Below are 115245 nucleotides of genomic sequence, written 5' to 3'. Positions count from 1 at the left end.
GTGATTTCCCCTAATTTTATCAGTGATTTCCCCTAAATTTATCAGTGATTTCCCCTAATTTTATCAGTGATTTCCCCTAAATTTATCAGTGATTTCCCCTAAATTTATCAGTGATTTCCCCTAAATTTATCAGTGATTTCCCCTAAATTTATCAGTGATTTCCCCTAAATTTATCAGTGATTTCCCCTAAATTTATCAGTGATTTCCCCTAAATTTATCAGTGATTTCCCCTAAATTTATCAGTGATTTCCCCTAAATTTATCAGTGATTTCCCCTAAATTTATCAGTGATTTCCCCTAAATTTATCAGTGATTTCCCCTAAATTTATCGGTGATTTCCCCTAAATTTATCGGTGATTTCCCCTAAATTTATCGGTGATTTCCCCTAAATTTATCGGTGATTTCCCCTAAATTTATCGGTGATTTCCCCTAAATTTATCGGTGATTTCCCCTAAATTTATCAGTGATTTCCCCTAAATTTATCGGTGATTTCCCCTAAATTTATCGGTGATTTCCCCTAAATTTATCGGTGATTTCCCCTAAATTTATCGGTGATTTCCCCTAAATTTATCGGTGATTTCCCCTAAATTTATCAGTGATTTCCCCTAATTTTATCAGTGATTTCCCCTAAATTTATCAGTGATTTCCCCTAATTTTATCAGTGATTTCCCCTAAATTTATCAGTGATTTCCCCTAAATTTATCGGTGATTTCCCCTAAATTTATCGGTGATTTCCCCTAAATTTATCGGTGATTTCCCCTAAATTTATCGGTGATTTCCCCTAAATTTATCGGTGATTTCCCCTAAATTTATCGGTGATTTCCCCTAAATTTATCGGTGATTTCCCCTAAATTTATCGGTGATTTCCCCTAAATTTATCGGTGATTTCCCCTAAATTTATCAGTGATTTCCCCTAATTTTATCAGTGATTTCCCCTAATTTTATCAGTGATTTCCCCTAATTTTATCAGTGATTTCCCCTAATTTTATCAGTGATTTCCCCTAAATTTATCAGTGATCTCCCCTAATTTTATCAGTGATTTCCCCTAAATTTATCAGTGATTTCCCCTAAATTTATCAGTGATTTCCCCTAAATTTATCAGTGATTTCCCCTAAATTTATCAGTGATTTCCCCTAAATTTATCAGTGATTTCCCCTAATTTTATCAGTGATTTCCCCTAAATTTATCAGTGATTTCCCCTAAATTTATCAGTGATTTCCCCTAAATTTATCAGTGATTTCCCCTAAATTTATCAGTGATTTCCCCTAAATTTATCAGTGATTTCCCCTAAATTTATCAGTGATTTCCCCTAAATTTATCAGTGATTTCCCCTAAATTTATCAGTGATTTCCCCTAAATTTATTAGTGATTTCCCCTAAATTTATCGGTGATTTCCCCTAAATTTATCGGTGATTTCCCCTAAATTTATCGGTGATTTCCCCTAAATTTATCGGTGATTTCCCCTAAATTTATCAGTGATTTCCCCTAAATTTATCAGTGATTTCCCCTAATTTTATCAGTGATTTCCCCTAAATTTATCAGTGATTTCCCCTAATTTTATCAGTGATTTCCCCTAAATTTATCAGTGATTTCCCCTAAATTTATCAGTGATTTCCCCTAAATTTATCAGTGATTTCCCCTAAATTTATCAGTGATTTCCCCTAATTTTATCAGTGATTTCCCCTAAATTTATCAGTGATTTCCCCTAATTTTATCAGTGATTTCCCCTAAATTTATCAGTGATTTCCCCTAATTTTATCAGTGATTTCCCCTAAATTTATCAGTGATTTCCCCTAAATTTATCAGTGATTTCCCCTAAATTTATCAGTGATTTCCCCTAAATTTATCAGTGATTTCCCCTAAATTTATCGGTGATTTCCCCTAAATTTATCGGTGATTTCCCCTAAATTTATCGGTGATTTCCCCTAAATTTATCGGTGATTTCCCCTAAATTTATCGGTGATTTCCCCTAAATTTATCGGTGATTTCCCCTAAATTTATCGGTGATTTCCCCTAAATTTATCGGTGATTTCCCCTAAATTTATCGGTGATTTCCCCTAAATTTATCGGTGATTTCCCCTAAATTTATCGGTGATTTCCCCTAAATTTATCGGTGATTTCCCCTAAATTTATCAGTGATTTCCCCTAAATTTATCAGTGATTTCCCCTAAATTTATCAGTGATTTCCCCTAAATTTATCAGTGATTTCCCCTAAATTTATCAGTGATTTCCCCTAAATTTATCAGTGATTTCCCCTAAATTTATCAGTGATTTCCCCTAAATTTATCAGTGATTTCCCCTAAATTTATCAGTGATTTCCCCTAAATTTATCAGTGATTTCCCCTAAATTTATCAGTGATTTCCCCTAAATTTATCAGTGATTTCCCCTAAATTTATCAGTGATTTCCCCTAAATTTATCAGTGATTTCCCCTAAATTTATCAGTGATTTCCCCTAAATTTATCAGTGATTTCCCCTAAATTTATCAGTGATTTCCCCTAAATTTATCAGTGATTTCCCCTAAATTTATCAGTGATTTCCCCTAAATTTATCAGTGATTTCCCCTAAATTTATCAGTGATTTCCCCTAAATTTATCAGTGATTTCCCCTAAATTTATCAGTGATTTCCCCTAAATTTATCAGTGATTTCCACTAAATTTATCAGTGATTTCCCCTAAATTTATCAGTGATTTCCACTAAATTTATCAGTGATTTCCACTAACTTAATAACTTTATCAGTGATTTCCACTAACTTAATAACTTTATCAGTGATTTCCACTAACTTAATAACTTTATCAGTGATTTCCACTAACTTAATAACTTTATCAGTAATTGTGATTTAGACTTGTCAGTGATTTCCACCAGCGGGTGAGGAAGCTTAGAAACCCAACACATAAGGAGTGGTTCCGAGTTTTCACCCAGTGCCACACGTCTGTTTAAAAATAAAAGTTAGGACATGCAAATTAGGTTAATTTAGAGCTAAAAGTGTTAAGTCAGAATATTTTTAGTTTTGGATGAAATATTTTTACCCCAGATTTACTTCACACACCAGGATTATTCACAAGGACATAATAGTTTGCAATCTGCTTGGTCTTTGACTGGAAACTAAACTGGCAGACAAGTATCCTGATAATTCGTGTTTGTAGTCGGTATAGGATAATATAGGAACATCGATGTTGCCATATTTTCTGACGAAAGAAACGTTAATTTGATAATAACACCTTAATTAGTTATTTTGATAGAACGGACTTGCATATCATATTAATAATACAGGGTTGCCTTAAAAAAGAGAAAAAAGTTACAAGATCAAAAATGTTAGGGAATGTTATCGAATGTATTTTAGAATGGAAAACAATTTTGAAGGTTATCACAATACCAAAATAATAAGCTAGAAATTTAGCCATTGTGGCTTAAAGGATTAGGGTAGGGTTGCCACACGTCAGAGTATTAAAAAATGAGCCTAAAACCTCAGGGAAAGGTCAGGTAATTTTTAAGAATTGGAATTTAGTTTAATCTTGACACTTTTTGAAGGTAATTTTGCTGTACATCTACGACAAATTATGTTACTATATATTTCATTAAAAGGTTTTTTAACGTTGCAATAACTTTTGTACTGAAATATAAGTCTATATAAATTTATTAACATCTGATAAAAGTAAATTTAAAGTTAAAAATTGTCTAATTTTGGCCTAAAAAAGTCAGGGAAAATCTCATAAAATGGTCCGAAAGAACGGGGAATTTGAATCTGACTGTAGGGACATTATTTGCAAATGATCAAGGAATAACCCTTAGGCCTAAGGTGGTGCCTTGGGTATTAGCCTAGCCTAGCCTTAATAGTCAGGTAATTTTTGAAAGTATTATGGCAATCCCAAATTTTTTAACAAAACCTAGTTGAAAATTGTAGCGCGTGTCCTTTTAAAAATAATTCCATCTGGAATTTTTTTTTAGAAAAAGGGGCAGAAAATAGAAAACACATTAGGACCATGTAATATTTTAAATCTGTTTAGCTTCTACGTAGGGATAACGACGCGCAGTCGCGAAATATTTTGGATAATTTAGAGTCAGTCGGGAGGTCCTTAAAAACTATTCATTTTCGGTGGTGGATCTGTTTAGTATATCGACCTAACTCGAGTCTCGGGGTGCCTCTGACTCGGGTAAGTATGACGTGTAAAAAGCAGGGGCTCAAAAAATCCAACGTTATTAAATGCGCTGAATGTGTCGGGTAGTGTTAAACACGTGTGGCTTTTATTATGGCCATTTCGTCAAAATAGGCTGGCCTCCGGTTAATAGGGAGACACATTCCAACGTCAAGTAGAATGCCTCGTGTAGTTTAGCCATCAGCTCCCTACACTCACTATTACCGTTCACCTCAACAAGTTTTTATCGAGGTTTTTATGGACCGGGGAAACCGAAGAACTCGGCGGAAAACCCCTTAAACACAACTCGGAAGGAGTGGTTCCGAGTTTTGATTAGGGATGCACCGATATATCGGCCTATTTGTCTAATATCGGTATCGGCCAATATCGGCATAATCGAAGCCGATATTGACAATTACCGATATTAAAAAATGTATTCTGAAAAAACATTGAAAAATAAGAAAATTGTCTATGAACTGATGATAATATTTGATTTGATTGGCCGCGCCATGTACGCCAGACTTAAAAAGCTAGATCATACCTTATTTTAGAAAGGGGGTTACGAGTGTAAACAAATAAAAAACAACGATATTCAATTCGTGATCGAAAATACGTTTCAAGTAAAATGAAAAGAAACGTATTCGGATATGCTCTTGCAAACTTTTTTCCATGAAAAATTAGAATAAAACGATATGACAGTGCACTGAACCGTCTTTTACAATGATTTTATCATATACACTACTGTTATGATAGATAACTTTGTTAATATCGGCCGATATTATGGGAACCCGAAGTCCGAATAACCTGCGGATTAAATTAAATTAAATCAGGAATCCATACCTCTACTTGGAATGCAGATTTTCGCCTCGATGTGGCTGACGGTTTTGTTGACGTCACTATGTTAACTCAACAAACAGCAATGTGAGAGGGGAGTGCGCGCAAAGGGGATTTTTTCTCTCGTAGGCGGGGCCAAAGCCGTCAGAGTAATACGGCATGAGAAGCATTCCAAGTAGAGGTATGGATTCCTGATTAAATTTAATAGAAGATTAATTCTGATCGGTTACTTGAGTTACTACTACTCCAGCGTTGAGTTGGCAATGGTTTTCCATCGAGTTCTTCGGTTTCCCCTTTCCATAGAAAAATCGTCCTTTCCTACCACATCTACGTCGTGTACCCTGGTCCCTGCCTTATTAAAAGACACAAGCACGCTATCCTGACGAATCCTAGTTAGAAAGATGTGAGGTCAATAAGTAGCTACACTCACTTGTCAGTTGCGGGTTAAGAAAGGCAAAATGTCAAGTACATTTGGCGGAAAGATACTAGCATGCATTTCCGGTAAATCAGCGGCGGGAATTTCAAATTTCACCTATTTTCTGTTGAATTCCTAAACGTTCCAACGCGTGTTACATTAATCCATTTTAGAAATGGCTATTGGATAAATTTCAAAGTTATCAATAAATATTTAAGGAAGATTATTATTTTGAACCTTCATTATAACGTACTTTTAGTATTACGCTCATAAACAATCATCAAATCGCACGTGTATGTACGACAACGCGGTAATCTCGGCATTACCCGTTCTATACTTACCCTGGACTCGCCAAACGAAATTTTTAAGTATGCCCACTTGAAGTACTAAAAATAAAATATTACAACTGTTTTTAAATCTTATTTATGTTAATTAATTAATTATTTCTTCGAAATATATCACAATTATATTGTATAGAGCTCCAGTATACTTAGAAGTTCAACCGTAAACAGAACAAATTGGAAATTCCCGTCGCCAAATTACCGGAAATTGGTTCTAGTATCTTTCCGCCAAATGTACTAGATATTTTGCCTTTCTTAACCTTAATCTATACACATTTTAAGTATACTTTGCTAGAACACATCTAAAACTATATAAATTGAGTTTGTAAAAGCTGAATCATGAAACTATACAGAAAATAGAACGGGTTACCACCTCTAGTTTGAAGTACAAATGTAATAATGTGGTACGCATACGTTGTTAGCGTGGCAACTAAAATAAGAAACACACACTAAATATTTAGTAAGTCTATAAGTGCATGCTGGAATAAAGCTTCTGTTAGTAACAAATAATAATAATTTTAACTTGTTAGGTTAAAATATACTTTAAGCAATGTATATAGTTATAGCAATATTAAATTTTGCTTCTTAAAAACGTGCTTTTTGGCGCCATTTGTATTTGTGACGTGTAAATGTTTCAAAACCTATGCACAGAAGTAAATGAACCGTAGTTATCAGAATCGGAAGGCGTTTTCCTTATGAAAATCGAATCAAATAAAAGCTAATTTCCATCCCCGTCTTTTGACGCGATAAATTGCACTTGGGAATTGTGAATATAGCTATTTCTATGTATAAAAAATGGTTTCAAAAAACCAGAAAGGTTTTTTTCAATTTCAAATTCGCGGTAAAAATTTAACTTCATAAGGAAAACGCCTCCAACCTGGGGAGTATAGCAGTCTGATAACTTCGGTTCATTTACTTCTGATATGAATAAAGAAACGTAAAGAAAAATTAAATTTTAAACCATTTTTATTTATTTATTTGGTTTCGTTCACAATGATATTCTTAACTGATCACAAACACACGAAGAATCCGTACTTCTGGTATAACATAAGTCCAAGTGCTTCAACAAGATGGGTATAGAAAATTCAAAAGCAGGGAAATTATTTGCAGAAATATTAAATACTGAGTAAAATCTGCGCTTATTTTTGAACATAATTCAGAAATAAGAAGTCTAAAAAGATGTTTAGTTTTTACCATGCATTTAAACATTTAAAGATTATAGTTATTAGACTAATGCAAACATTATTTTCTTTTACAACCATTTAGAAGTATTATTGAGTACTAAGTACCCGACCCTGATTTTGTTTCCGGGAAAACGCTATTTCGATCTGACTCCCAGGAACCCAAGAGAGTCAAAACTAGATAGCTATACATTTTAAGGGATAAGTATAGCCCCGGTAATTTTCTACCGGTTTCGTATGTTTGTATATACATTCCCTTCAAATTTAGTTTTGCAGGAAACATTATTAATATTTAAAAACAATTATTAAATTTATAAATCATTTTTCATTATTTTGTTTATGATATAGAAAATTAATATGGAATTAAAATTAATGTAATAATGTTTTTAGATAATAATGGTTTATTTAAAGAGCACGCGGAATTTTCCAGCAAGAAATATCCCTAACACTTATGTTTTTTTCACCGAATATTCTTAACACCGAGTTTTCTTGCACCGAATATTCTTAACACCGAGTTTTCTTGCACCGAATATTCTTAACACCGAGTTTTCTTGCACTGAATATTCTTAACACCGAGTTTTCTTGCACCCAATATTCTGAACACCGAGTTTTCATAACCAGGAAAATATTCCTTCATGACGGTACAAGATTTAGTAAGTACAAGAAATTTTATCTTATATTTCATATGGATTTTGCACAGGATTGTCAGCGGTGTCAGGGAATTTTATGAATTAATACTATTAATTTAAATTTAACTTGAAATTTTAAGAAGGTAGGTTTTATTATTTAATTTCTTAACCATCCCGGTCATTTTTAAACGTTGTTTTTATAATAAATTTTATACTAAAATACAATTCGGTAAGTACATTCATTTACTTCTCATAAAATTAAAATATAAAGTTAAAAATTGACTAATTTTGACCTTTAAAAAGGTCAAGAAAAATAGCTACAAATGGTCAAATAAAACGATAAAAAGTCGTGGAATATGTACCCAAATGAATTAATATTATTGGTGAAAATTAAAGCTAATTAAATATTATTATAATAATAAAATAATATAAAAATTCTACGTATTCAAGATATTTAACCGTCTTGGAAAATTGTCGCTTTTGCAAACGGTACCGATAAGAATGACCCCCGAACTTCAAAATTTGTGTGGAACCCCCGAATGCCCCCACCCGCGTGTGCACCCGCCATTTTGAGCGTTTTTCACGAAAACATCTGTATTCCCAGTCTTTTACTGGACTATTCGGCACGCTCAAGTTTTCCAAGAAAAACTACAGGTCTTGTTCGTACATGGGGTTACCGCGCCCAATTCATTTCTTTGTTACCATTTCTTGGAAATTCTATGGCACTGGTCGATTATCAGTCCAAACATGTGATGAAATAACCACCAAAGGGTATAATTATAATCTTTATTAGCATTTCTAGTAAAACTCAGCCCAATGTACGTACAGTTGCACCATAGCCACGAGGATCATGCTTGTAGATTTATTTTTAGAAAGGTTGTTTTACAATTAAAAAAGCTATTATTACATTATTACATGTGCCTCTTAATAACGCTAATCTCTGTAATGTCGGAAGTTATAATATATTTTTCCGAGATCGCTAAGGTTATGTGCTTGAAACATCTAACTTCTCAGTAACACGCTGATTTTCTAAATACGATCAAATGGTGATTTCCTTAGTATAACAATGAAATTTTTACATTTTACACAATTAAGCCAAATAATACACCCACGTATGATTTAGCAATTTGGAAGGGAAATATTTCCAATCTTTTATATTGGAATATTTAATTTTAAGCTTTATGAAGTTTTCGAATTCAAATATGAATCTTTACATTATGGTTTCATTCGAGTTGTGATCAAGATTGCGACTATTTCTGAAGGTAAGGTAATCATATCGAAACTCACCATATAATTTTGATTGCTAAAAAGTGTAGCAAGTCGATATTTTGATATACTGTAATTTTTAATTTTACTTAATCTTGCTCATACCCTATTAATTGCATTCATTTTTAATTTTAAGCAATAATTAGTTATACCAAAAGTTAATAATATATTTCTTGAGAGAGAAGTATGCCTCTTTACCATTTTAATCGCAATTTTAATAATTTTTCGTACTTGCCATATTATTGTTTTAACCGAAAATTTTAAAATATTAGAAACGAAATAGGGATTTTTGGCGTTTATAACTAAAAAATAATTTGTAATATATTTATTTATATTTATAATATTTATCAATCGATATATACCTATATTAAAAGGTGGGTAAAAACGTCGACCAACACAGCAAAATTTGAATTTATATGAAAGACCAATAAGAAACTGCTATCCCGTTACTCGTCGTCTGAAAACACGAAACTACGCAAATTGAAATTTCCTAAGGCTGGTCGACATCATTTTACCCACCTTTTAATTTAGGCGTATTGTAACTAGAAACATTTTCGAACTTCTACAAAGTTTCCGAAAATATTTTTGCTTTGAACGCGGGCGTAGTCTTCTAGAAAAGGCAAAATTGTCGTGGCGTGGAAAACAGATAATAAGCATTTTTGTGTCTGCCGTGTGTTTTGATTTTTGTCACTGTGTCGTTGGGGGCTAAATAGAGGAGATGCCGAACATGACAATAGACTTTGTTTTTAGTCACTGTCAACATTTTTTTTTGTCGGGGTGGCTCGTGTTTTCAGGCTCTGGGAGGGGTCATTGGCGGCTACACCAGAAATAGATTGTGTAGATATCATCTCTCGACTTGACAGTTATAGGTTTTGCCTTCTGTCCCAGCCCGTCTTAGACAACACCCCCGTAGGTGTCAAGGGGAGTCTTAAGAATCCCGTTGCAGAATACATCTATGACATTTTCATTGTAGTCTCTTTCGAGGCCTTAAATAATAAATGTATATGAACTTAAATTAAAGGACTGTGGCTTTATTTTTGATATGAGATGTCGCTTTTAATTAGGAGAACAATCGGAACATGATGAAGGAAATATTGTTTATTTTAATATTAGACTCCTAAACATGTGAAAAAGAAATAAAAAAAAATAAAAAATAAATGTAATGTTTTTAAACTACGGTTTTAAATAAATAATTATTTATTAAAGTCATGTAGTATCGTGTCTCTACATACAATATCAATTTTAATTATGTGAAAAAGACCTTTAAAAATTTTCTGAAGAGCGCGCGCTATATTTTAATTGTCACGCGGTTTTGAAACAAAAATGTAAAATAAGATTTAAATTTAGTGTCGGTTGAGAAATTGAAGAGAAAACTTGTTAATTTTTTTGTATTCCGGATTCTATAAAGTTTATTCTGTACCGCGAGAGTTTGTTTGAAGTGTAGTTTTATTTTTCCATATAGGATTATGGCTACCAATTATTATTTTGCCATATTAAGGCTAAGTTTACGTTTAACTTTTCCTAAGTATAAAGTTTTCGCGATAACGTAGGATGATAGCTGTCTTCTCCAGAATAATAATAATAATAATGCGGAAAAGCCAACTAACGGGCGGTTTCGTTTTAAATAGCCTTCGTACGCCGTATAGAGTTTAAGTGCGATTTAAAACGTAATCAAAAGAGATTCGACAATTAGTACAAATTAGCATTTACATTTTAGCAGCAATTAGAACAGCCTAGGTAGCGTCCGCTTCATTCATTTATCGTTAATTTCGGGCATAATTAAATTAAGAATCCACTAATTAATCACGGAAGAGAGAGCGGCTAAATTAAATATAAGTATATTATTATATAGCGCGTTATTAATTTTTTTTCTTTCGAAAACTGGAAAAGAAATATTTTCAATTTTAATCCGTATTTCTACGTGTATTTCCTTACACGTGACGTAACGAGTCCCTGTTTAATCGGCAGTGTCAGGTGAGGCTGGGGAAGGGAGTGGTTGGCCAGCGATGGGTGGCCGACTATTGGGAAACAGGCCGAGCGAGATCCGCAGAGTGGCGGCCACGTTCCAAGTTCTGGCTCGAAGGCGGCCCCGCATCCAGGCGAGCCAAGCGCCTTCGTCACAGACGCGCTGGGCGGGGCTTAAACCCTATCCCTCCGAGCCACTTTCATTCGCACATACATTCTCCTTCCCTCCCGTCTCCAATTCCGCCCCCCGTTCACGTCGCTCTTATTTGATTAAGCCTTGTAAACAATAAATTGTCGATTTGAGAATCGCGATTTTTTTTTATATTTTTCCTTTTCATTTCGTTATCGATTTGGTTTATACGTTATTTTTCGCGTCGACGGTTTCCCCCGAGTGGGAATAAGTTGAATAACGTATAATATTTTATCAGCCATAATCGTCGCCTTTTTGTGGCAAAAAAACGCGTCCTTGAGATTACTTTTTATTTAAAAGAAAAATTAATTTATCGCACGTATATTCTCGGGTGAAATGTTAAAGGGGGGGGGAGGTACGTTGGGCCGATATTTTTTGTAAGAAGGGAGGGTAGGAATCCACGATGGATCGTATCGAGGTCCCAGGAATGGGAGAGGGACCCGTTGGGGCCTCGGGCTGTAAGAAAGCTGCCTGTATATAACAAGCAGATGTCAAGGGACTCGGAATGCTATTTCCTGTCTTGGAGCAGGCGTTGAGAATAATCTTAGGGAAAGAAGGGAAGAACTCTGGTAAGCCGGGGGATAAAAAAATTCTTCGCGTCAAAGTGGCGCACGTGGCGTCAGAATGGGGAATCTGCTGGAAATTACCGGAAAAAGGCTAAAATTTCCCCCGCCCTCGCGAAAAAATTCGAGGAAATTCAAAACGGGGACCCCTTTGGCCAGATTAGGCAGAGTCCCCCGACGTATCATTTCATCGTGCGCCGCTCTTCAATAAATGAAACTCCATTTTGTAACGTCGGAGTTTCTGAGGCTAGCCGTGGAATCTTATCGTTTAAGTGGGGTACCCACATTTTGATATTTTGAGGGCTCCCCTTCCCGCTCCTTTTAATGGCTTTCTCGTATTTATACTATCCGTATAAATTAAATTAAGTTAATTCAGTTCACATATACAACTGGGTAATTTGATTGTTATTAAATTATTACTAATCAAATTGAATTTACTGACTGTAACTTAAAAGTCTAATATAAATGTCAATATTAAATTATTGCTAATCAAATTGAATTTACCGATTGAAACTTAAAAGTGTAATATAACATTAAATATTAAATTATTACTAATCAAATCAAATTGAATTTACTGATTGAAACTTAAAAGTGTAATATAAATATTACTAATCAAATTGAATTTACTGATTAAAACTTAAAAGTCTAATATAAAGGTCAATATTAAATTATTACTAATCAAATTGAATTTACTGATTGAAACTTAAAAGTGTAATATAACATTAAATATTAAATTAATACTAATCAAATTGAATTTATTGACTGTAACTTAAAAGTGTAATATAAAGGTCAATATTAAATTATTACTAATCAAATTGAATTTACTGACTGTATCTTAAAAGTCTAATATAAATGTCAATATTAAATTATTACTAATCAAATTGAATTTATTGATTGAAACTTAAAGTCTAATATAAATGTCAATATTAAATTATTACTAATCAAATTGAATTTATTGACTGTAACTTAAAAGTCTAATATAAAGGTCAATATTAAATTATTACTAATCAAATTGAATTTATTGATTGAAACTTAAAGTCTAATATAAATGTCAATATTAAATTATTACTAATCAAATTGAATTTATTGACTGTAACTTAAAAGTCTAATATAAAGGTCAATATTAAATTATTACTAATCAAATTGAATTTACTGATTGAAACTTAAAAGTGTAATATAACATTAAATATTAAATTAATACTAATCAAATTGAATTTATTGACTGTAACTTAAAAGTCTAATATAAAGGTCAATATTAAATTATTACTAATCAAATTGAATTTACTGATTGAAACTTAAAAGTGTAATATAACATTAAATATTAAATTAATACTAATCAAATTGAATTTATTGACTGTAACTTAAAAGTGTAATATAAAGGTCAATATTAAATTATTACTAATCAAATTGAATTTAGTGACTGTATCTTAAAAGTCTAATATAAAGGTCAATATTAAATTATTACTAATCAAATTGAATTTATTGACTGTAACTTAAAAGTGTAATATAAAGGTCAATATTAAATTATTACTAATCAAATTGAATTTACTGATTGAAACTTAAAAGTGAAAATATAAATATTAAATTCATCGTTTTGTGAGCTTAATTTAACTTGATTTATAAATAATTCTAATCAGAAATTTATAATATCGATAACGAGAGAAGTAATTCAAGTCACCGTCTAGGCCATACAGGCCCGACAAGAAAGAGGTCAAAAGCCGGATAAACCATTTTTTAATAGTCCTAAAAAGTCAATATGTACATTTACATTTAGCTCCGCACTTTTTGAAAACGTTTTTGAAAACGTATTTGAAAAAGCACAAGGATACTTCTCCCGTAATACCCAACTTATATACTTCTGTTATAACTCATTTCTAATTGAAATAATTCTAATCAAAATTCGGATATACCGTATTGGTACCCCAAAATTATTCCCGAGATGAAAATCTCGCTAATTATAAGCAATTAAAGAAAATATCAGAATGGATAGCGGGTATCTATTACGTACGCATAATTTCCCCATTAATTGTTAACTATTAAAAATCACATAAAAAACAAAACAAGTCTAAAGTATGACAGCGAATCTTTCCGAAGAAAAAGGACCAAGTACGAGAAGGAGTCGCGAACGTCTCGGGGGCACGCGCGCGCCACGTGCCGGGCCTCGCGTCCCCACCAGCAGCAGCTGCTTTTGTTTTTCACGTGCGCCAGGGGGGAACCGCCCCGACCTCCGGTGCCTCCTTTATAGCCGACGATTCTATACTTTTGACGGAATGTAATCGGAGGAGGAAGAGGCTGAAAAAATGCACGTGCGTTTCTGCGGAGGATGCGGAGCAAAAAGTATATATATATATATATATATATTTTCTTTCGAACCGCCATGTTACGTTTCTGTCTGTGGGGACAGTTTTTAGTGGGCCGTAATTTTGGCGGACGAAAATGTCGCCGAATCTGGGTTTGTTGGGGCGTAATTAAAATGATTTATATTCATTGCCCCGAAAAACACCCCTAATTCAATTTGTTTTGGGGTTTTTTTGGAATTCCGATTTCCGTTTTCGTCTCTGATTATAGGGCATCCTCAAGTTAGTATCTGCTTACGTAAACCCCGCTTATATCATTCCCTGGCCGCCCTAGAAATTAATGTCCGTTAGTTGGGAAATTTTTATGGGCTTGAAGTGAACGGCAGCTGCCATCATTTGCTGATTTCTTGCCAACGAAAGAAAGTGAAACTAGCGATCACTTTCCGCTTTCCGAGAAACTAAAAATACGTTATTGGCTGTTTCCGCACCAACGGTTATTGCTCGATAGTTGCGGACTGATGGAAAATTAATTCGTTTAATTGCCTACTTAATACTTGCTAATTATCGCACGTGTATACGTATCATGTTTTTTTATTCCGATTGAACAGGGTTGTCACCATATTTTCTTTACCTTACCCAGTGGCGTAGGAACAGGTGGTACCGAGGGGTCGAATATTTGCCTGTTTTGTGTACGGGATTTTGGATTTTTAATTGTGGATTTGTCAAACAAGTCTATGGGAGCAAAATTCTTGGACTTTAGATTTGTGAATTTTTTCCCAAATTTTGTACGGGATTTGGCCAAATGACCGACCCCTCGGGTGCTACAATGTACCCCTCTACAAATTGGTACTGAAATATATAGTACCTAAAAATTGCATATTCGGGTACCCGATTACTCGAATAAGCTGCTCTCTAAACTCGTCGAGTATTTGTTTTTTCTACCGTCGTTGCTTCAAAGTTCAAAGAGGGGTTTTTACAACTTTTTGGGGGGGGGGGGGCAATAAATGGTACCTACAAAGTTGTGGAAACTGGTTCATTTAAATTATAGGAATATTTTACAGCATTGAAAGTTACTTTATATTCCTTTTAAATTTAATTTCCTAATTACTTGAATAAAACCAGCTCTTAATCAAGTACTCGATAACCCGACTGTTTAAACATATTACTAGTGATTTTTTTTAGTTACTCGACTCGAATAAGAGAAAATCAAGTACTCGATTACTCGACTCGACTTCAATATTACTCAACTCGAATAAGAGAAATTTTCCCCTTAATCAAGTACTCAATTACTCGACTCGACGTCAATATTACTCGACTCGAATAAGAGAAATTTTCCCCTTAATCAAGTACTCGATTACTCGACTCGACTTCAATATTATTCGATGAAAAACAATTTATACTCGATAACCGACTCGATTGCCTAAAACCACTAATCACACAGCCCTAAAAATATATCATTTTGATTATTTTTATTACGTTTAAGGGGGGCGCTAAATTCAATATTTAAAGAATCTTAATCGAAATTAATGAATTTAATTTCACTTATCTTTTAGTTCAAAGGCGTAATCGGTGTACAAGCCTGTGGGGTAGGTACATTTGTTCGAATTTCAATCGTCTGAACCGCCGAAATAACAAATGTTTCAATTGTTCGAATTGGACAACTTGTTTGTTTCATTCGTCCGAATTGGTAGCATCACTTGTCCGAATTCTGTCGCTAAATTAGTATTTCTTATTAGTGTTTTTTTTCATCCGGATTTTTTTTTTGGCCGATATAGTAAGTGGGAATTGCGTTGAATGTTGTGGATATTTTAGGTTAGGTTAGGTTAGGTTCACGTTAATGTTACTATTTTCTTATATTAACAATATATATATTAACTCGGCCAGTAAAGTTAACATAAATTGAACGACTAAATCCGTTTATTCCCATTCGACCGAAATCCCATTTGACCGAAAGAATTTTAAAATGTAGCCCAATTGGCGGGGTGATTTGGTATTTTATTTATAAGGTATGTACTATCGAAGATCCATGTTTAGGTTAGGTTAGGTTAGGTTTGGTTAGGTTAGAGTTGGTTAGGTTAGGTTAGAGTTGGTTAAGTTTACTATTTCAGTTTTGGTTCAGTTACTTTTCTTGACTAGGTGAAGATAAAAATATAATTCATGCTCATTCCATTTTATTTTCAAATAAATGCATAGTACAAAGATATTAAAATGGCATAGCTAAATTCATAGCTACTGCATCTAGTAGGGGGAGTGCTACTTCATTTTGAGATTTCAAAGGATTCTCGCGGTCTTTGTAGTAGTTTTTGATTGCGGTTGCATACCTTAAGTTCATTTCAGCGTATTTCTTTGACATAGCAAAAGCCAATTTATATAGCAGCGTTCGGTCGAATGGGACACATAAAAGCGTTCGGTCGAATGGGACACATAAAAACCGCACGTTTCGGCGGAATTCGGTCGAATGGGACACCTCAAAAACCGCCTTTGGTCGAATGGGATTTCGGTCGAATGGGACTAAAGCACTAAATCTCCAACAAAAGTTGTGATAAATGTTTCGGGCAAATGAAATACGTTTTCGGACATATACGATCCTGTTTTCCGGCATTCGGACATTTGTACCACCGTTCGGACGAATGAAATTCGAACAAATGTACCCAAATCAAGCCTGTAGCGTTGACAGTACTAAAGTGATTACATCGCAGATTAAAGATTTAGCCTCGGTTTAGGCATTGTCAAAGCCTCAAAGGTTGTACTCCAGTAGCGCACCCAAGTAATGATAAGCAAAAAACGTTTTATGAAGGCTTCGGTCATGCTTCTTTTCTTATTCATTCTGGGGGCCTAGGCCCCTGGGTGCGCCATTGTTGTTCTCAGTTTCTGTAATCGGTGTATAGGTTCTTAGGAAGTGGCTAGCTACTCGTTTAAAGGTTTTTTCTGGGTAAAGTTTTCATTCCATTATTAATCTAGTACATTGTTTGCAAATTTAAATAAAGCGGCATTTTCGCCTAATTTTTTCGAATCTGAAAGTAAAACTAAACCTCTAGACTAGTTTAAACTGATTACCAATGTAACACTATTAATGTTTTGTAGTATGTTTACTGATATTAGACATTTTATATCTATAAAATGTTAAAAAATCCTTAAAAAGTAATTTATGTTTCAATTTTGAATTTTTCCGATTTGCCCCTAAATTTCAAATTCGGTATTTTTATTTCAATACTATAAGTATTGTTTGAAATGTCACAGAAACATAAAGGAAAGTATAAAAGTGAAATCAAAACTGTCTTAAATGATGACTTATATCTCTCAACTTTGTCGTTCAAACTTCAAGAGCGCTTTACTAAATCTCTCTTGCACGGTTATACAAATACTGTGCCAAATAACCTGAAGTTATACCGAAGGGTCAGACATTTGCAAATTTTGCAAAAATCAGAAACTCATTTTGAGATTTCAGAGCCCGATTTTCGTGTTGATTTCTGGTTTTAGAGATTTTGAAACTGATTTTAGCCCAGATATCGGGATTTCAAGTGGATTTCAAAATATTTTTCTCTACAGTGTACGGGATTTGATGTCCTATATTAATGTTATTATATATTATGTTAAAATGGTCCTATATTAATGTTATTATATATTATGTTAAAATGGTCCTATATTAATGTTATTATATATGTTAAAATGGCCCTATATTAATGATATTATATATTATGTTAAAATGGTCCTATATTAATGTTATTATATATTATGTTAAAATGGTCCTATATTAATGTTATTATATATTATGTTAAAATGGCCCTATATTAATGTTATTATATATTATGTTAAAATGGTCCTATATTAATGTTATTATATATTATGTTAAAATGGTCCTATATTAATGTTATTATATATTATGTTAAACTGGTCCTATATTAATGTTATTATGTATTATGTTAAAATGGTCCTATATGAATGTTATTATGCATTATGTTAAAATGGTCCTATATTAATGTTATTATGTATTATGTTAAAATGGTTCTATATTAATGTTATTATTTATTATGTTTAAATTGGCCTATATTAATGTTATTATTCATTATGTTTAAATTGGCCTATATTAATGTTATTATATATCATGTTAAAATTTTCCTAAAATATTACTCTTATAAATAGACTAAAAATTTCCTGTGGTAACCCTGAGCTAGATACGTCACTAGTACTTCAAAAATCGAACTTTAAAAGTAAAAAATAAATTAATTCATTATTCAAAAAATATTTTTTAACTGGCCTTTTAAAGTCATTAATCCATACAGGGTCAAACAATATTTCGGGTAAAGGCAAATATAATCCCTGCCTTTAACAGCTCTAACCGAGGTGTTTATTTCCGATTTCGTTCAAAGTCGGGCGTAATGTAGACCTATATGAGGTATTAAATTTCCCAAAAAGAGACGATACACTAGCCATTCGATTTGCCATGGCAACCGAAAATGTTTTTTGACCACTTAAAACAAAAATAAGATTTTTTTCCTTATTTTACCCAAAAAGTGTAACAAGTTTACCCCAAAAATGTTCCAATTTTCCCAAACTTGATGAAATTTACCTAAATGTGGTCTAAATTACCCATTTAGTGATTTTCAAATTAAATGGAGATTTTTTGTTTTAAGTGGTCAAAAACATTTTCGGTTGCAATGGCAAATCGAATGGATAGTGCAACGTCTCCTTTTTGGGAAATTCCATACCTCATATAGGTCTACATTACGGCCGACTTTGAACAAAATCGGCCAAAAACACCTCGGGTATACTCTCCTTGTAAGCGTAATTCTCTTTAGATCTAAAATGGATTATCTAACGGTTATATTAAGATTTGCGCGGTGCCTGAAAGTAGACAAACAATTTCCAAAACAAAGCATTACACGGTAAGTGATAAATATCGACTACACCATCCAACGATTGCAATCGCGGTTTTCCACGGAGAACAAAATAGTGTTCCACCAACTTTAATTTCCCATAGAATTCTCTACCATAAGAAATCTTCAATCTTCAGCACACAATGAAAATGGGAGTAGAATTTGGCCTAACAGGCATGGGATAGATTTTTCGTTAAATTTCGGATAATGACGAGTAGATTTTTCTGCATAATAAAGCGTAACGTCATTAAGCGGAGATCTTTTGGCTATTTATATAATTCCCAGAGAATATTCCCCCCCCCCCCGCCTAGTGCAGTAGGCTTTTTTAAAGAGCCGCCTGCCAATTTGGGAGTCGCAATTACACCGGTGCCGATCTCACCGTGATCTCCTCCCGGAGGATGCCAGAAACGGGAAGACAAGGAAGATGTATCCAAACTGATGGAAAGATCGAATGTACAGATTTATAGCTTCATTCGTTCGCTCCTTACCCGATAGTAAAATCGAAAGCCGGGGATGGCGTAAAGTCGTAGCCTTACGATGTTACCCGTAGAGACGCGAAATGTCCACCGAGGTTGGGTTACTCCGTAACAATTGCCTTAGAAATAAATGGATTTTTCCTCATTTTGCAATTCTTTCGCGTAATCACTCAAAAGCGTGTCGGTTTCTCCTACTGAGAAACGCGACACTGGAACGCGCTATAAATACTGATGGGTACAACGCCATGCCTCTGGTAAGCCGCTCCGCAGTTTTGGAGTATTTCGCAAAATCCGATTCGCCATTAGCATCTGAAAAATATATCTGAAACAAATCGTTTTCGTCATTTGTTTGCTCCTCGGCGTTGTACCCGCGATGCGTGTCTCTGCTAAGCCTGTTCATCCCTACGCTCTCGAAAAACAATTAAGGTTTACGTATATAATTAGTTCCAGTCACTTTCTAAGAAATATTATTAATTTTAAGTGGTTTTTAGTCACGCGAGACTCGGAACTTTTTTCACTATAACTATGATGATTATTACGTACAATTATTATGTTTACGGTTCTAGTTAAGCCAGTTCTAATATATGTATAATAAAACATTACGAAGCCACCAACTGCGTATAATAAATACTAGTTAAATGTTGATTACAGTTATTTAACTAGTACAGATAGAAATTACATTTAACTTCACGCGCATGATGAATAATAAAAATGGGTAATAAATACTGTGAGACATAATACAAGTGGCTGGGGCATAAGTTTAGGGAATAGGTAGGCCAAATATAATAATAATAATAATAATCAGCTATTTTACAACCCCATTTTCTTTCCTGAAGCTAGCGAAATATGGTGATACATACCCAAACTTTCTAATTTTTTTGCGCCATCTTCATAGGATCTGGGGTCCCCTTTTAAATTATCAAGGCGTTGAGTATGCAAGTTCTCACCCCACTGGTTTAAGGGGTTTCCCCCCGAGCCCTTCGGTTTCCCCTTCCATAAAAACTTGTTGAGGTTAACGGTAATAGTTAGTGTAGGGAACTGTTGGCTCGATCGCGTGGCACGAAGGGCTTGCCACCACCCTCCTACGCATTATAACCCGGCCACCTGAATTAATGGCTTCAAAAGTTGCTTGATGACTTAGGCCTAAGGTGGTGCCTTGGGTATTAGCCTAGCTGATTATTATTATTATAACATAACTTGCCTACCTTATAGCTAATTAGCTATACATCATATAGCGATTTCGAGATCTATTACATCGATAAAATATGGTTTCTGGTACAAGCAAATATAAGCGTAATATTTTTTAATTTAAATTTTTAGATATTAAATTTTGAACCGTGATGCGATACACAAATACGTGATTTGGAGAGGAATTAGCTTTCATTGAAAAGTTTAATTTTGGTGACCTAGATGCTTTTTCTCCTTCCATGTCTAAACCTAAAAGTTATCATTCACGTGTAACCTGGGTCTTAACCGAATACACCCAAAATTACTTACCCTAATACACAAAAAAAAGCTTCGTGTTTTAACCATGGGAGTTCGTTAAAGCTTTAACCTTTAGGGTCGCTTCCTTCCAAAGAAATTGCTCGAAATATGTTTTAAACTATTCTACTCGTCTACGTTTTGTTTATGAAAAATGAGTAACGTGAAAGATTTATTTTTCAGGAAAATTAATGAAATGTTCGTCTCTTTGATGTTTGAATTCTACAATAATGTCTTTTTTTGTTTAGAGGAATGACTATACTTTTAGCGTTGTTCCAAATCTCTCTCATCAGTGATCAGTCTCTCGCTCCAAAAGTAAGCTCCTTCCCACTAAAATTGGATCTCCAAAAGTAAGCTCATTCCCACTAAAATTGGATCTCCAAAAGTAAGCTCCTTCCCACTAAAATTAGTTCTCCAAAAGTAAGCTCATTCCCACTAAAATTGGATCTCCAAAAGTAAACTCCTTCCCACTAAAATTGGATGTCCAAAAGTAAGCTCCTTCCCACTAAAATTGGTTGTCCAAAAGTAAGCTCCTTCCCACTAAAATTGGTTCTCCAAAAGTAAGCTCCTTCCCACTAAAATTGGTTCTCCAAAAGTCAGCTCCTTCCCACTAAAATTGGATCTCCAAAAGTCAGCTCCTTCCCACTAAAATTGGATCTCCAAAAGTAAGCTCCTTCCCACTAAAATTGGATCTCCAAAAGTAAGCTCCTTCCCACTAAAATTAGTTCTCCAAAAGTAAGCTCATTCCCACTAAAATTGGATCTCCAAAAGTAAGCTCCTTCCCACTAAAATTGGTTCTCCAAAAGTAAGCTCCTTCCCACTAAAATTGGTTGTCCAAAAGTAAGCTCCTTCCCACTAAAATTGGTTCTCCAAAAGTAAGCTCCTTCCCACTAAAATTGGTTCTCCAAAAGTCAGCTCCTTCCCACTAAAATTGGATCTCCAAAAGTCAGCTCCTTCCCACTAAAATTGGATCTCCAAAAGTAAGCTCCTTCCCACTAAAATTGGATCTCCAAAAGTAAGCTCCTTCCCACTAAAATTGGTTCTCCAAAAGTAAGCTCCTTCCCACTAAAATTGGTTCTCCAAAAGTAAGCTCCTTCCCACTAAAATTGGTTCTCCAAAAGTAAGCTCCTTCCCACTAAAATTGGATCTCCAAAAGTAAGCTCCTTCCCACTAAAATTGGATCTCCAAAAGTAAGCTCCTTCCCACTAAAATTGGATCTCCAAAAGTAAGCTCCTTCCCACTAAAATTGGATCTCCAAAAGTAAGCTCCTTCCCACTAAAATTGGATCTCCAAAAGTAAGCTCCTTCCCACTAAAATTAGTTCTCCAAAAGTAAGCTCATTCCCACTAAAATTGGATCTCCAAAAGTAAGCTCCTTCCCACTAAAATTGGATGTCCAAAAGTAAGCTCCTTCCCACTAAAATTGGTTGTCCAAAAGTAAGCTCCTTCCCACTAAAATTGGTTCTCCAAAAGTAAGCTCCTTCCCACTAAAATTGGTTCTCCAAAAGTCAGCTCCTTCCCACTAAAATTGGATCTCCAAAAGTCAGCTCCTTCCCACTAAAATTGGATCTCCAAAAGTAAGCTCCTTCCCACTAAAATTGGATCTCCAAAAGTAAGCTCCTTCCCACTAAAATTGGTTCTCCAAAAGTAAGCTCCTTCCCACTAAAATTGGTTCTCCAAAAGTAAGCTCCTTCCCACTAAAATTGGTTCTCCAAAAGTAAGCTCCTTCCCACTAAAATTGGATCTCCAAAAGTAAGCTCCTTCCCACTAAAATTGGATCTCCAAAAGTAAGCTCCTTCCCACTAAAATTGGATCTCCAAAAGTAAGCTCCTTCCCACTAAAATTGGATCTCCAAAAGTAAGCTCTTTCCCACTAAAATTGGATCTCCAAAAGTAAGCTCCTTCCCACTAAAATTGGTTCTCCAAAAGTAAGCTCCTTCCCACTAAAATTGGTTCTCCAAAAGTAACACAAATTTCAGCTAATCAGCGGCGGGCCTGTTTAAGGTTTAATTTCTAAGTATACCTGCGCGCGTTATATCATTTTGGAAGATACCGTCTATGACGTTATATTTCAAAGTGACCATTAATTAATTAACAAAGATAAGATTTAAAAACAGTTGTAAATAATTTATTTTTAGTACTTCAACTGAGGCATACTTACCAAAATTCAGTTTGGCGAGTCCAGGGTAAGTATAGAACGGGTACTGCCGATATTACCACATACGTAAACTCGCGATTTGATGATTGCTTAGGAGCATAATACTAAAACTACACTATAATCAACCTAAAAAATAATAATCTATATTAAATATTTATTGATCACTATGAAATTTACGCAATAGACATTTAGAAAATGGATTAATATAACACGCGCAGGAAAATTCAACCATGATATACCACAGTCGAAATAAATAAATTCTTTGATTTCTGCAGTTCTACATTCTTAGGGACCTGAAGCATATATAGTCACCTTTTTCTAGTCTATGCCTGAAGTCCTTCTCGATTCTCCCTGATGTTTCAAAGGCGCCGTTGAACGCTGGTAGGCAAATAATCCAAGTACGATGACTACTGACTCTCGACAGTACATATAAAAGCGCAGTGTATTAATCGCTCATGAAAAATAGTGCACTACCTTATTTTTCGTTTTTATATGTTATCCCAATTTGTTTCCGAAACAATATCACCTATAATTGATGTCTGCTTTGAGATTCAATAATTATACCTTTCAAAAACTAAACGTGTCTTTTTATGTTCGGATTCAATAACACTACATTATTTTGTCCAAGCTAGGGTTAATTTTTAAAGAGTTTTATATTTAGTAAGCCTTTGCCGCGAAATGTAAACCGTATACCCATGCATTGATGATTTTAGTATGAAATTCAGTCTTTACACCGGTAAGATCATTGAGTTTAAAAACCATCATGGCGAGGTTTTAAATATCTATTTAGCTTTCCGACTTTCTGGTGGCTAAGTACATCAAAGTGTAGTACTTGAAACAGTTGATTCGGGGCTTTTTGGTCAGGTAGGTCAAATAAAAGTGGCACCCCTTTTTTAACGCCTTAGTAGGATTTATTCAATTCAATTCTTTATTAATTTACTATTTAATTACATTATATTGGGGTTTGAGGGCCAAGTCATCTTGCGACTTATAGCCCTCTTTTGTTTGCGCAACAAAGGAAGAAAAATATATTAAAGGTTAATGTACATTAGCATAAGAATTGAAGATTCAACAAAAAATAACAAAGATTAAAAGAGCGATTACCCAAAAAGGAGGGGAAAAGAATAAAGACTTTACATGTAATTTTAACAAGCAAATATAAGGCAAACAAATAAGTTATGATCTAGAACAAAAAATTTGTTTTCTTTTTAATAGACTGGAGTGATTTTAAATCTGTTATTTTGTCATGCCATACATGGTATATATTAACACCAGAGTAAAAATAGAATTTGTTTCTTTCAATTTATATGCTTCCTGGGGGGGTTGAGGTTTCAAGGTAGGCCACCATGACCATAGCCCACCTCGGCCAGTCTCGGTCGTCGCTAAAATGAAGCGTCGTCTGCTCTTCAAACACGATAGGAACCCACAGTCAAACTTTCATCTAGAAGCGAAAAGCGTATTTTACTTTATTTCTCCTTATTTTTGGGTTTTAGGCTATCGTTAAGTGAAGTTTACAGTTCTGACGAAGGATCGCGAACGGGTACAGTCAATAGGGGCGGGTTAAACGATCCCAGGGATGGAGAGCGTGTGGATATGTAGATAGAGAAGGTCTATCGAGCGCGCAGTGTAAACAATGATTCGGGAGATCCATCAAGTCCGCGGAGCTGCCCTGACGAAGTAGAAGGGAAGGGTCTTTTTCGAGCGCCTCTGTAGCGTATAACGGGCCAAATGGAAGGGCAACGGATAGAAAAGCTTCGGCAGAAAAATTGATTACTTTGCTTCCAGGCCCTTTCCGCGATACAGGCGGAGACGCGAAAACTTGGGCCTTTTTCTCATCCTTCGTAGTGCGGGTTTTAAGTGTTTTCTCAGTTTTCCCCTCGGGGTTTTGCATTCCAACGGATCTGTCCACTATCATTCGATCTTAGCTATTTTATAACAATATCGCTTTGTATCGACAGTGAATGCAATTTCTAAATGGGTTCAACGCGTACTTTACACGGGTTAAGCCAGCTCCAGAAAACGCGTATACAATCTACACTCCTATAAAAGCTCACTCGTTCTCAGATTTTAGGGAGGATTTAACCGCTCTATAATAATAATAATAATAATAATAATCAGCTAGGCTAATACCCAAGGCATAGCCAGAACCGTCCCTTGGGTAGGGCGAGAGGGGCAGGCGAGGGGCTGACCACTCCCCGTAATCGGTGTACAATCCTGTAGCTTTGACTGGACTAAAATGATTACGTAAGTGAGTACAAATTTAGCACTACCAAAGGCTGTATTCATTTTCATATTTATGTAATCGGTGTACACATTTTCAGAGAGTGGTTAGCCCCTCGGGGGCAGGGGCCCGGAGCGCCAAAATGTTAGGGGCGTAAAATCGATGATTTTCATTTAAATTAGATATTTAAAATTTAAAAATTTCTACCTAAGGTTCTGGGGGCGCCATTTTGGTTTTTGGCCCAGGGCGCCATTTCGACTATAGATACGGCTCTGGGCATCGCCCAAGGCACCACCTTAGGCCCAAGTCATCTAGCGACTTATAATATCTTAAAGGGAATATAACCTCAGGTATTTAGTGTGGAACACCAACGTTGACAGTTCTGGCCACTCTTGCCTTTGGCTTTAAAAGGGTTTGGCGCCACTGTACAGGGAAATTTTAAAAATTGAAGGGGTCTTCCGTAAAGATGGCTTTGCGGGTTATATTCCCTTTAAACAGGTGGCCGGGTTACAACGCGTAGGAGGGTGGGGGAAAGCCCTTCATACAGCTCCCTACACTAACTATCACCGTTAACTTCAACAAGTTTTTATGAAAGGGAAAACCGAAGAACTCGGGGAAAACCCCTTAAACCAGTCACTGTGGTGAGAGATCTTTCAAACTCTACGTGGAATGAGTGATTTCGAGTTTTCACCCAGTGCCACAAGCCGGAATTGAACCCGGCTCCTCTTGCTGCGAGGCGAAAGTGCTAACCACTTCGCTTTTTAGATTTTCGTAAATTAATCATTCTAATTTCAGAGTAGTCTTATTAATAAGCGGATCCATATTCGAAAGAGATTTCCATCGTCAATTGAAGTTTGCTAAAAATATTCCGAAAATAGTGAAATTTGATCAAATATTAAATTGAGGGTATAGAATTTTCCCTCAGCACGGAGGGCTGGGAGTAAAACGTGCGATTCAATGTATAACCTATAAAATCGTGTAAATTATGTTTTTTCCTATATTTTGATCATATTTGTTAAAATTGGTCTGATGAATTTCTAAATAACTTACATTAACATTATATTTATAAACAGTAAACATTTATTTTTATAATTTTCCCGATAGGCATAGCGCCAGTGGCTAGCCCAGGTAGGCCATGGCCTACCTTGAAATTTTAAGGGAAGTCCCTAAATTCTAACACGGGACCAAAATAAATTGTGCGGTTAACTTTTAAATTGACCATTCTATAAAATACTACTTATGTGGTTATTTACTTTTGTGTATAGAAAGGCAGAAGGTTTGGCCGGATTTTTCATGAACCAGAGAGGCTCATAAAAGGGTTATCTGGCAAACCTGCCAAACTAGTTGCCTGGATAAATAGTGGATTTTTGATCAAACTCCTACTCATTTAAGGGTTATAGTTTTATACAAACCATTATAAATAGTTAATTAACTATATCTCATTGATTTGGTAAATAGTTCAGTTATGGACGTACTATATTTTGAAATATACTATCTTCACGTAGGCTGTCTTAGCTTTATTTTAAAAATTTACTTTATGGGTGACGCGTCGATACCAATCAAATAGGAATAAACATAAGCAGAATTTTTAAAACCAAAGAGTAAATAGGTTTGCAAGTCCTACTGAAGTAGCGTTAAGTTGTCTTTGTGAAAGTGTTTGGCCTGTTTAGCTAGGAATTTATAGAAAGTGCTATAACTAAACCGACCCATTTTAGATTATTATGACTTCCTTTAAATATATTTTAATATTTTAAACCGATAAAATCAGTAATATTGGTCCTATAATTATTCTATACTTTTGAGTATATAAGATATTGATATTTTTATCCTAAAATATTGTGATTTGTGACCTCTAATTTTGATATTTGTATAGTTAAATATTGAAATTTGTATCATGTAGTTTTGAGATTTGTATCCCATAATTTTGAGATTTGTAACTCATAATTTTAAGATTTATATCCCATAATTTTGAGATTTGTAACTCATAATTTTGAGATTTGTATCCCATAATTTTAAGATTTGTATCCCATAATTTTGAGATTTGTATCCCATAATTTTGAGATTTGTATCCCATAATTGTGAGATTTGTATCCCATAATTTTGAGATTTGTATCCCATAATTTTGAGATTTGTATCCCATAATTTTGAGATTTGTATCCCATAATTTTAGGATTTGTATCCCATAATTTTGAGATTTGTATCCCAGAATTTTAGGATTTGTAACTTATAATTTTAAGATTTGTAACTCATAATTTTGAGATTTTTATCTCATAATTTTAAGATTTGTATCCTATATTTTTAAGAAATTTGGGACTATAGGGAAATGATATCTTCTGAAATAACGTAATCTTCATAATATTATGCATTGCCACCTGAATTAAATACTTTAATAGTCGCTTGATGACTTAGGCCTAAGGTGGTGCCTCGGGTATTAGCCTAGCTGATTATTATTATTATTACAATAAATATTACCTGATGGCATTACTGGGCCAACGCACTCAAATGCGTGGCATTGGGGCTCGCGATATTTACAAGGGCCAACAAGTTCAATCGTCACCCACAATGGGTGGACAGTCAGTGGCATATGAAGATTAATAATAATAAGAGTTTATTGTACAGGAAATATAAATTGTACACATTTAATGAACCCTAAGTCCTGTTCAACCATTAAATGAAACAAAATACATTCAACTTCTTAAAATAACTCCAATTTGAAAGACGTGCATTTAAATATAAGATAAACAATCAAATTTAAAAGAAATACTGCATTTAAATTTTAGAGAAACAATCAAATTTAAAATAATTACTGCATTTAAATACAAGATAAACAATCAAATTTAAAAGAACTACTGCATTTAAATTTTAGAGGAACCTTGAGCAATTTCATTTGACTTTCAAAAACAACAGTGTTCACTAGTTCTTATATTTGTCTAGACGCACTTTAAAGATACCATTGCCGATTTTGTTTTAGTATTTACATGGCAAGTGTATATGTATGTTCAATTTTTGAATTTTTCTACGGCAATGAAATTTCGCGCAATTTCAAAACTTTAGTGCCGACCCCGTGTAGTTCTTCGTACCGTAAAATGTTTTGTTTACGATTTTTGGGGAATTTTCCCGCCGTTTTGCAGAGCCCCGTCCACCCCGTGCCAGAGTGCTGGTGTGGGTCCACAGTCATCGACGCACCATCGCTGCTAGCGAGAATATTTCTTCATCCAGGCATGAACCCAACAGCAGGGCGAAACTTTTCGTACACAAGAGACGAGCCACGAAAAGGGAGGAAGAAGTTGGCGGAGGGTTTATGCCCTCACTTTGACCCACCCTATTTTTTCCCCGCTGCGGGTGAAGAACATTTTTGGTCGGTTTTCCTGGAATTTCGCGAAGGGAACCATCACCCGACTCGACGGGGAACCGGCGAAAAAGCGCGCGCGAAATAAAAACCTAAAGGGAGGTTCGCGCTACCATTCAGCCTTTGACCTCATTCCCACCCGAAAAAAACCCTATAATATCGCTATAATTTTAAATAATTTACTTTAAATTTATCGTTATATTTAATTTAGGCGCGAATAAACCCCTATCATATCGTTATAATTTTAAATAATTTAAATTTATCGATATATTTTATTTAGGCGCGAAAAAAACCCTACAATATCTTTTTAATATTAAATAATTTACTTTAAATTTATTAATATATTTAATAAAACGTGAAAAAACCCCTATAACATCGTTATAATTTTAAATAATTTACTTTAAATTTAACGATATATTTAATTTAGGCGCGAAAAAAACCCTATAATACCGTTATAATTTTAAATAAGTGTTGTAAGTCGGAAACTTTTCCGGAAAATGACCGAGGCCTTTTTTTTCGAAAATTTTCCGTATTTTTCCGAAAAAAATAAAAAAGTTTTCATTCCATGATTAGTCTAATATATTGTTTGCATATTTAAATAAAGCGGCATTTTCGCCTAACTTTTTCGAATCTGAAAGTAAAACTAAACCTCTAGACTAGTTTAAATTGATTAACAATGTAACGCTATTAATGTTTTGTAGTATGTTTACTGATATTAGACATTTTATATCGATAAAAAGTTAAAAACCCCTAAAAAGTAATTTATGTTTCAATTTTTTATTTTTCCGCATTTTATTTTTCCGGAAAATTAAAAACACTACTTTAAATATATCGATATATTTAATAAAACGTGAAAAAACCCTATAACATCTTTATAATTTTAAATAATTTACTTTAAATTTATCGATAAATTTCATATAAGCACGAAAAAAATCGTTGAATTTTCGAAACCTTAAATGGGACATTTAAAATAAAAATAAAAATTTGCATTCCACCCATGTTTATCCATTTTAATGTTTGCCAAACAAGGTTACGGAAAAAGCTTTATCTTTTAACTGTTGAGTGAATGGCCTATAGGGTATAGCATTTCCCTGGTCTCCAACCAACGGACACCGAAAGAACGGAGCCGGGCTATAAGGGCTTTCCATTCTTTAAATTAACTTTTCGTAAAAAAAAATAATCTTATTTTTTTATTCCCCTTTGGGAAGAAGTTCTTCGGGGAGAGTTTTTGTTCTTGGACTATATTTAACGTAAAGTTTCTTCGTCTATTGTTCGATGGGAGCGAGATGGAGGTTTTTTGGGGTGCAATCAGAAGTCCTAAAATAAGAAGGAGGCGGAGTACGAAGAGAAGCTGAAGAAGAAGGATGGAGACTGGGATAGGATGAGAGAACGACTTGTTTTTCGGCGCTTTTTTCGTTTTTCCTCTGTCCCCGCTTCCAACGGCGGGGATTCGTGGCGAGGTTTCGCGCTACTTCACCTCGTAGTTACGATTAAAGCTTGATGGATACGAGAGTAAGACGTGGGGAAAGTACCCGGTGATACGCCAGTCTCCCAGTCCCCCTCCCCCTCCGAACGTAGGAAACCCATATTTTATCGCGGGGTTTTAAATTTTATTTGGCCTATTTTTTAAGCCAAGTTAGGTCACACTTTTAAATTCTTTTGACATAAGTTGTTTATATTTTGTTAATAAAAAACTGAAACTATCTATAGTGTCGACCAAGATTTTCATTAAAACTAAAAAAGGTGTGTAAAATTTAAGGGACATTTTAAAAACGTAAAAACTTTGTTTTCCAAAGTCGAAGGGCTAACCACTTCCCGTACTCGGTGTACACCCTAACTGTAATGATTACGTAATCTTCTGTAATCTTTTGTACTCATTCGTAATCCCGTAATCATTTGTAATCTTCGTACTCATCTGTAATCTTCGTACTCATCTGTAATCATTATGAAATCACGCGTACTCATCTATAATCATTATGAAATCACGCGGACTCATCTGTAATCATTATGAAATCACGCGTACTCATCTGTAATCATTATGAAATCACGCGGACTCATCTGTAATCATTATGAAATCTGTAATCACGCGTATTCATTATAATTATCCCGTACTCAATTACTCATCTGTAACATTTTTTAAATTCTGGGATGCATGTGTACTCATCGTAATCATTCCGTACTCATCGTAATCATTCCTTACTCATTGTAATCATTCCGTACTCATCGTAAGCATTCTGTACTCATCGTAAGCATTCCGTACTCATCGTAAGCATTCCGTACTCATCGTAATCATTCTGTACTCATCGTAATCATTCTGTACTCATTAATGATTACGTAATCGGTGTACAGGCAAATTCTTACTGGTTAGCCCCTCGTCCAAAGTATCCTATTTATCCATTTTTTCGGAAGGTTAATTAAGTCTATTTTGGCGAGGGTTCCGACATTCGTACCAATTCTGTACACTCTAGAGAAAAATTATTTTAGAAATCTTGAAACCAATTTGAAAATCCTGAAATCTGAACGAAAATCAGTTCCAAAATCTCGAAATCAGTCTCAGAAACCAGAAATCAACACGAAAATAATGCTCTGAAATTACAGGGGCGGGCGGCGCCAGGAGATTTTTATCAATTGTGGGCCCCCAGAAGTCGATTTGTGGGCCCCTAAGTCAATACAATCGTAGCTAGGCTATAGCCTGTCTCGCATACTCCTAACGCCGCCCCTGAATCACTTATGAGATTCAAAATGCCGCACGCAAAATTTGCAAATGTCGGACCCCTCGATTTGTAACATTTTGACGTATCTTGTTAGTTTCAAACACTTTTCACCACTGGCGTAAGACCCCGCGGCGCCCCGAGAACTAGGGGGCCCCCAAACGTTCATGATTAAAATCGGTGCTATTTAAAAGGGCCCAGAGTCGTTTTTCGCGGGGGGGGGGGGGGGGGCGGAGTTTCTAGTTACGCCACTGCTTTTCACATAGGTTGTTCGTATGTTATGGGACTTATGAATTACCAACGAAGATAGCCTAATAATTTCGCCTGTACTGTGCAATTTTCAAAAATTATCTGTAGTGTCGACACTAATTTCCATTAAAACTAAACAAACAACGTACAAAGTGTAAAATTTAAGGAAAACTTAGTTTCAAAATATTTGGTGAATTGATGTGTGTCGACAAACATTTTCATTAAAACTAAAAACTTACAAATATTGGTATAAAATTTTAGGAACATTCCAAAACTTATAACATTGTTTTCATACTTAAAAAAAAATACAAGTTTAGAAATTTAATTTCAGCCTTAACTTATGGGAAAAAGCTGAAATAATTTAAACTAATTTCTCAATTAGGTCTAGGAACAAACGCTTCTCCTTAATTAATACAAGTTGCAATGTTCTCTCGGCAACTTTTGTACGTAACCGCAACGGTATAATACGGTGATAATGAGCTGGAGAAGATAATTATTCATCCTTATAAGAATCCGAACCAAAAAGTTTCGCGAAGTTTGCACCATTGCTAAGAAAGATACGAATTGTTTTAAGCTATTACCATATTAGCGAAGGTCAAAGTGGGATCGCGACTCCCGTATGCGGGGCTTGCCGGCCCAACAAAATTCTTCGAGGAATGTTTTTCTGTCGACGAGGAAGAGGACCATCATCTTTTCATCCTTGAGAGCGAAACCGATCTCGGGCGCCAAAATCCAGCCAATTAGAAACTGAGGAGCCAAAAAGATTTGGAATTTGTGGAAGAAAGTAACGCAGAAAGGGAGGGGGACCACAATCAGGGGGGAAAGCATCGGCTGGAGAAGTGACGCTTCGTGAAGGACACGCCGTACCACGGTAAACATCCGATAAATTCGGGACCATACGTCACGCTTTTTGCGGATGTCAAAACTCTTTATTTACATTGCCCTTCTATTGACTTTACCCCTTCCCATACCTTCTATACGCTGTTTTGTGACTATTACTAAAACTATAGGATTTTTTTTATATTAGAAATAAAAGTTACCTGATATTAAAGTATGAGACTAAATCGTGTTGACTAGCCATTGACTGAAGCATCAGGTGATATTTATATTTCTAGTATAGTTAAAATTAGTAACGCAAAATTTATAATATTCATGAAATACATTTAATTACATTTTTTTTGGGTGTATAATATTTCTAAACAATAATTAAAGTGGATTTAAATATTATATTGTAAAGCATTTTTTAATTCAACAAATTAGCATGCGTTTATTTTTTACAATTGAAAGCTAAATATCTGCAAATATTAGATTTTCGTATTTCATTGGGTACTAAAAATTGACAAGAGTAAAATTGATGAAATGCAAAACATTTGTACGCATTGAATGCAAGGAGCACGCAATTAAAACATGACAATCTGGTAAAAACTTACCTAGGGACGGTGCTGTATGTTTGCGCACCTTGTCACATGGCGGTTTCGTTTCTTCTTGGTCCAGTTTCTCCGCTTGATCAGGCCGCCGTGCCAGTTCTTATAGTTTTGTTGGATTTTTCTCCCATCATCTATAAAAAAAATGTTGACCATTTCCATCGGCCCATCGAGGGGGCTGTAAAATTCTAGGGTAGGGGATGACAAGGAGCGAAGATTGGGTGGAGTTAACTGGGAATTCAATTTAACCAATGGGAACGCTTCTCTCATTTGAAAAATGGTTGAGTGTCCGTTGTAAGACGTGCTCTCATTTGCCCAAAATTTGAAATCTGGCCAATTGGAAATATTCTCTTCGAACTCGGCAGTGAAAAGATGGCGGGTGAGTGAGCGTAGATGTTACGATTGCCAACCTAAAATTTTGTTCCGCCGATATTGATTAATATATTATTAATTACAGATATTGTTTTTCTCGACGATTACAATATTGGGCTGGAAGACAACAACGAAGGTACTATTTCCGTTTTTTAATCTCCTTTTTGGGCGGTTTTTTTACGTTCTTCCTCGCGGCGCCTAAGCCTAACTTTTGAGTAGCAGTACTACTCGCTTGTGTCGCAGTCGGATTAGGCCTAAGGTCCCTTTAGTGGAAACGTTGCACGGCTCTCGTTGACTTTTCGTAGGCTTATTAAGCATGCAGAAAGTACCCAGGTTTTCGGATTTTACGCTTTCACGGCCGTTTCTTTTACCCTATCGCCTCTTTAACTATGACGTTCCCGATATCATTATACAATGTAAGTTTTATTATAAATGAAAATTGGCCTTTTGAAGGTTGACAATACCGTACAAGATTATGTTACATATTATACAAGGGGTACCTATACAAGTAGCCACTTTAGGATAGTGGAATTTTAATGAATTTGCCCCCTTAGTCATTCATTCTCCAAATTTTAAGTGTAGTTTTGTCGCTCAATGAATATCAAAGTGATGTCACGGGTCTAAATAAGATTAAACAATATTTAACTGTATAATATTAAGTGACAATTGTTTTGTTACATCTGTAGTTACAGTACTGCAAAATTTAAGGTTAAATGTATTTTAAGTATAGCACTCGGACAAAATTGCTAACCAAATTTTAATATGTATGAGAACTAAGAGTCTTTTGACTTTTTTAATCACATCTATTGTTTAAGTACTTAATGTTAATATTTATGTTTATGAATCTTTGTGCAAGTTATCATTTAAGGTTTTTTTTAATATTTTAAAGTGACATTTTGTTTATTTAGACCTCCACTTATTTTTTAAATATATAAAATTTAGTAACAACTTTAAGAACCGGTATATTTTAAATCTAATTATGTGTTAAATAATTAATGCTTAGAACCCCGCTAAATCAGTGTTGTCATTTTCAATTGATTAGGTTTAGTAGTATTTTTAGAGATAATATTTCTTGTGATAATACTGCCAGATAGTAGTCCTTGTTCCTATCAGAGAAACAGGCACAATGTTCAAGGTTCTTTTTATTACGCAGCAAGTTCTTTGAGAGCCATTTTTCTTCTATGAAGGCCTTTTGAAATCAGTTTTAAAATTCACGCTGCATGTACAAGGCTTAGTTTGTTAAATTCTTAGCCATTTTTGTTGTTGTACAGTTACTGTAACCCGGTTTTATCATTTTCTACCATTACATTAACTTTTATTAATAAACTGGCTCTAATCTACTTCGGTGTGTAACCTTTTTAACAATATAGGAAATGAGTATAAGTCTTATTGAACGTAATAGGCCTTAGCTCCAACCATTATAATATTTTTACCCCGCCTGTAGAAGTACTCTTTCAATGGAATTTGTTTATTGTATCAAGTGTGCTTGAATTATTAATTATATTGTTTCCAATAGGCGATGGTGGGGAAGAGCTCTCTGACATGTCTGCGTGTGACGAAGAAGGGGAGGAGGTGGTGGATGGCTCCGGCAATGACCTGACAATTAACCCCGATGAACTATTGCCACCATTGGCCCGACTGCAGAAGTATGCTGACAGTGAGATTACGTTCAACCGGTAAGAGACATTTTTATGTAACATTGTGACTGGAAATTTGTCTTGTTTTCATTGGAAGTGTTTTTGATGCGTGCAAATAATGGTGTTGAAATGTCGAGATTGTAGAAGAAAATTAAATGTTATCAAGGAGTAAAATATAGTTCTCTCAAAGGTAGGTACGGGTAATGTTTTATTATTAACGGGTAATGTTTTATTATTATTAAGCTTACTCTAATTTGGATTAGCTGGGAAATTAGAATAATTAGAAAATTGGGCATGATTACGAATAAATTAAAATTAACCATAATTTTAATTATGCAAGCTAGTTATTTATCGTAACTTATATTTTCTCACATAATTTGGGATGACATTCGCGTAATGAATTTATTCGTACATATTTATATTACAACAACACGCGTGGTAGAACTGCGTTATCCAAAATGTTAAAGGGTATACGTAACGTTTATCGTTATACTCGTAGTCCACGGGTGGTGGGTTTTTTACAAGTATGGTATGAAATGTAAAATACTGCATGCAGTTTTTGCCTTGCGAGACGTATATATTTCCATATTTGATTTCTACGAAATTGGAATGCCACCTTGCTGTTTTGAGAGTAAAACGCCAGAAGCTGTTATGATAGGTGGTAAAATTCGTAAAAAAGCAAAGTCAAGGGTCAACGGAGGAATGTAAGCCCCGTGTCCCTGTATAAAAATAAAAGCATTTTGTTAACAACTCTCGGGGTCTCTCGGGTGCCACCTACCACAAGATTGCGGAAACGAATTTACAAAGTTTGTGATAAAACTCCTGAGTGAGCCGAATTTCTTATTCATGTGGCCAGTTTTTTTCTACCTTACTTTCAAGAATTCCAAACGAAAGTGAAGATAAACTTTTACTTTATTAGTACAGTGAAAGCAGCGTAAGATACATGTTACCTAAAGCTTTATATACAGGTATTAAATAACTTCTGGTTCAAAAAGTAGATTCGGTGCGTTAAAGAAAAACTGGTAGTTTTGTCGAAGGGTATTTCAATATAATAATTTTTTCAAACATTGATTGTAGTCTGTTTACTAGCATTCTAATGTAAACAATTTGTCATGTGGGAAAACGCTCCTAAATTATGATTAATTTTGGAAATAAGTTTATATTTAAATCTTTTCTAAGCTAAACATTTGGGCTTTAAATATGAGGTTGATAAAATAGGCTATCACCATAAGTTTTTAACAGTGAAACGTTGAGAATCTCCCGCTTTTTGAAGGCACGAAGTAAAACGTAAAATCTTCGGTATTTCCTCCCCCCCGCCCGTAAACCTTAACATTTATGTTGGAGCACGAAGTTTTTTACCTCCATATTTTTTTTGTCGCAACCCCCCCACTCCGGTTCATCTGGGCTACGTTCTGCCCTCTGTCAGAAAAATATAAGACTCCCTTCGACACCCCACCCAGGCATCTTTAGGTTCTCGAATTGATGCCTGTCTGTGTGTTTAAAAAAATGAATACCATTTACATTTAATTTCCATATTTGGAAATCGGATGAGATTTTTCCGCTCCCTTTTATATTCTCCCTTCTTACAATTATCAGGTTGGAAATGGCCCGAAAGATGGCGCTTTTCATAGGAACTTGTGTTTACATTCTTATTTCATAATAGCCTGATGAATTTAAATCCTTTTTAAAAAAGGTTTTTAAACCTGTAGGCGGGTGATTAAAAAGACGGGATTAAGGGGATTAGTCTTAACATCCCTTACTATTAATTGGCCTCTAATGAAGGTAATGAGTTTTTAATAGAATCCATTGACACGCGTGACCTTCTAAGAGGTCACGGACTCGACCATTGATTTTGCCATTACTTCGATTATATCTGTAGTTATCATTGTAAGAAGGAAAAGCTTCCCAGAAATTGCCTTCGGCCTTTTTCCGCACCTAATTCTTCTACGGTGCTTAGTAACGAAGGTGAAGTTTCTTCGTCGGATAGTGACGGGTGTTGTCGGGTGACGGCGGTGGTAAGTATTATCCGTGGGGCTTGGCTTCCGGGGATAGGGCGTCGAAGTAAAGTCGGCTTCCCCGCGCGCCTTGACCCCTAGCTTCGTAGATTTGTTTTTCTAGCGCTGAGAGATCCGTTTCCAGGCTGCAGACCCTAGCTTACGCTCCATCGCCCCCTGTCAGCTGGCTTTTCCTTAGTATTTCTAAAACCCTATCTTGATTATTTCGGGGTAACGGTGGCGCTTACTTTTGGATTCAATGATAATTGTCTCCCGCTCCTTCCTTTATCTGAAGACGAAAACCAGTCCCGCTTTTCTTCGGGTGGGGTTGATGGCAAAGCTATAAAAAACGCTTTTTCTAATGATGTTCCTGTAACAAGGCGGTACTAGACCATAATTAAGTCCAACCCAGTCTTAAGTACTTTGACGGTGTTTCTAGAACGTTAATAATGGAACTATTTCAATAGTTCTTTTTATAAAGTAAAGTGGCCTTATTGTTTTATTGTGGCTGCACGTCACAGTTCTTACTTTTACATAGTGTTGCTAATTTTCCAGAAAAAAATGCGGTAAATTTTCCAGCAAATCGGAAAAATAAAAAATTGAAACTTAAATTACTTTTTAAGGGTTTTTAATGTTTTTAACTTTTTATCAATATAAAATGTCTAAGATCAGTAAAAATACTACGAAACATTAATAGTGTTACATTGTTAATCAGTTTAAACTAGTCTAGAGGTTCAGTTTCCTATTAGATTCGAAAAAGTTAGGCGAAAATGCCGCTTTATTTAAATTTGCAAACAATATATTCGACTAATCATGGAATGAAAACTTTTTTAATTTATTCGGAAAAATACGGAAAATATTCCGGAAAAAAGGCCTCTGTCATTTTCCGGAAATTTTCCGACCCTTAACACTACTTTTACAAGTCTACGAGCGCGCGCCACACGCACGAGGGATATAGGTTTTTCTAGCGCGCGTGCGATGAATATACTAATCAAGCTGTGTCTTGTGACTTAAGAGCAACATTTTTACAAGTTGGGCAAGACCACTTTTTATTTTATTAAATCAACTATTGAACTCGCGGTTCGTGAGCGTTTTCAACGATTCGAAAACAAGAAGGTTCGAGGGAAACAGTGTTTCTCTTTGCGCTTGTTCATTTGGGGAAATAACAAGTAATACGTGATTATTTATCATATTAAAACCATTTCAGTGGATAAAGTTGACATGCCTTCCCCGCGTATGCCCTTACTTATCTTTAGGGAATAAAGTATTAAATGAATAAAAGTTAAACGCTTATTTCGGTATTTCTAGGAATGGTTCAATTTACATTTGCATATTACCCCTTCCCCTTTGAATTACTATAAAAGTCTTTCTCAGAAGTGGTAGGGGTACTTAATTCCAGTGAAATATTGGATTGCGGGTTTTTTATTGCACTTGCCTCCTATCGCCGAAGACATTCCCTATCCTTAGCGACTAAGATGTTTGCTCGAGTTTAGATACGGACATATTTGCTCGACTCTTTGGTATTGTCACGATATTTGTTAGAATTTTGTGGCGGACGTCATATTTATTTGGTACTTTTGTACGGACTTGATATTTGCTGGTCGAATTTTGGTGCGGGCATGATATTTGCTGGTCGAATTTTGTTCGGACGTGTTATTTACTCGGAAGTTTGGTAATGGTACGGACACGATGTTTGCTGCTCGAGTATGGTACGGACACGATGTTTGCCGCTCGAGTATGGTACGGACACGATGTTTGCCGCTCGAGTATGGTACGGACACGATGTTTGCCGCTCGAGTATGGTACGGTCACGATGTTTGCCGCTCGAGTATGGTACGGTCACGATGTTTGCCGCTCGAGTACGGTACGGTCACGATGTTTGCCGCTCGAGTACGGTACGGACACGATGTTTGCCGCTCGAGTACGGTACGGACACGATGTTTGCCGCTCGAGTACGGTACGGACACGATGTTTGCCGCTCGAGTACGGTACGGACACGATGTTTGCCGCTCGAGTACGGTACGGACACGATGTTTGCCGCTCGAGTACGGTACGGACACGATATTTGCCGCTCGAGTATGGTACGGACACGATGTTTGCCGCTCGAGTACGGTACGGACACGATATTTGCCGCTCGAGTATGGTACGGACATAGACGCGGTTGTACTTTGTAAAACATAACGAGATAAGTAATGGCTTGTCTAATATTCAATTTTATCACCACGAAGTGGAACTGCGGCATTCGTAAGTTTATCCGTAATTCGCTTAACCCAGCTAGTTTGTGCCAGATTCCCAACGCGATTTTCCTCTCGTGTCGCAAATTGGAATAGCGAAAAATGAAGCATTTGATGAATCAGATCTTTTGGCCGACGAAAGTGGCGCATTTCCAGACATTTCACTCGTCTGTCTCCCATCGCTCCCTTTCATTTTTTCTTGGCGTTTAATTCGCTTTCTTTTCGCGAATAAGGTGACGCGATGAAACGGTTTGGGCCGCGCTCTCTACCGTTGGCGAAACAGAATTTTTCGGGCTGATGAGAAATGTCTCGATTCCAGCCAGCATCGCCGTCATCACCCGCTCCCCTTTTGTTTGTACGCGTTCTTTCTCTCGCCATTCTCATCTTCATCTCCATCCTCCGTGCAGCCTCCTTCTCGCTTCTCTCGTCTTAATTAGGATGGCCTCCCCAGATATTTTTTGTCCGCCGGTTCTTTTTAGCATTTGGACCACGACTCTAAGAGAAAGCTGGCTTTATCAGGGACCAGCGAGATTAAACCCCATCCAGAAACTACGTAGTCACAGCCAATTGGCGTACACCTTTTATCCAGTGGCGCACCCGGAAATTATTTAAAGGGGAACTGCTGGATGGCTGGGATAAGAAATCAGCGTAATAAGCTAACTTGTTCAAATGTTCCCGGAAATGCGTCATAGCACTGCCAACTTATATAACACGCTTCCGCGATCGTGGTTGGCCATGGTCAAAACCAAAGACTATATATACACTTCGCTTACTAGACAGGCGTGTTCTATGTCTCAACTTGCATACCGATTGTGGCTCTATCTCGACGCTGGTCAAAATTTTCCCCTAGCTTGAGCTGTGTTACTAGTGGCGCCTCTAGCCGCGGGTCCAAAAATTAACCCAGCTTTTACAGTGCTACAGAGGTGTGAACAGGTTTTTCCTAGGAACACGCCTGTCTAGTAAGCGAAGCGTATATATAGTCTTTGGTCAAAACATAGGGGCTGCTTCACTAAGCCTAGGTTAAAAACGTGTTCTAGTCTTCAATTTTTTTACAATTTTCTAGTCAGAAATTTAACATCACTATCGAAATAATAATACTAATGTCAGAGTCGTCGTTAAATTAAGTTTAATAAATTAATCTTTTTTTCTGTTAGAAAAAGTATAAGTATTTAAAAACTTAACTTACCACAAAATCTTAAGTATGACTTTTTCAATTTTTAAAGATTTGTTCGATGAAGCTGGAAGTCATTGCTCAACGGTAAACGTTAAAGCAATTTTATAACCACGTGATTATTTTTAAAGGTTTCTACCGTGTGATGGCGCTCAATTGTTTCCCGAAAGAAATTATACCCGGTATACCTTGCAATTTACGGAGGTAACTTAACCCGTTAGGTGATAGTTGACGTAAAGGTTAAGAGGAAGGGTGAAGACTGTATCGGCTTAAGCGTGGTCCGCCCCTCGTGGTTGCACCACCGCGCTTATCCATTAGACGTTAGGTGATAGTTAACGTCGAGGTTAAGAGGAGGAGTACAGTCTGCCTCCGCGTAATCGTCTTGGAATTTCGTCGTATAGGCGCGCTCCTTCGTGTTGTTTTCTTCGCGCGTTATTTGGACGAAGGCGGCCTCCGGGGTAACCTAATTGAAGTTGGAACCCTAGTTGTTTGGGTCCCGTTGGCTGGCTTAGGTTTGGGATCTAGGTTTGTTTTTCTACGAAGCGCCCTCGAGTTCTCATTCCGCGAAGGGATTCACGCGTGTCAAAAATAGAACTCTGGTGACCTTCTTCGGCCGCCCAAATATAAACCCGACAACCCAGACGATGCCTCTTTTTTCTCGGCTATTTGGCTGACGCCAGTTTTGTTTTGACGTCTTTTAATTTTATTCACCGTCAGCGAGCGTCGCTAATTAACCGCGTTTCTCGACACTTTTTTCGCTCGTTTCTGTCGCAATATTTTGATAAGTTATACTTACTAAATGACATCTTGAAGATGTATTTAGGGGGATGGTGTCACGGCTTCCAATATTTACTTAAACATACAAGATTGAAATATTACATTTGTATCTCTTCCGCATTTTTATCCGCTCTATCTTATGTTAATTTATCTAATTAATCTGGAGTTTCGGTTTTATTGGATTAAAAGCGTAAAAACAACCGAATAAAGATAAATTTCGGTTATTTTAATTTGCAAATAGGTTTGTGGGTCGCGCTTTCATTATCGTAGAAGCCTGGCAAGACAGTAGAGCGACCACCACCATGCCATATCCGATGATTCCTCGAAGGGTTTTTTCTCGAGCAAATAGCGTCGGTTTTTCGAAAAGACGCGGGCTGGGAGGAGTTGGGACTTTCTTGTATAAGACACGGCGAAAGAGACCTTAGCGCCTTCGATCTCCCCTTCGCTGGATGGCTCTCGAAAGTCGTTGGGGCTCGCGCGCTGCCGCTGAAGGAGGCCTTCCATTGTACACACTGGCGGCAGAGCCTCCTTCTTTCCCATCCTGATCTATTCGACTCCTTCGCCCTCTCTTCCCCGCTATACTCTATATATTCTTCTCTTATTTCTCCTGGTCTTCTCTATCTTTACGGCCACCAAACTAATTGAAGCGGTCTCTCTTTCGGAGGTTTTTCGTCGACTTTCCCTGACCATTTAGTTTTTGCGGCGGTCTTCGCGAGCCGACTGACCCTTAAAACAAAAGCCGATAATTTTCTTTTATGAATTTGGCGGGTGACGGCCGCGTTAAACGAAGCCAATTAGAAGGAGACGATATCGTTGCTTTAACGCTGATTGATGGACGCCCATTGAGGATGCTTTACGCTTAAGACCCACTAAGAGAGGTTAATGCGTGGAATCGCTTTGACCTTAGTTTGCCACTACTTAAAAAGCGACTAGATTAATTAGTCATTACAAGCGTGGCCATCGCATCTTTATTCCATCCCATCCCATAGACGAAATGATAAAACAATGGGACGCTGTCGATTTCATTTAGGAGCAACAAACACAGCACCCCACCCCACACAAGGAGAAGGCAACCCGTCAAAAGTCGTGCGTTTTCTTGCATACATTTTGCATTGGTTAGACGCTTTAGCGCCTGCTGCCGTCGGAAGGGAAAAATTCGGAAATTGTCTTCCCCATTTCCCTAAAACGTACAGCGTAAAGGTTCATCCAATGAAATTTATACAACACTGCGTTAGCGTGTTTATAGGCTAGCTGCGTTCTCCTTGTGTTTGTTGCTCCTAGATTTCATTGACTCTTGAGCGTAGACGCATACTGGCAGACCTCGAAAGGAATTGAGTTTGCAAGCTCTCTTCTCACTTCGGCTGCCCCATGGCAAAACCTTGTAACCAACAAATTTTTGAAAAATTATATTTTTACGCATCAGTATTTCTAAGGCATGTACAAAAGTACTGTAAAAGTTTCAGGTAAAAGTCATAAAAATTTAACTATTTATGACTTAAAAAATGGTTTTGGATTTTATAATTTTCGCATTAAAAACCACGTTAAAATCTTATAACTTAGGTTTTGAAAAAGGCAAATATATCAAAATTACGATCGTGTTGGTTAAAAGGTTTTGCCATGGGACAGCCGACTGGGTAAAGGGGTATTCTCATCCATATTTTCCCTGTTAAGTAAACTCTTTTGGACGTTAACGGTAATAGTGAGTTTAGGGTGCTGAAGGTGGTGCCTCGCTGATTTTCTCAACACAGTCATTCCTTGACCCAATAAAGATATCAAATAAAATAAGCTACACTTGCTGAACTTGTTTTTATGTAGCTCATTCGTCACGAAATACGTAGTTCAGTTAAGTTTATGCTTAAAGGGAATATAACTTACAAAGCAATATTTATGTAAGACTCCTTCAATTTTACAAATTTCCCTGCACAGTGGCGCCAAATATTTCTATAGGCAGAAACGGCCAGAGCTGCAAACGTTGGTGCTCCACACCAAATACCTGAGGTTATATTCCCTTTTAAAACCGGGTGCCTCGTCGAATTTACGTAATGTCCATGGCTTTTCGTAGTAAAACGTCATCGACACGTCACCCGTGACGCGGCAGCAACATCAAAACAAGAAGGCTAATTGAAGCCCTGACAATTTCTTTAAAACTTAAATCTGAAAATGCTGTCCTTGGTATCATTTATAGTGAAATACTATAGATCGATTTACAATTTTTAAGGGGCAAAGACGACTTTAAAGGGGTAATATTCATCCGAGGTAACGTGGTGAGGGCGTTATTTGTTACTAGATGGCGCTCTGATAGCAGATTGATGTCATAATTTTGATTTTCAACGATTGGTTGCAAGTTTTCAGTTTTTAGTGGATAACGGTTTTGTCGAGATTTAAAATACAAAATTATCTTCCCTGATTGGATAGTTTAAAATCATATTATAGTGCCATCTATGGCGGAGTGTTAACTTCTGTTAAAATTAATTGTTAATTTAAATTACAAAAATTATATATTTTGAATAAGAATTTAAAGTACTATAATTTAGTAATAACTTTTTTCATAAACTTTATAGTGTCGCCATCTACCTCAAACATTATTAAATAGGAAGATACCTCGGGTGGATTTCGCCCCTTTTTGAATATTTCCCTGTAGGCAATATGTGAATGCGTCTATAAGTTTGTCGCTCTGGGGAATATTTTACTGAGAGCTAGTAACGGAGTGACGTCGTCACGAGAGGAAAATCTCCCCCTAGCGAGGCGCTGTCAAAGGCTACGTGTGACGCGGGAGCAAGCGGTTGAAAACCGGCGATGAAGCCCGTAATGCAGTCTGTCTTGTGAATAGCTCTCAGTAATTTTTTTTGCATGTGAGGAATAGCCAGTGTCGCACTTATGGAACAATACTATACACTTACAGACAGTGAAGATGTCGCTGGTTCCTAAGCTCAAATCTACACCTAGAACTGGCCATCACATCCGTACTCTTTGACCACGTTCGCCCTATCCTTAAAAAACCAATATAGTCTCGCTATGACCCTTTAGAAAGCGTCCCATCCAATCGGCTACGCTGTAAATATAAGACTGAGTGTCCCATAAACAGGGCGACGGTGGCGCGTTTATGTCTCGTTGTGAAATTATGTCCTCTGGATAATACGGGTCTTATTTCGAGGAGGGCAGATTTTATAATTTTAATTCGATAGAAACCGTACTAGCGGCGGTTCCCATATTTAATAGTTAGAGGCGCCGCCTAATGGTCTCCGCGAGTGCGAAGAGAACGCTATCATAATCTTGCCCAGCTAATTTGCTTTAGTAGTTACGTGAAAATGTCTAAAATTGTTGAAAAGCGTGAAAGGAGAGTATAACGACCTCCGCTACTGTATACATACACCTCTCACTCTGGCTTATGTAGTGCGCAGTCTGGACGCGATGAGTTAGCTAATTTCCCCATCCGCGCTTTCCACCCCCCTACCTATAATTCAGTCGGAATTTATTGAATTTTGTTCCCCCTGAATGTTGTCTTCCCCCGCTTCGGAATGGAGCCCTTACCCGTTAGCGAGACGAAAGGCCGGATCGAGCGGCGGCCGCCTACGCGCCCTCTTCCAGCTGGGGCGTCGCGGGCGAACGCTTTGGGTGCCCCCATACGTCACGGTGTAAGGAAACGGGGGGCAATTGTATTTAGGTCGGGGCTGTGGCGCGTAGATTTTCTTTCGCCCTCCCCCTTTCCATCCATATTTTGACTGCTCTCGGACCTTCCTGATTGGTCCGCCGTTACTCCTTCGGAGAGGGGCGGGATTTTAGCCCCTTTTTTGCCTCGATTGTGCACGGTTAAGGCTTAATTTTGGGAAATGAATAGATTAATACGGAACTCGGTACCTTATCTCGCTAAGGAGGGGGTGGTTCATTGCCCCCCTCTTTTCTCTTTCTGGCCAATTTGATTATCCCTCCGCTTCCCTAAGATCCGCGCCTCCATTCCCGAATTCAAAGGATCTTTTTATCTGGAGCTTTTTTCTCCGTTCTTATCCCTGTACCATCCTCCGTGATCCATTCTCGTCGGAAGTTGTGAAAAAGTGGCCTATCTTAAATAAGGCCCTTGTTTTTGTACCGGGGGCTCTCTTCATTTTAACCTATCCTTCCTGGCCATTCGGGACGAGGTTAGAACTTGGAATGCCTCTCCGTTTTTCGTATATTAAAGAGATTTTTTGCTTTTTCATATAATAGGCATTTCTGTATTTTATTTCTCCGCTTGTCCCAGTTCAGAATATATCTTTTTTTTTCACTTCTTTATTTCAACCGCGGCTCCCCCCCCCCCCCGAAATTGAACTGAGGGAATTCCGTTGCTATGGTAACCCGTCCATTAGATTCTCCGTTTTCTCTTCCTCCCTATCCGCGAAATGTGGATAGGTCAACCGAAGGAATGTTGGTCAGCGGTTTATTGGGATTTTTTTCTTCCGTCTTGCCTTATTATTTTTTATTTCGTCTGGAGCCCGAGCGTCTTTTACGATATTATCTTCGACAAAATACAAACCTAAGACACTACTGTCAATAATTATAGACGCGGCTTTGTACGAAAGCCAACTTGGTTGGGCCTTTGTTATCTCTTAGATTAAGTAGTACTCTGGTAAATCTTTTGAGATTTGCCAGTATACCAACTGCAAACGGCTTAGTAAATTAGACCGTACATTAATTTCTGTAAGAATTTAATGATATTACGTAAACACCACCAGCAGCAGCCCTTGAGTATTAATCTCCAGTACGAAAGACTGATCTTAACTCGGTAAATAAACCGGTATATTTATTCCGATAATGCGGCTTAAAATAACTCGGTCCGTCTGTCTGATATTTACGACTCGCAGCGCCATCTACGGTATCTTTCGGTCGCGAAAAAGTGTCCCGTTTTGAAAAGGAGAATAAGAGATGGTAATGGCGTATGGCGTCAAATTACGAAGGATGGAGGAAAATCTTCGGGGCTTATTTGATACCCCATCTTCGTTTTTGTATAGTTTTTGCGGCCACCAATATGGGAATGTTGAAGGAGCCCATTCCCCCGTTGGAATTATTTATCCCCTATCATCTATTTTCTCACCCCGCGCTCGTCTGGCGGCCATTTTGCCCATCCATTTTGACTGACATTCTCGCATTCCAATGGCCGGGCCAACTTTTTTCCCATCCTCTCTCTCGAGTCCTTCGTATAACAGCCCCAGACCGACCCCCCAAAAACCGACATACCCTCGGATTTCACCCCTGGCAAAATTTTTTGTAGTTGGGGAGTTCCGCGATGATCCGACTCTCGGGCCATACTCGAGGGATAGGGTACGGTTAATACCACTCGTTTACGGTTCGTCGTATCAGCTAAGGTCGGAATCTTCTCGTCTTCGGTGTTCGCAGACTTTCTCCGCTTTGGAACCCGCAAACTAAAAAGAAATATATTAAAAAAATCCTTGGGTTCTCTTGCCAATAAAAAGGAGCAAAGACCGATGGGGGGGGGGGGGTGAAACAACAGGCTAGAAGGCGTGGTTAATTATCGCCGAGTTAACTCTGGATTGGAGGCCCCGGACGTGACCCCCATCGCCTCATTCCTACCCCCCCCCATTCCTTTCCTTTTTAGAGCTAAAGATTGATTAGATTAAAATATTAGTACTACTTCTTGGGAATTTCAATTGAATTATCTTTCAAGCAGCTAGCCACGGATGGCGCTAGCATCGCGCTATTTCGGTGTGAGAGTGATCATTAGCTCGATAGTTTTGGCCTGTTTGTCTTAACTCTCATAAGGGACTTCTCTACGAATGCTCTAGCTGCGGCCCTTTGAAGCTAACCAGATTCCCCCTGCTCTCTCGCCCCCGTCTTTCCTCATCTACATTCAAAATCGTCGCCTGTTATGTTCATTCATTTTAGTTTTAATCAAATTTGATAAGAAAAACGTTTAAATTTTCGCCCCAAGTCGTATGCCCGGGTTTTTTTTACAATCTAAAACAATCTAATATTAAAGGGAATTAGACCCCGACGCCGCGAAATTTTGATCGGCGGCGGCGGCGATCCGGTGATTTTTCCATAGGCGGCGTCTGCGCTATCGCCGACTTTTTTTGTAGGCGGCGACGTTGAACCATAATTTAACGGCAGCGGTGGAGTTGCGCGGCGTTTATATTTGTCGGCGGCGGCGTTGAACCAAAATTTCGTTTTAATTGTAGGACGTTTTAGCAATCCCTTTTCTAGGAGTTCAAGACGTTCGTGTAAACACCTAGAAAATTAATTTGCACAAGCAAAGTAATAATTGAAATGTGATAAAGAACTACATTTTAGTTACAGCTGCAAAGAGACTGATATCTACGAAAAATCTGGTCGCGCTGTTAAATAATTTCAGGGTTCGTACAGAACCTGGATATCCTGCAAAACCTGGATAAGTCAGGGATTTGTAAAATGGAGGAAAAATGTCAGGGATTTAAATAATTTCGTAGAAGTCCGGGATAAGTATGGGATTTTAGTTAGTCAACCAAACCACACATTAACAAAAAAAAATTGACCTAAAATAATAAAAACAATTTCCAAAAATATAATCAAAATGGTCGGGAATATTGAAAAAAATTGGTCAGGGATAACCTGGAAAAGTCGGGGTTTTTAGATCAGAAATTTTCGTACGAACCCTGAATTTGATAAACCGTCGGCGGCGGCGGCGAAAAAAACGTTCGGCGGCGCGCCGGCGTTTACATCGTCGGGGGTCTAAAGGGAATATTAATAGTGGATCGCCGAATTTTGCATTTCCGTCACCAGGTTTAACAGAAGCTAATTTCTGTTAGCAGTCGATTTTTGATTTTATAATTCCCTTACATAGATTTGATATTTGGAATATTTTTTTTAGTGTGAAATATTTTTTGGCATCAATTTTTAGTTACTTGGTTATGGTTCTCGTGCCATTTGCCCCACCCTGGACAAGCCACGGGATTATATTTTTTTCTTCACGGTAGGCTTTTCGCTAAGACGACAAATTTTAATATTAGCATAGTCGATTTTGAACCATTAAAATATTAATGTTTGAAGTAAAATATTTTTTATCCCAAATGCTCGGGCTTTCAAATGCCTCGAATTGGGGTTTTAATAGAAAACCACTTATATTTTAAAGCAAATCTTGCAATTTACGCGTATTTTATACGTTGACCCAAATATGGTCTATTCTGAACGTTATTTCCTCCGGGAAAAGGCTAGTAACGTTAAAACTTGTATTAGTCGATGGGAGCGTATTATAATTTATGCGAATTAAAAGTAACGGTACTTTCTAAGACTTTTAATGGCTATAGTGAAAAATATTTCGTACACGAATTAGTTGGTTAGTATTATTCTGTTTTGGAGAGAGATCTAATTTATTGAACTTTATTCCGGGTGTCCAAAAATCGAAAATCGTCCCGAGCTAATAATATCATAGGCAGCTACTGAGATGGTGGATCGATGGGTATTGTTGGTTTGGCGGGATGTGGATGAAGACGGAGAAATGTTCGGCAAAGGGAGGAGGGGGCACGAAGGATGGGGAAATGGTCGGTTCAGTCGCACCTTGATTCTAGCCTCTCTATCTTTACTAATTGCTTCATCATCCTGCCTTCCCCCCTAATCCCCCCTCTTTAGTTTTGGCCGATCTCTACCGTCGACTGAGGTCCTTAATGCGTCCCAATATCAAGTAGAAGGGGGGTGTGATGCGCTCTACAGGGGGGGGGGGGGCAGTTGGGATGTATTTCGGATAGAGGAGAAGCCGAATCTTAATTGCTCTCAGTAAGGAGCCAGCCTTTTGAAAAGCTTTTGTCAAAAATTAATACAAAGAGAGGTTACGTACGTGGGAGCTGTATTGGAAGGGGCTGATCGGGCATGTGTTGCTTTTCGCTTGTTTCACGTCACACGGTTGATTTTGTTACCCCCTTTTACACCCCCGACAAATCCTCTTATTCGGTTTCTCAATAATGAAAACTATTCGCCTACCCTTTTCCCCGGTGAATATATTCTGGCGAATTTCGCAACCGCGTTATTTTTAATTTGATTAAAAATGGGATCCAAATATAGTTGTCAACGCATTTTTGGAAAACGTAAAATATTTGCGTATCCTCGCGCGTTCATACCGTTATCGGGTAACTTTTTAAAATTAATTTTACCCCGAGGTATACTTAGTAAAAGTAATTTCCATAAAGGTGCTAAAATCGGCTTATAGCAATTATTAAATTATTTATTAAAAACACGGCGTAGCACGCGCCGGCTGCCGGAATATTGTCAATACATATTTTCCCGGGGAAGAATGAAAGCTAAAAAGGGAAAAGGGGTCGTGTGACGCTCGCGATTCTGTTTGTTTACAATACTCGCGGGCTGGCTAATTTCGAGACTGGTCTTTTCCATTCCCTCACGTTCGTTCGGTAGGCCCCTTTTGCGGCTTCGTAGTTCCGAGGTATGCACGCGCGTTTCGCGACGTATAAAATATATGCCAAAACCTTCTCCCGTTTTCTTTTTCCTCCCCTCTCTCTAAATTTGCAGACATTAGCATGTCTAGCTCGCTCCTTCGGATGTTACCAGAATGATGCGGGGGGACGCGGGAATTAAAGCTCTCTTCCACTCTATAAGATTTGTCTATATAGATATTGCGCGCGCGGCCCCTGCGCGTAAGCGGTGGGGGGATAGAGTAGAAAGATTCACGCGAATCCTACCCCCCTCCCCTTTGCTTCGTAGCCTTATTGGACTCGTGGTATAATTTTGAATTCACTCTCTCGCTTTTGCTTGCCCCCGCCCGTCCTTCGCTTGCCCCCCCCCCCACCCCACGTCCCTACCTCCGTAGCATCCTCATCCAGCCGTTCTCTTCATCCTCTCTCTCCTCTTCCTAGCAGAAGGAATAGCGTCACTTTATCATTCTAATTAATTTCGGCCTTCCTTCGAATGGGATGCGAGCTTCTCCCCGAATCCACCCGTCTTTGCATCCTAGCTAGCTGCTGTCCTAAGGTTACGCTAGCTATTCTCTTTTATACTTCCGTTGGGATTTGAGGAAGGGATTCCGTCACCCAACCTTTACCACCCTCGTCTCTATTATTTTTAAAAATATTTTTAAAATATTGTAAATTGCCTGGCTTTAGTCTTGTTTATACTTAATTTCTTTATTTTGTTTTATTTCTCCTATTATAAGAAATATAACCGTTGATAGTTTTCTGATAGTTTCTTTGGATTTCATATTAGCGGAGTTAAAATTTCATACCAACCAAAATTCGTTGGCGTATTTGGGAATACGACACTAAACTGATTTTTTCTTGACGATTTGTCATCCATTTTTACCTTTTAAAGATAGTTTTCTGATAATTTATTTCGATTCTATATTAGCGCCGTAAAAATTTCATACCAACCAAAATTCGTTGGCGTATTTGGGAATACGACACTAAACTGATTTTTTCTTGACGATTTGTCATCCATTTTTACCTTTTAATGATAGTTTTCTGATAATTTATTTCGATTCTATATTAGCGGAGTTAAAATTTCATACCAATCAAAATGCGTTGAGGTATTTGGGAATACGACATTTGTTTAAATGTGGCTCTTAAGTCACAAGACAGCTTTATTAGTATATTCTTCAATGAAGTTCAGATCCATGGTTCAATTTGAATATTTTTAGATTTATGAAAAAAAAAAGAAAACAAATATTTTAAATAAAATATTTGTTTTCCATGAAGTAACAGTTCTTTTTTCCTAAATAAAAAAAAATAGTATATTCTTTGCACGTCCGCAAGAAAAACCTATATTCCTCATTGAAACAAGAAGGCCACGTTACTTCATAAACAAAACCTATTATCAATTTGAAAATTTAAATGTGTTAATTTCCGGAAAAATTTCCAGAAAATTTTCCGCAAATCTGAAAAATAAAAAATTGAAACATAAATTACTTTTTAAGGGTTTTTAATGTTTTAACTTTTTATATATGTCTAATAACAGTAACCATACAAAACATTAATAATGTTACATTGTTAATCAGATTTAACTAGTTTAGAAGTTTAGTATTACTTTTAGATTTGAAAAAATGAGGCGAAAATTCCGCTTTATTTAAATTTGCAAACAATATTAGACTAATCATGGAATGAAAACTTTTTTATTTTTTTCCGAAAAATATTAAAAATTCTCCGGAAAAAAGGACTTGGTCATTTTCCGACTTACAACTCTAAAATAAACTATTCGAATATTCTTTAAATTAAGGCTTTCTTTGAGTAATCCACGTCCTTAGCCAACCACAAACGCGTCTTTTGGTCGTTTCCACCCCTTTTCGATATTGGAACGTCCCTGGCTCGCATTCTGATGTAATTAAACGGGAGATTTGGAAGAGCCGCGGAAGGGGTGAGTTGAGAGCGCGCGCGCGCCGGGCCAAGGCGCTCGAGACGACGAAAAGGGCCCATGGTGACTGAGGCTGTGTCCGAACCCCCGCCGTATTAGTTCCCCTCCCCAGCGTATCTTTCACCATTGAAGCGAGCGCGCCCACCGACAACTTTCCCCGTTATGTCACAATAGCGGCTACTAAAGATGCGCGCTTTTTGTATATAATGTTCGACTACGCGCGCTTGATATTCTATAATATCCCGCCGGATAAACCCGTTTTTATTGGAATGAAAAGTTTCTTCATCTTCCCGACGGTGTGTAACGCCTTAGTGTATCCATTGTAGTCTCGCTCGTTCATTGTCAGAGCTATGTAGATTATCGACACCAACGTTTATGTCCCTATCCGGAATTTTCGATACGTTTTATCGAGGCTCCATTATAAATGCTTTATAACGCCAGGGTTGCCACACGCCAGGGAAAAGTCAGGGAATTTAAAAATGGGCCTAAAAAGTCAGGGAATTTTAAGAATTGGTAAAAATTCAGGGAAAAGTCAAAGAATTGTATTTTATCTTGGCACTTTTTGAAGGTAATTTAACTCTAGATCTATGACCAGGGTTGGCACATTTTTTCCAGGGGTGGAAATAATTTTTGCCGCGGTTTTTTCCACTTAGTTTTGCCGATAAAAAGTGGGTGGCAAAATCTAAATGTTTCCGCGGTTTTTTCCACTTTCAATGGCAAAATTAAAAAAACGGGGACCTTATTTCTATAGATAAGAATTTAAGTATATGTTTATTATAGTTGTTTAAAACTTTAAATAGATACCTAAGCCTATACTTAAACGTAAATACTTCAGTAACAATTTAGTAATTTTAAGTCATATATCAATTATTAATTTCCCTTTCAAATATTTTTCCATTTTTTCCGGTTTTTTCCATTTTTTGCATAACTTTTTTACTGAAATATAAGTTTATTTAAATTTATTAACTTCTGATAAAAGTGAAATATAAAATAAACAATTTGGCCTTAAAAAGTCAGGGAAAGTCTCTTAAAATGTTCAGGTAAAACGGGGGAATAGTCGGGAAATACGAATCTCAAAGTTTTGTGGCAACCCCGCACTAGGTGTCGGGCAAACGTTTGTGATTAACCACAATTCAACAAAAAGCAATTTTTTTGTTATCAGTAGGCTGTAATTACTTTTCCACAGTAAGAATTTTTACGTTATCGATGCTTTGAATACGTATTTGAATTCCAATTAGTCAGCAACACCATCCGAGTAGTTGGGAACTCGCGCGTCGCGGTAGGTTGCGCCGCATACTTAACTCGTTAAATAAGAGAAATCGTCCCTTCGGTCGGGATAGAGAGAGCGTTAATTCCTTTCGCTGTATAATTGATTGTCTTCTAAAAACGTCTTCTCGCTCCTTCCGCCCATTCCGGCAAAGCTAACACTCGCGCTGACTCCAAGTTTCCAAAATAAAAGCGAGAAAGAAATATTTGAAATAAATTGCGAAAGGGTTCTTTCCCCTGGCTTCGTAAAGTTCGGCTACTTGTCAAGCCAGCTAGTGGCTTTGACTTCTAAATAATTTTTTCTTGGCTAATTATAAATGAAAAAGATTCTTTCCCCTTTCGCTTCTTAAAATAGAGCTTCAATTCGTTCGCTTAATTTTAGTAGAAAACTAAATTTTCTGGTTTTTCGTTTTCGGAGGGCTTTCACCTATCGGGAGGCTGAGGATGTCTGGATCATCCTCAATGACTGAGAGAGACTGAGAAGGCGGTTCTCCATCCTCCAATGGGATTCGCTAGATCCCTCCTATTTCTTCTAACTCCCATTTCATATCATCCGGGAGATTTTCATTTCCCCCCCAAAAATCCCGAGATAAGCAGACTTACTTGGTTTTTTTCTCGTTTTTTTTCTTCCCAACTTTCTATTGAGTCATTGTTTTTGTTGAAGCTGTAGTTTATTGAAACGTACCGCAAAGTTACGGCAAATGTGACGCGAAATTTAGACATTTTATAGCAACCTTTGATGCCTCGGGGAAAACCTGGATCTATGGTAGCTTTTAAAATGTATTCCTTAGAATATTGACGGTAAGGAATACATAAGTAAACTTCTAATACTATTTTAAGAAATGTTTTATGTACAAACTATAAACAATAGTTCATATCTGAAAGAAATATCATATTTGTTTAACGGTTGTTAGATAATTTAAAATTTCAAGCCTTTTCACACCAGCACGGTGACCAGACTTCCTATATTTCCTATTTTTTCCTTAATTTTCAACCGGGCTCGTACGAAAATGTCTGATCTAAAATCCCTGACTTTTCCAGGTTATCCCTGACCAATTTTTGCCAATATTCCTGACCTTTTTGGTTATATTTTAGGACATTAGTATTTTAGGTCAAAAATTCTTTGTTAATGTGTGGTTTGGATGACTAACTAAAATCCCGGACTTTTCCCCGACTTTCTACGAAATTATTTAAATCCCTGACATTCTTCCTCCATTTTACAGATCCTTGACTTATCCAGGTTTTCCAGGATATCCAGGTTCTGTACGAACCCTGTTCAATGCCTTCCTATAAATTCGTTTAATTTTACCTTATTTCCTATATTTTCCCCAGTTTTCATTCATTTTAGTGGTTGTACTTATTTTGATTTTCAATTTTGTCTTGAATTTCCACCAAACAATAGTTGTCATAATACACAAGAATAATAACTTTGGTTTTACCGTGTAGTATAACCCAAAAACCTTTCGTCGTCGTGTACCCTTATGTATCCTATATTTTACTTTATTGGGCCTATTTTTATATTTTTGGCCTAATTTAAAGGGGGACAAGCGGAAGAGTTATTAGTAAGTTTTTTTAATTTCTTCAAATTTGTTTAGGATTTAGATATATTATCCCTTTTAATTATGGACTAATCTACTTTTTCGCGTATTTTATCACCCGGAAGAAAACCTAGGCCTTTAACAAATTTTTTCTATTAAAAAAAGGATAAACTTAATTTAACGACGCCTCTGACATTAGTATTTTTATTTGATAGTGATAAGTCTCTGACTAGAAAATTGTCCAAAAATGTAAGGCTTGGACTAAAAGACTTTTTTAACATAGGCTTACAAGGAGACATCCCGAAGTGTAACCCACCGATTTTGTTCAAACTCGGGGGATTGGTAGCCCTTCATGTATCATGAAAAATCCTAAAGGGAATTTATTCAATGGGCAATCGTTTTGCCATGCCAACGAAAAAGGTTTTTGACAATACAAAATATTAAATTTTCCCATTGAAAATAACATGGGATTTTGACCTCAAATTGATCAAAAGTAGATCAGTTTTGATGTTTTTGTCAATTTTTATCTATTTTTTCTATTTTTGGCATTTTCGAATTTTTGAAATTTGTTAAAATGTTTTACAGGGGGGGGGGGCTAGGCATCGGTCTGAATTCCATGCTATTTTCAATGGTCTACCAATCCCCCGAGTTGGAACAAAATCGGTGGGTTACACTTCGGGATGTCTCCTTGTTAGTGACGGAGCCCCCATGTTTTGACCACGGCCAACCCCGATCGCGGAAACGCCTTATAGAAGTTGGCAGTGTTACGACGAATTTCCGGGAACATTTTAACAAGTTAGCTAAGACCAAAACAATTTTATTCTTTTGGTAGCTCTTACAGTCTGAAGAAATATACGAGGCTTAGTAGTGAACTGACGTAAGGATTTTGGATAGGTCGTCTATAAGCTTAAGTTCTTCTCCCAAGTCCCAAGGTTTTCTATTTAAAAAGAGTCGCGTTAACTCTAAGCAGATATCCTTGGGATTTTAACGTGTCTTTATATAGCCAAGTAGGTGGGCGAGTGATAAAATACGAGGGGTGGAGGGTGGCTACGTTTTTTTCTCATAAATTTCGTCCATCCCTGGCGTATAAACGGCATCGTTTTGCGACTGCTGAGCGCGGCCGGGGGAGTCGGTTTCCTAATCCATCGATTCGTTAGCGGACATATCCCTGGTTAGCGTATCTTGGGATCGATGACGTCGCTGGAGTTGTTGTCGTTTTCAATTGGCCTGTTTTTAGATTACTGATTATCAGCAAAAATCAGTTTAAAGCTGTTTTAGGCGACATCTACCGGTGTTTGTTAGAAGTGGGAACTTTAATAATTCTTTTAATATGAAAAATGTGCCTATACAAGCGATGCTATTATTTAAGTTTCTTAAGAGGATATTTGTCTGTTTAAAAGACTAATTAGGTAACCCTAGCTACTTTTAAACGCTATTGGTCGGACATTTGCCAAAATCTCGAACAAAACGTGGGTAAACATTTACAAATCCTAGAATTTATCTCCCATAGATTTTATATGGAATAACCCTTGAAAGAATATTCAGACAGTCCTCTAATTCTTATAAAACCCTATATCAGGGTTGCCAAGGTAACTGGAAAACCTGGAATTCCTAGAAAAGTCAAGCGAATTTGAATATGGGTATAAAAATCAGGGAAAAGTCGGAAAATTTTAAAATTTAGTCTAAAAATGTCAGGGAATTTAATTTCGGTTGCAAATAGGAAACTTTTACTAAAATATAGGATAAAAAATACAAAATCTTGGCACGAAATAAGTCAGGAAAATCTCAGATGGTCAGGGAAAACCTGGAAACATCAGCGAATTTGATTGTGAAAAACCCGTGGCAACCCTGCATAGTCTCCTGTAGTTTCTTGAAAAGTTAATCAAGTCCTATGTCTTTCTGCATAATACGAGATTGAAAACTATCGGTACGTCCTTTCGGCTGCCGACTCCCGTTGCGAATTGAATCCAATGAGAAACCAACTAGTGAACTAAAACAAAATGTTCAATTCTTTAGTATTTCGAAACTAAGCCCTTACGTAATAACATTGTTTTCCGTATAATCCAATTAATTGACAATATAGCCCGTATTTTCCCTGAAAAACAAGAATTTTCTAAGAAAGCCCAAAATATACCAAATGGGCGACCCATCTATTAAAACCACGTGAATTTAACGATCCACCATAAATACGAAACTTGATATTTCGTTTAAAGACTTCTTTAAAAATACCCCCAGTTTCCCAATCATTATTTCAATATCCTTGTTCCAGAGCTTGGGTGTTCGAGGTTGGGTTTCTGTCGACTAGTTATTTTCCTCCCAAGCCATGGATTCCAAAGTAACGTCGTCATGTCTTATTTATACGGGTGTTTATAAACGGGGGCCCCGCTGTTGGAATGATTCATTATAATCGCGAGGTCTGGCCGATTTCCTCCCTCTTCGCGTAGTCGCCCATCTACTGATTAAAGAAGGTCGTCTCGCCGCTTGATTAGTTAACAACTGCCTATTTCCGTTTGCAAAGAACCCAGCTCGAGGAGGGAGGAAGTGTCCATTCTTTCTAGCTCGCTCCATTTCCTTCCACGCAGACACCACTCGGGATGACAGATATATTCTATTATACGCTATAGGCTTCTGCTTCCATTGATTCAAATACACGCTTCAATTCTACCGACTATTTTCGTTCCATCCGTCGTGTCACAGCGACGAGCTCGCCTCCTCGGGTAACGCGTCTTAGCCACGCGAGCAGACAGTAACGTCGCGCGTTTTATGTACTTCAAAGCATGATGAGGAGACTAACATCAGTTCTGAGTAATCCTTGATATTTGATAGTCTCGGTTTGTTAGTTATTTTCAGATCTTTGAAAGTTTCCGAAAAAATTGATTGATGCCAGATCTTAAATGTACAGTTTTATTTAGTTAAGCTTTTTTTGTGATAGTGTGGTTAGTGCAGTTGAAATAGAGGTCAAAAATCAACTACACTTTTACTGAAAAGAAATTTTGAAAATCCCACAATCTGAGCAAAACCTTAACTTAAATATCAATCAACATGGAAAAAAGGAATAATTCTTTTAAATTTCAAAATCAGTTTCGGATTTACAACACTTCAGATAAAAAATTCTGTATTCAGAATTCTGAAAATGGGCGACTAATATCTCAAAACTAGTTTTGTATTTACGAAATCGCCTTCAGGTTCAAAATGTGCGATTTAAATTTCCAAAAAATTCGAGTTTCTGATTAGTGATTACTATGAAAATCCCGTACAAAAAATTCTAAAATTGTACGTGTACAATATCAAAAAACGTTTAGATTCAAAATCCCTTACACAAAAAGACGTCCAAAGTGTCAAATCGCGTTCAGATTTAAAATGCGTTTCACAAAAATTACGTCCAAAGTGTCAAATCACATTCAGATTCAAAATCAGTTGCACAAAAATGGCGTCTTAAGTGTTAAATCACATTCAGATTCAAAATCAGTTGCACGAAAATGGCCACTAGTTTCCAATCACGTTCATATTCCAAATCCATCACCCAAAATTCACAATAAGCGTCTAAAGTGTCAAATCATGTTCAGATTCCAAATCCGTCACACAAAATTATCAATAAGCGTCTAAAATGTCAGATCACGTTCAAAATCCAAATCCTGTACAAAAAAACGAATAAAATGCGAGATCTGAAATGTCAAATAACGTTCTGATTTCTTAGGAGTTCTAATAGTTGATTTTATAAACTTGTTGAAATGTTGCCCTGGAATAGTTCAGCCAATGCCTAAGAATGAGTTCATAAACTCTTTAGTGGGAGAGAAAACGGATCCACAGCTGAAGCGGGGAGGCAACATTTCAACAAGATGGCCAAGGTTATTTTATTAAAAGAACTATTGAATAATTTAAATTCAGAATTTGGGAGGGTAGGGTAGGGGAGGGGGGGTTACTGGAAACGCGAACGAGGTATTTTGAGGTATGCCAAAGTTGTCAGCCTCCCCCGCCACGTCCTGGTGTAAATTGTACATTAGGCTGACTTCCGCAATGGGAAATGGCTGCTCATACGGGCTTTATCCTCGCGGGCGTCCCATTGGGCTAGTTCCCTCGTAAGGCGGAGGAGAAAAACCCAAGATGGGACAATTTTTAGTAGCTCCAGAAGAGCAAAAAACAACCTTCTTTTCTGGCCCTGCCGCTTTTTTTTTCGCGCCGGCTTTTCTACTTCCTTTTGGGTATATTCTCGCGTGGGACCAGTCCATTTTCACCCGTCGGCAATTTAACTTGCAAACGCGAACCGACTTCGTTTCGCCCGTAGACCTACGACTCGAGGAAGTTGGTGCTCGTAGCTTCCCCGTCAACTATTTGCTTAAACGGTACGTCGGACCGACGTCCTTCGTCCGAAACTGGGGGGAGTAACGATGAGTAAGAAGCGAAAGGGGGGGGGGGGGCGAGAGGGGAGATCCTCGCTAAAGTTCGAATGTCGTTAAAAAGCGGAGCCCAGGGTCAGTTTCTGCCCCCATCTGGTAGGGTGTACTTCTCGCCCCAAAAAAGCGTTCTCTTTCGGAATGGCCAACTTCGCGCTCCTTTATACGTATATACGTTAGAAGGGAAATTTTTTTGGGGGGACACGAGGATCGGCGTGTGTTTTCAGCATGCAGCCACACTGCGCGGAAAAAATTGGGGCAGCTGCGATTCCGCCTAGAAGAAACTCCATTTAGGCCGCTTCTTGTATGGGCTCTGAAAAAGGACATGAACGCTCAAGAAGTTAGCGTCATCGCCCGAGGCGATAGCGTGTGAGGAAAGCCAACCGTGGAGAGGGGGGTGAGATGAACCTCGGCCGAAAAATGTTCTTTGTTGACTCGGAGAATGTCCAGCTTTCCCGCCTTTTTTTTTTACGATCGGATATAACCGCCATTTTTGAGAGAGAAAATATTCGGTTTTCTGTATTTTTTAAATCTTGATATTTTCACTCGATTATGTCGTTTTATAGACGTGTTTTTGACAACTTTCATTAGCGTCCCACTCTCGTTTAATAAGTGTCAAAATGTATATTATAACTTCGCACCTTTTACCGTAGGACGCGCTTACATATACGCTTCATTCATTCGCGTTAGTCCTCAAAAAAATAGTGCCTGTTTAATTTCATTGACTTACGTTTTTGCCGTTTCGCCCCCATCCTGGTTTTTACGTCAGGAATGTATTATCAAATATTTCGGAGGGTCGTCTATAAAGATAGTAATGACGATATTGAATATTAAGTATTATTAATGGCGTTAAAATTAGCGTACGTAAATCGGCTCGTAAAAGTCCCCTCATTGGCGCGCTCTTCCGGTCTAACGCCTTCTCCATTTCCGGTAGATCAGGTTAATACGCCGGTGCTGTTTCACGCCGTCTGGGTTTGGCGCTCGCTGGGGACATCCCCGCCGTCAGCTCCTTTATAAACGATCCCCCATTTTTTCCAGTTTTCCCTTTTAACTTCGACGTTAGTTTCGTTATAGTCGGGAAGAATTTTTAACCGTACGTAACCTGGCAGTTGGTTCGAAGGCGAAGGAAACGGTAGAAAAAGGGCGGGTTTTATCGTATTCGCAGCCTGGCCGCCTACTGTCGGCTAAGGTCGTTTGACGCTAGGCGGAGCTCCACGCGGGCAATTTTTTCTTTTCGGCGTCGCTTTCCCCTTCGTTTTCCCCTTCTCGCTGGCTGGCTGGTACATATTTTGGCCGATAGCCAAGTTCGACGCCGCGGTTTTACGATTCGAGCGCGGAGTCTCCTTCTCTTCATCCTCCATCCCCATTTCTTAGCATCTCTTTCGAGGAGGAAGAGTGCTCGCTTCGGTGCGCGCGCTGCACTTCGCGCCTTTTTTTTCGCGTCCTTCTCGAGTACCCCCGTTTGCCGAATCATTTTTTGGTCAGCGAAGTTCGCTTTTCCCGCCTTTTTTTCGCGTCTCCGCGAACCACGGCCCGCGCTTTTTTTTAATTCTTCGTTCGTCGTTGAAATATCTGGACAACGCATCGCTGTTATTTGGATTATTCTAATGGCACTCCGGAAGAAAAAACAATCGAGAGGATTGGGGCGATTTGGTTCGTCTTTGGATTTAATATATGTCGGTCGAAGCGGTTTTGGCCGTCCGCGTCGACTGTCTCCGGCGCCGGAGTTTTCGCCGGCGGATGCTTCCGAGTGTGCGCGGGTAATGATGGATCCGTGGGATTCTTACGAAACGTTCGGTGCCGTACGTTGGAAAATTGGCAACAACCGGGGGCGGCTTCGTATCGTCGCCCACGATGCGGCTCGCGTTCGCCGCTTAGTTCGTTAACCCCCTTCGGAGAATTTATACTCCTTTTGACACCGTGAAATTCCGCTACCACGATGACGAAATTAGATGTCTCGAAAAAATGTAAGTACTAAATTCCTTATTTTTTACGCCTCCTTATGAAATAAACGGATCCCCGTTTTATAAAACTATTTTATTTTACTAAATCATTTTCTTTATTTTTTTAACCTATTATAAATCCAATTGGAATAAGGGTATAAAAAAATGGGGTCCCTCGTGGTTTTTTCTCAGGGTTCGTACGAAACTTGATTTAAATAATATCGTAAAAAGTCAGGGATTTTACTCAGTCAACAAACCTTCTCTCGCTCGCTCATGGCCGGCACCTTTTCCCGAGCGAAGGTGGAGTCGATCTCGGTAATCTCTTATTAAATATAATTTAAAAAATATTGTTTAACTTGGTACTTTTACCTATGAAATCATGAAATGATGAAAATTAGCAAGAATATTATCAAAAAGGTCGGGGATATTTCCAAAAATTAATCGGGGTAACCTGGATAAGTCGGGGATTTGAAATCGCAAATTTCGTACGAACCCTGTTTCTGTAGTTTGTAATCTAGGGGAAATAGCTGGTTGTCCTTGAGGAGAGATGTTAAAGAGGATAGCCGCGAACCATCCGCCGAACGGCTTCCCATCGTACGATTCTCGGTAGTTTTTTGTCGAATAGGTTAGCCCCGCCGCCACATCCTCTCTCCATAATTTCCCAAAGCGCGCCGGGGTTTCGCTTGAGATTTTTCCCGGGCCACGTACCCCTCTCGAGAACTTCTTAAGGCGGCGTCGCTGATTGGGGAGGGGGTACCGTAGGGCCGCTAGTATTACTTCGGGTTGGCCCTTGGGAATATTTTCACATCCAGATAAATTTTTTAAAGGAATTTTTTAGAATAAAAATTTATAAATCTTATCCAAACGCCCTTTGACTTTATCTGATAAAATACCAATTTCAAACGATTAACGCTTTTCTTAAGGGTCTTATTAATCGCGGAATTCTCCGAATATCAATTCGTGGAACATTTTCCGAAAACCTTTAATATCTGTAAAGATATATTTTTAAAATTTAAGAGATGCGAAACTTATCCAAATCGCGACGTATAAATTATTATAAAGTGAAGTTGAAATTAATGGCTTTTAAAATGTTCCAAAAATTCCCGAACAACGTGGAAAAGAGGTTGGTGGTTAATTTTCTTAATGCGCTGCTTAGCTTGGCCGAGTACCGTTATTAGGCCTGGATGAAGCCGGAATTTCTCGGGCCGGAAGTAATTTTTTGTCGCTATAATCAAACCGGATGTCTTATTCTTACTACAACGCCGCTTTAGTCAGAGTCGTAATAATTCCCAGTATTTTTTGCGAACCCCTCTTATCCTCCCCCTCTATTTCCGGGCGACCCTCGGTGGGGGGGGACCGCGGCGAGTAATACCCCCCGGGGGTCAGAGTTATCCGAAAGGTCATCCTCTTATCTGTGGCCTTTGGATGTTCGAGGCGTAACTAAGACCTTTTATTGGTCAGGACCAATGTTTTTGTATCTCCAAATCGGTCCTTGGTATTTTTGGACGGTTTGTACTGGCACTCATGGTCGTAGCTACTTAGCGTACCAGAATGAGTCAATGGCCTAAGTTAAGCGCTCTTCCGGCCTTCGTCAAGTGCGGCACTGAAATGATAAAATAAATAAAATAGTTGACTTATTTAGAATATAAAACGTAATTTCCGGATTTGTTTTTAGATTTCGCATTCATATCTAATTTAAATTGCATTTAATTAAATATTTATGGTACATTTCTGTTAGATTTTCAGTTTCGCCACTAAAAAATAAAATAATTTATGTAACCCCCCTTAACGATTCCGCAAATTAGGGTTTACCTCCGTGAATTGAAATCTAATATCTTCGGAATGTACGTTATGAGGTGGCACTGAGAGAGTGCCAGAGAGATAGCGGGCGTTGAATAAGTAGTCTTGTTTACATATTCGTAGAATGTCAGTAGCGTCAGTCTGATACTGGGCCCAAAAATTTTTTCTCGCGCCTTTTTGGCGCCGCTTTATTTCTTAAATTTCGATATCCGACACTTTGGAAATAATATGATATAAAATAATATATATTCCGCGGCGGTCGCTTAAAAGGTCGGATTCGCTCGCTTTACAATAACAACACTTTGCGCCTTCGTTCGCCGTAGAGCGAGACTATCCTGTTACGAAATAGGCGTCACAGCAGTGACGTCAAAGCAGATTCTAATGAAATTTCATTAACCGGAAAGCTTTGCAACGCAGCCCCGCTTTTTAACTCGCGCTCTCTGGCTTGATGAACGCTTTTTTTCGCTTAAACACATTGCTATTGATAAATGTTAGACAATTCATTGGTTTAGTTGGTCGAGGTTTAAATACGCTGTGCGCTATTTCACGTGAGTTTATTATATTCTTATGGCGAAAGCTGTTTTTACATATCGGTTGTGTCTAAATTTCTACATTTTTAATATCGAAACCCACTAATAGTATCTAGAATTCCACATTAATAGTATCTAGCTTATTAGTCATATTTAGAATCCGAATTAATAGTATCTAGCTAATTAGTCGTATTTAGAATCCGAATTAATAGTATTTAGAATCCGAATTAATAGTATTTAGAATCCGAATTAATAGTATTTAGAATCCGAATTAATAGTATTTAGAATCCGAATTAATAGTATTTAGAATCCGAATTAATAGTATTTAGAATCCGAATTAATAGTATTTAGAATCCGAATTAATAGTATTTAGAATCCGAATTAATAGTATTTCGCTTATTAGTCGTATCTAGAATTCAAGATTACGACTAATGTGGAATTCTAAATACGACTAATAAGCAATACGATTACTAATTCTCCAGTGTTCCCAAATAGCCACATTTTTGGAGAAAAGTTCAGACCAGTGGCTAATAAAGAAAAATTGCATTTCAAAGCATAAAGTAACTATAATTACATTTTTAAGAAGTTTATTGTTAAAATATTTTAGTTTACACTGAACTTACAATGTTAGACAATTAATTATTCAAAAAAAATTACACTATTCAAATGTTAATCAGAATCTGACCATTTCTATGCCTTAAGTAGCCCAAATCTGAAATTTCAGTGTTAAAATATTTTTGTTTTATAATTTTCTGTGGTAAAATATTGACGACTTTTGGCCAGAATTGCCACCAAATTCCCTTTTGTCCCGGCCAGAAATTTCCACTTTGGAACACTGTAATTCTCGAACTAAAACGGCTTTAATTTTATACTCTTGGTTGAAATAGGAAATTTGGAAGTAACGTTACCTAAAATCTTGATCTATCTTTGCCCTTTCCTCAAATTTAATTCTTGAATTAACTCTGGTTTTGCATTCGATGAATATTTAAACTTCCTGCCTCCTCCGCAAGTTCTAATACTTTGCGGTTCAAACAACTTTCTATTTAAAGTCGTCCCGCGAAAGTAAATACGCAAACCATACCCCCTTGGCGCCCTAATCCTCGAATTGCCAAGTAACCTCGTCACCCTTGGGGTTTTAGTCCCTTATAAGATATATTTTTTTAACATCACCGGAAATGATCTTCCCCCGACGACGCGACCAATTTGCAAAGTCAGAAAGGCGGGAGTCAATACACTCTTCTTCTGGCGTTTAATTCGTATTCCATTGATGATGATATGGGCGGATGCGTAAAAGAATTGTCCTCTCTCACTTTGCTCGTAAGTATTTCGGCTCTGCGCGGATGACTAGTGTACCCCTACGGTTTCGTTTTAATTCTCGCCTTGGCGAAAGGGTTCTGCTGCCGCGTGTGGGTTCGGAATGCGACTCGCTAATTTGTTTCTATATTTCTTAAGTTTTTTACTGGACCCCCCCCTCTCTGAACGATGTAAAATGTTAAAATTGTTCTAAGAATATTCAACTATTTTCCTATGTAATAGTAAAAAAAATTAACTTCTCGTGGTGGCCGTTACTGAAAAGGCCAATTCTGTTCATATTGGTATCTATTCTTTGACGCGCTTTCCGTAATGAAGCCAGGATATTAGAGCTGTGCGATTAGTGGTTTTAGGCAATCAAGTTGGTTATCGAGTATCAATTTTTTTCTCATCGAGTATTCGAGTCCTTGATTAAGAGGAAACCAACTATTATTCGAGTCGAGTAACTAAAAAAAACTAGTAATATTTTTAACGATTCGGGTTATAGAGTACTTGATTAGGAGCTGGTTTTATTCAAGAAATAATTAAATTTAAAAGGAGTATAAAGTAACTTTCAATGCTGAAAAATATTCCACAGTATCCACAACTTTGTAGGTTTATTACACCCAAAAAGTTGTAAAAATACCTCTTTGAACTTTGAAGCGAGTTTAAAGAGCAGCTTATTAGAATACGCAATTTTTTTGGTACTCTGTAATCGACGAGAACTCTCAAAAGACCTCAAAAAAGGGCCGAGTACTCGATGTTAGAGTACTCGCACAGCCCTACAGGATATACGGGACCACGGCAGACCATGTACGCGAAGGCGAAGCGCCTGAAGTAATTTTTCTCCGGGACGTATTCTTTAAGTACGCGTCACTGATGCGTAACTAACTCTTTTGATAAGAGCTAAAGTCTTTGTAGAAGACGGACAAAAAAGTTTCTTTTTAGAAATTATCATTTTAAAAACTTTGTTTTAAACTAGGAGAAAAACACCTTAGGGCTATTCGTTTTTTTTCCTTTGATGGGTTCCGCTTGGGGTCCGTTCTGGCAAACAAAAAATGAGCAACTTTTTCCCGCGCTTTTATGTAATTATCTTTTGTGGAAAACTGCTGGCTACACTGGCGTTACACTTTCAGCTAGTGTAGCGAAAAATTATCTACACTAGAAGCTATTGGAAAGTGTAGTTCTAATGCTACACCGTTTAGGCCGTTGATCACTCTTACTAAAAAAAGGGATAAATTCTACACTAAGCAGTTTCTTGGCACGCAACTGTAAAAATGATCATTTAACTATTTTGAAACGTGTTTTGCATTTTTAAACTATTTTAATTATAAATTTTAAACTGCAAAAAGTTGGCTTTAATTTATGAACCATTTTAGCTTATTGTATTTCTAATAAAAGTTAAGCCTTGGGTATAATTAGTTAATTACAATGGCGTTTCTGAATAATAGGCGTTAGTGGCACCTGAAATATGGACTATACATTGAAAAGCAAGAGTGTAACCGATAGGTTTCACTGCTTCGTAAAACCCGGCCATTTTGTTCTAGTAGCGTGACGTCTTAAAAAATGGCGGTTTTATCAGCGCGCGCTCAGCCGTGAAGATAAATTTGGTTTATAATTATTTTTGATACGAGCCTAATAAGAACTATTTGTTTCGAAAGGTTATTCGATATTCGTAGTCTACTATCCCTTCCAACTAAACCCGGTAACCACCACGTATAGGCTTTGCCTCTGTGGTTGCCTGCAAAGTTTGTTTCTTTGCGAAATAAATATTATTATTATTATTATTATTATTAAAATGTTTTTGACAAGTCGTTAGTTGATGAATATTTTAAAATTTTAGGTATACAGAAATGTAATTTTTACTCTTACACAAAATCCGTTCCAACGGTTACAGACATATGAAATCGAGTACAGCCTTTTAAAAAGCCCAGGCCAGTTTAAAATAGTTGATGAGAAAATAATATTGCATGTGAAAGATAAAAATAACTTAACTAAAATAAATTAATTTCGTTGATTGGGTGTATGGATGCTTGTAAAATTTCAGTTTTACTTAACTGAAACTTTAGGCGTAATTTTAGGATAACTATCGAGTTAGGTACAAATTCTCAAATGGACAAATTTTCGATTTAGTACGGTTCTGAAGATTTCCCCTGGTGTCAGAGGTGGAGATTGGTACTAACTTTGACCTCTCTCCCTTTTTGGCCCCTCCATCTTTCCGTTTCATTTCCTCCACGGAAATAATTGATTGCTCAAGGCAGGCCAATTTCTTCAGATTTTTTTGCGCCATCCCCTTTAAGATGAAACTTTTAGGAACTTATCATTTGCTTTTAATTGACCTTGTAAGTTGTAAATTATACACCGGTACGCTCAGTCCCAGTTAAATTTAGCAACTCTAGGCAATTAATAATTTCTAGGAAGGCACTTCGAATGTCAGGATGGAAATATTTCATTCTACCAACTAGCGGGATAAATACGGTAAAAGCGACAGTGATCCAATTTCGTTTTTTTTATCGTAGAAATTTAACGTATTTAAAGGTAGAAGTAAATTCGACCCTTATCTGTACAGCCATAGCTAAGGGTTGTCCATATTTATTCAAAGGTCCTTATCCCACCCTGAAATTTAGTTTTTCTACCTTAAGTAAAATATCGTTTATACTTAAGTTTACCAAATGGTAATACACAATAGTTATTTTGGGGATAAGCAAGAATAAGTTAGTTTTGGAATCCGAAATTTTCAAAAAATTTTGTTCGTATTTTACCTATTGCAGGGTTGGCACGGTACCTGGAATTCCTGGAATTTTGAAAATGGGTATAAAAATCAGGGAAATTTCAGGGAATACAATTTCGTTTGCATTTTGCAAATAGGAAACTTTCTAAAATATAGGTTAAAAAATACGAAATCTTAGCCCAAAATAAGTCGGGGAAAATCTCCGCAGATGGTCAAGGAAAAATCTGGGAATTTCATTGTGAAAAAACCGGCAACCCTGTATTGATACCGTGAAAAAGGCCTTCGAACTTTCGACTAAATAAGTACTTCGAAAATGAGGTATTCACAATCTGAACTCTACAAAAATCCTTCTTTAATTTAAATATCAAATTAAAGGATTATAATAGCTGGGAAATATTCGAAAATGTAGAGGGGAAAGTTAAAAATCGTTAAAAAAATTCATTAATTTCGATTTTCTGAATTTTCTTATAATAATAGCTTAATTTCGCTGGTCACGCTGATTTTCGTATATATTTTTTGAAGAAAGATTTGCTTATTTTCCGCTGTCTATAACAATGGTATCTGTTAAAATAGGCGTGACGAAAAGCGAGGTTATTCATCCAGGGAAATCCACATTTTGTTCTATTAGTGGTCGTTGTAACCACGTTTGTCCGCGATCTGTTCACTTCATTACACTCTGACAAAAGCAAACGGGCGCCATAAAAAGGTAGCCCTACTTCGGGATGGCATCGCGGGCTCCGATGACCGCGTCGCGTACTTTACCTTATCGTCCGCTCTAAGACGTTGCCAATGGGAGTCGTGTGTAAGGGAGCGTAAGTCGGTAAATCGCTAATTACGTTTGTAAGGAGACTTCCGATACAGGAAAAAGGGCTAATAAATTGTGTCCCTAAATAGGCCGGCCGCGGACCCTAGTTTTTATTTCTTTTATTGTTTTCTGATAGCGCGCTCTTCCCGGACAGCCAATCCCTTTTTACCTCATTCAACCGTTCCGCCACTGTCTCACCGTGTAAGGGGGGTTAGCACCGGATCGACCCCCTGCCTAAATGACCACCTTTTTTTCGGTGGTACGTAGAAACGGCCCCGACATCTGGCCCCGATTTTTTTTCCCACTGCAGTATTTTATTATTATGGTGTTCTAGGGAAGATGGTTTTTTGCATCCTTTCCACCTGCATCCGCCACCATTATCACCCCCCGCGGCCCGAGACCCTCGCTATCTCCTATTTTTGTTATTAATTTTATTATGTATCTCGGTTAGGTCTATTCCAGACTCTAGCTAATGGTTTGCTGTGGGGCGGGGTGGCGCTGTATACGTAAAATATAAGGGTTGTTATAATGGTTATTATAGTGACGTCATTTACCTTTCCTCCCCGACCCGCCCGCCATCTTGTCTTACAGGGTTGCCACACGTCAGGGAAATCAGGGAAAAGTCAGGGAATTTAAAAATGGGCCTAAAAAGTCAGGGAATTTTAAGAATTTCTAAAGATTCAGGGAAAAGTCAGGGAATTTAATTTTATCTGGGCACTTTTTGAAGGTAAATTAACTCTAGATGTATGACAAATTCCACGATTATCATTTATTTCCTTGAATGTTTGGCTAATTTTTTCAACATTGCAATAACCTTTTTACTGAAATATAAGTCCATCCAAATTTATTAACTTCTGATAAAAGTAAAATATAAAAGACAAATTTTGCCCTTAATAAGTCAGGGAAAATCTCTTAAAATGGTCAGGGAAAACAGGGAATAGTCAGGGAATTTGAATTTGAAAATTTTGTGGCAACCCTGTCTTAAATCTCTCAAATATTAGAAATAAAGGGTGACCACAGTTCCTATATTTCCTATTTTTTCCTATAATTTAACGTCCTTCCTATTTTTCCTATAATTTCATTTAATATCCTATATTTTAACTCAAAAGTCGGAAGAAATTAAAATAGTTGATATTTTACCCTTAGAAATCATTAAAACGTCGTAGTTATTAAAGATGCTTATTTCCAACACTGTTAGGCGATAGTTTTCAACTATATCTATCAGTTATCCACTTAATTTTTGAAAGTTATTCTCCCTTTAAATAATTTTGACAATCGTTCTATAATTTATTTTCTATCTTTTCCGGTTTTTCTCCCAACTTTCTTCCTATATTTCACTGATAAATTTCCTATAATTCCTTTAAAGGATTTTAAAATATTCTGTGGTCACACTGGAATTAGTTGAAATTGCGGCATTCGATTGAGGTGTTTATTATAATCTGATACTAAAACCAGGTGTATTTCTTATAAAATATAAAGATGATGATTAACCAGAGCCTCGTTATCGGTAGGAGCTAAACCCCCGACTAAGAAGTCTTACAACCGTCAATTTGACTTTGAGAGTAAAGAATAAAGGCAATCTCAAGCGAACTACGGGCACGGATTCCCCGAAGGTTTGAACCCGAGATCGGTGGTTCGCCGTTCGCTGCACTCTTCGTCTGATCCGTTGGAAACTAGGCCCGGGGGCTTTGCAGCCGCTTCCCTTTTGATTTTTTCCCCGTGCCCACGCTTTTCCCCTTATTGGCTCATCTGGGCTTTTGAATCTTTTTCCAGCGACTTTTGTGGGCTCTCGACTAGCTTCTTTTCTTCCCTCGGGGCGCTTTTCCGATGGTTTCTCGTACAGGATCTCATCTTCTTTGCCACTCCCAACCCCCGTAACTCGCTCTTCCCCTCCGAATGTTTTCTGTACGAGATAGGTTTCGTTGCCATTAAAAAAACCTTCCTTTATTCTGATATCATTATATCACATTTTAGACCGTGTCATTTATAATCATATAACGTTATTGGCACGTCGGTAAAAGGATAATTGTTTTTCAAATAATTCAGGATAATTGTTTTTCAAATAATTCAGGATAATTGTTTTTCAAATAATTCAGGATAATTGTTTTTCAAATAATTCAGGATAATTGTTTTTCAAATAATTCAGGATAATTGTTTTTAAAATAATTCAGGATAATTGTTTTTCAAATAATTCAGGATAATTGTTTTTCAAATAATTCAGGATAATTGTTTTTCAAATAATTCAGGATAATTGTTTTTCAAATAATTCAGGATAATTGTTTTTCAAATAATTCAGGATAATTGTTTTTCAAATAATTCAGGATAATTGTTTTTCAAATAATTCAGGATAATTGTTTTTCAAATAATTCAGGATAGTTTTTCAAACTCATTTTTAAATATGTTAAGCAATAGGATAGCTTTAAATTCGGGTTTCTAATTGCTAATTGCTTCTTTAGCAATGTCCAAATGCATTTTTGAAAAGTTACTTAAAATAGAAAATCAGATTTCAATATTTTTTTAATAATTCAAAAACATGGGACTGGTAGAGGAAAAATTATTTTTATTTTGGTATATTAGAAGATTTTTAAAGACTGGTTTTTCCAGACTGTAATCTTTTCTTGGAATATTCTAAGGAACCAGTGTGATTAAATATTTTTCCCATGGCTAAATATATCCACGTATTTTGGGTCTTCCAATTTCTGTACTCCACATTCCACAGTTTTGAAAGTCTCGGTGTGAAGGTTAAAAAGGGCGTATTTATAATTGAGAATTTCCCAAACTATGGCCCTCCACCACGGCCTTGTTTTTATGGCCCGAGGGTCTTATTTGGCTATCTCGGAGGCATCGCTTCAATGGTCATTCCGAAATAATTACTTCACACGGGACCAGAATTAACGACCAGGTTGGTTGCTTGTTCGCCGATCGGTTCCGGAAATGGTTAAGTCTGCGCTGTATTTTATTACCTTATTTACGCCGAAGCTATTGGCTAACTTGGTCCGATTTCCGTAATAATTAGGGGAAATCAATTACCAAATTTTATACCAATTCATTTTTTTTATAAATATTTCAAAATTGATAAGCTCGGGATACGGCTCTATGCATTTTGCCTTCTCAAAAAAGCTACTAACGAAAAGAGAACAATTTTTAATTATTCCGAAATTTCTGATTTGTATTCTACCAGTGATTTGTGGTAAACTGGTTTTTTTGGTTCTAGTGTAAAGGTAGTCATTCCTCCTCTTTTTGTCTCGGCACTCCAATCGCAGTCACGGAGAAGCTAATGAAATGGCGTAGTCCGCGCCGTTTCCTTCCTCATTCCCGTACGCCGCTTGTAGCTTTGGGGGTATATCGATGATATGGTCGATGACCCATCTTGTTATACATTTTTTCCTTCGTCTCCCCCGTCATGGACTCTTCCGACCGACAGTTTCTTAAAAGCGATAATTTTCCCCTTGACCCCAATCTTTATTGTCGAAATTTTTGGCCTTCGTCTATCGCTTGGATAAAAAGTGTTTAAATTTTTTACCAAGTGCTAACGCAGCTGCAAATGTTCTTTTTAGTATTTTTTATATATTATATTCTGTAAAGTTTACATGCGATAATAGGAAAGAAAAGAGTAATACATTTTACAGAATATCTACATTTCCTCCAGGTGTTTTTCCGACATTTAATTTAATTAGAATTTATTATTAACCTCCCTTTTGTCATCGACTATAAGCGGGCCACTCACCAGGTCCTTAGAATACCTAAAAGTCCCTATTTGATTTTTATCAAGGTACTTAAACGAACCTAAAATAGGGTTTTGGTCCTTAAACACGGTTGTCACACGTCAGGGAATTTAAAAATAGATCTAAAAAGTCGGAATTTTATAAATTTGAACAAAGTCAGTTAATTTTATAAAATCTTGACACTTTTCGAAGGTAATTTTACTCTAGATCTATGACAAATAAATAAAGTTAACATTGCAATAACCTTATAAGTCCATTTAAATTTATTAACTTGTGATAAAAGTAAAATACTTAAATTTTGGTTTTAAGTCTGCGGAAATTTTCTTAAAATGGTCAGGGAATTTGAATCTCAATTTTGTGGCAACCCTGTTAAACGGCTAGATAATCCTTATAGCCCATATGAACAATAAAATTGTGGAGTTTTGTTAAAGCCTTATTTTGAAAAATTAAGCCTAGTTTTCGGATAATTTATTTCAATATTTGGTTCCTATTTTTTTTGCGTTTTCGAATGGAGGCCCGCTATTATCAATTGAAACTCATTTGATGAAGTTAAATGACTCAATTGTCCAAATCGGATGTACATTTATTTTCGGCATAGATGGAGCTAGTATTTATTTTCTATTAAATAATAAGGGTTCGGAATCTTCAGTGACGCCTGCGAGTCGAAATCACTCTCGATATAGCTTCGACTCACTTCGCTATTACCGCTTTCTTCGATAAGGTTCTTTCCCATCCGTATAGGTCCCTCTTTGTCTTATCAAGGACTTAAGGGTTAATCTTTTTAAATTGGAGGGGTTTTTTGATTAGGGCCGAAGAGCGCGGGTGTGTGTGTGTGTCGTGTCGGGGTGCCGCGATAAGAATGCACCCGGTTTTTTTTTTCGCAATGCTCCATAGTTTGAACCTTCGCGAAGATAAAAAGAAGAGTTAATCTGGCCGATTCGTCGCCTCCGATCGTCCAATCCTGATTTGGCGCGCTATTATTTTTGACGTATCAGATTCGAACGAGAAAGTTTCTCCCTTAATCCGTTTCTCATCTCCGTTCTAGTCCATGCGTGCCCTACTTTTTCGAAGATACATATATCCCTGGATTTCCTAGACTGTTTTTCTACTTTCTCAAGTTTATAAAGTTACTTGATAGCGACTAGTTGGGATTCTTTATAGAGGAGGATGCGTAGGCTAACTTGTTACTTTTTATTTTTCGATAGGAGTGTTTTCCCCACCAAGCGTTCTGGGATAGCGGATCGGCTGATAGTTAAACGTCAGGAAGCGGCTTAACCAGCTCCTTTTCCAGCGCTCCTTTCGCGATTTCAGCCGATTTGCGCTGGATGTAAGCGACGCTTCATTGATAGAATGATTACTTTGTGAAGGCGAATTTTTCCCCTCAACCCCACCCTGATATAATCATCTCAATTAAAAGAACTTTTTGACCCCCTTCTCCATTTTATACACCATTTTCTTTTCGACAGCGCTCTCTGGCGAAAGGAAATTTCTTGAGCTTATAATAAGGTTTTTTAAACTTGACGATCCGGAAATTCGGAAAATAAGCCCCCTTCACCCCCCTTAGTTCGTTTATACGCTCGACCAAATACGGACGGAGGAATCCATCCTTTTTTATTTTATCCCCAGCAACTCCTAGAATTCTCGGGTATCTCTAGTTTTAATTCATCTTCATTGATTTTTCGACCGTTTTCTCTAGAAACGTTTTTTCTCTTCTGGTAAACATTTTTCGGGTAAAATCTAGGGCGCGTCTATTTTTGGGACCATCTCCAGCTCGTACGCGTACTGTAAACGATTTTACCGTATTGTGTTTATTTTACCGTTGGCTAACCTGCTGTAAATTATGTATCGATAGGAGATGGGTTTTCGCTTAGCTTCTTCCATTCCCATCTCCTTCGCGCGCGGCCTCCGTGAAAGTCCATACGGATGTCAGGGGAGCGCTACCGCCGCCTCCAATATATGAAAGGATGGCGACCAAGAGTTAATATTTTACTTAGTCGTTCCTTTTTCAGATGTCCATTATCCTGTGATATTTTAGTTGACCACGCCAGCGGTTGTAGGTCACCCTGACCAGACTTCCTATATTTTCACCTATTTTCCTATAATTTCATAGTCTTTTGAAAATTGTACGTATCATAAAACATAATCTGGAAATGTACGAGCTAAGTGGTACAATAATGCAAGAAAGCAGTGTACAAAAATTATCAAGTCAAAGTATACCGTTACGCAATTTTTACCTTATTTTTCCAATATTTTCATATTAAGTTTCCTATAATTGTCTATTTTATATTTTACTATAATTGTCTATTTTATATTTTACTATAATTGTCTATTTTATATTTTACTATAATTGTCTAATTTCCTAAATTTTCCTTCAATTCGCCTCTAAAATTCCTAAGTTTCTATAAAATATACAAAGCCTTTCCCTGGTCACCCTGGCAAAGGTTTGTATCGGGGAAAACGGAAAAGTCAGAATTTTAAAGCATGAATACAAAGTCATGGAATTTTAAAATTTGGGAAAAGTCAGGGAATTGAAACTAACCGGATGAGCCATTTACACTACAATAAAATCTGAGATAAAAATAATAAAATCCTATAACGGTAAAATATGAACTTTCCAAATGAAACTTTTTTCCCTAAAAATAGTGAGGGATAACTTAAGTGGTAGGGATTCAAGAATTTTAATCTGAGCAGACGAAATATACTATTAACAACGATAAAAAAATTAGTGTTAAAACAATAAGGTGTCATACTTATGTTACTTATGCTCATTGTAACATTTTAGTAGATAAATATAATTAATCTTATTCTCAGGTGCGGTAATATAAAGTATCTATTATAATAATCCAATTTGTCTATACGGTTGAAGCAGTCTATCCCGTTCGCGGAAAATTTACAGGTATTCACACATTGTTAAGACATACTTTAGGAGGTAAATCCCTAGTAACAAAGCAACATCCTACCCTCACTGTTCCATGAAATTAACTAAATTCTTCCACGCCCTTTTCCCCGATAAAGATGAGTCTTCACTTATGTTTACAATAGACTAAGAAATCTCTTTCACGTTTTCTAAAGAGGCTTGATCAGAAATACTACGAAAAAATGGGGGTGCTATAAAACTTCCGGAAATTATTAGTCATGGTAATTTAGTTTTATCTTCTTATCGTAGTCGACATGCCGGTTTTGGTAAAATCTGTTTGAAATGACGCCTTTCCATACCTCAACTTAAACTTTCCCCGCCGTTAATTAGGCATTGAAGCGTGCTAGATCTTGAGACGTCACCAATTTTATAAATTTTTTGGACCCGAATTGAACTTATATCGAAGATGGCAAAAAATGAAAAAAGCTTGCAAAACCGGTACATCCTTTTTATGTCCCCCCGATCTTTTTTTGGTTGGAGGCCGCGATTCCATTAGCCTCAAAAACTGGTAGTAGTTTTGAAAATTCCTCCGACCTTGTCTTATATATTTTGCCTACGTTCCCCCTCACGGCGGCTTTTTTTTTGAAGGAACAAGGTTGGTAGTTCTTGGAATTTACTTCTACATCTTCCGTATTAAGCATTCTTTCTACAACGTCCGTTCCCCCCAAATTCTGCTCATCCCGCTTTTGCATAACCCACGATTACTACTATTTGCCTGGAGGCCGACCCAAGAATTCCATTGCATAATTTATGTTCTTTTGGCATATTTTCGAGCCTCCCCACCCCTACCCTTCTCTTTCGCGTGTTAAGATGGTTTTTATTTTACAAATTTTCTGGTTTTTTAATCTGCTACCCCCCTCTTTTATTGGTTCATAACGCTGCTTTTTTTAATATAGGAAAATGCTTCCCCCTTTTAAAATGTCTTTGAACTTGAAAAGGTTTCCAGTAATATAGCTTGTTTTAAACTAAATGTGGACAAGTTTTCATTGTGGTCGGGTTGCAAATTATTTTCCCCAAAATTTTATTGAAGGTTACGATTAAAGACCGATTATATTCCCAAAAATATTGGAATGTACCATTATCAGAAGTTAACAATCTTTTACAGGGTTGCCACACGTCAGAGAAAAGTCAGGGAATTTAAAAATGGGCCAAAAAAGTCTGGGAAATGTCAGGGAATTTTAAGAATTGGTAAAAATTTACGGAAAAGTCGGGGAATTAAATTTTTATCTTAGCACTTTTTGAAGGTAATTTAACTCTAGATCTATGACAAATTCCACGATTATCATTTATTTCCTTGAATGATGGGCTAATTTTTCAACCTTGCAATAACCTTTTTACTGAAATATAAGATCATCTAAATTTATTAACTTCTGATTAAAGTAAAATATAAAAAGAAAGGTTTTGGCCTTAATAAGTCAGGGAAAATCTGTTAAAATGGTCGGGGAAAACAGGGAATTTGAATCTGAAAATTTGGTGGCAACCCTGTTTTAAAACCAGACGAATCCATTTACAGGGTTCGTATACGACCTGGAAAAGTCAGGGAATTTGAATCTGAAAAACTGGCAACCCTGGAATCACATAAGCAGTAACGTCACTCGCAAGATAAATTAACTAAACAATTCTCGGTATTTAAAATTGATACAAAGTGCGTAATATAAACTACTACATCGGCGCTGAAAAAAGTTCAAAAAAGGCTCGGTATCCTCGTGTAGTTAATTATTCACGTTCTCTTCCATCTGGAGATGCCATCTTAGCCTTTGTTTTTTTTTTCTGCTTTGGTCCTTCTCACGGTGGCTATAAATCTTTAAATTTCCTGTCAAGTTTATAAAAGAAGCAACTTCGGAAAAGAGGCGATGAATCCTTGATGAAACGATTTCTGTATTCAATAAGACATTCCGAATGGTTTTTATCGCTAATATCCTATCCTTGATTTTAATACGGCCGTAGTCGTGACTAATACGAAGGCATCTTTCCAGGTTAGGGCCAAAAGGCTATTTTGCAATTTGTCTGCCGCCTTGTTTACCGGAAGTATTAAGCGATGTCTGTATTTGCCAGTCGGTCTAGTCAATTTTCCGCTCGCGATTTGGTTTTTCATACCTTTCCCGCCCTACACGCTTCTGACGCTCATTTTCCGTTACACTAAACATCCTCGCTACTGTAATTTTTTTCTCAGTCTGTAGACGTTGTTGGGAATTTTCGCAGTTGTTTTTTGAATCGTGATTTAGTTTCATTGAAAGTTAGTAAAGTGATTTCCTTCGGTAACACTCGAAATCTTCGGAGGTTGTTTTTGTTCTACAACGGTTTTTTTAGTAATCTCAATCTCTTTATCTAAGATAACCGATTTTGTAACGGCTGTTTTAATAAGCACACTACGCTTGTAAGTTTTTGAGTGGGTAGTTTTTATAATCTGGTTGTTTCGATAGTATTTTCTGTGGCAAGACATAGTTCATCGTGATACGTACAATCAAATTGTAGATTTCAACTGACTTTTGAATGGAGTACGTCTTTTCGAGGAAGTATTCGAAATTTATACCAGTGTTGCCACACGTCAGGGTAAAAGTTGGGGAATTTAAAAAAGGGCCTAGAAAGGCCAGGGAATTTTAAGAATTTCTAAAAAGTCGGGAATTATATTTTATCTTGACACTTTTTGAAGGTAATTTTACTCTAGATGTATGACAAATTTGTGGCAACCCTGTATGCGTTTTTATATTGATACGTATTAGTAACTTATTTCACTACCGAATCATTTATAATAATCGGCTAGGCTAATACCCAAGGCACCACCTTAGGCCTATGTCATCAAGCGAATCTTAAAGCCATTAATCAAAATGTAAATAGTATATATATCCTTGGCCATGTTTCTAGGGTGATCAGAGAATGGGTGCTTCTTTTATAATTTTTGCTAAATGTTCTTCAACTACTTAAATATTGTATAATAAAATTGTAGATTTATTGTTATTTTAAGTGATTTTTAAATGGATTTCCTAAGTATTCGAAATTTGGCGTGTTTTCCATCGCGATACGTACAATAAAATTGTAGATTTAATGCTTAGACTTTTGAATGAATGGAGTACGGTTTTCCAAGGAAGTATTCGGAATTTGCATGTTTTTCTTAGAAGGCTATCGGCAGACATAAAAAGGCAGTTGTGAATGTCGAGGTTAGCGACCTTGCCTGCCTCCCCCCCAGTCCATTTCCGACAATTACTCGATGCCGATTCCTCACGAAATGTTATTTCCCTTTTGCACTTATTCCTTTACTCATCGTGCTGTTTTTTTCTTTCAAATCTTTTCTTTAACGTCTGCCATTTTCTAATGTATTTATAATAGCGTTTTCATTTTCTCTGATGGAAATTTAGCGTGGTTTTTTACTGTCTTTTCTCCTGACAATACCAAATTAAACGGTTTTGGAGACCAATTTAGACGCTTTTTAAGAGCGGGGTATTGAAAAGGGAGTCTGAAAATCTGACTTAAAATTAAGAATTAGGGAAACGTCGGGAATTTAATTAGTTTTTAATTTAATGGTGATTTAATTGTAATTTTACAGTAGCTGTGATTATGTTTCTTACAATTTTTTTCGCTACTTTTTCAACAACTTTTAATCTAAAACAACCTGATATTACAAAATGTCAAAAGAAAAATATCTTCCGATAAAAATTTTTTAGAAAAGATAAATGTAATTCTTAAAATTGCCCGAAAGGGTCAGGGAAATTTTAAACTGAAAATATTGTGGCAACCCCGTTGGAACTAATCGAGCTATGAATAATAATATGGCTATTTCGTGTCTAGAGAAACTTTCGTAAGTTAATTCGAGTAACGTCCGCCAGATAATCCCGATGAATGAAAACGAGTGTAATCTGGTCGCGGACATATCTAGGTGTCGCTCGTTAATCTTCTTTAATTAGTGAAATTAGCGCGTCCTTGGTCCCCGGAGGGGCGACGCTATCTTCGAAGACGGCCGCCATTGTCTTAAGGACGCCAAGCCCTTATCCACTCCAACCACCAAAAATAACTCATCTAATACTTCGGATCACGTACCGGATAGGGGGTACAGTCGTCCCATTGGACTAACCTACGGGGTACCCCGCGGTTTATTATCCCGACTCCCGTCCGGACTATGATGGAATACCCAGCATCCTTCGGTCCGTGTAATCGCCATTCCGATGACTAAAAATATGGAAAAGAAGCGAGGAGATGCTTGTCAACGGCTGTTCCTTTTGCCGGACTTCTCGCTTCAATTTATCCATCCTCTTGACGTATATCCGATTCTCTGCTCATCCTCATCCTCATCCCGATCCCGAAGATCTCTCAACGGACGGGATGGAAGGAAAAAACGGCGTGAAATGTAATAAGTATCGACACGAAAGACGTACCACCTCCCCCCCCCCCCCCCGTGCTCTCTTCAGATGATGCTCGACGTTCTTTTTTTATTTTATTCCCGAAGGATCTGTAAAGAAAAATTGCATTTTATTTTCTTCATTTTTGCAGGGGTCTTCCCCTAAGAGCGCGGAACATAACTTTTCCAGTTTCTTTTTGGATTCAAATATATATATATATATTTGAGAAACTTTTTCGCGCTTGATAAGACTGATTTTAAAGTGACTTTTAGGGGTCGTTCATAAATTACGGAACGTGAAAATTATAACTTAATTTTTGGTCCATTTTGAAAGATAAATGAAATATTTCTTTCACCAGGTTTAATGACATGATTAGCTTGATATTTACGTAAAGGGCTACAGAATCGTATGAAAAAGTCAGCCCTAAATTTCAGATAGCTACTCCCCGTAAATTATCGTATAATTTCTACCCTTTTAACGAGTAATGTTTAAAATTTAAAGGCTTCCCGTACAGTGGTGTAGCTAGAACTTTGGCCACACGCCCCCCCAACTTGCTACGCCACTGCTCCCCTATTTATTCAACGCTATATTGCCAATTAACGTTGTTTTATCCGTTTGCAGTTAACGCTGGCCAAATAGCTAATGAAATACCGATTTGTGTAGAGAGAATCTTAGCTAGTAGCTTTGGCAATATGGCGCGGGATGAACGAGAAAAACAAAAATAAATTAGCAGTAAACACAACCGAGAAATTCCCGTGTCGATGAAACCGATATCAATCCGAAGGGGCCCCCATTGTAGACCCGCTTACGTGTTTCGCAGTAAAGCCGCCTTCCCCCCTTCTCGGTCTATTCTCTAGCGAACACCCGCCCCCCACTTTTATATAACAAAGTATACAAGTGCTCTATAACAGTAGCCTCTGAAATCGATGTAGGGCAATCAGAAGGCTTCATCCCCCATCTCGCCTGTTATTCCCGCTTCTCCTCGAGTTCCTCGGGTCGGGCTGGCAAGGCGGCGAGTTAGGCGCGTGCGGCGTTCTTCTGGGACGGGGTGATGGATTTCGGGCCGAACCGCAGCTGCGCGCTCGCGACGGCGGGGGGCCCCCTCGTTCCTTTTTTAGCCCCTTTCTCCGTAGTCCGTTCCGGCTCGCATTGACGCTTTTCCATTCTGGATGGATCAACCCTAATAATATTGGATCTTGCTATAAAACGAACTAGGGTGAACCCCTACTAGCGTTTTCAGCTTGACACCATAAGATTGGACGGAAACGTACCATGTTGTAGCGGTGTGTCGCTGCTAACCAAATTAACTGGAGTAAGGATGTACCGCTTTCGATTAATTATGGACGTGCTACTTTGAATTGTGATATTGGCCGGCTTGTTACCCTACCTAGTAATAGAAATCCTTTTTGTCTTGACGATAGATTTCTCCAAAATGGTTGATAAAAAAAAATTATTAGAAAACAGCCTTAACGTTTGGGAAAAATTTGCCTTCTAAATAGAGCTTAGGTCCGCTGTTCCCGAAAACATCAACGGTTCCTATAAATTCCTATAATTTCAATATACTCCTATAAAACTCCTATTTTTAGCTAAAATGTTCCGATAAATTCCTATTTTTGGGCTAAAAATGTTCCTATAAATTGATTGTTTTTGATGTAGTTCTGACACATGTTGTAATTTAAGTTTTATAACCATCTGTGCAATCATTCAAATCTAACTATAAATATAGTCTAATAGGCGCAGTTGTTTCTCTCCGAAACCCCTTTTTCTAAAATTAATTTTATAGCAGTTCTTACTTCGTTTTTTAACGTTGGTCTCCACTAATTTCAAAGCTGATATATTTTATTATTTACTAAATATTAACCGATTTATTAAGGGACAACCAAAAGTAATTAAAAAATTTTAGGGATGTTAATTTTCCGCAAATCGGAAAAATAAAAATTTGAAACAAATTACCTTTTAAGGGTTTTTAATGTTTTTAACTTTTTATCGATATAAAAGGTCTAATATCAGTAAACATACTACAAAACATTAATAGCGTTACATTGTTAATCAGTTTAAACTAGTCTAGAGGTTTAGTTTTACTTTCAGTTTCGACAAAATTAGGCGAAAATACCGCTTTATTTCAATTTGCAAACCATATATTAGACTAATCATGGAATGAAAACTTTTTATTTTTTCGGAAAAATACGGAAAATTTTCCGGAAAAAAGGCCTCTGTCATTTCCCCGGAAATTTTCCGACTTACAACGCTAAAAAATTTCAACAAGCAGGAAGCTATGATGTAAATTTTAAATAGAACCGAAGCGACGTAGCCCGGGGTAAGAAATTCCCTACAAAACGAATTTTAACAAGCACCGGTTTATTTCAAAGTTAAATCTCGGCAATTTTTTTCTTTCTTTAATAAATGATTTTTTTTTGGAAATGGGGGGGTTACGTGTATAATATAGGTTAGAAAATGAAATAGCTATTTTTGTCTTATGTTATTACGCGCTTCTTTTTAGTTTTTTTTCTCCATCGTATAACCTTTTCCACTTTTTTTTCTCTTCACTGGCCGCCTTTTTTTTCTTCTCGTAAAACAAGTTTCCACTTAAATCTCAGATTAATGGCGGCTTTAAAAATTTATAAGGGGGGGTGTTCGGAGGAAATATATGGTGGGAAACGACCCATCAGGGGAGGACTTATAGCAAATCTGGGCTCAATTTCCAAACTTTTTTTCAACCGTTAAATCGACCACCACGCCACCTGGCGGGTTTTTTTACTTTATTTTAAAATATCGGCACGTGTTCTATGAAATGCTTTATTTCGTTATCTTATGTTTAATTGCTAGTGTCTTCTTAATTGAAATTGACGGTATAAATTCATCCAATTTAAAAGTGAGGTAATTTAAATTTTAGCTTTGAAATTTTTTTTAAACGTTGCAATACATTTTAAACTTAACTATTGCCGATTTTAATCTAAGTAGGGCGTAATGTAGACCTATATATGAGATACACTACCCATTCAATTTGCCATGGCAACCGAAAATGGTTTTGACCACTTAAAATCACGAAATGTCCATTTTGGGTAAATTGTAACAACTTCTTGGTAAAATAAGGAAAAAAAAATATTTTTGTTTTAAGTGGTCAAAACATTTTCGGTTGCCATGACAAATCGAATGGGTAGTGCAACGTCTCCTTTTGGGAAATTTCATCTCATATAGGTCTACATTACGCCCTACTTTGAATAAAATCGGCAATAAACTCCTCTGGTACTCTCCTTGTAATGTCTAAAATAAATATAAACCTCTGCTAAGGTTTTTAGATCTTCCATCGCTAATGACCAGAAGAGATATAATTTGCAGGAGTCCGTTGAACTTCTTTGGTCACGCGTATTTGAAATATAGGGTCCCTGGCTTCTTTGAACTGTCAGCTTTTCCCGGGAACTATTTCGTAGTCCAAAATAACCCTAAGATTGGGAAACTTCCGAATCTAAACTTAGCCAAATATTTTTGGCGTAAGACCGTCTTCGTTATTGGGAGAACTGAGAGAGGAAGATGGAACCGAGATCGTAAATCTTGGCTTCTCGTTGGCCCCGCCTTTGCCCGTCTCCCCATCCCCATCCCCAGGAGTGGTTATATTCCGAACTTTGCGAAAGTAAATGTCTAGACCCACCAATCGTCTATTCCAGCGAATTTTCGCAGTCTTATACCGCCCATTTTCTTGATACTTTGTATATTTTTGTCCCTAACTTTTTCATCATTCTTTATACAAAAAATAACTTTCTTTTGAAGTGTAACTCTCGCGTCAGTAATGTCTAGACTACTTTTTATTTAACTAAGAAATTATCTCTTGTGTAATTTGGTTCAGTTTCTCTAAATATTGATTCGTATAACGTAAATTGATCTAAATTAGTACGTGTTCTTTAAAAAACCTTAAAAGCATCTCTCACCCTCTTAGATAGTAAGAAAAATTATTTTAACATAAAACGCTAATAAAAAAAAATTTATTAAAGCTATTTTTTTTTGGTTTGAAAAGATCGAGTTTGACATTATAGTAATAACGTCTTCGACATCTTGGACGTGTCCCATTCCCAATCGACATTTTTTTCGGTTAAAAGATTCTAATACGACTTTCGTCGCCTTTGGTTAGCGATGTGCGAAAAATATTTTGTGACATCTTCAGACCACGAAAAAAAAACTTTAATAAGGTCTCATACAAATTTTCACCGTTTTGTTTTTTTAACATTCGTGTGTACGTTGAAAGATTTTTTTTTTACATTGTCAGGTTATTTTGAAGGTTTTTAAATAAACCCACGCGTAATTGGACATATTTTTTCCACGTTCAACCGGAAATGAATGAAAAAATAGATAATATATTTTTATAAGGTCTTTTTTCCGAAGCGGATGGGTAAGGTTACTTGATGAATATTTCCGGTTACACCGAGGGGTGCTTTACTTAAGGTCACGCGGGGTCTTTTAAGGGGCCCCTCCGTTGAGAACTGCGCCCCTACTGTAGCAAATGCTCTTAATAGTTGACCTTCTTTGGGCTACTTTATATACGGGATAATCCACGGTACAATGGCTGAAAGGGACGAATATTTTAATTAAATCTCTCCCGAATGTTTGCTTGGTCTGGACCATTTCCGGTCTATTTTCTGCCGACCTAGGGACTATTTAAAGCCGGATTAGGTCGTTCCTTTGAAGTTCCCCGCGATATCAATAGATTTTACGTCCCTTTTCATTTGACTAATAATAATGGAGCTTAATTGTTACTAATCTTCGACCACTACCTACGTAATTAATCGAAAGAAAATACATTTTCTGGTCTTTCAAATTCGCCGCGAATTCGAAAGACCTGAAAATGTTTTCCCCCCGAGCATACACGGGCCTTGATTAAATACCAAATGTTATTCCCGTATTTACAAAATGATATTATCCGATTGTTAATATTTAATCACTTTATAAATAACGCAATTCGCGCCTTTTGATATTATTTGCCCGTGAATAATCAATTTTTTAATATATTTTTATTCCGAAAAAATCTTATGAATGAGCAAACCAGTGTGTAAATACCACGCGAAGATTCTTTACGCGTTATTAATATCAGGCGAAAAGATCGCGTGCGGCGAAAGTGGGCAGAAAACGCTTTAATTAGCGAATTCACGAACTGGTAGTTCAATCTAGGGACAGTGGGCGAGTCCCTTGTAAGGATATTAGAAGCCTTCGAGCGCGCTGTTAGCCGGGACCGTACTTGGACTATAGTATTCCCTTTATCCCACGCGTGATGTAGATGTGGTTAGGCCCGGTTTGGGTCACGCACTTGGCGGGTAACCCGATGCCGGCGCTTGTTTATATTCAGGTATCACGATTTTCATGTTTGTGCCGTGTGTAGCATTAAGGGTGTTTTAATATTCATTTCTCTCGACGGGCTTATCATTATTTAATCACGACCTTGATTTTTACACTTATTTGTTCATCCGGAGTATTATAGTTTGTCTTTTTTTTGCTTTCTCTCGCAGGCAAGTGGTGGCTCGAAGTTTGTTGGATACGCTCAGGTCGGTCGTCTCCAATCCCGAAGATGTGGACACTGTCATCTCGATAGTTAGCCAATTGTCCGACGATGTCGGTAAGTTTCCCGTCTTTATTTGACCATATTTCCATCTGTTTGATGTCTTTCTCGATATGTAGACAATTATTTTAGTTAAATTTGTAGTTCCTTAAAATTTCTTAGTTAATATTTTTTTTAACTGCTTTAAATTTGGCAGGATGACCAGACTTCCTATATTTTCAATGCCTTCTTATAAATTCCTTTGATTTTACCTTATTTTCCTATATTTTGCCCAGTTATCATTCATTTGGCTTTGTTTCCAATATTTTCGTTTATTATATTAATTTTGTATCCTATATTTTATAATTTGCATCCAAATTTCCTATTTTTCCTTTAAATTTTTCGTTTAATTTCCCTGGTCACCCTAAATTGGATTTGATTTCAGAAAGCACCCTATTCCTATTTTCAATAAATCTGGACTAAATGATTCCTAGTTAAGGTTTAACGATAGTCGTTGTTTTTTGGAATAAAGAAACTAATAGGCATTAGAATAATCCAAATTTAATTCCGGAAATTATTCATTTTTTCGAATTTTACGATTTTGATTTTAATACAACATTTTTATAAAAGTGCACCTAATCATTACAAATCTTCCATTTCGCAAAAGCTTTTATTGTTTTATATTTTCAAATTCTCTCGCAAATCTCTTAATATTTATTTTGAAAAAGTTATCTTATAATTTTAAACTCCCAAAAGTTATCTCGTTACGGAACGCGAATATTAGGGTAGACGATCACGTTCGTCGTGCTATTTATAAATCGTAATCCCATCACGTGAGGGAATAAAAAGATTTCTCGTTTCTTCCTCGCGAGGGGGATTATCTTCAATTTGGAGCGTCGACTTAAAGGTTTTGGACGCGAATAGGTCCACGGCCAGATTGGCTAACCGAAGTAAGGCACGTCCGCGGACTTCGCGCCGCGAAATCTTTGTCCTTAACTTAGTTTTAGACCCGACCGCGACGATGTTAAGCTATTAGCGGAGACTGACCTTTGGGATATCTTTTTTTCTGGTAGTCGGGTCACGCTTCTTCGCGGTCTTCCCGTCAAAGCCGCCAAGAACACGCTGCAAATTCCTAATGAAAGCGCTTTTTATTACTATTTCTTCCGTCTTTTGGCAAAATGCTAGTGTCAACCATATTTTCCCGTAGTAAACCCGCGGGATCAAATGATAATACCCGCATCGCGTTCGACATTTGTTGGTTTTTCCTGATAAATATTTAATTACCGTATCGGCCACACCAAGGCAAATTCGCTTAGATCCAAACCCCTCATCTGTTCTGTTTTGATGGAATATGGCATAAATATTAAGGGAGGTTAAGGCTTTACACTAGTCTAATATTTCGAACTTTTAATGTTTCTTTTTAGATATTTAAGAAAAGTTTTTGATTACTGATGTTCAAATATTACTCTTTATTTCTTTATTAGTTATTTACAGTGCAGGGTTCGTACGGAACCTAGATAAGTCTGGGATTTTATTGGAAAAGGAAGTAATTTCTCTTGGGCAGGGCCGTGCAGAGGTATCCTGAGGCCCGGGGCAAACTTACTCGCGGGCCCCTTCGATTTGCACCCCCCCCCCTTGAGCCCTGAAAACGTCTCCCAAGTTATCTTGATTTGCACTCCCCCTTGAGCTTCTTCGATGGGCCCTACAGCTACGGGCCCCGGGGATTTTGCCCCCCCGCCCTCTGCACGGCCCTGCTCTTGGGCGCTCATGGCTAGCACCTTTTCCCGAGAATTAAGTTAGGGATATTTAATAAAATATTGTTTCACTTGGTATTTGTACATGAAATGATGAAAATTAGCAAAAAGGTCAGGGATATTCCCAAAGATTAATCAGGGAAAACCTGGATAAGTCAGGGATTTAAAATACGAAAATTTCGCACGAAACCTGCAATGATTTTTCATGGTTTTTGTGATTTTCACACTGATTTATAACTGAGGGATCGGCGTTAAATCCAAAATAAAAAACGCGATTTCACTCTGATTTCTAACAATTTGGATTTGATTACTCTACTTTATCTGTACACCTGGTTGATGCGTAATATGTCATTATCATTACGTTAATAAAAATGTTGATTAAATATTAATGTGAACTTATTTAGGTAATTTTTTGTAGGGGTTGACTTCTTACCCTCTATATTATTCCAGGGTCGTTCCCCCCCCCCTTATTCCCCAATCAATTCTTGGGGGTAGCAGCTATTGAAAAATGTGTTCTAAAAGACTCGCCAAAATCTCGGATAGAGCTCGCTGCTTGCTCTATCTGGAACAAGATGGCGGCCTTGACAAGTTAATTGCGATCTTTTGATTTATGACCATGAAATTTTCTCCCCCCCCCCCTCGCGCTTTCGAAGATTTTTTGAGATACGTCCAAAGTACGCTAATAATATCTGGAAATCATATTTGCCATTTTTTAAACTAAATTATGGTTTTGTATTTAAATTCACTCGTACCTTTTGACCTGTTTAAAACGCACGGGCTTTGTGAATTCGCTAAGTGATCCAATAATGCAAGAAAGCAGTGTACAAAAAATTATTTATAGCTGATTCGATTCCAAGTATACCAATATGCAATAATTACCTTATTATTTTCCTATTTAGTGTTCTATGTTTTTCTATAATTCGCCAATTTGATTTCCTATATATTCCTATAATTTAAAGGGAAAGTCCAGGTTGGGTAAAACTTGGGTCTATTTGAAAGATCATGTTTAAATATACCCAAAAATATCAGTCGTAAAATTGTATCTTTTTTTAATGACGAGAAACTAATTTTTAAACGAGCGAAATTTACCACCAAGCGAGCTGCCATTTTCTTTCGTCTTCCCTCCACAGACCGCACGCGGAGCAAGCGCGCGCGGGGAACAGAGCGCTGTTAAAGCCTGTTATAGCGCGAACAGCGCGTGATTAAAGTCCTAAAACGTCACCGCGAAAAAAAAAATGGCAGATCGCTTGGCGGTAAATTTCACTCGTTTAAAAATTAATTTCTCGTCATTACAAAAAGGTACAATTTTACGACTGATATTTTCGAGTTTATTTAAACATGATCTTTCAAATAGACCCAAGTTTTACCCAACCTGGACTTTTCCTTTAACTAAAATTCCTATTTTTCTATAAAATTTTAAAACCCTTTCCCTGGTCACCCGACAATAAAATCTGTTCAGAAACTCATTAATTCTACGAAACTTAAGTCTTCCGACGAAATTGGAGCACATAAATTCTGCCTAATTAGAAATAAAGACATTCTTGGTACTATCATACATTATTAAAAACAAGAATGTATTCTAGTTAACAGAGAATAATTAATTACCACTATAGCCTCTTGTTTTCGATTCCCAAACGATATTTTCCTCTAAAGCTTAGTTCGGTGACACCAGCAATCGTATCAGTGAGGCCAGGGCCCCCAGAGGTAATATAATTCTTATAAAATACTATACTTTCAGAAATGTCTAATAACAACATCCTATAATTTTAGCAAAATCCTATATTTCCAAAATGTCCTATAACATCCTATATTAGCAAAATCCCCAAAAGGTCCTAATAAATCCTATAATTTTAATATTTTGTTCGTTGCAAATCCCGTCACTCGGTTAAATCGCTAGATTTAGCTATAAGGATAAATTCATATAGTCATTCTAGTCTATACTTTTGTTATTGTTAACACGGTTAGCTACTAGTATATTTTTGTGATAAAATGGTTAAATCGTTTCTATTTTTTAAGTGAAAATCAAAGATTTATTTTACTAAATATAGATTTGGTTTTTAAATTCATTAAGTTAGTATTTGAAATAGCATATAGTCCTATAAAATCCTATAATTTTCAAACAAATAAGATTATATTTTAAATGTATTAAGACATTTTTCCTATAAAAAAATTCAAGATTTTTGAGTAGGGGCACTGGTGTAGCCAATCAGAGGAAGGGGTGATGTAGATTTAACGATGCAATAGGCGTATGGGCATCCGATAATCACCACGAGGCAAATAGGGTGCTGCCTACATTATTACCCGTTAACAGTTCCTCCAGCATCCCATTCTTGACCAAACGAATGAAATAAAATTTCTCAAAAATAGCTTAGCTTGAAATGAAAGTCGTTGGGTATAAATTGATATTAGGAGAGCGGAGAAAAGCCTAAAATTCGGCGTTAAATCAGTCAGGAATTGTCGGTGAGGCCTGAAGGGGTGCCTGCCGTTTCATTCCCGTTTTCCTCTTCATTACCTGGAAATTTGAGATGGCCTACGCTTCGCTAATGAATTTATCAAAGGCGGAGTGAAATAGGCTGGAAAGGCTTGATGGCTCGAAGCTGAGATTCCCTTCATCCCCGCTCTCGCTCCTCCCGGCTCTCCATCTTTACAGCGGTGCTCGAGCGTGCATGATCCCTGAAAACTGTCGAAGCAGCGCTCTTTCAACTCGCTGATCGCACCGCTGGCGCGTTTTGGCCGTTGTAGTAGTCCTCTCATTCCTCTACCGTCCGGTTTCATGACCTCGCAGAGCTCTCTCACACGGATTTGTATTACCGCGGTTTTCCCGCGTTTAAAAAGATTTCTTCCGGTAACCCGCCTCCCTTTGCTGCCGTTCTTGGCCATGCGTCGAATCTCTCTCTAAAAACATTGCAATGACTGGCCGCTCTTTCCTCTCTTTTGTTAGGTTTTAATTAAAAGAATAATGATTTTTGCCTTTCGTTTGTCGTTTACGTAACCGGTTTCAATCTGATTATTTTCTAAATTTAATTGAATGATTAAATTTATACTTTGGAATTTTAATGGATTTGTTTGATGTAAACAAAATTGTTTTACAGGGTTGCCACACGTCAGGGAATACAGGGCAAAGTCAGGGAATTTCAATATAGTGATTTCAGTATTACGTGACACGACGTCACCCATGCTTTTTCCCATAGATAAAAAATCCCGCACAAAATGGCGGCCATAGCCAAAGCTACGAACTGAAACTACTCTATTGGCCTAAAAAGTCAGGGAAACGTCAGGGAATTTCAATATTGGCCTAAAAAGTCAGGGAATTTTAAGAATTTGTAAAAAGTCAGGGAATTAAATTTTCTTTCGACACTCTTTGAAGGTAATTTTACTCGAGATTTATGACAAATTGTATGATTATCATTTATTTCCTTGAAGTTTTGGCCAATTTTTTCAACATTGAAATTACCTTTTTACTGAAATATAAGTGCATTTTAATTTATTAACTTCTGATAAAACTAAAATATAATATAAATTTTGGACTTAAAAAGTCAAGGAAAATCTCTTAAAATGGTCAGGGAATTTAAACCTCAAAAAATTTGGGGGCAACCCTGTTTTAGTACTTACCTTTTATAGTTTGGAAATACGGAGTATTTGAAGATCTTCTCGTTAAAAAGATAACATTACGGTAACATTGTTCCCTGCTGCCGCTATCATGGTGCCATCTGGAATGTACAAAAGTGGGATATATTTTCCACGCTCTGATTGAAGATTCAACAATATGTCACGGACATTAGTACGCACAGTCCTCCCGATGTATTAACTAAATATTAAATTTAAATATGAACAAATTTCCAATCATCTTGAAAAGGAATTTTACCGAAAAAGATTTTTTAAGAGTTAGATGGCGCCGGTATCAATTGTCACAAAATTTAAATATAACAATAGTGTTGTGGGATCCCGCGAATTGGACAGAAAACTAACTTAAAATTAATATTTCTTAATGCACCGAAAACGTAGTTCAGAAATAATCAGTACTAACTAAAAATATATTCTACCAAGTCGCTCTTAATTTTAAGGCGGAAGTGGTTTTGTGTTTCTGGGAAAAAATAAGAGATGGCGCTGAAACACGTCTCTTGCTGGACGCTACCTTAGAGCAAAAGTCAAGCAAGTCTGTAAACCCCTATTTGAGAAAAACAAATTTTAAGTTCGAATTTCGAAATCTAGCATAATAACAATGATAATCTAATAATGCAAATTGATAAAAAATAGAGGGTACAAAATTTTCAATATATTTTCAGAGTCACCTTAATTGAAAAACGCTCCAGGATTCTTATTTCGAATTTCTTTCAATAGTCACGTATCTCGAATTACTTGACTTTTGCTCTCAGGTAGCGTGGAAAGATTTTTTCAAGGCCGCCAGTAATACTATAGTTTGAAAAATATTTAAAATTAAATATTAAAAATAAATTTGAATATAAATCTTCCATCATTGACTAGTTAATGTTTCAAACCAAATTATGCAAAAAACTGAGGTTTAATATCTTATATTTGTAGAATTAGGGCAAGAATGTATTTATTTATACTCAGGGAGAATGAATAAGTCGAGATTATTTTTAGAGTTTCTCCAATTCACCCATTCTTGATTAGGGAGTGTCGTAAGAACGTCTTATTGCTGACTTCCCTTTTAAAGTATGTAGATTTTAAGGCGAACATCGCCAGAAATCTCTAAAATGGGCAAATGACCAACTTGTGGGCTCCCGATTTCCAAAATTTATACTGAGGGCATGAAATTTTCTTTCGATTGAGATATCAGTGGCCTATCTAAGCCTAATTCTTCTAACGTTATGTGGAATACAGCGGCGGCATCGGCTACACTGCGCGTGATCCCAGTACACACAAATCCCTTAGGATTTCTAAATTTGCATTCGTTAACTAAAGAATTATATTTTTAATAAAATAGTAATAAATAAGGATTTTTAAATTTGCATTCGTTTATTCGTTATCTAAAGTTATAATTTTTAATTATCCACGACAATATGAAAATGTAGACACAATTTGAGAAGTTAACATGGTGTCAGCAGTTGGTATTCCTTAGTTAAACGCTTTATTGATTTTTAAATAATTAAAACCACGTTTTATTTAGTAGTATCGTCCATATTGAGTAACCCATTTGAACAGGATCTATTGGAAATGTTTATAAAACTACGGAGGTCAAGATCCCCTTTTCCTGTACGCGAAAGGTACACCCTTTGATAACAACGCCCTCTTTGTGTACCGCCTTAAAAAATTATAGCGCTCCCTCGATCCAGATTCTTCTCCCATTTTCTCGGAGCATTTTCCCTTTAGCGGGAACTATTTTTACCATCCAGGCCGGGGATGGTTCCACACGCCGTGCCAGCAATGGCTCGCGTTGGCCACGCGCTGGAGCGAGTCGTGCACGCGCCGCCGACTTCCAGGCATCGAGAAAAAGAAGCGCGGGAGAGAGAATTATCCGTGTTGACTTTTTCCCCTTCATCCCTCAGGAAGACCAACTAGCTCCACCCGGTACGTGCGCCCCCTCCCATTCTCGATTGGCAACTTTTGCCCTCCTACTGATCTCCTTTCTCTACGTTATTCCATAGTTTTCTTTTTAGCAACTGCCGTCTTTCTACCCCCTTTCCAACCCCCTCTTATGCAACACGGTTGCGTTCCCACTTAGGATTAATTTTACTTTCATACAAAGATAAATTGGTAATTTATTGATATATTGATAATTGGAAATTTGAATTATGTCACTTTAGTAATGAGGTACACGGTATTTGTAGAAAAGAGTAATGTTTGTTATGAAAATTTAATTTTCAACGGTTTCTACAACAGGGTTGCCACGTTACCTGCAATTCCGGGAAAAGTCGGGGAATTTGAATATGGGTCTAAATATTAGGGAAAAGTCGGGGAATTTGAATATGGGTCTAAATATTAGGGAAAAGTCGGGGAATTTGAATATGGGTCTAAATATTAGGGAAAAGTCGGGGAATTTGAATATGGGTCTAAATATCAGGGAAAAGTCGGGGAATTAGAATATGGGTCTAAAAATCAGGGAAAAGTCGGGGAATTAGAATATCGTCTATAAATCAAGGATATGTCAGGGAATTTAATTTCGGTTGCAAATAGGAAACCTTTACTAAAATTTAGGGTAAACAAATACAAAATTTTGCCACAAAATAAGTATTGGAAAATCTCCGGAGATAAGTCAGGGAAAACCTGGAAAAGTCGGGGAATTTGAATGAGAGAAAACTGTGGCAACCCTTACAAAACGTAATGGAGCTAGTTTCATTTATAAATAACTTCAACCAAAGGGAAGTTTAAGCGGACGTTATAGGTCACCTAGGTCACCCTTAGTACAATACTCTGTCAAACTACGCAAGCGTTGTATTGTAGTGGCTACTTATGAAAATCTGTGGTAGATGGGTCCCGAATAAATACAAAACTAGTAGCGAATGGGGCTCAAATGTTTTGGTCGGAAGAAAGCTTTTCTTAACGATTTTTTAACTCTTCATTATTCAACCGGTTCGCCCCCGAAATGGGGTTTTGAGATCCTTTGAATGCTCTTTGCAATCTCATCGGGCTTTATTTCGCGCCAATTCCGAATGGAAAAAGCGGGCTTTGAAAAGACGACGAAGTTTGGTTTACAAAAGTTCCCCCAGCGCACGTGCTGCGTAAAACCCCTTTTGATCGGAAATTCCTAAAAGGACCAAAAAAAACGTCGTCCGAAATTGTCGCGGCGGTGCTTTTGATGCGGTAAATAAAACCCACGTAGTTAAAAGGATTTTTTGTTTCCCGCAGAGCCCGGAGTCCGAGCGGAGTTGATGGAACAAGTGCCTGCTTTGGCTGTTTTTTGCAGAGAGCAAAATGGCAGTTTGAGCGAGATCATACCGAAGCACCTCGTACCTATCATTGTTAAATATCTGACTGACGTCAACAACCAGGTATCATATTTTATTCACTCGCAGATTTCGTTTCTTATTTGTGGGCTTAACGAATTTCGTTTGAAATCGAGCCCGAAATATATATTAACCGAAGTTTATGAAATATATCTTAATGACAACTAGCCCCAGCGTTTCACCTTTAAAACTTTTTCCCTTCTCACACTCAAAACTTTGCTTTGCGTTTAACTGGGTAAAATCTGGGTTGCCTTAATATCTGGAGAAGTCAGGGAATTTTAAAAACTGGTAAATGGGGGAATTTTAAAAACTGGTAAATGGGGGAATTTTAAAAACTGGTAAATGGGGGAATTTTAAAAACTGGTAAATGGGGGAATTTTAAAAACTGGTAAATGGGGGAATTTTAAAAACTGGTAAATGGGGGAATTTTAAAAACTAGTAAATGGGGGAATTTTAAAAACTAGTAAATGGGGGAATTTTAAAAACTAGTAAATGGGGGAATTTTGAAAACTAGTAAATGGGGGAATTTTGAAAACTAGTAAATGGGGGAATTTTGAAAACTAGTAAATGGGGGAATTTTGAAAACTAGTAAATGGGGGAATTTTGGCTTAAAAGTCGAAACTTATCAGGGAGTTTGAATCTAAAAGAAACTGGCAATTTCGATTAAATGATATTTGCTAGTTTTAGAAACCAGCTTTATCTCACCCCCACTATTTTTCTTATCGAAATGTTTTTGAAAAAGCGTGAACCCGTGAAGTTGCAATAACGGGAGATGAGTACTTGTCTAAACGCTATATTATAAACTTCTGATAATACACGAGTCTCAAATCTTAAAATTGTGCATGCATTGAATAACTTTGTTTTTTTTTTGCTCTCTAAACTACATATTATCTACCAAACAACACTAAATACATTTAATCTTTTTCTTCTTCGTGTTTATTGCGAATTCGTCTTTCCCTCTGTCGTCTCTGGTGAGGGCAAAACCCTAGTAACAAATCCTAATAATGAATTTCTCCCGTTGTGGAATATATTTTCCCAGGTGCGGAAAGCGGCCCAGGGAGCCCTTCTTGTTATGCTAGAACAACATCTAGTTGACAAGGGTAAGCCTCCTTTTCATTTACCTAACTCTGTCAAATTAAGTTTTAGTTGAATTTGTGATGCAAAAAGTCAAGCTAATTTTAGCCGATTTTATTAATGTTCCTTTAATTTTGGTCGGTTTTATTTTTTATTTTTATTTTTCAAATTGGTCGGTTTTATTGATTTTGTTTTTCAAATTAGTCGGTTTTATTGATTTTTGGTCGAGCTTAGTTTCTTAATATGGCGTGGTTTTGCGGTGATTTTGAAATTGGGTGGTTTTTTAATATGGCTTTATTTTGAAATTTGGGCAAAATAAAAACTTCGCTCGCTCGGCCAATTATATAAACTAAGACTGTAACGAATACTAACTTCAATGAATGTTAAGATTAGATCTGTAATTTATCTACTAAACAGATCAGTTGGAGAAAGACATCTGCCCGTTAATTTTGGAACTGACTCAGGCGGAGAACATGGACGACCATCGAACCGAGGCTGTTGTTGTAAGTGCCATTTCTAGAAAGCTAGTCTATCATTTAAGTCTCCCCAAAAACAATAACATCGAAAGAAGTAGGCAGTTTCATTTTGAAAGACATGGGTAGTGAGATGTGGATTTTTCTTTCATCTCACTACCTTGTCTTTGAAGACGAGATGGTGCCCAATAATATCGACGCAAGTTAGTCCGCCGTATCATAGATGGCGCTGGAATTATACTCCGATAAAGGGACAAATTTCGTTTTGGTTGACATCTGCTGACTGGGTTCCAGGGTTTAGAGGAAGAGTATGTAGAGGGCTTCGTCGCTGTCTGTTCTAGTGGGAGTTAAACTTAGATTTCTGGAATATTGGAATTAGCCAATGAGATGCAGAACGGTGTAAATAAGATTTATTACGTAAAATCTTAAAAGTGGCATGGCTACTTGGTTTGGTAATTAGTTGACGTATTAACCTCGTATTTTCCTAGTTTTTTTAATAATTTTAAAATTAAATTAATATTAAAACCGCGCTTTTTGGTTTAGATGGCGCTTTCAGATATGTATTTTCTAGGAATACAGAGCCCTCTATCTAGTGGGACTGAAGGTTAAATTTAAAAGCTTAAATAAGTGAAAATTAAATTTAAAAGGATCCACATAACGAATGTAGATGGCGACTTAAGCGCCGGACTATGTATCGCGTCATCAAGCAGCGACTCGTTTCCTCAATTGAATGATACGCGTTACGGGTCCGTCGAGTTGGCTGTCATTTGGTTCTTTTCGGAAATTCATATCACAGCCAGCTTGACGTATTTCGTTTCGGCGTAACGCGACGATTCGATAGGAAACTGGAAGATCAAGAGGCAGCCGGATCGCTAAAAGGATTAAAGGTGTGCGCGTCGTTCTCGCGAGATCGATTCCGAATTGTCGTCTTCAGCCCCACTCACAAAGTGGCTGTTATGTGTTTATTTCGTTTTCATATCACAGCCAGCTTTGATGAGTGGGGAGGGAGTGAGCTTATATTCGACTCATCGGGCCAAGACCGACTTTTATTTGCCTTACCGCCCTCTTTCTCCGGATGGGATTAAAAGAAGCCTCGGATGAAGGCAAGCTGGCGACATCCGAAGATCATGAAGAACGGGAAAGGACGAGAGCGACGCGGGCAGGAAGGAAGAACAAAGTTGCAAGCTGGCGACTCCCTCTCCTGGAGCTTGTAAAAAAAGATCCTTTCTCTGGAGGAGAGTGTGTGTGAGAGGAGCTTGAAGAGATGCGAAGGAGAATAGGAAGGGAGGGTGGCCCTGTTATTGATTGCCAATCTTTCAACTGTCATTTCTCGTCGCAGCTTTCACTGTAAGGCGCCCATCGACGCGCGATGTCCTTTCCACCACCGACTTCCCCCCCCCCCCCCTTTACTTTCTCACTTTTTATTTGTGAAAGGACAAGTGAAGCGTCACTTTTGGAACCTCAGCTTTATTGGTCATATTGCCCGCCCCAATTTTTTTTCCCCTTTCCTTCTCCATTCTCATCTTTTTTCATCCTAACTCCCCCTCCCATCTAACGCGTCTTTGGATGATTTGATAGTAATAGAAAGTGAAGAAAATATAATCTAAAGGAACGAAATTTCACCTTTATCATGGCACATCCCATTTTTTCTTCTCATTGGCTTTTTGGATTTTAGAGAGATTTTCTCTACAACGTTATATTGATGTGGATGAGATTACATCGGAGAACTTTTGACCTCCGTACTATATAAAGCCCTGTGTTTCCTGTCGTCAAAGTGGCTGTGATATGTTGACTATAATTTTCATATCACAGCCAGCTTTGATGAGCGGAACCAAAGGGGAAACTTTCAAATATTAATCATTTGTTTAGGGTTTTTTTTTAGTATTATTATTATTATTATTATTATTATTATTATTATTAGATTGAAAGGTTCCTTAGAAAAAACTTAATTTGTTTACTTTCGTAGTTGATGAGCAAAATGGCGCCTCTGGTTGGAAGAGACGTTACGGAACAGCTTTTCCTCCATAGATTTGCCTCTTTGTGTCAAGATATTTCCTTTCACGTTAGAAAGGTATTTTATTAAAATTTATTATAGTATTATTTCAGCTAATTGTTCAATTTGTGTAAAGGTTTGTGCCTCAAATTTTGGAGAATTTTGCGCAGTTGTGGGTCAAGAAGCTACGGAAAAGCTTTTGGTGGGTTTCTCTCTTCAAATTCGTAAATGATTTGGTGATTAAGGGTTTTTAAAGGTGTTTATTTTTTAATAGCTACCCAAATTCTTTTCGTTATGCGAGGATAGCGTTTGGGGGGTTAGAAAATCTTGTGCCGAAGTTTTTATGCCGGTTTCCTGCGTTTGCTCCATGGAAGTACGACGAACGGATTTAGCTAATTTATTTGTAAATCTTTTATGCGATTCCTCTAGATGGGTAAGTTATATTTCTGTGTTATTTCATCCCATTTTTGCTTAGACATTCAAATGTATAATAAAGCGACCAAATTTTTGACTCTAATTTAACAGGTTAAAACTTCGGCTTTTCAAGCCTTAGGCCCTTTTATATCGACTTTCGCAAACCCTTCGAAAACTGGTCTTTGTTGCAGCGAAGATGGAATTCAGGTGATGGAGGAAGAGGAGGAGGAGCGGAAATACTTGGAAATCCAAAGAGAAAATGAAGAGGCTCAACAACAATACCAGTTTTCCAGTAGTTCGCTCGGCGGGGAAAGCGAAAACCCAGTTGAGAATGGGTTTACGGAGGATGAGAATAAGCAGGAATCTCGGGTGGATGTGAATGATGAATCAAATTTAAGCCACAATGACCCAGAAGATATCCAAGAAACATTGTCAAAAATCAAAATTAGTGATTTTAAAGATAGTGGCAATGAAGAAACGGACGGAGCAGTTACTGTAGAAGATTGTGTTTCGAAGAGTAATACGGACGACAGTGAGACAACCAGTGCCTGTGAAATGGATTTATCTAACGATAGTGAGGCCTTGAGTAATGGACTGTGCAAACTTGTCTGTGATAGTCGGTTTTCACCTCAATCAATGTTGAATGTTTCTCCGGAAGAGCAGAGGGCTCATCGGTACTCTTTTCACGATGATAGCGGGTTTCAGAATCAAACATCTCAACCAGAATTAACTCCATCTGGTCTACAAATAGGTGATATTAGGGAAGCAAATAGTGTAGAACCCATGGACTCCATACGTAACAAACAACCTAGCAAAGATTCCGAATCGTTTAAAGTTACTGCCAATAACGGTCACATACGCCTACACTTGGACAATGAATCTACCTTCAATAATTTCCAGTATTGGAGAGTTCCTTTACCCGAATTAGAACTGGATGTAGACATTGAAGAAGGGAAGACTACGAATATTCACGTTAGGGCTAGAGTTCCTTGTACCGAAAACAGACAAGTCTTTGCTTCAGATATGAGTGTTAAATTTACATCTTCAGCACCATCCGCGACTAATGGCCAAATTCATTTTAGCAGTATGGATACAGCTAATACCAGCACTTCCAGGCGAGTACCAATCTTTGCATGGTTTGAAGTTGGAGGCACTTGATAGTAAATTTTTCACTTCATTGAAATTTTTTGCTCGTAAAATTTGTTATCTTACTCATTTTAGAATTGTCAAATTTAAAATATATACGATAGATTATAGTTAGGGATTCTATTGTAAATTTGAGGAACCTGCAATAATTTTACTGTCAGGTGGAGCTCCACTTTAATCAGTTTGTGGGATTTCTACAACAAGTGTTTTTATTTACCATAACAGTAATTCGTCCGAGAAGCATAGCCAGGAAGGTGTTAATCAATCTCAATTTGAAACTGCCTGTTTTGCAAGTGTCTTAGATTCGTCAGGTAATCATAAAGTGGTACACACCTTGGATTCTAGCTATAACGAGGCCTGCCTCACCTTTGTTCATGGCGAACTAACAGGTGCTTCCCTTTTTAGACTACCGAACATCCTAAATTAATTTTCTAACATAACCAATTTTTTATCATAAATCAATGCACCTGTTCATTTGGGCCTACATTGTATCTGAATAATTTTGGGGCTTCATTTTTTCCTTTCTCGTTTGCTTTATCATAGGGATTAAGAAAACCCACACTGTTCGTTACAATTTTGACAACAAACTCATGTACAACATGAATCCCCAACCTCAAGGCAGTGTTAATATGTATGTAGGAGACGTAAAATATCTTATACAATCTCAGGTGCGTGACATTCTGTTGTTTTAATCCCCGTCATGTTGTATATGCGTAGGTCCATGTTTTTAACGTACATTTTCTTTATCCTGGTAGGACATAGTACCTCCTGAACTTTTGGAACACTACTTAAGCATGACAAATTCGTCACACGCTCACTTAATCGATGCTGAAATTGCTCGATACTGTGCCTATAGTTTCCCGGCGGTAGCTTTCACTTTAGGTAGAAAGTATTGGCCCTGCCTCAGAGAAACTTTTGAAATTTTAGCTTCAGATCTACAGGTAGTTTTTTTTTTTTAGTGTTTGTCTGGGATACTTACCCCAATCCCAGTATTTATGAGGAAAAATCAAGGAGGGTGGAAGGTGTATTAAAAATACCAAATATTATGGGTTTTGAAACAACTTTACCGTGGTATTTTAAACTAAAACCAATTAAAATCTTTGGTTTTAAAAACTCCAATAAAGTTAATTTTAGTATCTTCCTAAAGTGACAATTATTTATGCTAGAAACATTCAGATATTTTCTAAAACACCTTCTCTGACCCTGCCTTTATTTTTCCAGGCATAAAAGTACCCTCACCCTGTACAAACACTTCGCATTATTGTCAATGTTTTGGCTCATGGTTATGGAATGATTAATTTTCTGTTTCCTAGTGGAAAGTTAGACGAACACTCGCCTCTTCCATCCATGAATTAGCTGTTATTTTGGGCTCTGATCTAGCTGCCAGGGATCTATTACCTATTTTTTACGGTTTCCTAAGAGATTTAGATGAAGTTCGAATTGGAATTTTACAACATTTATCAGTATTTTTAAAGGTAGGGCTAGTTTTGAGTACAGTTTTTGTATTGTTTGTTTGAAATTTTTTAACCATCGCATCTTTGGTAATTAGTTGTTAAAACTCACGGAAAGGAGAGACTTTCTACCACACACAGGAGATTTTCTAAAACTAGATAATGATAGAAATTGGAGGTTTCGATTATCTTTAGGAGAGTAAGTGGCGCTTTATTTATTATTATATAAGGTGCTACTGCATAGGCGTTGTTTCAAATATTTATATTTTTAATAGACAATTAATACAACTGGCAGATATATACAGCCCTTCCGATGTGAGGGAATATCTAGTTCCTTTAGCTTTATCTTTGGTCAAAGATAGAGTTTTTGAAGTTAGGCAGCAAGCTCTCAGAGTGGTCAGTATTATTTCTATAATTTTTGCGTTTCAATTCGTAGTTGCGTTTTAATAAGCCAAATGTTCTAGATGGCCGTAATGCTCAGGCGTATTGGTCAAAGTCAGTACCCCTCTCTACTTAAAGGTCTCCTTTCCGAGTTAGCTGATCAATTTACGCATGCCCCAAAGTGGTCAGTTAGACAGACGTAAGTGTTAATTAGATCAAAAGTCCATCTACAAAGTTAGTTTTCTAAGAATGTTTTATTTTGTTTAGATTTCCATTTCTATGTGAACATTTAATATACGAAAACGCCATGCCTTTGGACCAGTTTGCGAGGGATGTTTTACCACATTTACTTTATCTTTGCTGGGACTGCGTTGCTAATGTTAGAATGTCAGTTGCTCGCTGTTTATCTAAAACCTTACTATCTTTAGGTACGTGTATAAAATTTTGGTATTAATTAGGGAATGGTTGGTAGATATGGATAAATCAAAAATTGTCTTTTTCTTCTGATACGATACATTAAATTTATAAATTTTTGCTTGTCAACAGACTACTTTTCAAGTAGCCAAAATCCTCATCACGATTTACTATTGGAAGCTTTACAAAGCCTTCAGAAAGACACTGACCGGGATGTTAGATTCTTTGCTCATAGCCATTCTTCCAGTATTCTGTTGGAAGATAACGCAGAAACTCATCAACAAATGGTAAGTTTTAAATTTTACTTTCATGGTATGCTCAGTTACAATTTTTCTATAGAATGACACGTTTCAGGCTCCGTTAGTTTAAGACGAAATTTTTTAACCAACCAAAAAGAAGCAATGCTATGAAATGAATGGGAAAGAGAGGTCTCAGGCGACATATTCAAAACAAGGTGCTCTAGTCATCCCACTCCTAAACAAAAAGGCGTATTTTTGTTGTTTTATATCTTTTTCCATTCCTGAAAGCAATTTTATATATTTTTTTGGTGCTCAAAACGGAAAAAGATTATCGAGTTAGTATGTACGAAAACAACAAAATAATAAAAAACTTTGAAGGCTTATTTAGGTAACTGTTACAAATTTTCAATTTAAGAATTTAATATAGAAATGACATTTTTAAGAGAAATAAAGTTAAAATACAAATGAATTAATAAAAAATGAAGACACGCAGGTGATTGCTTTTTCTGCCCAAAAAGTTCACTGTGATAAAAGTGTAATTCCATTTTTCTCTCTTAACAATTATTTCCTGAATTTGGGTAAAAAAATTATTTGTTGGTTGTTTTAAGAATTTTGTGAAAACATGTATCATGCTTTTTAATTTACAAAATTTTTCTTCCTGGCTTTTTTAACAATATTTTTAGTTTAAAGAATAATGTTTTGAAAATGTGCCATATTTTATGGTGTAATAAATTATTTTTCAACAAAAAATAAGTAACGGTAATTTAATCGCCCTCAATAAACCTTGTTCTTGCTGTAAATGGTAATATTGATTAATACCCTCGACTCGATAGAATCAATGGATCTAAAAAAGGTGCCAAGTGAACCGTCCACCCCTTACAGAGAAATGCCATGTAGTATTTAGTCGGTGGTTATAAATGGAAATTAACAAGTGTAATAACTACAAAACACCCCCCTTAGCATTGTCAAAAACAAATTGAAAGCCAAGAGCAAGGAGTTGAGGCTGTGATAGTACTGGTCTGTCAATTATATCTGTGATGCTTAGGTAAAAAAATGCTCTTTTTTATAAATAAGGTCAAAGAAAATGGAAAGACATTGTACATAAACGAAGAAAATAAAATTTAAGCGTGTTATTTATTTGTGTATGTTGTTTAAATAATCTGCCATTTGAAGTGCATAAATTAATTCTTTAAAATTGCAGCGCTGGTTTTTTGAAAGGGACAGGCTTAAATTTAGCAAAATTATTGGTTAATTTATCAGATAATACTAAATCCATCCAAAGGATAGGCATAAATCAGCCGATTGGAAGTAAGTCGACCCCACTCTGTTGAGATTACTAAATCGCTCGACTATCAGCAAAGGGTACGTTCAGTAACTAGTACCGTTTAATCAATATTGAATGAAAAATAAATTAATGTTTTAGCGTTGTGAATCGTGACGTCTAAATTTTTGATTATCGTGCAATTTTTATTAATTAGACGCTTTGGCAAAACCCAAATTAAAATAAGGCTCAAAACTTCACTGTGACGTTGAATTTATTGAACAACCGTTGAGAATCGTTACATCAATAGTCGGTTCAATCACGGCCAACTTTGATCACGCGCTTTTCTCGCTACTACGGCCAACACATTCGTCGAAATTCCGTGAGCAAGGATTTTCCCCATATAAACTGTACTATAATGTGTAGGAGTTCAGCGCCACGCTCGGTGGTTATATTGTCCCCAATGTAAAAACTATACTAAAAATAATAATCCGCTAGGGGCGCTGACGTCATACACATCTTGTGCTCATAGGTTAACACAGGAACGTCAACGAATGAGATGGCCGCTGTAGCGCGAGAGATGCGCGAGAAATCAAAGTTGGCCGTGGTTCAATAAAAATCTGCCATGGAAATCGAAGGACCTGCAAGTTACTGTTTATATTCTGCTGGACAGGTTGAAATAATGGGCCAAATCAGTGTAAGAAATAAGGCACTATCACAGGCCAATCACCAGTTTAAAAATTAGCGGGGCCAGTTTAAAAATTAAATGCTCGGGGTGTTAGTGGCCCTAGTGACCACTTAATTAATTAAAAGTTTTTCCCTTCAAGATTTTAGTTCGTCAAATTATGAAAGCCTGATTTTGAAGGTTAAAAATGGTAAATGGCCAGTGGCCAGTTTTTTAATAAAACTATCTAGGCTCTACTGGCCACAGGTCCAGTTTTAAAAAAATCCTTACTTCTCACCCTGGGCCAAATGTAATAATAGCATATGTAACATAATTATTCATAAGTATGCCACTGTACCTTTATTTCATTCAAAAATCTTCACTAACGGTTTGTTTCACCACGAACCAGTAAAAAGGTGGACTACGTTAGATTTTAACCTTTTTATTCATCCTAGTAATTTTGGAAGGCACACTATTGGCTAGTAACATATTTATTTAAGCCAATGGCAAACCTCGAAATTGAGAAGGAAATTTTAGCTTCGGAATTTTAGTCAGCCCAATGTAGCTTTATTGAAATTTATAAACTCGCTCGGTTTTGTGCGGATGAAGTTTTAATTATGAGTAATTTAGAAAAATAAAAGGTTGGGGAAAATGACCAATAAGTGATCGCTTTCCGAACCTCCAGCGTTATTAAAACTCATATCAAGCCTAGAAGAGTTAGGCCTAGGCTCAAAAGAATCTGCAAAGAAAGACTCCAACCTTGTAGATGCGCAAGAAAAGCTCAACCTGAATTTCAACTATTTTTTCCAATAAACTTGCTTCTTTTATTTGACAATGCAAGTTTATTTTAGAACGTGAGTCTCCGAGAACTTCATTAATTTGCAATTTAATTACATTAACAGAACTTGCCACTATATTGTAGTTCATTTGAGCTCCTAAGCCTTGGTTGTTCAAACCGGTTTTTTACTAAAATAATGGCCGTCGGTTTATCAGACGTAGAGCTAATTATACGACGGCATTATCCGCATTTGAGATTACGTAGGGTACGGATGACGCAATATCTGTGAAACAAACCGTTAGTGAAGAAATAGAGCTAGTGGCATACTTATGAGTAATTATGTTACATATGATAATAGGTACTCCAGTTTTTTTTTGCGCCAAAGTATGCAGAATTCAGTGTTGAACACGATGCGGAAATGAATTGTTTTTTTTTTCTTTTTGGCTTAATTGATATAGTTTTTCGAACACGAGGCGGGTACAGTCTGCAAAAGTAAGTGGTTAAAAACTTTTTCACTATGGTTAAAATTATTTATTGTAAATTAATACTTAAGGAGATATAGTAGGTGGAGTCTATATTAAATTAAAAAAAAAACAATTCATTTCCGCCTAAAAAAAATTTTGTCCTTTATATATTACTTTATTTGACGTATTTATACTATCAAAAGTCAAATTTTCAGCCAGAGTTTCCAACAGTAGACCGGTTTCGCCCTTTTGGGGCTCATCAGTACTGTGTAGGAACTCTGGCTATCCTCGGAAATCTGCCGATATCAGTAAAACTAACGGAAGCCCGAGCGTAAAAGATGTCTGCTGAATAGCGACCGCCATGCAATAATTGGTGAAGAATTTCACTATAAATTGCACTGGACTGCTCACATATAGGGCACTCTGATTGTTTATTAGTATTTATACTATATATTTACCCCACCCAAAACCCCAACTTTTTACCCTTGGTCCCGAAAGTATCATTTGTAGTGGATAAATTTTCCGATACATTTTTTGAAACATTTTCGCCCAAAACATTTATATTTTGAAAAAAATTTAAATTTTTCAGAAAAAAAAAAATAATTTCAGCCAAAAACAAATTGCATCGTGGAGCAAAAAAAAACCTAAAGTACCTATTGTAAAATTTTGCCAAATAATGGAAACTTATCACCTGTACGGTATGCAACGTACTTTAAATCAGGTGGCTTTTTTCACTTAAGGCTTAGCAAAAACACGGCTTTCTGTTTACAGGTAAAAGTTTCAATTATTTCAACAAGCACCAAATAAATAGTAACTTGCAGGGATATATTATTCTTGGCGATTTCCTTGAAGATGTTTTATTGAAGCGCCTAATACCGGAGTACAAAAAGACTTTCTACGGTTCAACACTGACTCCGTCCGTGACTAGTTACTGAACGCGAAAGCGGTATTTTAGATACTCGTCTACTACATAGTGGTTCAGCGTTTAATCGAGAGATGGCGATGTTATTTCGTGGTTTTGTCTGGTATCTCAGAAATTTTTAGTAGTTGGTATCCACGGCTGCGTTCAGTAACTCTAAAAAAGCACAGCGCTGAGCTCAACGGTCAGTGGTTTTTTACTGAACGGATTTTTTGACGTCACGTGGCCCGTCCGTTGAGCAACGAAGTCATCGGCTGTAAGATCAGGGGTACGTTCAGCAGCGCTCATCGGACTCACCGATTACTAATCGGTGACATCGGTTTCCTACTGTACGCTTTTTCGCGTTTCCGGTTTTGACGTCACGATAGTCATCGGCATAGAAATCTCATAGGTAACTAGAATGCTGCCGTGTAACTGGCAAATGGGCCAAACGCCGTGGCAGACGATAGCCAGATCTCAGCCAATCAGAGCTCAAAGAGGGGTTCTGCCAAGAATTTAATGTCACCAGAGAGAATGACGTCACCTATCTCACGCTATAGTAGCGGATCCAAGGAGGATTATTATCCTCCTTGGCGGAACCACTCTACGGCCTCTCATTGGCTGAAGGTTCAAGGCGAACTGGCGTCAAGCTCGGCCGTAGGCGGCAGCATTCTAGTTACCTATGAGATTTCTATGGTCATCGGTTACTCACCGAAGTCATCGGCTGGAAGAGTCGGTTTTTCCGATGACTGACGTAAAACTACTATAAAAGCTACGCCATTTTAAAAAACACCGATGACTGAATAAAAGCGTTCAGCAACTTACGACGTCATTATGACGAAAAGGCTCATCGGTGGAAAATATCAAATCCATCGTTTTTTTTCCGTTGACTGTTACTGAACGTACCCCAGGTTTTTCTGTTGCTCAACTGTCACGTGACGTCGCTGCACGGAGTAAGGCTAGCTGCAGACGCCGCAACAGTCGATATTTTACAAAATTTAAATCAAGCGTAAAATGCGCCCGGTAAAAAGCGTTCAACGGTCTCAACGAAAATAATTTTTGAGATTCTTCGTTGAGAGTTACTGAACGCAGCCCACGACAGGACATAAGATTATTTAAATAAGTTGTCATTTTGACACCTTTCCAATTTTTTTAGGAGTCATTGACAAATGAGGCCTAAAACAAAGGGGTTCGTATACTTTTATTTTGGTTTTAATTATAATAATTAAGAATATGGTGATTCCACTTGGGGAGGTCGAACTCAAAATGATCGTTTCCGTCGCAAAAATAGCTATATCTCACTGATTTCTTGAGACTTTAAACAGGTGAAGAATAGTACTTTTCTGGGAAATATTTGTGCGACCGTGGGTTCTTCAATTAGAGCCAGCTTGTTTTTCAACCTACTAATATTTGTTATTATTTACGACTGGCAGTCAGGGCCGTCTTTTAGTTTCTATTTCATTTCGCATCGTGTTCACCACAATGAAGAACGTATGACCTGAGCACACACTATGCACTGACCGTATTAGGGTTTTGCGTCCTCCCTTTAGAATCAAAATCAATGTTAGGTTTCGGGTTGGGGTTTGAACCTTAAAACCTCCTTAGATACGTCCTTGTGCCTGATAATGAGAAAATTAAACTAAATTAGAAGCTCACAAAAAGAACTGATAAATAAGCGTAAAGTGAGAATGTCCACTTTTGCTTCTTTAATGAAAGCGATAACAGAATCGCGTTGTACGAGATTTTCAATAAGCTCAAAATGAAAGGGGCACCGTTTTCGTTTCTTCAATAAACGCGAAAACAAAGTAGCTGTTCTAATTTTTTCAATGAGCGCAAAAATAAGAGTGACGCTGTTTTGTTTTCCCAATGAACCTGAAAACAATAGATCAGCCGTACTAGAGTTTTCAATGAGCGCCAAAGAGAGGCTCCTTTTCCATTTCCAGTAAACGCGAAAACAGAATAGCGCTGTACTAGTGTTTACAATGATTATAATAAGAGAGGGGCGTCGTCTTCGTTTCGAAATGACCACGAAAGAGTAGAGCGCTGTACTAGTGTTTACAATGAGCGCAATAAGAGAGGGGCGTCGTTTTCGTTTCCCAATGACCGTCGAAAGAGTAGAGCGCTGTACTAGTGTTTACAATGATTATAATAAGAGAGGGGCGTCGTCTTCATTTCGAAATGACCGTCGAAAGAGTAGAGCGCTGTACTAGTGTTTACAATGAGCGCAATAAGAGAGGGGCGTCGTCTTCGTTTCGAAATCACCGTCGAAAGAGTAGAGCGCTGTACTAGTGTTTACAATGAGCGCAATAAGAGAGGGGCGTCGTCTTCGTTTCGAAATGACCGTCGAAAGAGTAGAGCGCTGTACTAGTGTTTACAATGAGCGCAATAAGAGAGGGGCGTCGTCTTCGTTTCGAAATGACCGTCGAAAGAGTAGAGCGCTGTACTAGTGTTTACAATGAGCGCAATAAGAGAGGGGCGTCGTCTTCGTTTCGAAATCACCGTCGAAAGAGTAGAGCGCTGTACTAGTGTTTACAATGAGCGCAATAAGAGAGGGGCGTCGTCTTCGTTTCGAAATGACCGTCGAAAGAGTAGAGCGCTGTACTAGTGTTTACAATGAGCGCAATAAGAGAGGGGCGTCGTCTTCGTTTCGAAATGACCGTCGAAAGAGTAGAGCGCTGTACTAGTGTTTACAATGAGCGCAATAAGAGAGGGGCGTCGTCTTCGTTTCGAAATCACCGTCGAAAGAGTAGAGCGCTGTACTAGTGTTTACAATGAGCGCAATAAGAGAGGGGCGTCGTCTTCGTTTCGAAATGACCGTCGAAAGAGTAGAGCGCTGTACTAGTGTTTACAATGAGCGCAATAAGAGAGGGGCGTCGTCTTCGTTTCGAAATCACCGTCGAAAGAGTAGAGCGCTGTACTAGTGTTTACAATGAGCGCAATAAGAGAGGGGCGTCGTCTTCGTTTCGAAATCACCGTCGAAAGAGTAGAGCGCTGTACTAGTGTTTACAATGAGCGCAATAAGAGAGGGGCGTCGTCTTCGTTTCGAAATCACCGTCGAAAGAGTAGAGCGCTGTACTAGTGTTTACAATGAGCGCAATAAGAGAGGGGCGTCGTCTTCGTTTCGAAATCACCGTCGAAAGAGTAGAGCGCTGTACTAGTGTTTACAATGAGCGCAATAAGAGAGGGGCGTCGTCTTCGTTTCGAAATCACCGTCGAAAGAGTAGAGCGCTGTACTAGTGTTTACAATGAGCGCAATAAGAGAGGGGCGTCGTCTTCGTTTCGAAATCACCGTCGAAAGAGTAGAGCGCTGTACTAGTGTTTACAATGAGCGCAATAAGAGAGGGGCGTCGTCTTCGTTTCGAAATGACCGTCGAAAGAGTAGAGCGCTGTACTAGTGTTTACAATGAGCGCAATAAGAGAGGGGCGTCGTCTTCGTTTCGAAATCACCGTCGAAAGAGTAGAGCGCTGTACTAGTGTTTACAATGAGCGCAATAAGAGAGGGGCGTCGTCTTCGTTTCGAAATCACCGTCGAAAGAGTAGAGCGCTGTACTAGTGTTTACAATGAGCGCAATAAGAGAGGGGCGTCGTCTTCATTTCGAAATGACCGTCGAAAGAGTAGAGCGCTGTACTAGTGTTTACAATGAGCGCAATAAGAGAGGGGCGTCGTCTTCGTTTCGAAATGACCGTCGAAAGAGTAGAGCGCTGTACTAGTGTTTACAATGAGCGCAATAAGAGAGGGGCGTCGTCTTCGTTTCGAAATCACCGTCGAAAGAGTAGAGCGCTGTACTAGTGTTTACAATGAGCGCAATAAGAGAGGGGCGTCGTCTTCGTTTCGAAATCACCGTCGAAAGAGTAGAGCGCTGTACTAGTGTTTACAATGAGCGCAATAAGAGAGGGGCGTCGTCTTCGTTTCGAAATCACCGTCGAAAGAGTAGAGCGCTGTACTAGTGTTTACAATGAGCGCAATAAGAGAGGGGCGTCGTCTTCGTTTCGAAATCACCGTCGAAAGAGTAGAGCGCTGTACTAGTGTTTACAATGAGCGCAATAAGAGAGGGGCGTCGTCTTCGTTTCGAAATGACCGTCGAAAGAGTAGAGCGCTGTACTAGTGTTTACAATGAGCGCAATAAGAGAGGGGCGTCGTCTTCGTTTCGAAATCACCGTCGAAAGAGTAGAGCGCTGTACTAGTGTTTACAATGAGCGCAATAAGAGAGGGGCGTCGTCTTCGTTTCGAAATGACCGTCGAAAGAGTAGAGCGCTGTACTAGTGTTTACAATGAGCGCAATAAGAGAGGGGCGTCGTCTTCGTTTCGAAATCACCGTCGAAAGAGTAGAGCGCTGTACTAGTGTTTACAATGAGCGCAATAAGAGAGGGGCGTCGTCTTCGTTTCGAAATCACCGTCGAAAGAGTAGAGCGCTGTACTAGTGTTTACAATGAGCGCAATAAGAGAGGGGCGTCGTCTTCGTTTCGAAATCACCGTCGAAAGAGTAGAGCGCTGTACTAGTGTTTACAATGAGCGCAATAAGAGAGGGGCGTCGTCTTCGTTTCGAAATCACCGTCGAAAGAGTAGAGCGCTGTACTAGTGTTTACAATGAGCGCAATAAGAGAGGGGCGTCGTCTTCGTTTCGAAATCACCGTCGAAAGAGTAGAGCGCTGTACTAGTGTTTACAATGAGCGCAATAAGAGAGGGGCGTCGTCTTCGTTTCGAAATGACCGTCGAAAGAGTAGAGCGCTGTACTAGTGTTTACAATGAGCGCAATAAGAGAGGGGCGTCGTCTTCGTTTCGAAATCACCGTCGAAAGAGTAGAGCGCTGTACTAGTGTTTACAATGAGCGCAATAAGAGAGGGGCGTCGTCTTCGTTTCGAAATCACCGTCGAAAGAGTAGAGCGCTGTACTAGTGTTTACAATGAGCGCAATAAGAGAGGGGCGTCGTCTTCGTTTCGAAATCACCGTCGAAAGAGTAGAGCGCTGTACTAGTGTTTACAATGAGCGCAATAAGAGAGGGGCGTCGTCTTCGTTTCGAAATCACCGTCGAAAGAGTAGAGCGCTGTACTAGTGTTTACAATGAGCGCAATAAGAGAGGGGCGTCGTCTTCGTTTCGAAATGACCGTCGAAAGAGTAGAGCGCTGTACTAGTGTTTACAATGAGCGCAATAAGAGAGGGGCGTCGTCTTCGTTTCGAAATCACCGTCGAAAGAGTAGAGCGCTGTACTAGTGTTTACAATGAGCGCAATAAGAGAGGGGCGTCGTCTTCGTTTCGAAATGACCGTCGAAAGAGTAGAGCGCTGTACTAGTGTTTACAATGAGCGCAATAAGAGAGGGGCGTCGTCTTCGTTTCGAAATCACCGTCGAAAGAGTAGAGCGCTGTACTAGTGTTTACAATGAGCGCAATAAGAGAGGGGCGTCGTCTTCGTTTCGAAATCACCGTCGAAAGAGTAGAGCGCTGTACTAGTGTTTACAATGAGCGCAATAAGAGAGGGGCGTCGTCTTCGTTTCGAAATGACCACGAAAGAGTAGAGCGCTGTACTAGTGTTTACAATGAGCGCAATAAGAGAGGGGCGTCGTTTTCGTTTCCCAATGACCGTCGAAAGAGTAGAGCGCTGTACTAGTGTTTACAATGATTATAATAAGAGAGGGGCGTCGTCTTCATTTCGAAATGACCGTCGAAAGAGTAGAGCGCTGTACTAGTGTTTACAATGAGCGCAATAAGAGAGGGGCGTCGTCTTCGTTTCGAAATCACCGTCGAAAGAGTAGAGCGCTGTACTAGTGTTTACAATGAGCGCAATAAGAGAGGGGCGTCGTCTTCGTTTCGAAATGACCGTCGAAAGAGTAGAGCGCTGTACTAGTGTTTACAATGAGCGCAATAAGAGAGGGGCGTCGTCTTCGTTTCGAAATCACCGTCGAAAGAGTAGAGCGCTGTACTAGTGTTTACAATGAGCGCAATAAGAGAGGGGCGTCGTCTTCGTTTCGAAATGACCACGAAAGAGTAGAGCGCTGTACTAGTGTTTACAATGAGCGCAATAAGAGAGGGGCGTCGTTTTCGTTTCCCAATGACCGTCGAAAGAGTAGAGCGCTGTACTAGTGTTTACAATGATTATAATAAGAGAGGGGCGTCGTCTTCATTTCGAAATGACCGTCGAAAGAGTAGAGCGCTGTACTAGTGTTTACAATGAGCGCAATAAGAGAGGGGCGTCGTCTTCGTTTCGAAATGACCGTCGAAAGAGTAGAGCGCTGTACTAGTGTTTACAATGAGCGCAATAAGAGAGGGGCGTCGTCTTCGTTTCGAAATGACCGTCGAAAGAGTAGAGCGCTGTACTAGTGTTTACAATGAGCGCAATAAGAGAGGGGCGTCGTCTTCATTTCGAAATGACCGTCGAAAGAGTAGAGCGCTGTACTAGTGTTTACAATGAGCGCAATAAGAGAGGGGCGTCGTCTTCGTTTCGAAATGACCGTCGAAAGAGTAGAGCGCTGTACTAGTGTTTACAATGATTATAATAAGAGAGGGGCGTCGTCTTCATTTCGAAATGACCGTCGAAAGAGTAGAGCGCTGTACTAGTGTTTACAATGAGCGCAATAAGAGAGGGGCGTCGTCTTCGTTTCGAAATCACCGTCGAAAGAGTAGAGCGCTGTACTAGTGTTTACAATGAGCGCAATAAGAGAGGGGCGTCGTCTTCGTTTCGAAATCACCGTCGAAAGAGTAGAGCGCTGTACTAGTGTTTACAATGAGCGCAATAAGAGAGGGGCGTCGTCTTCGTTTCGAAATCACCGTCGAAAGAGTAGAGCGCTGTACTAGTGTTTACAATGAGCGCAATAAGAGAGGGGCGTCGTCTTCGTTTCGAAATGACCGTCGAAAGAGTAGAGCGCTGTACTAGTGTTTACAATGAGCGCAATAAGAGAGGGGCGTCGTCTTCGTTTCGAAATCACCGTCGAAAGAGTAGAGCGCTGTACTAGTGTTTACAATGAGCGCAATAAGAGAGGGGCGTCGTCTTCGTTTCGAAATCACCGTCGAAAGAGTAGAGCGCTGTACTAGTGTTTACAATGAGCGCAATAAGAGAGGGGCGTCGTCTTCGTTTCGAAATGACCACGAAAGAGTAGAGCGCTGTACTAGTGTTTACAATGAGCGCAATAAGAGAGGGGCGTCGTTTTCGTTTCCCAATGACCGTCGAAAGAGTAGAGCGCTGTACTAGTGTTTACAATGATTATAATAAGAGAGGGGCGTCGTCTTCATTTCGAAATGACCGTCGAAAGAGTAGAGCGCTGTACTAGTGTTTACAATGAGCGCAATAAGAGAGGGGCGTCGTCTTCGTTTCGAAATCACCGTCGAAAGAGTAGAGCGCTGTACTAGTGTTTACAATGAGCGCAATAAGAGAGGGGCGTCGTCTTCGTTTCGAAATCACCGTCGAAAGAGTAGAGCGCTGTACTAGTGTTTACAATGAGCGCAATAAGAGAGGGGCGTCGTCTTCGTTTCGAAATGACCGTCGAAAGAGTAGAGCGCTGTACTAGTGTTTACAATGAGCGCAATAAGAGAGGGGCGTCGTCTTCGTTTCGAAATCACCGTCGAAAGAGTAGAGCGCTGTACTAGTGTTTACAATGAGCGCAATAAGAGAGGGGCGTCGTCTTCGTTTCGAAATGACCACGAAAGAGTAGAGCGCTGTACTAGTGTTTACAATGAGCGCAATAAGAGAGGGGCGTCGTTTTCGTTTCCCAATGACCGTCGAAAGAGTAGAGCGCTGTACTAGTGTTTACAATGATTATAATAAGAGAGGGGCGTCGTCTTCATTTCGAAATGACCGTCGAAAGAGTAGAGCGCTGTACTAGTGTTTACAATGAGCGCAATAAGAGAGGGGCGTCGTCTTCGTTTCGAAATCACCGTCGAAAGAGTAGAGCGCTGTACTAGTGTTTACAATGAGCGCAATAAGAGAGGGGCGTCGTCTTCGTTTCGAAATCACCGTCGAAAGAGTAGAGCGCTGTACTAGTGTTTACAATGAGCGCAATAAGAGAGGGGCGTCGTCTTCGTTTCGAAATGACCGTCGAAAGAGTAGAGCGCTGTACTAGTGTTTACAATGAGCGCAATAAGAGAGGGGCGTCGTCTTCGTTTCGAAATCACCGTCGAAAGAGTAGAGCGCTGTACTAGTGTTTACAATGAGCGCAATAAGAGAGGGGCGTCGTCTTCGTTTCGAAATGACCACGAAAGAGTAGAGCGCTGTACTAGTGTTTACAATGAGCGCAATAAGAGAGGGGCGTCGTTTTCGTTTCCCAATGACCGTCGAAAGAGTAGAGCGCTGTACTAGTGTTTACAATGATTATAATAAGAGAGGGGCGTCGTCTTCATTTCGAAATGACCGTCGAAAGAGTAGAGCGCTGTACTAGTGTTTACAATGAGCGCAATAAGAGAGGGGCGTCGTCTTCGTTTCGAAATGACCGTCGAAAGAGTAGAGCGCTGTACTAGTGTTTACAATGAGCGCAATAAGAGAGGGGCGTCGTCTTCGTTTCGAAATGACCGTCGAAAGAGTAGAGCGCTGTACTAGTGTTTACAATGAGCGCAATAAGAGAGGGGCGTCGTCTTCATTTCGAAATGACCGTCGAAAGAGTAGAGCGCTGTACTAGTGTTTACAATGAGCGCAATAAGAGAGGGGCGTCGTCTTCGTTTCGAAATCACCGTCGAAAGAGTAGAGCGCTGTACTAGTGTTTACAATGAGCGCAATAAGAGAGGGGCGTCGTCTTCGTTTCGAAATGACCGTCGAAAGAGTAGAGCGCTGTACTAGTGTTTACAATGAGCGCAATAAGAGAGGGGCGTCGTCTTCGTTTCGAAATCACCGTCGAAAGAGTAGAGCGCTGTACTAGTGTTTACAATGAGCGCAATAAGAGAGGGGCGTCGTCTTCGTTTCGAAATCACCGTCGAAAGAGTAGAGCGCTGTACTAGTGTTTACAATGAGCGCAATAAGAGAGGGGCGTCGTCTTCGTTTCGAAATCACCGTCGAAAGAGTAGAGCGCTGTACTAGTGTTTACAATGAGCGCAATAAGAGAGGGGCGTCGTCTTCGTTTCGAAATCACCGTCGAAAGAGTAGAGCGCTGTACTAGTGTTTACAATGAGCGCAATAAGAGAGGGGCGTCGTCTTCGTTAAAATTCGCTTATTCTAAAGAGTGCTAAAAGTATAATAGGATTTGAAATGAAATCGTTTAAAAAATTATAAAATACAAAATTGAAAAATAAAGAATCGTTTAGCCGCCCCTTTGAATTTGGCACTCCAGGCAACCGCCTGTTTTGCCTGTACGTCGCGACATCCCTACTGACAGTAGATCATTAAAAAGAGGGTAAGCTGCTCCAGTCCATGTAGTAGTGGACAGTGCGATGTTTTTATCTTGTTATCTTCTTGCAGTAGTCTGCATTTCACTTTACCATTCCTTTTTCAAAGAACCTTTTAAATTGGTTATTTCCACTAATCGCCTCCTGCTGCCTTTGCTTATAGCCCTTTTTTCTCAGCGCAGTTTTCAAGAAAAAGGCCGGCCTCTCTTTGAACTTTTCTATTTTTCGGGATAAATGGTAATTTTATCTTCTACCATTCATATCATATTTACGAGTTTTTCCATTTTATTTTTGAGTCAATGGATTTATTTTAGTAACTCGCGCGTGGGGTCGGCTTATTCAAGCTACGACGGTACAGTCATTGTACGCCTGACTAGTGAGCCTCCTATCCTAATTTATTTTAGTAGTCACTGGGTATAAAAACAATAAGGACAGAAACATTTGCTTTACCCGTCAGAATTAAAATAGCAGTTTCTTATCACTTGAGTTACATGATGTGACTTTTTTAAAATGGGATTGATGAGTTCTGAATTTATGATACGCTATATTCGTCATTATTTATGAATGTTTTGTAAAAATTTTCACAACTCCAATTGACTAGTGAGCCCACAGATTTGATTAATATTAGTAGTCAGAGCATTTAAATAATTTAAAATATTAAAAGATCTGCTACTACATGGATTTGGAATACTTGTTTATTTAAAACTCGGGAGCTTTCAGACCGCGGTCCTTCTTCAGCCAAATAGTTTTTACAATAATAACATTTACATACATACAATTGAAAAAAAGTAAAATTTCCCCTGGTGGTGTTTTTTTTTTTTTTAAACCTAAAACTTCCCCACCCCGTTATGTTTACCGTTCCCATGTCCATATTTAATCTACCCCTATCTTTAATGTATATCGCTTCCTTAAAACATCTTCTATACCAATAGGTGGTTATGAAAAAGAATTGCGCGCAGAGGCTCACGGGAGTTGGTTATTTTTTGACAAAGCGTCGGCTGCTTAAATTCGTCTGCACCTACCGAGGCCCGCGGTCGTCCGCGTTTAGTAAAAAGCACCAACCATGGATTGATTGTTTGAAAAGTTAGTATTTTTCTAAAATTATTAAAAATACATAAAGTTAACAAATTTATTATATATTTTTTTTATTTCTTATAGTTCTAGACCAAGTACTGATAAAGAAACAAGCCCAATTTTAATAGAAGACACAAGGTTATATTTACATACATGTTTCCATTATTCCTGAAAATGAATTAAAATCAATTTGGATAGAATTTAAAAATATTTCATTTAATAAATCAATTACCTTAATTTAACGACTTTGCAAACTTCTCTCAAAACGAAAAACGAAAAATTCTTTCGATTGAACAATGAAATAATAGAAATCTCGCTAACCCTTGCCCAACTAGCCAGACGAATTTACAAAAAGGGCCAATTTTGATACTTTCAACTTGGTAGTACTTAACCAAATCACGTGACCACCGATATTTTTCATAATCACCTATTGTCTTTTAGTCTGTCCTATATATTTCTCACCACAATCACAACTTATCTCATAAACTATCCCAGCT

General features: G+C 37.7%; 1 protein-coding gene across 6 annotated transcripts; it reads left to right on the top strand.

Moving 5' to 3' along the window:
• The first annotated feature begins 33116 nt into the window (after positions 1–33116).
• Positions 33117–101438, top strand: LOC149927195 (serine/threonine-protein phosphatase 4 regulatory subunit 1-like). Of its 6 annotated transcripts, XM_090159517.1 has the most exons (21): positions 33117–33138; positions 33217–33267; positions 34648–34807; positions 84030–84136; positions 92623–92765; positions 93742–93820; positions 94212–94297; positions 96234–96338; positions 96397–96462; positions 96535–96693; positions 96786–97789; positions 98046–98209; positions 98364–98488; positions 98576–98761; positions 99134–99295; positions 99370–99470; positions 99547–99667; positions 99736–99851; positions 99920–100080; positions 100199–100353; positions 100421–101438. In XM_090159517.1, exons 1-21 carry the CDS (start codon positions 33132–33134, stop codon positions 100433–100435), a joined length of 3273 nt encoding a protein of 1090 aa, XP_090015643.1. In that variant the 5' UTR covers positions 33117–33131; the 3' UTR covers positions 100436–101438. The 6 variants fall into 6 exon arrangements, with proteins under 6 accessions (XP_090015643.1, XP_090015642.1, XP_090015641.1 ...); XM_090159516.1 differs by lacking the exons at positions 33117–33138; positions 33217–33267 and adding an exon at positions 33355–33547 and having other exon boundaries at positions 93760–93820; XM_090159515.1 differs by lacking the exons at positions 33117–33138; positions 33217–33267 and adding an exon at positions 33355–33547.
• Positions 101439–115245: the final 13807 nt, after the last annotated feature.

The sequence above is a fragment of the Leiobunum rupestre genome, chromosome 9 (genome assembly GCF_980474605.1).
Source record: "Leiobunum rupestre chromosome 9, qqLeiRupe1.1.hap1, whole genome shotgun sequence".
NCBI lineage: Eukaryota > Metazoa > Arthropoda > Arachnida > Opiliones > Sclerosomatidae > Leiobunum > Leiobunum rupestre.
Note: the sequence above shows the minus strand (reverse complement) of the source record. Positions and strands in the feature narration are given on the sequence as shown.

What these genes read in the sequence shown, in the direction of transcription:
- LOC149927195 (XM_090159515.1), top strand. Translation starts at nt 33,448, where the DNA reads ATGCAGAAAGTACCCAGGTTTTCGGATTTTACGCTTTCACGGCCGTTT. An exon ending in ATCGAACCGAGGCTGTTGTT is followed by an intron (nt 94,298 to 96,233) that starts GTAAGTGCCATT and finishes TTACTTTCGTAG; the next exon opens with TTGATGAGCAAAATGGCGCC. An exon ending in TTTTAGCTTCAGATCTACAG is followed by an intron (nt 98,762 to 99,133) that starts GTAGTTTTTTTT and finishes TCTGTTTCCTAG; the next exon opens with TGGAAAGTTAGACGAACACT.